Source organism: Pipistrellus kuhlii, unplaced genomic scaffold (genome assembly GCF_014108245.1).
Source record: "Pipistrellus kuhlii isolate mPipKuh1 unplaced genomic scaffold, mPipKuh1.p scaffold_m20_p_2, whole genome shotgun sequence".
NCBI lineage: Eukaryota > Metazoa > Chordata > Mammalia > Chiroptera > Vespertilionidae > Pipistrellus > Pipistrellus kuhlii.
Genome location: NW_023425515.1, coordinates 4,594,421 through 4,716,316, shown reverse-complemented (window position 1 = coordinate 4,716,316; position 121,896 = coordinate 4,594,421). Strand labels below are relative to the sequence as shown.

The window sequence follows — 121,896 nt, the reverse complement described above, 5'->3', positions numbered from 1 at the left end:
TGTTTTAGGCAACACTTAGGCAGCTTTCTCTCCGGCAGAACCATCAGAGAGTCTTTATTCACCTGGGAATTTAGGAAATGCTTGAATTCAGCACAAACACTGGCTTAGCAATTCCTTTTAATCACGGTGGAAATGGTGGTATTGCTGTTAATCGATGTCTATTCCTTTTCCAGATCCTTTTCTTCTGAGATAGCGTTTTTGTTTTGTTTTGTTTTGTTTTATAAAGGTTGCTGGCACTTGAGCCCAATGGCCTTTTCTGGTAGCCCATTACACTGTGTCCAGACGCAAAAAGCCTGTTCAATTATGTATTGGAATGCTGCGTGTGCTTGGTCTAAGCGGAGGCACCCAGGGCTGCCTCTGTCCCGCTGCTCGGGCCCTCTCCGCTGAGCCAGCACACATTCCCAGCAGGTGTACTCATAGCGGCCAAAGCCTAGAAGCAGCCCACGTGGCCTTTGACGGGTGACTGGTTAGACAAACTGGTCCGCCCGCACCATGGAACACTATGCGGCAATAAAAAGGACTGACCTGTGCAGGCCCACAGCAACCTGGGTGGATCTTGCCAGAAGGATGCTGCATGCCAAACGCCCAACCCCAGTCACATAGCCTGTGATTTCATCTATGGAACATTCTTGAAGTGACAGCCAGGGGTCCTCAAACTTTTTAAAGTGGGGGCCAGATCACGGTCCCTCAGAGAGCTGGAGGGCCGGACTATATGAACTACTAATTCCTACTGTAACACCTCGGCTGCGCTCACTGCCCAAAAAACCTGGCGGGCCGGATCAGACTCCTCTGCGGGCCGCATGTGGCCCGCGGGCCGTAGTTTGAAGACGCCTGGATAGGAATGGAAGACAGACCAGTGGTTGCCAAGGGTTAGGAGGGAGTGTAGGGTAAGGTGGGTCATGGATGTGGCTATCACAGGGCAACGTGAAGCATCTTTGTGGCTTTGCAACAGCATGGATGGGTCTGGAGAGCATTGTGCTAAATCGGTGATTGGAAAACTGCGGCTCGCGAGCCACATGCGGCTCTTTGGCCCCTTGAGTGTGGCTCTTCCACAAAATACCATGGCCTGGGCGAATCTATATTGAAGAAGTGGCGTTAGAAGAAGTTTAAAATTTTCGGGTCTCCAAAGAAATTTCAATCGTTGTCCTGTTGATATTTGGCTCTGTGGACTAAAGAGTTTGCCAACCACTGTGCTAAGTGAAAGAAGCCAGTCAGAGTAAGACAAGCATCATAGGACTTCACTTGCATGTGGATTCAACTGAATAAAATAAGCTAACAAACAAAATAGAAGCAGACTCATAGATACAGAGGACAGATTGACAACAGCTGTCAGAGGGAATGGGGGCTTGGAAGAGTTAGGTGAAAACGGTGAAGGAATTAAGCAATAAAACAAAACAAAACAAAATACAACTTAGAGACATAGACGACAGGAGAAGAGCATGGTGACTACCAGAGGGAAAGGGGGATAGGTGGGGATGGACTGAGACTTGACTTGGGGTGGTAAGAAAAAAGCAGCCCTGTGGGACGGGGTGCTCTGTTCTGGACCATGTCAGTGTCCACGTCCTGGATGCGGTGCTGACCCAGAGCTGTGCAAGACACACCCCTGGTGGTCACAACTGTATGGGGACCTACGTCATCTCAAAATGAAAGTTTAATAAAAAACCCAACTGACTTTGAAGTAGTAACACGTGAGGCTCCAAAGAACCCACAAGGTGACCTGTGTGTCGCTCGCCTCACTCCCCCCAGGTGGTGAGGGGCAGGGCCAGTTAATACATTTACCCAAGCCTTCCAATAGCAGTATTTTCAGGTGGGCAAATAGTCCACAAAAGGGGAAATATGATTAGTAACAATTATGTAATCCCTAATAAATAATCTGACTCATGAGTAATTAATGAAATGCCATATAAATTTTTTTCCAACAATTAACAAAAATGGGGGGGGGGGGGGAATAAAAGAGACCAGAAATGAGCTGATGGTGGGGAGGGGCGGGTGTGGTAACCAGGCAGACCAGCAGGTGGAGGGCACTCTGCTCTGAAGTGCCACTTTTTTTTTCTTTTTCCTTTTTTTGAAATTGAATTTTAGAGAAAGAGAGAGAAAGAGAAAAAAAAGTTGTTCCACTTTTTTATGCATCATTGGTTGATTCTTATGTGCTCCGACTGGAGAGCGAACCTGCAACCTTGGCGTATTAAGTTGATGCTCAAACAAACTGAGCTACTCGGCTAAGCCCAAGCCACCTTTTATTTATTTTTTAAAAATGTTTTATTGATTTTTTACAGAGAGGAAGAGAGAGGGATAGAGAGCTAGAAACATGGATGAGAGAGAATCATCGATCAGCTGCCTCCCGCACACCCCCCACCGGGGATGTGCCCGCAACCAAGGTACATGCCCTTGACAGGAATCGAACCTGGAACCCTCCAGTCGGCAGGCCGACGCTCTATCCACTGAGCCAAACCGGTTTCGGCTCAAGCCACCTTTTAAATAGGCAGTGACACCCTTCCGTCCTTTGACCCAGCGATGGACTTTTAGAGCTCTTTAAGGAAAGTCTCTACCAAAACCTTGGCTAAAAACATGTGGCAGCACGGATTGCAGCATCGGCTAAAAATGGGAAACAACCTAAAAGAAATGTCAATAACTGTGTTACATAAAGTGTGCCATTGGCATTGATAAACTGTTATGTCATCAGCAAAACGGCGTTTGGAGGTTTCAGATAGCCTGAGAAACGCCTATAATGTTCGCTGAGCAAAGTCGATCCCTGGATTATAAAGCTTTCTGCCTGGCGATGACACTGACAGCTGGCGCCATGGTCTTTCTGTCCATCACCCCCTTCCCATTTTTATAAAAACTGGCCTCTCTGTGGAGGTTTGCCAGACGTCAGAGGAATCCCGCTCCCCACCAGAGGGATCGAGGCAGCCTGGAGTTGAACGGGTTGAAATTTAGGCTTTAGCAATGGAGAAACCAACAGTCAGCACCCGCCTGAAATCTTATCTGAATCCTGCATATCTTTAGACCTTTGTACTTGGGGGTGAGGGGAGAGGTCTCTTGAGCATTTTAATAGAAATAAATGTAGGCTTTTAAAAAGCTAATTATGCCCTAGCCCAGTGGTCGGCAAATTCATTAGTCAACAGAGCCGCATATCAACAGTACAACGATTGAAATTTCTTTGGAGAGCCGAAAATTTTAAACTTCTTCTAACGCCACTTCTTTAAAATAGACTCGCCCAGGCCGCCGTATTTTGTGGAAGAGCCACACTCAAGGGGCCAAAGAGCCACATGTGGCTCGAGACCACTGCCCTAGCGGATGAGAGTGTGGGCCTGTGGACTGAAGGGTCCTGGGCTTGATTCCCGTCAAAGGCAATGCCTGGATTGTGGGCTCGATCCCCAGTAGGGGGCATGCGGGAGGCAGCCAATCAACGATTCTCTTATCATTGATGTTTCTTCTTCCTTCCTCTCTGAAATCAGTAAAAAAAATAAAATAAAAAAAAAAAAAAAAAATATATATATATATATATATATATATATATATATATATATATATATTTAAAAAAAAAAACTAAAATAAAAGCCTTAGAGTGAAGGTGTGATAGACATGATCAAACCACATAACAGAAAAAAAACTTAGAGTTTGGAAGGGATGCATCAAAATGCTGGCAGTGACTGTCCTGGGCTGGAGGTGACCTTGTCTCTCTGCACTCCGCCACCAGGCCACATTCCTTCCTGATCTGAGGAGGCTATTGGTTGTCTGCAAAAAGGGCTCAGGTGTGGTTAGGCAGCGGATCTGAGCAGGGGGCATGGATTCTAAATTACTCAGCCTAACCTCAATCTCAACGTTCTCATCCGGAAGCAGGGCTCGCGACAGTCTTTCCCTCCAAGACATGCATCCTATGTAATTGATCCCACAAAATCCCCAGGACGAGGTCTTCCCATCTCCATTTCACAGAGGGGGAAGTGGGGGCACTCACCGCTGGGGCTCAGCCACACGGGAACACTGTGCTCCTTGCTCATTTCAGCTGGAAGCCAGGGCACACGAAAGCGGGGCTGTCATCATCACCCCATTTTATACCGGAGGCGCCTGAGGGCGTTAGAGGGCAGAGCGGCCGGGGCCCCGGGCCCTGACTTCCAGCACACGGGGACCTGTCGGTGTCTTTGTGTCTCGTTCTCAGAAAGAACCTTCTCTCTACACTTGTGCAGAACTGAGTAGGTTGAAATCTAGGCCTTAGCAGCGTCCTCCTCCCAGGTTTCATCCTGCATTGTGTGACTTAAATAGTTAAATAGGTGGCTCCCTGGGTTTGAGGGTCTGAAAAGGCGGGTGGAGGCCAGAGGAGGATCTCTAGAGGTGGTCAGTCCTGCTCCCCGCCTCCCACCCCACGAGCAGGGATACCGTGAGGGACGGAGGCCTGGGGATGAAGTCAAACCTGGCCCTGGAGGTGGCATTTCTGGACATTCTGTTCACTGCTCCTGTTTCTAGCTCAGGCGCCTTTTCCCCTGGCTTTCTGACCGCCTGGGTTCTTACTCTCCCCTCCCAAACGGAGGCTGTCCTCCGAGAAGCCAGTCCATCCCTAGGCCTCCGTCCCTCACGGTATCCCTGCCCTGGTGAGGGAAGCCAGCTTCGTCCTGGCTTAGCCTATGGGAGCAGGGTCAGCGCCTCTTGTGCCAGCCTCTGGCACACCTAATATTGGGGTAACAGGAACAGAAGAGGAAGGAGAGGTGAGGGAAAGGCCAACGTAAGGACTGGCTGCCCAAATGCCAACCTCCGAGGGCACCAACTCCTCACTGGAGTAGGCAGGAAGGAATCATCCGCTAACCCAGAATTCCACGCGTCCCTTTTTACCTAAGCAGCACAGCGTCCATTGTCCTGTCCCAGCGGCCTGCGTGGTGCACAGAGACCCTCGCAGACACGCCGGGTGCCCAGGCCACAGGCCCTTAGTTCTGATCTAACTGCAGTGGGCGGCCCAGGCACAGTAAGGTGCCCACGCCAGGGCCTTCAGGGCTCCGCTTTCCTGCCTCAGGCCCAGCGCAGGCTGAGCAGAAAGTCCTGGGCAGCGGTACCACCAGGTCTTCCCGCACCCAGTGGGTAGATCAATGTGCCAACCTCCCCTTGCTCAGAGCACTTCAGGGCAGCTTCTGGGAGGGGGTAAGCCCCCAGAGGTCACCAGCAAGGACAGGCACCGCCGTGGCTCTTTGCCCATCCCTCCTCACGCTCCCCTCCTCCCTCCCCGTTCTGGGTCCACCGGCAAACAGGCCACCTGCACCGAGCCCTTGCTCAGAGACCGCTGCCCACGCACGCCGCCCAGCCCCCACCCAAGAGGAGTGGGCTCACATGGCTGCCCGAGAGCCTAGAGCAGATGCATCCGTGGCCTGGTTACTGAAAATCAATGATTCATTTATTATTGCGATGTTCAATGTTTAATACGCCGCCTCGGGACTTGGCTGGCTCAGGACACACGCAATAAATACTTCCTTTCGAGCGTTAGGAGGACTTAATGGTTATTAATAGAAAACCCTTTCAGGGGATGTGGGAGCCAGGGGGCTGCCCCGGCCAAGCTGCCCGCAGGCCCCAGCCCAGCTCTGATGGGACCTAACGGCTCCCTCGGAGGCTCCGCCAGCCCCAGGGGTCCTGGCAGGATGGGCCAGGAGCTCAGGACCAAAGGCATCCGGCAGCTGTAGGGCTGGGCTGGCATGGTTCTGGTGGGACTAACGGCAACCCTCAGCCCAGAGAGCCTCACCCTCCTGATACACGGGGCTTCCCGGACCCCGCGCTATTGGGGTCCCGTGGAGGCTTCCTCCTGCAGGCAGGGGTGGGGGTGGGGGTGGGGGAGGGGAGCATTGCCCCCCTCTCCGTCCGGCTCCTTTCCCAGCTGAGGCGTGGGGGAGGAGCTGAGAGTTCGGAGCTTGTATCCAGTCTCAGTGTGGTCTCTCTGGTGACCAGCCCTCCTCTGGAAGCCACCGAGGAGCCCACCCACAGTCACTTTGTTAGAACGAGAGAGGAGCCTCGTGCTCTATGGCTTCGGAATCTCCAAGGCTTTCAGGAGCTCTGTGCCCTGGAGAGGCAGACCAGGAGGGGCTGAGGAGGCACCTTCTGGACCACGAACCTCACACACCTTACGGCAGGGCACCCTCCAACCCCAGAGTCACGTGCGGCCCTTCCACACCGAACCTGCCCCTCCTCCAGAGGGCGCTGCAGCTGGGCCTCCGCCACTATGTGTGGTTGGAAGCAGCCTAAGAGGGTTTGCACAGGAGGAATGGACAGTAATTCACACCTGCTCCGCCGTCTTCTGAGGTCCAGCTCCTGAGTCACGTACGCAAGGCAGGGTCCCGCCATAAGTGGAGGGTCATCCGACTGCCCTGGGCTGGCCCCGGGGGTCAGGCTCCTTGCAAAGCCCTGGGCGGGGAACTGACCGCGTAGAGACAGTGTCAGATGCTTTGCCAGAAAGTGAGCGGGTGGGACAGCCTGCGGGGTGTTCTGGAGGCTCTCTGGCCAGGAATGGTGCCTAAGGAGAAGCTGCATGAAGCCCGGGCCGGGGGGCGGCACCGGCACAGACACTGGGGCAAAGGTGCACCCAGGTCTGCATCTGCCCGGACCCACAGCACCGAGTCCTTTGAAGTCTGGCTCCCGGGCTCCTGGCCCTCCGTGGCGGGGGCTTAAAGCACAGTGGTTTTGCAAACAGGCTGGACACACCTAGCTAGAGCTGGCTGTCCCCTCCCCCATCCCAGCTCCCATTTAAGGTCTCTAAGGACACCCCCAAGCTCCTGCATACAACCTCCTGGTTCAGAGTGCTCTGGGGTCCCCAGAATCCCCGCCTCTGACTCTCAAAGTTCCCCTGACCCTCTGGGCCTGCAGAGAAGATGGAGACAGGCCTGGGACAGCGCTGGGTCTCCCTTTTCCAGGATGAAGTGATCATCTCCGGCCAGGCTTACAGCCCGTTCTTCCAGACACACCCTGCCAGCAGGCAGTTTGAGGGCTTCACTGGACTCCAAATTCTGATTATAGGGAGTCAGGCCCCACTCCATACTGTTGGGGTACCCGCTGGCTATAGGCAGGGCCCTCCCTGGGAGGAGGGACTGAAAACACCACCTGATGCCCCCACGGGTCATGCTTTTTGCCCACTGTCCACACCACACGCCCCCTGGAATAAAGCGCCTGTGGGTGTAACGTTCTCCCTGCTCCCTGATGGAGCTAGCGCCCAGATCACGTGACATCCCTAACTTCTCTGAGATGTCCCAGGGCAAGCTGATTTAGTTAGCACTTGGGGAGCACTTCCTTTAAGAGTGATCACGTGACATCCCTAACTCCTCCGAGATGTCCCAGGGCAAGCTGATTTAGTTAGCACTTGGGGAGCACTTCCTTTAAGAGGAGCTTTTCTTTCCACAAATCCCACTGCTTACGGGCACTTGGACCCTGGTGTTCTCAGGCGTTGTACCAGGAGGGACGTGAGATGATTCAAGAATACAGGCTTGTGATTTCACCCCGCTTCCTAATAGGCTTGGGCTTAAATGACCACTAAGCGTTGCCCCTTCTCTTTGGGGTGTGCCTGTACATATGTGTGCACACCTGTGTGTGTGCGCACGTCTTGGAGTATGTGTGTATACATACACATAGTGCATGTGTATGTGTAGGTGTGTGTGTGCGTCCACCGTGTGCCTACATGGGTTTGTGGGCATGTATTGTATATGCATATGCATACATATGCCTTTGTGTAGGTGTGTGTGTTTAGGTATGTATATTCACAGGCACATGTGTATTTGCATTCTGGCACACACTTCTCACCATGTCAGGTGGCCAGGGCTGATTCCTACACATCAAGTACACCTGGCAGTCAAAGCATAAGTGGGATCTGGGCCAGAGAAGCAGGCGGGCTTGGCTCATTGTCTGGGTGTCCCAGAGATCTGTGAAACTCGGGGTTTGGGGGTTCAGGAGTGATATCCACAGCCAGTCATTTTTACTCTGGACATTTGCATTCAAACAGGATCAAGCACACAGCGAGGCCGAACTGACCAAGCCTCCCCACACCACTTAATATCAATGGCAGCAGGGCCCTTTGATTTCATCTCCTGCATCACACCTCCACAAACTCCACTCCTATGCGTGTTCATGTGCATGTGTGGGCACATGTGCAAGTGTGTATACATGCCTGCATGTGCACAGGTGTGGCTTGCTGGTATACACATGCTCTGAGTTCTGGATGTATTTTTAAAATAAGTCACGGCTAGAGCTGATGGCCCGTCTGCTCCCGGCCTCTCCAGCTCTCAAGGGGCTGAGCTGAGTGGGGACGGGCCCAGCCCAGCTCCCACCACCACCACCTGGACCCCCACAGAGCAGAGACGCGTCGTCACGGCGGTTCCGTGACGCCATGGCTCTTTTGGCTCAATTTATTTTCCTCAGACAAACACATGTGACCATGGACTAGCTCTTGGTTCTAACAGGAGTTCTTTATCCAGGAGGAAAAGGGTCCCTTGGTTTTCTCCAGAGAATACATTTTTATGAAAAACATAAAAATGTTTGGATGTATACAGGCCCACTTCGGAAACTCTTTCATCCTTGATGGCTCTAAAACCCATTTTCAGCCGAAACCGGTTTGGCTCAATGGATAGAGCGTCGGCTTGGGGACTGAAAGGTCCCGGGTTCGATTCTGGTCAAGGGCATGTACCTTGGTTGTGGGCATATCCCCACTAGGGGGTGTGCAAGAGGCAGCTGATCGATGGTTCTCTCTCATCGAAGTCTCTAACTTTCTCTCTCCCTTCCGCTCAATAAAATATATTAAAACCCATTTTCAGACGAAGCCATATCGGAGACTTGATGCACCAACTAGCTTCCTCCCCGGCCTTGGCCAGATGGTGGCGCTCTTTCTCCAATTCTCCCCCAAAGGCAACGGACAGGCAAAGGAGAGGCTTGCAAAGTGCACTGAGCAGGAAAGGGAAGATGGAGGGCAGGTGAGTGGCCTGTGCAGGCGGCAACCCCGCAGCCCATGAGCCCAGGTCCTTCACTTTCCGGAGCAGCAGGGGGAAGGGGACGAGGGGAAAGGGAAGGAGGGCAGGTAGAGGAGATGATAATCTATGCAGACTAGAGACAAAGGAACAGAAGGAGGCAGACAGTCACTTTCTCTTAGATTGTGGATATTTATCCCTCTCTTTCACAGCAGCAACTTTAACAAACAAGTATGACGCCTGCAGCATTCGATCCAGGAGAGCGCCATGCAGGCAGGCTCACGCACGCCCATTACAGAGTGATCTTCACGGAGCATGGCACACACAGTCAGTTTCTGGGACACAGGCTTTGGAAGTCTAAGTTAGCTGCTCCCCCTCCCCCGGCTCCTATAGACCAAAAATACCTCTATCCTCAGCTACAGAAACGTCGTGAGTAGCAAACTTGTAAAAATGAAGAGTACAAAAGGAACGTCCATAGAACATATGTGCACCCTGTATTCAGTGTATCATCCTTGAAACTGGCCGGTGGTCAGCTATGGCAGATTGTCAACGATAGAAAAAAGACCCCAACACCTGTCACGTGTACTCGCGTCGATGGTCTGTGAGGTTTTCCAGAGAGGCGCTCATCTCCAGTGACAGTGCTCGCCGATGGTCATGTGTGATGGTTAGTCTGTGGTACATTACTCGCCGATGGTCTTTATGATCAAGAAGCCAGTTTTGAATTTCCCGGCATTTAGGAAAACAAGTAACGTCCGATTGTCACAACATACAGCTCTGAGACAATAAATACAAGCAGATCAGATGCGTTTCTTCATTGTTATCAAGTAACTCCAGTTTAATTTAATACAATTTAGTGCATTTCAGTATCTCATTCACAGTTTTGACTTCTGTCCAAGTGCTTATGCAACAAAAGGTTAAGAAACGAAAGGTTGGGGGAAAGAAAATTCCAGGTGGACTTTGCCATTACAAAGCTTAAAAATTGAAAAGCGGTCCCATCGTCTTTGAAAAGAATGCCTGGCTGCCACGGGGGCTGACGGGCGTCAGCGCCTCTGGGAATTGCCCGAACTCCCTGAAAGTGGTTGTGTCCTTGAATTCCCCGAGTGGTGAGTGAGAAGGCCACCATTGTCACTGAGATCAGCCAGTGGGCAAATGCTTGTGCTGAAACGTAATTCACGTGTGTCCACTCCTCAGTCACACAGACATCTGCCCAGAAGCTGTCCCTGTGTTTTTGTGTCTGGCCCTGATATGCAAGAATGTGAAACCCGGATGTCTGCATGCACCTGGCAGGCCGAGCAGGGTCTGGGACGAAGCCTGGCCCAGTGCGAGTGGGTGGGATGGCCAGGAGCATGTGTGGGGGTGAGGGTGGGGCACCCAGGCCCAGGCGTTTGGAGAGGCTGGCCCTTGCTTTGGGACCTAACCCACTACACAAAGGGGCAGGCACGTGGGCCAGGGACGTGCTGACTCCAGAGAGAAGGCAGGTGGACATGGCGGGCCCGCTGTTCCAACCCTCAGCCTCGGTAGACGGCAGGAGGGCTGGAGCCACGGCACACCATTGGGCGCTAAGGGTTGCATGCTGGGGGAGCATGCACTACTGGTGAGAAGTTCGCAGCATGAGTCACGCTCGGGGTTGAACAATTCGGCTGAAAATCAGCCGGGCTGAAAGATTCTATTTGGCTTATCCTATAAGTGTCTCGGGCAGAGACAAAGCAACATGCAGAGAGTGACTCCTCCTTCACCCCAAATCTGACACAACCCGCAGTCACAGCCCGACCTGCACGTGACGGCACCCCCCGCCTCCCTTCAGGCCAAACCACGCTCTGGTTAGCGGAAGGAGGTTCTCTTGCCTCGGCACACCTGGGGGTGACAGGGACACACAGCAGATTCAGACGCGATGGGTGGCCACACCTGCACTGTTTCTGTACAGAGAAGTGCGGTGTCCATTGTTGCTTTGTGATGTGTTGTGGTTTGTACATTCAGAGCTCATCGCTTCACACGGATCCTGTGCTTCTGGAGGACCGGAGCTCCAGGGCCCCTCCAATGGGGCCGAGCAGCCAGTGCTGTCACCAAGCACGGGGCGGCCTGCCCCTCTGCTTTCTCTGGTGAAAGTGCTTGTCAATGGGCAGCTATTCCAAACCCCCCAGCAGGCCTCCACCAGGTCTGGAGAAAAGGAGGGCAGACGGAAAACGAGCATTCACAAATCGATGCTCGCCCTCTGCCCAGCTGTTCCCCAGTCCCTGCTTACGGTGCTGTGGCAAGGACCCCAGAGAGGGAAGCCACAGTCCCCCGGTAGCTGCTAAAAAGTCACCCTGGAAATAGCACAGTCACCCTAGAAGCCCCTGGACTCCCCAGAGGGGCCCAAAGACTGCGACCGCCCCCAGCTAGACACATGGGGAAGGCCCGCAGGCCAGACTCCACGTACCAGGCAGGGGCCGGGCACAGAGGTGGAAGAGGACACGGGATTGGAACCGTGCACCTGAGAGTGGGGCCTTGGCCTGAGCTGAGAAACATGCAGCCAGCGACCCCCCGGCAGGAGCAGGGGGCTGGTTCCCAGGCACAGAGCAAGTGGCAGAGCCTACCCCAGAGAGTGTCAGCAAACACTTCCCCCAGCAGCAAGGGACAGCAGATCCCCCCCAGCAGGGAGGGGCAGCAGACCATCCCCCAGCAGGGAGGACAGCAGATCCCCCCATGCAGGGAGGGGCAGCAGATCACCCCCAGCAGGGAGGACAGCAGATCTCCCCCAGCAGGGAGGACAGCAGATCCCCCCCCAGCAGGGAGGGGCAGCAGATCCCCCCCAGCAGGGAGGACAGCAGATCCCCCCCAGCAGGAAGGACAGCAGATCCCCCCCCAGCAGGGAGGGGCAGCAGACCACCCCCCAGCAGGGAGGGGCAGAAAACACTTCCCGGCCTTGGACTGACCCGGGGCCGCCCTTTATGCCTGGAGAGCACACCACAACTGCAACCAGCAGGGCCTGTCCCACCCTCAGCCTGAAGGTGACATGGCACCATCAGCAGCAGATGGCACTCAGTAGCGGATGTAAAGGCAAAGAATAAAGAAAAGCACAATTCTGCAATTTATTAATTTAAGGTAAAAAATTAAAAGGGCTCCTCTCCCCCTTCCTTCTGAAGTGAAAGCAACATCCACCCGCGCTCTCTCTCTCTCTCTCTCTCTCTCTCTCTGTCAAAAAAAAAAAAAAAAAAAAAGGCCGCATATTCCCGGTGGAGTTTTTATTGCTCCCAAAGGGCTCCGAGTCCAATGCACGAGCTGACCCACGTCCAATCGGGAGGAATCACTGAGATTGGAAGCCTACACCCTGGTCTCAGCTCCATTTACAGGGTCTGCACGGCTCACTCATCGCCTAGATGTAGAATTCGCATGTTATAAATTAATTTCAGGGGAAGGGGGCTTAGCTGGGAAACCAAGACTATGCATTAAGTGGTAAAGGATCTAAATCTGCATCTTCCTGGTGGGGCTCCGTCCACAGGACCCTCCCTCTGGTTCCCTTTAAGCTGGTTTAGGCATTCGTGACTCAGCCAATGACCCGGATAAACACGCATGAAGACAGGTGAGCAGCGTGGGATGGAGACAAATCAACTCTCAGGTGGCCGCTGGCCCTGAGGGGGCGGGGGCCGTGCTTCAGGACAGAGGCGAGCGCGTGCAGCTCTGAAACAAAGGCGTTTTGAACTGTTTTGCAGCTTCAGCCCACAGGAGCTGCACCCTCTCGCCCTGGGACACGGGAACTGGAGTGCCCATCTCTGCAGGGCCCCCCAACCTCAGGAGGGCATCGTTGTTACAGAGCACTGATGCCAGCCTGACACATCTTCCCCAATGCACACGTAGGGCCAGTACATTATTCTTCTTTCAATTCAGTTTCTAATTCCTCTTATTTCTCTTTCCTCTGCTTTTCTAGAAAATCCAACCTGACTCTGTTCGGAATGCCGGTTACAGTGTGTCAGAGATAACACCCATTAGTTTTCTTTCCCTCGCTAAAAAAAAAAAAAAAAAGGCGGAAAATGTGACTTTAAAAAAAAACCAATGTGAAGGTTTAAGAAGGAAGTCCAAAGCAGCCGTGTGCAGTGGGATGGCTGAGCGGAGCCGGGGAGGCGGGAGGAGCCCTGGTTCCCACTCTGTCTGCCCAGCAGCCTCCCGCCGGCCAGGCTCCATCTGCGGGGTCAGCCTCCCTCCAGGGCCCCGCCTGCAGAGGCTGCTGGGAGGACGTAAGCCAAGCACAGGCTGAGGGGACCCGGGGAGACACTCCACCGGCACCTGTGGGTGTGGGCACCGCCAGGCCTAAAGGCCACCCACCTGGTCAGAAGCAGGCCCTGGCCAGACAAGTGTGCCTGCTCAGGGCCGGGCGGGCGATGGGATGGGGGAAGGCTCGCCACGGCTCATTTTCATCAGGGAGTTGAGCGCCACCGACAGATCAACTGTGAAAATGGCATCTCTAGAGGCTAACAGGCCCTGTGCTAACAGTCTCCAACCATCTCAGAAGACAGACTGGGTGGGACACTGCTTCTTAAGAAGCATCACGGGTCCTGGGGCTGCGGGGAGAGGGCACAGGCCCAGCGTGGCCCTCCCAGCACCCAGCAGAGGGACCGCCCTCAGGGCCACAGGGGAAATGGCAGCGCACCGCGCCCTCAGGGACTCACACCCAGGCTCAGGGAGGAGACGGCACAGCATCTGCCGGCTGCCGGCCCGGGCTGCCCCATCCACCGGACACCCAGTGTGTGCTTATCACCAGAGCATGGTCTCCATGGCGCCCGGCCACCCAGCTCCCCACCCTACTGTCCGGAAGCCAAGATACTGGTTGCCTTGGGGACCAGAGAGGCTGTGACATCTGCACCCAGGAGGCCTGGGGAAGAGTCTGAGGAGAGTTTGTTGGGGTGCGGGGAGCGGCGAGGGGCCAGGGCATTCCCAAAATCACAGGTACAAACGGAAAAGGGACCCGAGTTTAAGAAGAGAAAGCATCAGAGGCTCTCTCTGGCCAGCAGAGTCCTCGAGCAACGGCGCTGGGGGAATCCCGGACCCGGGGCCACCGCCCAGAGAGGACGCCGCCCTCCGTGCCCCGTCTCCCACAGCGACAGGCGGCCCTGCAGTGGGCGCTGCGAAGTCTCCATCCGGCAGGCTCTCTCATTTCTTTACTCTTGGCTCAAGTTTATTGGTTAATATTAGTCACCAGTTAATAAGAAAATAGTTTCTAAGTGTCTTTTTTTTTTCCTCTGTGTGTGTGGTTCTGGTTTTAATTGAGTTAATCGGACACCACCATCAAGGTAAGTGTGTTCAATCACAGCCATTAATTATTCCTTTTTCTTAAATTCTTGGTTCCCGTAGCTGGAGCCTTTCTCTATTTCAGTTACTCCTATTAGTCGGCGGACTCCAAAGGAAGCTTTAAAACAGGAGAAAGGTGGGTTAGATGGATCGACTGGGAAATCATTGTTGGGAGGCCTGTGGGGTGGCAGGCAGACCCCTCCGGCCCGCCCTCTACCCCTGCACGCCCAGTCCCCGCGGAGCAGGTGGCTCCCGCAGCGGAGCGGCTGGAGCCCGCGCTGAGGCCCCGAGGCCTTGCCTGGATCCCGGCTCCTCGATGCCTCCTGGGCACTGCGGTGGTCTGCAGGCCCGGGCACCCCCATGGGGCACGGCAGGCCTGGGGCGTGAGCTGCAGCAGCCTTCATGTTCCTTACCTGCCCCGACGAAGCCCAGGAACGTGAGGATGAGGAGGGGAGAGCCGCTTGCAAAGACGCCCAAGACAAAGCTGAACAGAGGAGACAGGAGAACCGTAGCCCAGAAGAGGAAGTTGAGGAGTGTCCACGGCCGGCGGGCAGGTCTGAACGGCTCCCCCGGAAACACGCCCTTCTCGTTATACATCTCCTGCAGAGCGTCCTGCGAGAGCCCATAGGAAGAGCGGTGTCATTACATGCTGTGCTCGTACCCAGGGAGCACGCGGGGATGGAAACACAGCTTCTCCTGGCAAGCACCCTGGGGATTGGAGAATCGTGCACTGTGGGCGGGAGACGAAAGGGCATGACCTTCCCACAGACCTTGGCTGTTTGTACCAAAAGCTTGTAAAAACACCTGTGCCAGCCGGTGTGGCTCAATGGTTGAGCATCAATTTATAAACCAGGAGGTCATGGTTTAATTCTCGGTCAGGGCACATGCCCAGGGTGGGCAGGAAGCTTGGCTTCCTCCATTGCCAGGACAACCCAAGCCTCCTGCTTTCTCCAGCTCTGTGGCCGGTCGCCATCTTGGTTGGGTTAATTTGCGTATTTGCTCCTGATTGGCTGATGGGCATGGCTTGTGGGTGTAGCTGAGTGATGGTTAATTTGCATGTTTCCCTTTTATTAGTGTAGACTATATGTTTCATCTAAGTTTTCAAATGTGTGAGCATAAAGCATATTATTTTCACTCTCTGCTCTTTGGTTGGGTCATCTTTTTTATTCCTATTTTATTCCTTTTTTATTCCTATCATTTATGCTATTTTTATTTGTTCTCCTCTGGCTTTACTATGTTTTGTGTGTACATGTGTGTGCATGTATAATATTGTGTGTGGTTATTAAGAGGATAGAATATGTAATACTTTTAAAAATTCTGATACATAGTAAGAGATATGTCTCTGATAACCTCCTGGTCATTCCTTTGTGGGTAGTATGTCTTTTCTCTCTGGTGATTCCAAGATCTCCTTTTGTCTTTGGTGTTTTGGAATTTCATTGCCAAGCAGGGATGAACTTTTTTTCCTTTTTATTTTATCTCAAACTGTACTTCATGAACCTATTGAAATCTATTCAATATGTCCATCAATTCTAGCAGTTTTATGGTTATCAGCTGTGACAACTGCCTTTCACCATTCCTTCTACTTTCTCTGGACCTTTTAACAGTTACCTACTGGACCTCTCAGTCTATTCTCTATACATTTTAGCCTTTTTTTCCATAGTTACACTTCCTCCGGGCTGCATTCTGAGTAATTTCCCTCACTCATTCTGAGTAATCTTTCCTACTCACTTCTCTTTAGCTGTATCCCATCTGGTATTTAATCTGTTAAGATTTTACTATCAGTGACAAGATTTCTCATGCCTGTAAATTCTGCTTGGTTTTTCCCAAATCTGACTCATTTTTTTCCATAGGTCTTGCTTTTTTTCTTTTCAGTTCCTTCTTTTGTGCTTAATCATTTCAAAAATACTGGTTTTAGTCTATGTCTGATAGTTCCCTTAGCTGAGGTTTTTGGAGGGTTTTGTTTTTCTGTCTGTCTTGCCCATGATGGATTTTGGCTCTGAGCTCATCTCCAGCATAGTTTTACCTGAGCTAATCATGGACAGCTTAGGTTTGGAGTCATGTTCTTCCATTTTTGCCTATGCTTCTCCCAGGAACTCCAGAGAGATTTGCCTGGAACCACTTTTTATGTTGATATTTTCTCTTTGTTCTTGAACTATGTTATGAGTGTAAATTCAAACCCCAAACCTGTTTGCAGGCAGGCTTGTGATTGTGACTTACCAGGGGGACTTTTTGAGACCAAGAAAGGAAAGCTCAGTCATTTCCCTGTGCTGGAAAGTCAATGTTTTTAGTTTAACTTTTCTGAGGGTAAAGCTCTCAGAGGGCTCCAGCTTCAAGTAGCATTTCCAGTTCCAACTTCTGCCTTGGATAAGGTCAAACCCTTGCCTTCTGTTTCCAGGCAGGCAGACTTTGGGTTAAGGAGACCAGCAAACTCCACCAGGAGAATGTGGCTGTGTCAGCCCCAGGCTTACTGCGGGTCTCAGTTCCATCTTTTTTTGTTAATCCTCACCCAAGGATATTTTTCCACTGGTTTTTAGAATGGAAGGGAGCGGGAAAGACACACAGAGGGACATATTAATTGGTTGCCTCCGGCAGGTGCCCCAACCAGGGCTGAGGATTGAGCCTGCAACTGAGGTATGTGCCCTTGGAGGGAATCGGACCCAGGACCCTTCAGTCCAAGGGCTGATGCTCCAACCACTGAATAAAACTGCCTAGGGCATCCATCTCCTTTTTTTTTTATTCCTAGAGATTTCCCTTATTTTTTGCAAGCTCATCAATGCATTTATTATTTTATAATAGTATATAACAAAAATATTTATTATATACTGAAAGGATTTTTTGATTATCTAAGCCTCCCTCAGAAAACAAAAATCTAGTGTCCTGTATATTTGTGTATGTAAAATAAAACAGAATTAAGAGTCAGGAATGAGGCATGTCATGCGAGAATGGAGGTGGGGCTGGGTGTGATCATATGAATCTTGTCATCTATAGTGTGTTTCTTCTTGCAAACCATATATATACACATATGTATATGTTATATATCTATAATTTCTTTTACATGAAAAAATGGAACAAATGTGATCAATTATTATCCGCCATAGTTACATAAGCACTGTTGCCCTTATATTTCCCTCTAGTTTGTTAATTTCTCAAAGCTGAGAAAAATGAAAGGAAAGAATTAGAAAGAAGCATTTGGGAACTCCTGCCCCATGGGGAGCCGGCCTGCCGGCTGCCGCCTTGAGAGCCCTGTAGCTCGCCTTTACCTTCTCCTGGTACAGCTTGTGGAGCCACTGGGCCGCTTCCTTCTCATCCTGCGGGATCTCTTCCAGAGGGAACCTCCTGTTTCGTGAAGAAGATTGAGAGCAAGGTGAATGCGTAGGTGACAGCAAACTGAAAATGGGGGAACACCTGTGCATCGGGGTGACCTGCTAGCCTGCTCCTGCTCACTCTCACTTCCCAAAAACACACAAGCATTCAAGTCACTTCTCCTTGGGTGTCCCCCAGAGATGGCGTGGGCTCTGCGGGCCTGCAGGGCGCTGCGGAGGGGGCCACGCCGCCTCTACGTCCATGGGATAGGGGGAGGGTGTCACAAGGGGTCCCCAGATGACCCTGTATTAACCTCAGCAGGAGGTTTGGTCTCTCTTATCAGTTTGCTCTTTGGAAATAATTAGGACTTGGAGTCTTTTATTAGGAAAGAAGATTGTGTCTTTCACAAATGAAATCTACTTGCTTCAAATATGAAAAACAACAGAGGTTTAGAACTTTAATCTCAATGAGCAAACAGCTGACTTCGGTTAGGACACGAACTTATTTATAAGCCTAATCACCAGCTAGATCGCCAGCCCAGTGAGAGGAGGTGTCCACCTGGAAGCTTAGCAGGACAAGAACCACTTTCTTTGTTGTTGTTGTTCATCCTCGCCAGAGGATATTTTTCCATTGGTTTTTAGGGAGAGTGGTAGAGAAAGGGAAAGGCAGAGAGAAACATCAATGTGAGGGGAACACATCCATTAGTTGCCTCCTGCACACACCCCGAACAGGGGCCCTGACCAGCCTGCAACCAAGGTACATGCCCTTGACCAGAATCAAACCCAGAACCCTTCCGTCCGCAGGCTGACATTCTATCCACTGAGCCAAACCGGCTGGCATGAAGAACCACTTTCACAGCAACTGTTGTGCTTCAAGATCACCAGCACACCTGAGCTAGAATAACTCACCACAGGGGCCTGCTGCCCACTTCAGAGGGGCCCACAGTGAGAGGAGAGCCAGGTGAAGGGTCATGTCCTGTTTTAAGATCTCTCAGACTTTTTGCTCTAAACATTGAGAACTTGGATGTATGTGGGTTAGGCCTGCAACCCAGGTATGTGCCCTTGACTAGGAAGCAAACCTGCACCCCTCTGGTGCACAGGCCAACGCTCTGACAACTGACCACCAGCCACGTCTGGGTGATATTTTCTTTAAAAGCTGTGCTGGTCAAGCTCTCCAGATGGCAATGCAGAGGCCTGTCTGAGGCTTGGCCAATCACACTGGCCAGGATGGTGACGGAGTCGCTGTGGTCAGATAGCAGGCCAGGGCGCTAACACAGAGCCTGTCTGTGTGGTCTCTACACCAGGGAAGGGCCAGCCTCTGGGGAAAATCTGAATGACACATGGGGAGGGGGGGTGTCACTGGCCGTTCAACCCGGGAGACCCAGACAGGAGGCGGCCGTGGAAGCCCTGCCTGGGCTTCTGTCCTGAGCTGGAATCAAAGTCACAACACCATTTTACTAACAGTGTAATCTCCACTGCTTTAAGTTTAAAAGGTATTTCAGGGATCAATTATCTTCTCTTCATGAGCCAGAGACACTTGGAGAGTTAAAGCTGGCCATGAGACGTGCAGTCGCCATCCGGGGACCACTCTCCTGGTCGCTGACCTTGATCTTGTGCGAATGAAGGTCACTCCCGGGAGAGGCCCCGCCTGCCTCTCAGAACAAAGCCCGGCTCAGCACGGACACCTGGTGCCTCCCTCTGTCGCGTCTCACTGGCTCCGGGAGCCACTCGGTGTGAAACCCAAGACGGACCCTCCTCCCTTGGACTCCTACAGACTCCGATCCCTTAAATTCTGGGCTGAAATCACAGGTGCCAACAAAGGCCACAGGGTGAGGGGAGCCGTGTGCTGGGGCTGGGACGGCCCGGTGGGGGGCACCGGGCAGGGTGGGGTGCCCGCCGGGCACGGGGCTCACCTCAAACACATATCCGCCTCGTACTTCTTCCCGTAGAGGATCCCCAGCAGAGACGGGTTCTTGTTTCCCCGGAAGTTCAGAGTGACGTCGTAGATGGCTGCGACTGCGGGGGCCGGGGTGCAGGGTGAGCCGGGCTGCCGCTCACCCCTCGCCCCGCACAGAGCCCAGCGGCTGTCACGCGGGTCATGTTCTCTTTGCCGACTCCCCACGTTTGGTTGGGCATTTAACTGACCACACCTCCTGTGCTCACTGACTGCTTACTGGCGTGTGTGCATCTAAATCCACTCTCTGCCTCTTCTAACGGCTCCCTGCCCCTCTCTTTCATCTTGCCTCTTCTGGGGTAAGATATATATATTGAATATATATTTTCCCCTTTATAAGGTTTTCAGGTTTATACTTTTTGATTATTTTAGTTACTTTCCCACTAACTAGCATTCTATCACCTCAGAAACGATACCAGGATCTTACAACGTGTTAACTCCGCTCACACGGTCCTCCCTTCTCTGTCCTGTAGCTTACATTAGTTTACATGTGATTCTCTCACGTGGCGTTGGACCGCTGTCACCTCCCGCTCTGTGTGGCGGCTCTGGGCCGGGCTCTTACCTGTCCCGCGCAGGCACTGGACCGCGGTGGTGAAGCCCTTGGTGCGAGGCAGCAGGTGGTGCTTGAGGGGGAGCAGCCCCTTGGAGGCGGCCACCTCCATGCTGACGCGGTGTTTCTTCTCGGTGAAGCGCGTGCCCTCGCAGTACAGGAGGAACTAGGAGACACAGGGGCAGGGGCTGGAGGGGCGTCCGGGCACAGGGAGCCGGCCGGGCAGCGAACGCCTGCTGTCTGATCGGCGGGAATGACAGCGCTGCTCCAGGGACAGGCACTTGGAAATGTCCTTTTATTTTAGGGTTACAACCTGCCCTAAAATCCTCCCCCCACACAAAGCCCCTCCCCAGCAGCCAACAGCACTGCGCTTATTCTCAGAGCAACAGGAAGGAGGACACATGGAGGCCCCGGGCAGCACCGTCTGGTTGGAGCGGAAAACACACGACGTAGAAACGCTCAGTGAGGAGGCAGCTCTGAGGCCAGAAAGAAGGCGCGACAGGGACACAGATCTGAGCCGCCTGACACCGTGACTCCTGGCGGGTGTCGTCAAACGCATCTGAGGGGCTTGGAGTCCCTCCCCCCAGCTCCGGGCCCCGGCTGCTGCTACAGGTGGTGTCCCGCGTCCCCTGTCCTGGGTCATGTGCCCTGTGACTCTTGTCCGCCCTGAAGGATGAACTCACCCAGACCTGCAGGTCACTAGGGGTCGCTCTGGAGCCACCTCTAAAGAAGGCCCTCCCTGCAGAGGGGGCTCCTCGGCCGGCGCTGCCTGGGCACCCACTCCTCTCAGGGGACCCCACTCTGCTGTGCAGGGAGGTGCCGCCCTCTCCCGGCTCTGGCTCTCAATGGGGGCAGCGGGAGCAGGTGGCCCCTGGGCCCTGCTGTGAGTCGGCCTGGCCTTCCCACTCGTGATGCAGGTCACGGTCATACGTGTAAGGTGGCACCAGCTAGCGCAGCCTCCCTGCCAGGGCCACGTGTGTGCACGGACTCACCCACATGTACTCAGGGTAGTCGGCCAGGCGCTTCAGGCCTGCGATGACGGTGTCCCGGTCCTCCTCCCACTTCCTCTTGCAGAACACGATCTCCAGGAAGTACCACGTCCAGCCGATGAGGGGCACGCACAGCAGCTCCCTCTTGGCCAGGACCTTGGAGCTCTGCGGGGAGGAGGGACAGGTAGTGCGCTCTCAGCTGGAGGTGCCCCGGGCGCCCAGGGCCTGGCGTGGTGGCTGTGACTACACTGACCACAGGGGCACCCTGACTCTGAGTGTGGGCCACTGGAACCAGCTTGACCCGAGAGCACAGGCGTGCCTTCCTACAGATGAGGAAACCAGGGCGCAGGCCTGGCAGAGGGAGGGTGCCCAGGACGCAGCCACGGGAACTGGCTGCAAGGCCAGGCCTTCCAGAGGAGGACGGGGATGCCACCCACAGTGCCCACCGTGGTGGGAGCCCTGGGCCTGGCTCCGGGTGTTCACACTGCACCGGGCAGCGGCTCACGGAGGCTCTGGGGACTCGCAGGGTAACAGTAAGGCTTAGGAGAGGAGAGGCGGGACAGCCGACCTCAGGAGGCCTGGGCAGCCTCCATCGAGGCACCTGAGGCCAGCCATGTGCCCGACCCCCAGCTCAGGGGCCAGGAGCTAAAACGGGAGGAGAGGAAGCCCGGGCCCCAGAGAGCCAGGCCAGCACCTCCCTGGGCCCCCCACATCACTCACCCCCAGGACCCCGAACCGCTCACACATGGTCCACCCGCACAGGAAGTCGATCTCGAAGTTGTGGTTGAGGATGATGATGGCGTGCTCCTTCCCCAAGCGGTCGATGGTGGCCTGGTCGGCGAAGAGCGTGCACTGCGTGCAGGACCACCACTCCAGCAGCATGACCAGCTCTGCGGGCACACGGGGGGCAGGGCGTGGGCATGCAGCGCGCTCCGGCCCGCCTCCCTGGGGCGGGAGCACAGGCCAGGCCCAGCTCTGCCGCCCGCGGGCGGGCTTTTCCGGGATTCCATCCGGAATGCGCTTTTGGGCTACACATGGGTTCGTTCGGGTGGCTTACATTTAATAAAATAAGTTTTCCTAACTTGTGATTACCTTCTCTAAGCAAAAGTTGTGGAGAAGACAAATGAAACTGCCAGAAAGTAGCAGAAAAAGAATTAGGAAAACTCGCATTTTAGATAGTTATCTTGTGTCCAGTTAATATTTCCACATGTGCTGTGGGTTTTTGGAATAGCGCCCATTTCATCCACAGAATGGGGGAGGGGTGGGTGTGGGCACAGCCAGCCGGATCCTGTGGTCAGCAGCATGGCTGAGTGGGCGGCACAGGCAGGTACACAGCACAGCCCGCACCTTTTGTGCTGAGCCCCAGCCTCTCTGTTTTCCCAGGGCACCGACCCTTGGGGACGGAGGCCAGGGAACACTTCCAAGACAGCCCAGTGGTTGGAGCCGGGGCTCTGAGCCTCAGTTTCCCCATTTACAGAACGGAGATAAGAGTGGCTTCCTGGGGGGTTGAGGATAAATATGTGATACCTTAATCAATAAAGAAAAAATTTTTTTTTTTTAAAGAATGGCTTCCTCACAGGGCCACTGGGAGAACAGCACGTGACATGAACTCCATTTCACAGCTTTCGTCTGTCCATCTGACAGCCCACGATTGATTTCGTATGTACAAACACACAGACACAAGGGCACAGGTAATAGACATGCACGTCCGCACACAGGTACGTGACTCAGAGAGGTGACAGAGGCAGGTGGGATGACAGGCCCCGAGAGAGGGGGAGGGTGCCCAGGAGCAGTGGGACAGACTGGCCTCGAGGGCTGCTATTAGTGGGCTGAGTTTCTATTTCCAAGTCCCAAAGCTAAACCTCACGCAGCTGCCACCGCTGCAGGCCCGAGGCCAGGGGTCGGAATGCCACCTCTGGCCCTCACGGCGAGTGTGGGCAGAGTGTCTCTGCACATGCCCGTGAGTAACCCCCCGCCTCCTGAGGGCCCCGCCCAGCAGCAGGCCCAGCGGTGGGTGCGCACGGTACTCACGGCTCCAGAGCGAGTAGGCGAGGCGGCAGTTGAGCCGGCGGTACAGCTGCTTGTTCAGGGGCCACAGGACGAGGGTGCAGAGCTGGATGAAGTTGATGACCAGCCCGCTCACCACGAAGACGAACCCGATGAGGAGGTGCAGGACGAACTGGGTCTTCAGGTAGGCGAGCAGGCCCATGGTCACTCCTCAGTAGCGAGAGCAAGGTCCTTCACTGAGAACAGCCGTCCTGGGGGGACAGGGACAGGGACAGCAGTCAGGGCGTGAGCCAGGGCCCAGAGTCCAGAGCTGCAAGCGGAAGGAAAGCCCATGGTCCCCACCTCAGAGCCCAGGTCTGCAGCCCGAGGGGGAGGGGCTCACCAATGGCAGGCTCAGGAGCTTCTACAGGTCAGCACAGGACATACAGGGACCCGGCATGCAGCATCTATCCATGAGTCACACATACACCACACATCACGCACATACACACACACATGCACCACACATCACACACACATACACACCGCACCACACCACACCACACCACATACACATACATGAACCACACATACCAGGCACGTAAGAAAGGAAGAAGACTAGAAGAAATGCACCCAAATATAAATAGCGATGATCTCTAGGTAAAGGCATTGTGGGTAATTTCAACTTTTTTTTAGCATCTTATTTTAAAAAATTAAGTTGCACATGAAATAAGACACAGAATGCCTTTTAATTGCCAGGCTGTTGTGCACCTTTTTAAGCTAAAAGGCTTTTGTTTTGGTTTCTAACCCAAAAGCGCCAACTCCTCCAAGAATTTAACTGGTGTTTCTCCCCTTCTCTCCAACGTGCAATTCTTAGCTCTGAAGGTGAAGCCAGAGCTCGCATTTTGGGGTTGTGCCTGCTCTGGGTGCTGCCCGACAAATCCCCTTGCGAGGAGAGAGACGGGGAAGCTGTGACTCAGGCCCTGGCGAGTCCCAGCTGGCATGTGACTATGCTGCGTGCACTCTGCAGAGCGCCCTGCAGGCCTGCCCCTGCCACACTTGGCGAGCTGAGCGCACTGGACCAGCCGCCCAGCCCCTGGCATCCCTGTGCCTGGAGAATAACTGACTGCCAGAAACGGTGCCATGGGTTTCCCAGGCCGAGTCATAGAGGGGTCCTTGCCTGGCTGGCTCAGAGGAAGCAGCTGCCAGGGGAGGGCACTGGAGCAGGGGGTGCTGGATGGGGAGGGAGCCAGACCTGTGCCAGGAGAGAGGCCAGCATGGACGCTGACCCTCCAGGCCCAGACAAGCCTTCAGATGCCCGCAGCCCGTGAGCACCGCCCCGCCCAGCCAGGCCTGCCTGCAGGGGTGACCCTGAGGAGCTGAGGGCAATGAAGGCCTCGTGCTGTCTTACAGCACTGTGCCGGGGACACTCGTTCGTTACGCAGCATCAGAAAACAATCCGTTATTCTAATGCCGTGGTCGGCAAACTGCAGCTGGCGAGCCACATGCGGCTCTTCGGCCCCTTGAGTGTGGCTCTTCCACAAAATACTACGGCCTGGGCGAGTATCTGTTGAAGAAGCGGCCTTAGAAGAAGTTTAAGTTTAAAAAATTTGGCTCTCAAAAGAAATTTCAATCGTTGTCCTGTTGACATTTGGCTCTGTTGACTAATGAGTGTGCCGACCACTGCAATGATTATAGTAACTAACGGACCCTGCCAACACCCACTTCCACCAACAGCAGATAAGACTCCACAGACAGATGACTAGAACGTCGTAATTTCAATATTGCAGGTTCTTGGCCTCTGACCTCCCTGTGTTACATCTGGGGAAACTGAGGACCAGAGAGCCTGCAGCTCAGGAGGGGTGAGGCCAAGGCGAGCCCTTGGCTACAAGCTGCTCCTGATTTCTGTGTCTGACGCGTGAAGACAGGGTTCCGTTGAGAAAAGGCCTGGACCCCAGCCCTTCTCCTCCCCCATCACGTGACCCTGGAGGACAGCCTGGGAGGCCCCGCACCGTGGGGAAGCCTCTGCTGCCGCTGTACCTGAGAGGAGAGCCAGGCCAGGCTCTGAAGGCGGGACAGCCGGCCCGCCCGTCCACAGGGCCTGCTCATTAATGCTCAGACGCCGTCCTCGTCCTCGGAGACGGTGAGGAAACCTGATCCTGAGCCGTTTCTAAGTCCCGTCAGTAGATGACAGGCTTAGATTGTTCCAGGAGCCTGGCACCTGTGCGGCCTGCTCCCCGGCTGAGGTGGCTGCCGCCTGGGTTCTGTGGGCCCAGTACAAGCCACTAGGACCCCAGCTTCTCAGCTGCATGATCACCCTCCCCAAAGGGAGATGCAGGGTGGTGTCACCCCCACTCACAAACCCCCACCCCCTGGGGACAGGCTGCTGGCCACTCAGAGAGGGGAGTGAGCCAGGTGGCTCAGCAAGGCCAAGGCCGAGCTAAAAATAGTTTTACAACAGGTGAGCCTCACAGCCCGAGGCACGGCTCCAGGAAGCCAGAGAGAGTCCCAGCCAGGCAGGAAGGGCTGGGCACAGACCCAGACCTCCCAGCTGCAGCGCCCCTGAGCAGCGGGACCCTCCACGGCCCGATGCTGTCCCTCCAGGTGCTTCTGCTAATTCTGCACCCGTGGCCCCTGTCACCCACTGCTCCTTCTCAAGGCCGGCGGTGAAGGGGAGAGCTGGGAGCCAGGAGGCCTGGCCATTCTCAGACCTGACCCTGGCACCTCATTACGGGTGAACTGTGTCCCCCCAAAAAGAAACACTGGGGCCCTAACTCCAGGGCCTCAGGATGTGGCTGTAGGTGGGAATGGGGTCTTTACAAAGGTAACCAAGTTAAATGAGGTCACTGGTGAGGGCCCTAATCCCATTGGACAGATGTCTTTCTAAGAGGAGATGAGGACAGGCTCACAGAGGGGCGCCCATGTGAGGACACGGGGAGAGGACAGCGTCCATAAGCCGAGGAGAGAGGCCTCAGGGGGAACCAGACCTGTGATGACCATGACCTCAGCCTCCAGCCTCCAGACAGTGAGGAATGAATCTCTGTTGCTTATGTCCCCGCCTGTGGTACCGTGACAGCGCCCCATGAAAGGAATTCACTTCTTTTTAGCACTCAGGCCTTTTCCGGGAAGAGCACAGGGCCCTCCCATGTCCTCTGTAAACTTGGCCCTGCTGCTCAGGTGGCCCACAGCCTGGCAGTGAACCCTGACCAGGCCTCGCCCTGCTCAAGGGTGAGCCCGTCCCCTGCCTAGGAGTCCATCACCAGATGCCCATGGGACCCTCTCCCCAGCCCTGGCCCCTTTGTCGCTCTCAACCTCAAGAACTAGCTGGTCAGACGGTCTGACCTTCAGAGACTCCTGCGGGTCTCTGTGGAAAGCACATCTTTTCCACAGAGATGGAAAAGGAAGTCACGTGCCCACCACCTCCGCACTAGCCAGCGTGTGGCCAGGCGTCTCCATGGCTTCGCTCAATGCAGAGAAGGTAATGGCTTTCTCTGCATGGGGAGGACGGCTCCTTCATTTACACGCGAGGTCAATGTCAGCCCTTCCATCTGGGTGCCGTTCATGCCTCTGCCAACTGCGCGTCAATCAGACAGCGGGAGAGCCGAAACCGGTTTGGCTCAGTGGATAGAGCGTCGGTCTGCGGACTGAAGGTCCCAGGTTCGATTCCGGTCAAGGGCATGTACCTCGGTTGCGGGCACATCCCCAGTAGGGGGTGTGCAAGAGGCAGCTGGTCGATGTTTCTCTTTCATCGATGTTTCTAACTCTATCTCTCTCCCTTCCTCTCTGTAAAAAATCAATAAAATATATTTAAAAATAAATAATAAGACAGCGGGAGAGCGGAGAGGACCTGACGCTGCACCATCCCCTACAATGCCCGGGCTGCCCACAGCCACGTGGCTCTCTCTGGCTCAAGCAGGAGCTGGCCAGTGCCAGGGCCGCCACGTCAGTGACCTGAGGCGAGGCCCTGGTTCCTGAGCTCCGGGGAGACGGCCTCTCAGGGACCAATTCCCCTTCCGAGCTGAGCACACAGCACCCCTCACCTGGTCCTGTCCGTGTGGTCTTTCCCGCAGTCGGTCTGACCTTGAGGAGACAGTGGTCGGTGAAGGGAGAGGACACTGAAATATTGCTCTCCATTACTCTCGCTTCAAACACAGCCTGGACGAGCGTGACTGGGTGGTCTCCTGGCCCACGGCCAATGGGAAGCACCAGATTACACAACGGGGAAGGAGGGTGCTGGAGGCAGACAGCCTGCTGACAGCAGCACAAAGGGGCAGAGACAAGCTGGTGACTCCATCAGCACCATCTCCGAGGGGGTCCAGCGTTGGGGAGCAGGTTTGCAGACCCAGCAGCACCTCAATGACATCATGAATGAGAACATAATACAACAATTGTGGCCCACCCTGACCTCACTAAAATGCCGAGAAAGGGCTGTACCACGCTCACTGTGTTACTTAAGAAGGCTGGAAAGCAGCGAAGGTATTATTTACTGAAGTTTTAGAATAGATGGATCCTATTTTTGAGGTTTAAAGGTTCTAGCTTTAGTTCTTGGGTCAACTCACTCACGGGGACCATCTTATCTTTCAATAATGGTGAAAAAGATGACATACTTCTTTGCTAACAATAATCTGTTGCCAGTCCAGCCTCATCAGTCTTTGGAATCACCAAGAAGTCTGAACATCATGACGGGGAAATAACATCATTATGAGCAGAGAGCAGGTTTGAATCCTTAGATCCAAGAGAATCCACTGCAACCAAAATGCTACTGTAAACAGTGAGTAACGGCAGCAATACTGAGAGGAATGAAATACAACATGCAGAACCCTGGCCGGGCAGTGCAGCAGCGGGTTAGAGCGTCATCCTGATACACCAGTTGTGGGTTCGATCCCCAGCCGGGGCACAGACAGGAATCAACCAAGGAACACATGCATAAGTAAGTAGAACAACAAATCGATGTCTCTCTCTCTCTCTATCATCTCTCTCTCTCCCTCCCCCCCTTCTTCTCTCTCTAAAATCAATATATCAGTAAAAACATGTATCGATAGAAATCAACATTCTCATAATGTTCAATAACTAGTTCTAACTGAAGTAACTAGAAGAGACGATGACAATAGAGTTTACTTCAGGACAGTTTCAGTGACTTGACAGTTCCAGGTCACTGGACCTCGATGGTCATTTGGGACAACGGAGCGGCCCAGGAAGCCAGGCACTGAAGACGGGAGCTCCGGGCAGCCGGGAGCTCGGCCACACAGGGTCACGTGGGGCCCGGGCTGCGGGGACTCCTCCGCCCTCGGTGCATGGCTTCCTGGGGGCTCTGTTGTCCCTCTCCAGGAGGCAGAAAGGGGGAGCACTGGAAGTCAGGACTAGGGATTTCCTCTCCTGCAAGTGGGATGCAAGCTCAGAGTCTGAGCACTCAGCGGCCAGGAGGATGTCCATGCAGCCACGGATCCACACAAACACACAAAAGCAGAAGGCATAGTGGAGGAGGCAGTGTATACGTTTGCAATAAAAAGACCAAACACCTACTCCCAAACTTCAGAAGAATGAAACAAAGCCTATGCAATGAAACCTTACAATAGCTTGCAAGATACAAAAGCAGAACTAAGCGAATCAAAAAATACTGAGCAACAGGTGGCAACACCTAACTGCCCTCCCTGCTCTCACCAGTGCCTTTGGCAGGCGTGGGCCACTGCAGCCCCTGGGCCCTGGCTGGCTTCAGGGCTCAGGAATGGGATGTGGTGGGAGGAACGTCCTGAACTCCAGAGCTTGGCCCTTCCGAGGCCGTGCAGCCTCCCCAGCGCCCCTGGGCCACGGGGGGAGGAGGCTGGGGCCAGCCTGCCACCGCGGAACCCTGCAGAGCAGAGATGGACCCACAGCCCCAGGCCGGCTGCCCGTGGACGACAACCACGCAAAGGACTGCAAGTGAGACCAGGAGAGGAACCAGCCCACAGAGCCCGGGGTGGTGAGCCAACAAAACAATGGTTGCTTTAAATTGCTACATATTGAGGCGGTTTGTTAGACAGAAATACATAAATGATACTTTCTAAGTTAGTTTATAAATGTAATTGATCCGTAATTAAAAACCCAATAGTCCTGCCCCCAGAACTAGACATATAGATCCTACAGTTCATATGGAAAAACAAACAGGCAAGACCAGCCAAGGAAACCATGACAAAGAACCAAGGAAGAGGCCAACGTAAGGTCACAACATACCACGAAGCCTCGAAAATCAAGAGTGTGGTGAACAACATGGACTGATGAACAAGAACAGACCCAGAGATAAGGAGCCATGGGTCAGACTGTTGGACCTCAAACGGAGGGTGGGAATAAAAGAGAGAGATAGCTGAAACCGGTTTGGCTTAGTGGATAGAGCGTTGGCCTGCATACTGAAAGGTCCCAGGTTCAATTCCGGTCAAGGGCATGTACGTTGGTTGTGGGCACATCCTCAGTAGGGGCTGTGCAAGAGGCAGCTGATCGATGATTCTCTCTCATCGATGTTTCTAATTCTCTATCCCTCTCTCTGTAAAAAAAATCAATAAAATATAAAATAAATAAAATAAAGTAAAAGGGAGAGATCAACCAAAGGACTTATGTGCATACATATGAGCCTAACTAGTGGTCAAGGACAATAGCGGGGAGGGGGCATGAATGGGGAGGTGGGGGATTGGAATGGGGGTTGAGGACAAATATGTGATTCCTTAATTAATAAAAAAATTTAAAAAGAAAAAGAGAAAGAAAACCCAAGGGAGGAAAAAATAGAAAGGAAGGAAGGAAGGAAGGAAGGAAGGAAGGAAGGAAGGAAGGAAGGAAGGAAGGAAGGAAGAAAATTAAGAGTGTGGTCCTGCCTCTGCACAGACGTGTGAACCAGTGAGAGGAGAGGCTGTGGGAGCCCCGGGCCCCTGCACAGGGATGGCCCTCCGTGTGGTGGAGGCTGTGCGTGGGCTGCACAGTGCTAGAGGCTAAGGAACAACACACACACACACACACACACACACACATATATGCACACATATATGTACTCATGTTTGTTTATTTCAACTTGGGCAAATTGGTATATCCATTGCATTCAGATACGATTACAATAAATAGAATACAAGATTAACTTAAAACCACTACTGGACTAAGTGAATCTTTTAGCATTGGACATATGCTCCACCAGTGAGTAATGAAGGTTGTATGGCCCAGTAGTTAAGCTTTGACCCATGAACCAAGAGGTCATTGGTTTGATTCCCAGTCAGGGCACCTGCCTATGCTGTAGGCCCAATCCCCAGTAGGGGACGTGCAAGAGGCAGCCCATCAACGTTTCTCTCTCTCCCTCTCTCTTCCTCTCTCTAAAAACCGTGCTTAAATCTTTTTAAGTAATGGCCAATTTGGTTCAATGGCTAGAGTGCCGGCATGCAGACTGGATCCCAGGTTTGATTTGGTCAAGGACATATGCCTGGGTTACAGAATCAATCCCCAGTAGAGGGCATGCAGGAGACAGCCAACCAATGATTCTCTCTCATCATTGATGTTTCTCTCCCTATCCCTTCCTCACTGAAATCAACAAAAAATATATATATTTTAAAATACTTAAAAAGCAAAACTGCAGAACCCTAGTAGGAGGGTGCATGCCTGCTCCAGTCTGTGGACAGCGGGGATGTGGGGACCCTGGGGGCACAGAGCCAAGGTGCCACCAGGTGAGGAGGCAGCTGGTGAAGCACCTCCAGGACCCCTCACACCCTACCTACCCCCTCTCTCCGAGTTCCAGAATCTTTTGCCTTTTCAGGGCTGTTCTGGTGTTTGCAGAGGGGAGGGGAGGAGGCGGCGGGGAGGGGGAGGCAGGGAGATGTGGAAAACTCCGGGACCTGGTGACTGCACAACAGACCTGTGCCAGGTCTCTGGCCTGCAGGGCACTGCGGGCACTGCGCACCCCAAGGGGCTGTGGGGCCACAGCACAGGAGTGGGGGCCGAGTTCCAGAGCACACACCATGCACATACACACACACACACACACACACACACACACACACACACCAGTGACAGCTAAGTTGACTTAGACCTAATTTTGTGACAATGAACCGCCCGCTGTAATAACAACGTTTTACTCGCCAAGAAATGGATGGAGGTTTGCTCTGTGATTATCAGCCAGCTGGTGGCTGACATGCTTCTCTGCATGTACAATGAATTTCTCAAATTCACAAATTACATGGGAGTCCTGGCTTCCTCTCGGGAGTACAGAGAGCCTGTCACTCCCGCCCTTACAACAAGAATAGAGCCAAGCAAAGTGCAAGTTCATGACTTTCCTTAGCCCCATCGGAGACCTGAAGTCACAGGACAGCCAGCTATCAAGAAATTGGGGGCAAGACGGGGCCTGCAGAGAGCGGGACTGAGCCCTGAGGTTCAGGGGCAGATCCAGGAGGCTGCTGAGAGCATTTCGGCTGGAACAGCAGAGACCAGGTGAGTGCACAGCTGGGAGAGTGAGTGTGAAGTTGCAGAGCTTTGGGGCAAGGGGGGGGGGGGCGCGGGAGGGGTAAGAGGGGATTCCCTCACCCTCCTATCGGCTTCTCCTCTGTGACACCCACCCCACACACACACACACACACAGTGAGAGTCCTGAGAAAGCGCCACCTGCTCGCACTCTAGAACTTGCCGGTAATCAGGGTGGTTTTTATCATGAGAAACAAGCCTTAACCAAGGCGCTGACAAAGATTTAAAATGTCACATTTGTCGTTAAAGAGGCATTATGAGTCACACAGTTAATAAGTAGATTTTTTTTTTTTTAAGTTAGGGATCCAAAATGGAACAAACAAACTGGGTTTCAAATACCCACCCTTGGCCTCTGCTCACAGCGGTGGGAGTGCCCCCATACGTCCCTCACCGTCCCCCCCGCAGCCCTGACCCCCGAGTCATGGAAAGGAGGGTCACCTGTCACTCAGCACCTGCCTCTTATCGGAGCTCCCATCCGAACGTAAACTCGGCACATCTCAGATGCACACGCTTTAACATACAGGATGGTCTCCAAAAGCAAGACTCAGACCCAGGAAACGTAAGATCCAATGGAAATAGAGATTGCCATTGTGAACGCGGTGTGCCCACAGGTTTGCCGGCAGTTAGCAAACGTGTGTTGCCATCTGCCCAGCAACCGGCATGCGGCGTGACCCTCGACCCGGGGGCAAGGCCCTGCCCGCTCCCTCACTTCCCGCCGCCGGTCGGTGCCCTCCTCAGCCTGGAGCACGGAGCGGTCTGGCCCGAGGGGCTGGACGCGGGCAGTTCAAGGTCATGGCGCACACCTCGCCCGACCCACCCCCAGGGCCGGCCCTGCTCTGCCCTGCCGGCCGCTCTGATCCACTTCCTCCTGGGAGTGCAGAGAGCCTGTCACTCCCGCCCTTACAACAAGAATAGAGCCAAGCAAACTTCCAGTTCATGACACTGTCACTGGGGTTGTGATTTCAAGGACACACAACAACCTACCACGCAGACTCTGAACTGTGGTCGTGAGGATGAGACAGAGGCAACGAGGGGCCTCCTGCCCCCCTGGGGGCACCAGGAGGGGTCTGGACTGAGGACCCGCTGGCCTGTGGGGGAGCAGCCACCGAGGCCAGACGTGACCTCTCTCCCCTCCGGCGGGTTCAGTTTCTCCAGGAGAGCCAGGAAACGATGGAGTCCGGGGAGAGGGGGCAGCTGCGCCGCTGACTTGGGTTTGTCCCTAACAAGGCTGCTTTGGTTCAGGGCACAGGTGCCCATGCCCAGCCGTCTCCATGGTGACCTCGGGACGTTGTAAGAGAAGGAATCCCTGGCCCCTAAGAGAGCCTTCTTCCTGTGACCCCTCTGGGGAACCTGCTTAGGGAGACAGCTGCCTTCCCACAGGCATCTGTGCCCACGACTTCCTTCCCAAAAGCCAGAGAAAACCCACGGCAGCCAGGCTGGCCGCTGCCCTGCCCCTCCCCCACCCCATGACCCTGCAGGGCGGCCACGGGGACAGCCCAGACCACAGCCCCTTACCTCTGTCCCTCCCGGGACTCAGCCAGCAGGACGCTCGGACAGCCCAGGCCCTCTCAGCATGGACCTCCAGAGCGGAAAACCGTCCGTGGGCCGCAGAGCTGTGAGGGGCCCCCCGAGCCTGCATTTCTGAGCAGGCTCTGGGCATCCGTCACAGAGCCAACGGGGCACAGCGCGCTGCCAAGTCGGTGAAATGTTAGGGCCTGGGGCACCGCTGTGTTGCAAGCTCACTTTCAGGCTTGGCGCTGAGGTCAACGGAAGAATGGGGTGAGAGGGAAAGGCCGGCAGAGCTGAGGGAGGCAGGACACGCCAGGGTTCAAACTCCACGGGGGCCCCTTCTCAGTGCAGCCTGGCCAGCCCCTCCAGGCCCCGGGCCCAGCTGTTGACGCCACCCGTGCACTGGGGCTCCAGCTCTGTGAGAAAGTGGTCACAACGCGATGGCAGCCCAGAAACCCCGCCTGCTGCCCTCCACGTTGGTCGTAAACAGAACTCTTCCGGCCGCTCCTTTCCTAACGGTGCTGAGTGAGCGGCTGCTGCTGCTCCCGCCAGCACCCTCACAGCAGGACCACCGCGCAGCCCCTTCTTCTCCACACGCCCTTCGGCGAGCCACCGCCGACCCATGCTGGTGGGGGCTCCCCGAGAAGGATGAAAAGCCCAGGCTTGGGCGGGCTGGGCTGCCTCGGGGACAGGAGACTGCCCTAGAGGACTGTGAACTCCAGGAGGACACGGGGGCTGGCCGCTGCAGGCCTGGCCCCAGGAGAGGGGAGGTCCCTAGCCATCAGCTGAGCATCCGCCCGCCTGGCCCGGCCTTTCTCCTCACTCTGAGCCTGGAGAGCCGTTCCCCAGGATGGACTCTCTCTCCTGTCTCCTCCCTGGGAAGTAAGCACAGGGAATGCCTGGTCTAGAACCCAGTACCAGTGTCCCCCTGGAACACACCGCTGCCCGGGGAAGGAGGGGGGTGTCTCCAGGAAGAACTGCAAAGTGTGACCCAGCCCTTCAGAGACAACTTCCACAGCCTCCCTGTCCTGTCCCCCGGGATGGCGCCCGGCACTCTGAGAAATCGGGGTGAACGCACAGTGCACAACTCAGTCCACCGATACCCATGGAACACCAGCAAACTCACAAGGTGAGGCCCTGGTGGCCTCCCCGGTGACCGCGCGCAACAGCTGGCTTGGCCGAGGGCACGCAGCACCTGGCACCCCTCACCGCAGCGTCCCTTCCTGTTTCCATGAAGGAACTGGCCGAAGGCACCTGGAGGCGTGTGCCCAGGTCGCTTTGTAGCAGCCCTGGTGCTGCCCAGCAGACGCTGCTCACCGAGGGCCAAGCAACAGCCTGCGCCTCCGAGTCTCTGTCCCCAAGACCACCCACCACTGGGCCCTCCAGTCAAACGGGGGCAGAGACCGTGGGTTCCGGAAGTGTCTGGGTTGTGCTGGGGGCTGGGCGGAGTGGCACCTGGCATATGCCTCTATAATCAAAGATATCCCTCAAATTCCGTAGGTAACTTCCTTCCCTGAGATCTCGGTCCACAGAAAATGGGCGAATGCACTTTGCCATCGGGTGAGAAAGACCAAGGGAAGTGACAGCCCTTGGAGATGGCTCTTCTGCATGGCCGTTGGGCACAGGGTGCTCCAGCCACCCCCAGAGGCCACGCCCGCCCGCCCCGAGTTCAGGGTGAGGAACAGACCTGTGAGGACCAGGAGACAGGTGGGAAGGTGAATGCCCAGCAGGCGGCTGGTGATGGACGATACCAAACACGCGGAGACGCAGGGCGGCCTCGGTGAGCCTGGTGCACCGCCTCCAGGTGCATTTGTCCCTCAGGGCCTGGCTGCACCGAGGCCTCGGTGACGTGAACACTGCTTGCACGGCTGGCGGGCAGAGGTACACACGTCGTGACACACACACACACACACACCCGGGAGAGGCTAAACATAACCACCTGGGGAAGTCTGGTAATGAAATAACATGGCCTTAAAAAAAAAAAAAAATGCTTTTCTGGTTTTCATTTAAGTTTTTGGCATGGAATAACGATTACTTTTATAATCATAAAAACGCCACTAAAAACAAAACAGTATCCTTGAAGTGAAAAGCTCCGAAGAGTCGTGTATGGCAGACGGAGACGAGAAGCCCTAGCACCAACGCCCGTGTGTTCACTGTCTGAGCCCAGGCCGAGCCTGCCCACAGGCCCAGGCCGGCAGCGATGCCTGGCCTGTGCCAGTGGCCCTGGCGTGTGCGTCATGCGGGATGGCGGGCGATGCCAACGGCTGTCGCTCCATGGGCTTCTCCTCTGATAAAACGGCTCTTTCTGTTAGACAAGCATTCTGCCACCGAGCAATGGGACAAGTTCGTGGAACTGGGACTCCTCTTGGGAAAGGGTTCCTGCCTGCAGGTGTCGTGGGAGGGGGAGGGAGGGAGGGAGGTTAGGAGACAGGAGGCAGGAGCGGGGATGTATAAAGTCTTCGGAACACTACCAGGAGGTAGATCACCTGTTGCACTAAGTTTAGGGATTTCCAAGATGAAATGAAACTAAAAACATAGAATTCGCGGGCACCGGAAGTGCCTTCAATTAAGTGGTCAACAAAGGCACCTCAGAGCCATCAGTGCTTGGGAGACAGGCACGCAAGCTCTGCATCAAGTCAGTCTTCCAAAGACACAGGCAGCTTGTCTCTGAAAAATGCCACCGATTCAGGAATACTTCCGCAACATTCAGAATTTTAATCGCTTTTAATTGTTAATTCCCTCTAATTGGCATAGAAACCCCGAGTTCTCCGTCTTCCGCCTGGCCCCGCTGTTGGGAAGTTGTCACCCAGGAGGACCGCTGCGGCCACCTCGCACGAAGCACCCCGCGCTCCGCCCTGTGGGGAACGCGCCCGGAATGACGGGTCCCTCTAGCTGGGCCTCGCTCCCTCTGCCTGGTTTTCCTACATCGTGACGTAGACACCGACACCAAGCCTATGGCTGGGCCAAGGTAAAGTAATGCATTCACACGGCGAACTCTGGACGGGGAAGCCCCAGCGGGTGTGACCGGCTCTGGCTCATGCCAGGCAGCACGTGGCGAGCGGGTTGTGCTGGCCTCGCTGTTGCTCCACCGCGTACAGAGCCGCACTTGGACATTACAGCCCGGGGTGCGTTTCACAGCGCGCTGTGTGACACCGCCGCAGCTGGAGGCAGTGGCTGGCGATGCCGCTGGATAAAAGGGAAAGTGACCTGCAGGCGACGCTGGATGTGTGGCTGGTGTTTGGGCCCACATCTTCTTACACGTCTTCCGCCAGGTCTGAAGCGAGGCCCCCTGAGAAAAGCACGGCTCTGCCCCTGGCCCATGCGCCCCGAGGCGGCGGCTGCAAAGACCTGCAGGTGGCGGTCAGGGGCTCCGTGTGGCCCCTCGCCGCTGGGAGAGCCTCTCCACCCCAGCCCCGCGCTGTGGCAGGTTCACTCGAGGCACAAGGAGGACCTGCCGAGAGTCCTGGCCGCAGAAACGCAGACAGGGCGGCCACGGGTGCGGTGCTGTCAGCAGTGGCAGAGGGAACCCGGGAAGCTGCCTCCCGAGGACTCTCCCACTGACCCCGTTAGCGGAACCAACTCCCAGCGGAGTCCTCGAGCCTTTTCCTAAGTGTTTCGAGTTAACCGGGTGCTGGCAGCCCCTTCAGCAGCGAAGCTCTTCCTGAGCCGAGCAGGTTGCTGGTCTCAGCCGGGGAGCCGGGGCGGGGCGGGGTGAGCCCACCCAGTGGCTGGCCACACCAGCTCTGGCACTCACCCCGCCAACGGGGAGTGTGGCAGCTGAAAAGGCACCCTGTGAGTCAGGCCTAACTGGGGAGGGGACAGCTCTGCAACCTGAGGAACCAGACCTGGCATTCTCTCCCAGTTCCCAGCACTGGGAGCGAGGGCGGGGGCTCAGCAGGGTGTGGCAGGGGCTGCCGGAGTCCTCCGTCAGATCACAACTAGCTTCCAACGGGGTCTTTCCAACGGGGTCTCTTCCCATGAGTGGAACAGGGACTGTGTAGTGGCCAGGACAAGCACTGGAAGAGGAAACGTCCAAGGACAGGCGAGAAAGCAGCGTGCCCCCCCTGGCGAGGTGGGCGGCGGCTGCGCGGTGAGGCAGACCCGCCCCTTTTGGGGTCCAGCTGACTGACAGTGCCACCAGGCCCCTAAGAGGCACATAAACGACTAGAGTGTTCAGGCGGGCTGCAGGTACACCTGGGTGTACACTGGGTTCCACAGCGGCTGGAGGCAGCAGGGAGCCCCGCCCACTCGCGGCACCCTCATCACCAGACACAAAGAAGCGTTAATCGGATCTGCAGGAGAGAAAGCCTCCAGGTCAGAGGGGAGAGCTCCCACCCAGCCATGTGCGTGGGAGGAACAAGAACACGCCAGGCGGAACCTCCGGGAAGCCTGCCTCTCTGCAGGAAACTGCTCCTTCTCCAGCACTAGCCAGTCAAGTGACCCCAGACCCGGGCTGGGGTTTCCCCACAGCCACCCCACAGCCACCCCATCAGCACTTGTCAGGAGGGAGCAGGCCCTGTGTGCCAGCGGTACCTGATCTTGTGCAAAGGCCACCTGCAGAGATACAGTCAACATCCCGTTTTACAGACAGAACCTGGGGCCCAGGGCACAGGTCTCAGCCTCGTGAGGGGCTGGAGGAGCTGAGCCTCTGGACCCCCAGGCCAGGGTGGCCCATGGCACCTCACAGATGCCCCCACATGTTCGCAGCAAGCACTGGAGTGCACTCCGGCCACCGCTGCTGTGAAGGGTCACCGGTGACTCCCCATAAGCCACCTGTCACCTATGGGCACGACAGGGTAACATCCCTTTGATGGAAGCTACCATTTCCTGTTCAACTGACAGACCCCGTGTCCCCCCCGCTGCCCCCACTCTGGGCTGAGAGGCAGGAGCGATGGCGAGGGCTCGGGCAGGGGCTCCCTCCCATCACCCAGCACCCACTGTGCGTCAGGGCGCCGCTCCTTAGACCTCCCTCGGGAAGGTTCTAACAAAAGAGCATTCACGGGAGGGCAGGGTAATCCGCACGCACTGTGCTCCGGCAGTAACCGCTTCCTTCCCCACCGCCAGGAGGTCCCCGCGGGGGTGGAGAGTGTGTGGACCTACAGCACAGCGGGCGAACCACGGCATGGAGCCCCTCACCCCCTCCCCCCCCTCAGCCAGACCCCGGCACCGCCACGCTCACCAATACAGGTAATAGGCCAGAGCCACGGCCACCAGCGCGGCACAGACCCCCGAGAAGAGGCAGGTCGAGTAGCGGGCCAGCATCTTCACAGCCTGTGCCCTGTCTTCTAAGAGCCGGCGAGGGGACGGGCGGTGGCAGCGAGGATAAGGAAGGGGATTACGGCCAGGCCCACACTTCCCACACGGGCCGGGCCTGGGCCGAGAAGAGCCTCTGCTCAGCAGAACAAGGGGGACACGCACTTCTGGGGTGCTGCCTCCCGACCCAGAGGCACCTGCGAGTCTGGAAGGCCAACTGGAAGGAAAGCAGGGCCCTGGAGCAGACAGGGGGCACGGCCTCCCCCCGGCCCACTTCGGGCTGCCCGGCTCCCGCTAATCCAATAAGCGGCTTTCGGCAGGAGCCGCTGTAAACAGGCCCATCACGGCCCAGGCAGGACCAGGTCAGCGGGCCCCGCCCAGCAGCTGGCCTGGGGCCTCAGACCCAGAAGCCGACGGAAACCCCAGAGCACAGCCCGTGGGGTGAGCTAGTGAGGTGGGCCCCAGTGCTGGACAGACACCCCCTCTTCCGGGCAATGCCCAGGCCATCGGTCCCTGGCCCAGAGCGGGCTGCTGCGCTCCCACCAGAGGCCCAGCTCCAACTCCACACTCGGGAGAATGACGCTCTGATTCCCTGGGAAACAGCGGGAAGTCCACCAGAGTGCGAAGGATGCTGTCCCCCTGTGACCCCGCCTGGACTCTGACGCTGCACGCAGCTGAGAGGAGACAGAGGAGGCAGAGGCGCCGGCAGACGGGGATTTCACTGAGCGGCCCCTGGAGGGGCCTCTGGCCAGTGACCTTCCTTCAGGGCCGGGTGGGGAACGCCAAGCCCGCAGGCCCCATGAGGCCCACGAAGTCACGTGGTCCGGCCCTGCCCGGGCATTGGGGCGAGTTAATTACATGTCTGACCAAATGCCGCGGCTGGTTTTTAAGAGGATCGCTGGGTATGGCCCAGGAATGATGTTATAAATACCCGAAAGGCCCCTGGCAGAAAAAGGCTCCACCCCCGCTTCGGGGTCATCACTGGGTGACGGGAAAGTTACTGCTTTGTGCACCTTCTCTGCACATGACATCAAAGACCCCCTTCCCGACAGGACGGCCAAGGCCCCCTCCAGCACCTGTGTCCTGCCAGGGGGCGGGCCCCGCAGCGGGCAAAGCCTGCCCTTGCCCTTCCCCGGCCCTGCCCTGCCCCTGCCCCGGCTCTCAGACCTGGGCCACTGGCTCTGGAGCCTTCAGACCGATTGCAAGGCCCTTTGGAGGCATCCGTCTGTGACTTGCACTTAGGCCTGGGGCCCGAGAAGCCATCGGGAGGGAGGGCAGGCTGCCACTCCTCCCTCAGCCCGCCGGGAAGGGGCTTTGCCCTGAGCAGTGTCTTGCTGCCTAAGGCTTTCCAACTCCGTAATCCGCAGAGCAGCCAGAGGGACTGCTGACCTGGGAGGACCTGCTCCTGCAGGGCGGTGTGTGCTCCCCGGGGTGTGAGGACAGTCCTCACCTGAGGCCTGAGGAACAGGGCCTCTCCCTGCTCGTACCCGGACCTCGGCCTTTCTAATCATCAGTGAGAAGAAGCCCCTCTCGCAGACAGCTGCGTGGGTATCCACATCTGCCCGGCCACCACCCACGTCTGCGGATGCAGCTCAAGGCCCAGGCCTCGTGCACCTGCGCCTCGAGGATGCTGGCCCCGCGGCTGGAGGCCCACCGCTGACCCAGGGGTCTCCTCCACAAAGGGTGGCAGGTGCCCTTGACTTCAGTGAAAGCACCTGAGCCAACCTTTGCCCTGAGGTCAGTATTTGTTCAGAAAGGTATTTTTTTTAAAATATATTTTATTGAGTTTTTACAGAGAGGAAGGGAGAGGGCGAGAGAGCTAGAAACATCAGAGAGACACACTGACCAGCTGCCTCCTGCACACCTCCCGCTGGGAATGTGCCCCCAACCAAGGTACATGCCCTTGACTGGAATCGAACCCGGGACCCTTCAGTCCGCAGGCTGATGCTCTATCCTCTGAGCCACACCGGTCAGGGCTGTTCAGAAAGGTATTTGTGAGGACTTTGTTTGCCTGTGCCCCCAGTAATTCAGGATGCCAGCCCCCTCCTCCACGGTGCAGCCAGAGAGACTCTTCCAGAATAGAAACCGGGTCCTGGCCCACCCCCAGCTGCCACTGCCAGAGCCCAGCAGCCACCTTCCTAACTGCAGGCTTTAGAGATACTTGCCACATCCTGTCCTGGTCCCTGCATCCCTGCCACAGGGCAGGAGCCAGGCTGACGCCTCGGCGGGCGAGACAGTGGACAGGCGAGGGGTTCCCGCACACCCCAGACTGCACGGGCCCCCTGAGTGCTCCGCCTCCAGGCAGCTCCCCTGGGGGCCTGCGGGCCTGTGCTCAGCACCCAGACTCGGACACCTACTCCTGCTTCTCTCTCCTGTTCTCCCCTGGACTCGGGGCCCCTGGGGAGCAGGGCCAAGGGCCTGTGCACAGCTCCCCGGGTGCCCGGATGAGGACAGAGGACAGCCAGGCTGAGTGGCTCCATGCCCCATCCTTCCCGGTTTCCCACGCTGAGCACACAGGGGCCCCGGAAAGGGGTTCTCTGGCGAAGGGGCCCTGGCCTCGGCCCTTGCTCTGCCCTTTGGACACCGTGTGTCTCAGAATCTCCTCTCCCAGCCGCTTTGCAGGAGGCCTCTGTGATCCCCCAGAGAGAGGCTGCCCAGCACGGCCCTGGGCACGGGCTGGACCCCAATCCCGCACCCCCTCCTTCAAGCTAAGCCTCAGTTTACTGACAAGTGGGAGTAATCCCTCCACCCACGACAATGGGTGGTGTGATGGTTAGGGGGTTGGTACAGGGAAAGCACCTGGAAAAACACCTGGCATAGTAAATGGCTCCTGTACCAGGCTCACAGAGGGACTGGCCAGCAATGGGGAGAAATACCAAGGACTTCTCTCCAGGATGGAGCAGAACGGAAACTAAGCCTTTGATTCCTGAACAGTAAGGAATCGAACCTGGGACCTTTCAGTCTGCTGGCCAACGCTGAATCCACTGAGCCAAACCAGCCAGGGCAGGAATGTTGAGATAGTTCTCACTTTTTCCTATGCCTTTCCATTACTGTGTAAAACACAGCAAACCTAGAATCTTGGTTTTATTGATTTTGAAATAAAGGTTGGCATAGGAATTTTGCCAAAATCCTCCTCCAATAGTATTTCTGTGGACGGGAAACTCCCCGTGGGTCCTGAGTGTGCCTGTCCGCTGGCCCTGCTCAGGGCCCATGGCCGTGGCCCTCTGGTCCTCGAGCCCAAGTGGGAGTGAGGTCACTCCTCCCTCCCCATCCTCAGACCACGTGTGTGAGGTCACTCCTCCCTCCCCATCCTCAGACCACGTGTGTGAGTGAGGTCACTCCCGCCTCCCCGTCCTGAGACCACGTGTGTGAGGTCACTCCCACCTCCCCATCCTGAGACCACGTGTGTGAGTGAGGTCACTCCTCCCTCCCCATCCTCAGACCACATGTGTGAGTGAGGTCACTCCTCCCTCCCCATCCCGAGACCACGTGTGTGAGTGAGGTCACTCCCGCCTCCCCATCCTGAGACCACATGTGTGAGGTCACTCCCACCTCCCCATCCTGAGACCACATGTGTGAGGTCACTCCCGCCTCCCCGTCCTGAGACCACATGTGTGAGGTCACTCCCACCTCCCCATCCTCAGACCACCTGTGTGAGTGAGGTCACTCCTGCCTCCCCATCCTGAGACCACATGTGTGAGGTCACTCCCGCCTCCCTGTCCTGAGACCACGTGTGTGAGTGAGGTCACTCCTCCCTCCTCATCCTCAGACCACGTGTGTGAGTGAGGTCACTCTTCCCTCCTCATCCTCAGACCATGTGTGTGAGTGAGGTCACTCTTCCCTCCTCATCCTCAGACCACGTGTGTGAGTGAGGTCACTCCCACCTCCCCGTCCTGAGACCACGTGTGTGAGTGAGGTCACTCCTCCCTCCTCATCCTCAGACCACGTGTGTGAGTGAGGTCACTCTTCCCTCCTCATCCTCAGACCATGTGTGTGAGTGAGGTCACTCTTCCCTCCTCATCCTCAGACCACGTGTGTGAGTGAGGTCACTCCCGCCTCCCCATCCTCAGAGCATGTGTGTGAGTGAGGTCACTCCCGCCTCCCCATCCTGAGACCACATGTGTGAGTGAGGTCACTCCCGCCTCCCCGTCCTGAGACCACATGTGTGAGTGAGGTCACTCCCGCCTCCCCGTCCTGAGACCACATGTGTGAGTGAGGTCACTCCTGCCCCTGGATTACTATCCGACTTCATTCTGAGTCTGTTATTGAGGTTAAAGAGAATAAAGCTAATTGGAAGGTATTACATAGGAACATGTCACAGGAACACTGTATGTCTAGGCACTTCCCTGACCCTAAATGACTGACTTATGCAAAATAGGAAAGAGCAGCAGGAGCGTGCTGACAGAACCTCCTGCCGGTGTCCTCAGAGCGGCCACATGAAAGGAAGGTCTAAAAACCTAATTCTTTAGACCACATGTGTCAAACACAAGGCCCGCGGGCCAAATCCGTCCCGCCAGGCCTTGCAATGTGGCCCGCACCGCGCTGTCGTCACTGCACTCCGCTGCGTTTCCATCACAATGACAGTTTATGACTGTTCAGTAAACCATTCGGCCCGCGATTTAGGCTGGATTTTAGATTTTGGCCCCTTCTCTGATTGAGTTCGACACCCCTACTTTAGACTCAGCAAGTTTCTTGTGGAATGCCCACATGCGCCTTCGTACACAGCTGAGAATCATTCCTGCTCCAGGAGGCGACACTGCGCCATCGGCATGAGGACAGTGAGGGCACGTGCAGGTGCAGGTCACGCAGTTCCTCAGAGAAGCTCTGCATTAACCGCTGACAGCCTCGTCCAGGGCAGGACCCCACCCGGGGCCCGCGGGGCCACTGGTCCCAGGCTCCATGGTGGCGCCTGCAGGAGCTGCGTCTCCAGCTTCTAGAACAAACATGCGATCCCATCTACCTGCCTCCAGGGCAGGGGCAGGTACGGACAGGGGACAGCGCTGTCCACGCTGCTGCCGGACGGAGCACCCGGGTCCTGGCTGTCCTGCTCCTGGGGCCTCCTCCCTGCCCGACCTGCTCTCTTCCCTCACCTTGAGGCCAGTGGGACCAGGTCAGAGCTCTCGCCATTCCCCGCCTTCTCCCTGGCCCCCTCGAAACTGTGACACCCCCCCATCAGCCTCACCTTCAGGCCCCAGCCCTCCAGCGTGGACCCCGTTGGAACCCAGAACCAGGTGTGGGCGGCCTCTGAGTTAACTGAGAGGGCTTGTTAACGCTGAGCTCTGGAAGCACAGAATCCACGGGGCACTAAGGCAGGCCCACAGCCACCCGAGACGCACTGGTGACAGATCAGGGAGTCCGCACCCAGACAAGCCAGGGAGCGATCGGGGAGACCACGCCAAGGCTGTGCGGAGAGACAGGCACTAAACACCAGTTATTCACTTACTGACCACAACAGCCCTGCTCTCTCGGTACCACAACCAACTGCACGGCTCACCAATAACTGGCCGACCCAGGGGGAGAACCAGGTTTGGCAGACCAGAGTATTTCACTGGCCCTGGTGCAGCCGGTTCAACCCAGACACCACCTCCCCTCCCCACCCAATCCCCCAGTGACTCGTCGCTTATTCGGTCTCCAGCAGCCCCCAGGGGCCCGGGTGTCTCCATGCCTCAGACTCTTGTTAACTCACAGTTAATCACCCTCTTTCCACAGCGTCCCCAAAGGCGTCAATTCCTGGCACCCGGGCCTCAAGAAAACGGGTCCTGCCTGAACCCCAGAACTGAGTTTCCAGCCGGAGAGCCGCTGAGCAAGTTACTTCGCTGCTCTCCGCCCTGCCTTTCGGCTCAGCCCACTGCGTTTATTAGGTTAATGAGATGCTGCCCGCCCACCGGGAACACACCATGGTGCCAGCCTGTTTATCCTGATTGAGCTCAGCATTAGCCCTTAGGCCGAGAGAACCCTCGGGGTGCCAGCAACATGTTGCAGGACCATCAATAAGAAGAAAAGTGGCCAAATGCACTCACTTAACCACTCCTCACCCCACCCCCTCACCCCCCTCTGAAGCTTCCCTGGGCTCCTGGCTGTTGACAGGGTCCCACCTCCCACCTCATTCTTATGCCCAGAGCGTCCTTCCCACTGACCGGAGCTCCCGCTGCTTCCTGGCGGCCTCTGGAACGGCTATGAGTCCCTGGAGCTTTCTCCTCTGGCCCCAGGAAGAAGCAGGCGAGACAGAGTCTGCAGCCGGAGTGGCCTAGACAGGCAGTCTCCAGGCCCGCTCCTGTCACACTGCGCTGGGGGCACAGCTGGGGGCGTGTCCGATCGGCCGGGCCTCTCCTGACACACGGATGGTGCCACCTGCAGGAGGCCACGTCCCGCACCTGAGGCTGCTAGTCTGGGTTCCACGCCTCACCCAGCCCGCCCTTCCACAGCTTTACGTGCACAAACAAATAAGTAACAAAGTAGCGCTCCCTGCAGAAGGGCTGCGAGCTCTGACTCCCTCTGGGTAAAGTGAGCCGCGCAGAAACTCCGGGAGCGAGGCGGGCGCTCACAGGGACCAGCTGATACCGTCCCTCCAATCCACACGGGGACGCGCTCCAGAACGTGGGTTACTATGCAAACCAAACACAAGTAAACAAGCGAGGTGTGAGCCCAGGAAGGCCAGCGGCCAACTCTCAAGTGCTTTGAAGTGCAGTCGGGAGCGCCATGCCAGACGCTATCTGCGTGTCTCCCAGCTCCTCCATGGCTTTTACACGGGTGTCCCAGGTGACGCTGCCCCGTGGGGGCAGGGCCTCACCTGTTCGGGGTGGACTGAGACACCTGCTCTGCTCTAAGACGGAAAGGTCAGCCTGCAGAGCTTCCTCAGGACACGTGGCCTGGTCCTGGGCCCTCGGCACGTTCAGACAATGTGGACACACTGGTTTTTTTCACGGCTGAGTGTCAGGACTGGTGGGGAGCCCTCGGAAGGCTGTCACAGCCCAGGTAGGTGACGGTGAGGAAAGCAGGTGCACGCAGCCCTGAAGCACCGGTGAGAACCACTGGTGGGCCCTGGCACACCAACAAGTTGCGGACTCGATTCCCGGTCCGGGCACACACCTCGGCTGCAGGTCCCATCCCCGTTGGGACATGTGCAGGCCCCCAGTTTGCCTGCCGCAGGTGCTGCCGGATAGTGTTTCCATTTGCATTTTCAGGACAGTGTGTTTGTGCAGCCGCGTTTCCTTCCGTGGAACAGGCACTGGGACAGGGACACACTAGACTAAAGCCAGCGAGGAGCAACCACCTGCACCCCAGCCTCCCCTCCCCGCCTGCAGAGTTGCTCTCCCTGGCCGGTGCGTGGCTGCTCAGGGCTCATGCTGCATTTCGAGTGCAGGCGGTGCCCAGTGATCAGCTGCCTGGTGCACAGGGAGCACCTTGAACCGCTGAACACACAACCAGCCCCTGGCATGGGAAGAATTTCAGGCAGGACATCCTCACAGTGCTGCCCAGGGTGGCACGTCTGTAGACACGTCTGTAGCATGTCTCTGTATGCACGCCGGTCACCGTCCCTGAGCACCCAGATGGCCCTCTGTGTCAGCTCATCCACTCTCACCACCACCCAGAGGAGGGAGGCGCACCTATGAGCTTCATTTTACAGACCTGACACTGAGGTGCAGAGAGGTTAAGCACTAGCCCAGGGTCACAGAGCAAGCAAGTGGCGGGATCAGGACTCGGGCTTCCACGAACGGGAACCGGGTCCTCAACAGCCTCAGAGCAAAATCCAACCAAATGCCCTGCAGACAGCCATTCATCCCCCGCTCAAAGGCAGAGAACTCTGAGCCTCGCAGCCGGAGAGGAGCCTGCTGGTTTGTGAGCTGAGGAGGAGCGGCCTGGGAGGAGGGAGGGGGGATAAAAGCAGCAGCCTTCTTTCGCTGCCTTCTAAACCGGTCTGAATGGACGGGGTGGTGAGTGGGGAACTCCAAAGACCCCTGTTCACCCCGGAGACTGAGACGCTGCGGCCACTCTCCGGTGTAGCCTGGCTGCCCGTTCTGTAACCAAATGAGACATTTCTAGCAAAAACACCCCAACTTCTGAACTCTGTGTTTTCACAAAGGTTTTGCAAAGCCCTGGCCAGGGTAGCTCAGCTGGTTAGAGCGTCGCCCCACACACCAAAAGGTGGCAGGTTCCATTCCCAGTCAGGGCGCATACCTACCCAGGCTGTGGGTTCGATCCCTAGTTGGGGTGCATGCGGAAGGCAACAGATTGATGTTTCTCTTTCTCTCCCCCCCGTCCCTTCCTCTTTCTAAGATCAGTTTTTAAAAAAGACTTTGTAAATAATGAGATTCTGTGCGTTAGCAGAAAATAATAGATTCTTGTTGCAAAACTTTCAAACCTCGCTCGCAGAAGTGCATGGTCACAAGAGGAACCTTCGCCCGCCCCCCCCAGACTGCCGCGGGGTCTGGGGTCTGTCTGTTCCTGGTGCAGGTGGCAATGTTGTGCGACTATGACTTGATTTCCTCCCACGATGCTTGCTCTATGCTGTGGACTGAATGTTTGTGCCCCCACCCCACCACCAAGTTCATATGTTGAAAGAAAACGCCCCACGTGGAGGTACTGGAGGAGGGGCCTCTAGGAGGTGGCGTAGGTCATGAGGGCGGAGCCCCCATGAACGGATTAGTGTCCTTATAAGAGAAACCCCAGAGAATTCCTTCATCCTTCCACAGCGGGAAGTCACCGTCTGTGAACCAGGAAGCAGGCCTCTCCAGGCCCCTGTGCCTTGATCTGGGACTTCAGCCTCAGCAACGATGAGAAATCTGTTTCTTTAAAGTCGCCTGATCTATGGCATTCTGCTATAACAGCCTGAACAGACCCAGACCTCCACCAGGAAAGCCTGCTGGGTCAGGGCAAGCCTCGCCTTTCTGGAAGGGGTGGTAGCGAACAGGAGCATGCGACCAGGTTCAAATCCTGGCCTCCCCAACCCCAGGCTGTGTGACCTGGAGACAGGACTGAGCCTCTCTGAGCCTCCACTTCCTGCTCTGGAGAGGGGGCACTTCCTACATCACCAGGTTACGGGATTAAATGAGGGAGCTGTGAAAAGCACTAGACCGGGGACGGGTGCAGGGCTCAGCGCTGTTATTGTCAGCATTCCTGGCCTCTTTCGTTCTTGTAAAACTGGCTGCAGAGTTCTTCCATGTAGGAACGTATTAAACAGCAGGTAACCTTCTCCTGCCCAGGACACATAGATCATCGTGTGCCCAGCCTGTGATGTGACAGTGTGACTCTGGGCCATCCCCTCGGGCTCCTCGGCGAGGACCGAGTGGCCTGCCATGGTCCCGCTATTGGGCCACTTGCCTGTGTCCGGCTGGAATCCGCTTCTCACTCAGGTGGAGCTTCCTTCCCCCCCTCCCCCGCATCGCCATGTCGGGAGTCCTGCGGGGTGACTGTGTAACCATGGAGAAGCCTCCGGGCTGCCCCCACGCCACCCTGCCTGCCTGCTCTGAGGGATACAGTCACCACCCCTCGCCCGCCTGGGACATGAGCAGGTGCATGGCACATGGGGGTCACTGGCCAGGCTGGGCCAGCCCCGTCCCCACGGGAGAAGCTGTTGGCTGGTCTCCACAGGGGACCATCTCTGGGTCACCTGCTCTGCTTTTAAGCCTCAAGGACTCGGATGGTGTGTGAGGTCCCGAGGGACCAGCCTGTGATGCCGAGACTTTGTCCCTGGGCATGGCGCAGGGGGAGGGTGCTGGGATGGCCGCTTACGGCCCTGACCCGGACCTTGCTAAATGGCACTTAGACCTTTTCCTGAGAGGAGGCGAACTTCTGCTTTAACCTGTCAGAAAAGGCAGAGACAGAAAAAGTAAAGAGAAACAAACTACGGCCAACAACCAAAACCACACTTTGCAGGCGCCACAGTGGCATTACCTGGAGGGCCGGAGGGCCAGCTGCCGCCCTGCACTCCCGGGTCCTGTCCAGCTCCTGGCCCTTCCTCTGCTCCTCTCCTCTCCGCACCGCCACGGCCACCGCCACCGCCACCGCCACCGCCACCTCAGGGCGGGCTCCCCGCCCGCTCAGCCCGCTCCTCCAACCTCAAACAACTGAAAGCTGAGCCAGTGGTCAGACCGGCTGTGGGGCTGGGCAGAGCCCAGACCTGTCCAGCCTCCCACACGCTCCTGGAGGCGCACCTGCACGAGCTGCACCTGGCCTTTAGGGACACGGGTGCGAGACCGGGCTGCTTCAGGAAGAAGACACCGGACCGTTTCCCAAGGCACAGCAAGCGCCAGCTGCGGGCTGCCGGGCATTCTGGGGGCGGGGCGGCTGGCACGGAGCCTGCCAGGCCCGGCAGCACCCACGGCCTCGTCCTTACACATGCCATGTGCCTGGATCAACAAAAATGTCCCCACAAATCCTGTGGACCTGCACAAACCAGCTGTGAACAGGTGAACAGCCTCCCAGCACTCCACCGCGGCCACCTCCTCCTTCCCCCGGGGGCTATCTGTGGGGAGGAACACCCCGTGGGGCTGACTTGGCTCGCCCACCTTCCCAGGGCACCAGGCCGCTGGGAACCTTCCATCCGGGACCCTCCCACCTGTCTGTGCTCAGAAGGTGTCGTTACTGAGTGTACACCCACCGGAAGCTGCTCGCTATGGCTAATCCGGGCTGGAAACCAGCCCTCCGGCTCCTGCTCAGGCCCCTTGACCTTGGCGTCTGCTGGTCTGCGGGGTGAGTCATGGCTGCCTGGGTTGAACTTGCATTTTCTGACCACGGGGAGGTCGCACCTGACCCTCCAGCCATCTCTAAGTAGCTGCTGCGCACCCGCTGCCCACTGAGCACTGGGTGGTCTGCTGTCAGCCCCTCCGTCCCAGGCCCCCGGCCCCCATCCTGTGACCCTCCCGCCAGAGGACGCCAGGCCAACCCCACCCTGCAGGGCGGGCGCAGTCACTGTGCCTGGTGGGAACGCCCGCTAACCCTGGGGCTTAGCTCAGGAAGCTGCGTGGATGCACATGTAAGACGTGTTCTTGAAGAGATCAGTGAAGAGCTGACGTTTTTACCTACCCTGGTTCCAAACCAGACAGGTCAAGGACTGGTTTAGTAGCTCCGACTCACAGTCACTCGGCCCCGCAGTGACCTGTCCCATCCGCAGGTGCTCAGTTCCCCCGGCCCTCTGAGCACCTTAAACAGCATGTTTTCCAGCACCTTCCCAAGGGCAGCACAAAACGAGTTTCACCCGGAGAGATCCCTTTCTGACACAGACTTCGTGTGGTCTTCAGGTGGGACTTCGGGTGCGACCCTGACCTTGGCTGAGAGCTTGGTGCGGTTCTGCTGACTCCTCTCTCCCGTCACGGGCAGCTGGCTCCGCCTGGCCGGCTGAGGCCTGCAGTCCAGACCCAGGACAAGCCAGCGCCTGGGCAGACGCATGCTGACCAGAGCAGAGGTGACTCCAGGCCCTCGCCCCTGTGCCTGGCTCTGCTGCCCAGTACCCCTGGCCACAGGTCCTAAGATCCCTCCCTGCACCAGCTTCTCCGGAGCCTGGAAGGTCAGTGCCCATCGGTGCGTTCTTATGGGAGCTCAGGCGTGGCCACTGACCAGGGCCAGGCATCACCACACCTGCTCCTTGACAGACCATGGCAGACATACCATGTATGACTTACAGGTCCTGGCAGTAACAGTAACCAAACATCTATCTGTGAAATGAACAGATGGATGGGTGTCTAGTCAAATGTTGAGTCATTACTGGGGCGAGTCTTTCCCAGATCCCAATTCTCGCCGTCCTCACACCGGGTGCAGCAATACCGCCAGCTCCACCACAGGGGAGCGCCCTCTCTCTCTCTCTCTCTCTCTCTCTCCTTCTCTCTCTCTCTCTCTCTCTCTCTCTCTCTCTCTCTCTCTCTCTCTCTCAGGCAGATCTGTCTGGTGGGAGCCGGGTGTACAACTTAATTCACCAGGAAACCTTCCCACCTCCTGCCACCTGTGCTGAGGTAGGGCCTGTGCCAAGCCCTCTGGACCCCTGGCCTGGCCACCTGCCTGGCCCCTCCAGCGTCACACAGGGCTGCTGGGCAGGGCCGGGGTCTCACCCTGCACAACCCTCCCCGCACCTAATGGACAGAAACTAAACCACTAGCAAAGCCACCGAGAACTCCTCGCTCTCAAATGCCTGGGTGCAGGTTTTGTAGCATAAAACCCCCCACACGAAGGAAGCTGCTGGTTTAAGTTCATTGTCGGGCGGATGTGGTCCCTGAGCATGGCCTGTTCTCAGAGCCTAACGCCCAAGCCCACCTCGGGCACCGATCCGGCCACACGGTCCTGAGCATGTGCCCACCTGCGTGTTAACTGGTGGTAACCCCAAAAGAAGCAGCTGTTGGTTCAACCCAACACAGCCCAAATGCCACCAGGTCAACGTGCAGCCAACAGTGCGAAGGAGTCGATGCCAGGTGCTATGTCACCCTGTCATCTGGGCTTTGTGGTCCATCGGCTCCCAAGTCTTTAACTCTCGGCACCCCTCGGCTTGGCCTCTCTGCTCCCAAGGGCTCACCAGCCACTCTGGGCAGTGGCATTGACACGGACGGTTGGCTCTGTCATTTAAGTTAGTCACATGACATCTGTGGCAGACAAAAGCTCTGGCTCACCCTGACTGGGAGATAACAAGGACTCAGAAATCAGTCTGTCGAAATCCTGACCGACGGCAATGTTGAGGCGGAGGCCCCGAAGATGACTGTAAGGCAGATGCCAATGAGACGTCTTACTCATCCAGCCCTGCCTTCGTTTTATGGGTGAAGACGGGTTCTGTGTGAAGCATTCTCACCGGATGATCCCATCATAAATTCCTAGCTGGGCAGCCCATGGTGGGCAGCCCGGCCCAGGCCTATAACTTCTTTAGTGGAAGGATTGAAGCCAGCCCTGTCCATTGTTCTCCTGCATCTAGGTTAGCACACCTTTGAAACACCAGAAGTCCCTGGGCCTGGTTAGGGTGTGTGTGAGAAACAACCAATGATGTGTCTCTCTCTCTTTTTTTTTTTTTTTCAAATATATTTTATTGATTTTTTCACAGAGAGGAAGGGAGAGAGATAGTTAGAAACATCGATGAAAGAGAAACATCTATCAGCTGCCTCCTGCACACCCCCCACTGGGGATGTGCCCGAAACCAATGTACATGCCCTTGACCGGAATCGAACCCGGGACCTTTTGGTCCACAAACCGATGCTTATCCACTGAGCCAAACCGGTTTTGGCTGATGTGTCTCTCTTATGTCGACGTTTCTCTCCCTGTCTCCCTCCCTCCCTCTCACTCTCTCTGAAAATCAGTGGAAAAGAAACCCTCAGGTGAGAATTAACAACAAGAGAGAAAGAGAGAGAGAGAGAATAAGAGAGAGAGAGAGAATGAAAGAGAGAGAGAGAGAGAGAACAATCTTGTTAAATGCAATGTAATCCAATCCCTGCCCTGCTCTCCCCACCTTCATGTAATCTCTCTTGATTTCAACTGTATATAAGAAGGTAAAAAATCTCAGAGCTTTTGAGATCTTGTTCCCCAACATATGTCATCAGTTTTGCTCAAAGAAACTCTTACAAAAATTTCTCTACGAGTTTGGACGCTTCTTACATTGACAGTTTAGCTCAGGGTGGAGAAGGACAGACGCCAGCCGCAGGGACCTCCCACGTGTTAGAGGGACAGGTGCTGCTCCGGGCAAGCAAAGGTGGAGGGTCCGGGATAAATAACTCGCCCGCCTACTCTTCCGTGGCCAGAGCTCAGGGAGAGTCGGACCCACAGGGAGTGCAGACTCGGACGGAGACGGTGGAGCCTGAGATGCGTGGCCCTCAACTCCCACCCTCTCTCCCCCCAGCACTCGGTGCCCTGCTCCATGGGGAGGGGGTGGGGTCGGGGTTCTGCTGGAGAGAGAGCAGCCCTGCCCTTACCTGTGAGCGTCCGGGCCAGAGCTGCAGGGCGGCTCCCTCGCCCGAGATGACCCAGCTCTTATCCTGCCCTCAGCCCCTCCCACGGGGGAGGCAGGGGCTCACCAGTTTTCCTTTTCACCCCGAGTTAAAATCTCTGCTCACGGGACGGTGAGAGCAGCCAGGAGCGGGGGTGGCCTGGGATGGCCGCTGCAGGGTCCAGGGCAGAGTGCCCAGCTGCCCACGTCCAGGGGGTGGGCACCACTCAAGGCGGGGGAGCACTTAGGGAGAGGCCCTGCTGGAGGCAGTGGCTGTCGGCTTTTCTTATCTTCACAGAGACTGAAAGCCGGGGCCTGCCCAGCCCCCACTCCGAAAACCAGAAACCCAGGGCAGCGATTGCAGAACAGCCCACGTGTGCCAAGTGCAGCGAAGAGGGAAGCACAGAGGGAGGGAGAGGATGCCTTCTTATCATATCCAGGTCAAAGGTCACGGATACACCTGATTTCTGTGAAGTGGTAGGAAGGAGATGGCTGCTATAGGGGTTCAGAATGAGCACCCCAAGATATGCTTCTGTGGTTTGTAGATTCTTTTGAGCCAAAGACAACCAAGACCCTGTGGGCTCAAGAGAAACTTCTGTCCCTACGCCCGCCAACCTAGAAGAATTGAATTAGGGGCCTTGCACTTAGTGAGAGATGGTCAGAGATGACCTTCTGGGGCCTCTCTATGGGGCAGGACGGACTAATTACTGAACACCTGCTCTTCTCGCCATCCTGCAATGGCCCGCGGAGGCTCCCAGGAACCTTACCTCGCTGTCCCTGTCTGTCTCGGAACCGCCCGTGTATGTGGGGTTCCATGTGGACATTTGCATTAAACCTGGCCATCTTCTAGGGCGCATCTGTCTCATGTGGATTTGATTATTAGATCAGCCGGGACCTTGAGGGGAGAGGAAAGTGCTCCCCACACACACTGCCAGTCCGAACCTCACTGCCCCTCACTCCATACTATCAGGGAAGCTGTCAGGCACACGCAGGCTCGGCCACTGGTAAGGTCCCAGCACCCTGCAGCTGGGACAGCCACGTGCCCTTCGCCCCCTCCAGCCTGGGATGCAGGTGAAATGGCAAGGCTGGAGCAGCCTTTTTGAAGCCACTGACATAATCAAGAGGACAGGATGCAGGCTGAGAGGGACGTCAGAGGGAGCTGGGTGGGCTGTGTGGGCTGTCTCGGTGTTGGTGGGAGGTGGGGGGTGGGGGGAGGTGAGACTGACCGGCACTGATCTGTTGCCCATCTGTTGCCCACCTGCTCCTTACACATGTAGAACTCTATGGCAAAGGAGCATCTCATAGTAGATCCTGGGGTCGATGGAAACTACCTGAGCTGTTCCCGACTTCCGCTGCACCCCCTTTCACCCCAAATCTCCCGTCTGAGCTTCCTGCCACAGAGCCCTGGAGGCTGCGCCCAGCAGGGCCCAGACCTAGCGGTTCCTACTCCACCCTGCTCCCCTGGCCTCTCTTCTCACACCAGCTGTTTTCCCAGAGCACACTCGCCTGTAGCATTGGGAAGGAAAGCAGAGGCCTGATGGGAGCAGACACTCACCAACCAGGGCCTGGCCTCGCCGTGCACAGAGCACCCCGGCCCCAAGTCCTGCTGACCAGACCCAACACCCTGCCCACAGGCCCGTGAGATCCCCTCACCCAAGGTTTGCTGGCAGCAGGTTCAGCTGACGCCTGTCCTCGCCTGATGCATGGCTGACACCTGTCCTCTCACCGAACTCAGGGCAGCCTCCCTGCAGGAGAGCTCTGTGCGGGGAGGAGCCCTTTCCTATCTTAGCACTTACACATGTCTTTAATTTTAAAGAGGCAAACACAAAGGGCAGTGTCTCAGACGCCCATCACTGATGGAACATGTGCCATAACTGCTTCGGCTCTGTGTCTTTAAATAAACAAAACCCTGTGTGTGTGGTGTGTGGTGTGTATATGGTGGGTGCGTGTGAAGTGTGCCCCTGTGCTGTGGGTATAAATTGCGTCTTGGGTATGAGAACCCATCTCTAGCGGCCTCCTGTACTGCCCCGGAGCTGGGACATTTCCTCAGCCCCACTGTCTCCTGAAGCCGGGGCCACCCTTCACATCCATCCACCCCTAGAGAAGCAGCCTCCTGCCCAGCCTCCAGCCTTTGGCCATGGGTCACATGACCGGGATCCTGCAGGCTCAGAGCCTCTTGCCATGTGCCTTCCGCTGTGAGGCAGTCCCGCCATCCTGGTGGGAAGTAGGACAAGGCACACGGCCCTCCCCTCTTCCTAGTCAGACCTGGCTCTGCCTCCCCTGTCCTGTAGGCGTGGGGCAGGTCTGCAAACCCCGAGGAGGTGCAGACTCCCCACCCAGCCACCTGAGGGTGGTGCGGCCAGCCAGGGGCCTCGGCACAGGCCAGGCAGAGAGACAGCTCGAAAGTCCGGCTAAACACTGAGGCTGAGAGCCCACCCCGGCCAGTGCCTGGGCGCCGTCTGGCAGTCTGTCCCCAAGGTGACGGTCGTATTGCCAAGCAGCAGCACAAGGTCTCAGACAGACACAAACTCCAAGGACGACTCACGCTTCCTGGGATGAGGGTGCTCCTCCCAGTGCTGCCTCTGTCAGTCTCACGTGTGTGTGTGCACATGCATTCACATTCGCAGATGTGTACACACATATCCCACATACTCCCACATGCACACCCAACCTGCTAGCAAGCCTGTCTGCTCTCCACCACTGGGTCGCCAGCCCATCACCTCTCCCGATTCCACTCTGTCCCCTGCAATCCATGGGGAAGCCAGAGCTCTCTCCACCCACTGGGGGTCATGCCAAGCTGGCCCACGCCCCCGTGACCCCCAGGTGCCTCCCGCTGAACAGAGCCAAGGACAGAAGCCATGCCCTCATGTCTACTAAGCCAGGCGCCCTGGCCTCCTGGGCCTGCCCCCTGCATTCCCGGCCCTCACCAGCCTCACTGCACCCACCTGCCCACCTGCCCACCTGCCCACCTGCCCGCCCGCCCGGTTTTTTTTGCAAGCTTGCTGGTGCTAGGTGTTTGCTCCCTGCCACACCCTGTGAGGGTCGCCCATCGGCATCCACTCTGCCCATCACCCTGTACAGCCCCACACAGATCCCTCTCAGCACAGTTCATCGGCATCTCGAGTGTGTTTATCTGTTCATTACTGTCACCTCGCCTCCCGGCTGCCCACTAACACGTAGCTCTCAGAACTCTATAAGTCCATGGAGCACAAATGACTGGAAGTGGGACTTCACACATGCTTCCTGTTAGTCTGTGTGGGTCTAATAGTGGTCCCCGCTGCCCCCAACACCAAGTGGGGCACTGGCACGTGGGGGACCCTCCACTGAGTGAGTAGTTATTGAAAAAGGTCTACGCTATCTGATGGCATAGCTGGCCTCCTGGGGGCCCTGCGGAGGGACATGGGGAGCCCACCTAGTGGCTATCCAGATCCTTTCCTCACCAACAAACCACACGGGACCCAAAGCTCCCAACCCCAAGATCCAGCTTCGCAGCAACCACAAACATGTGTTCCCTTCTGTTTAGCCATAACTATGCGGGTTCCAAAGCAGGGAATGCCATGGCTCTTTATAAGCAAATTGACATCTGAAGGCGTGTACGACCAAGTGCCTACACCAGAGAGCAAGCGCCCAAGCCCATTCATAAGCGCCTCGCCTCCCTACACATCCCTGGTCCCGACATCCTCAACCTCCCCTCCCCACCGGTTCCTGCTCCTCGTCTAGACCATGGGATTAAGAACGTTAACTTCCAACAGGAAATCTTCATTAGACAGCATTTACTCCAAATGAAGAAGCCTAGATCCTCACAATAATCTATCCAATATTTGTTAAACCTTCACCAAAATAGCATCAAAATACAGAGAAATTGGTAAAAAGACATCCTGACAATGTTCCTGCCGCTGGTCTCGTGGGGTATCCTCTGTCTATGGCCTGTCCACACTGAGGCTGGAGGGCACGCCCACCTCGCCAGCCCCGACCAGAACCCCAGACTCTAGGACTCAGGGTCTCCTCAAGAAATGAGCCCTCGCCCTGGCCGGTTTGGCTCAGTGGATGGAGCGTCGGCCTACGGACTGAAGGATCCCGGGTTCAATTCTGGTCAAGGGCACATGCCCGAATTATGGGCTCCATCCCCAGTATGGGGTGTGCAGGAGGCAGCTGATCCATGATTTTCTCTCATCATTAATGTTTCTATCTCTTTCTCCCTCTCCCTTCCAATCTGAAATCAATAAAAATATATATTTTTTTAAAAATGAGTCCTCACCCTAGACAAGCCAGCTCAGAGAATCGGCAGCGTGGAGTTAATTACTCATTAACGAAGGACAGCCATCAACCCCTAGTTTTATTACTCACTGAAACTTGTCAAAGGCACCGATCACTGGCTGTTGCAAAGCTCTCCCTGACTTTGATGAAGTCCAAGGTCTCTTCAAGTTCTTTGCGTGGCCTGAGCTGGGACAAAACCAGCAGCTCGCTGCGCCCTAGCCCCAGTCCACCCTCAGGCAGGGAGGTGCACACACACACACAGGCGAGTGTCCACCGCACGCCTGCCCGGCGGTCCGGGAAGCTGCCCCTGGAAGGGTCCCCGCGCTCAAGGGTGTGGGCGGGGTGATGATGGGTATCAGCGTGGATTGACAAGCGCCATGGGCCTGCCACCTCAGAGCTGCGTGCCCCTGGGAACGGAGAAGTGATTGTGCAAGGAGGCGTGGCCAGCGCGCTGGGAAGGCGGAGGCGGGGAGTGCTGAGCGGCCATGCAGAGCAGCACAGCCTGCCCCCACGTGTCCTGGGGTCGGCTCCAGGGTCACGTGTTCAGGGCCCAGGGCCCCTTGAGGGCCACGGCCAGGACTCCATAGAGGACAGAGGTGCAAACACCCACACGGTGCTGTGTGTGCCCAGGAAATGGGGGTTTGAAACACGGTGGAACCAGTCCTGGTTCTCAGGCCTTGATACTGTTCAGGAAGGAAGTAGAGGCAGCAATGAGCTTTAGCTCACCACTCCAAGGGTGGAAACAGACAGACAGGTTTAACAGGTTAAATTCAAGAGAAGATGGGGTCACAAAGGGGATAGTAAATAACGATGTCGTTGAAAGTCCAAATATATTCATCACCACATTAAGTATACGCAGCAGCAAAATCCAGCCATCTGCTGGGTTTATAAGGACGAGGCTAAAACAGTGTGTCTCAGAAAGAAGAAAACTAAATCAAAGGGAAATACACACACACACTCACCAAGAAACGCTGGACAACAAAGTAGGATCGTGAAACTGACCTGAAGGCAAGAGGCTTGGGAAGGGAACAGCTGGGGCACAGCAGCAAGCGGCTCCATCTGCTAACAGCCCACACCTCCACCCTCAACGGAGCCAGGGACCCACCTGAAGCACCCAGAAGGCCCACGGACGAGCTGTGACGTGTCTGCCCGGAGGAAGACGCCTGAGCAGAGAAGGCCCAGTGTCCGATGCTCTGACAACCATCCAGCATCAGGGGCAGGAGGGGAGGGAGGTGGGAGGGAAGGAGCCTGTGGCTTCAGAGGCAGCAGCGGGGACTGAGAGCAGAGGAACTGACAGGCGGGCCAGAAAGGCCCGTGGAGGTGCCAGAGCAGGTGCCCGGGGAGGCAAGGCCTGGGAGGGGAGGTACAGGGTGCTTTCCTGTCACTCTTAGTGCAGAAATACTAGGCATCACCCAAAAGGAGGAAAGGGGAGATCTCGTGACCATGAAGACAAACCACACGCCTCCCTAGCTCTCGGGCCAGCCACACCAAAACACAACTCAGCACAACACACAACAACCTGAGGGCGGAGAACAGAGGCCATGTGCTCCGTGAGCGTGTCTGTGAATGGCAACATGTTTTTTTTGTTTTTTTTGTTTTTTTTGTTTTCTGATCAAGCCTCGAATTTTATTGTTGAAGCTGCAATATATATATCTGGCAACATGTTTTATCTGTAGCCCCCAACACACAAATACCAACAGCACAGACCAAAACATGGACCACGTCCATCCCTTCAATCCAGCGGAGCTCACCGGCCAGCAGGGGAGCTGCTTCACAGAGAAGTACCTGACCAAGGCCAGCCAGAAGGGTCGAAAAGGGTGAATAGATGTGTATCGGCGAAATGCAGGTAAAAAGAGGGTTCAAATGCCTGATATCAGAGAATAAAATATCCAGGCAAGTGACAGTAAACGATAAAGCAGGGATATTTATAAGGCTAGAACTAAAATCCTTAACTATCTGATGGCTTAGTACCTGTGTACCAAATAGCACAGCGGCCAGCCATGTCATGAAGCAGACAGGAGTCCCTGCAGCTGACCACGAGAGACGCTGCCACATCTCCTCAAGAACAGAGGTCAGGGAGGAGGAAGGGGGAGGGGCTAGAACGTGGGACAAGGCCATACCATGGCCTGAGACACAGCTGACCTGCACTTGCTAAGAGGGAACACCCCTCTCCCCGTCGCTCATAGAAACACCCACACACACTGTCCATATATGAAGCAACAAAGAAGTTTTCAACACATTCCAAACAGTAAGTATGATACAAACAATATGCTCTAGAAATTCGTAACAAAGTCAGAAAACAGAAAAGGCCCTTCCTCCTGAAACGTAAGCATTCTCCTCGCAGATGCTCCTCTCCAGGGCAGTAGAAAATGTCTAGAAAACAGCCAGGACCGGTTTGGCTCAATGGATAGAGCGTCGGCTTGGGGACTGAAAGGTCCCGGGTTCGATTCCGGTCAAGGGCATGTACCTTGGCTGCGGGCATATCCCCAGTAGGGGGTGTGCAAGAGGCAGCTGATCGATGACTCTCTCTCATCGATGTTTCTGACTCTATCTCTCTCCCTTCCTCCCTGTACAAAATCAATAAAATATATTAAAAAAAGAAAAAAAAAAAAAGAAAAAGAAAATGTCTAGAAAACATAATGAAAGCGACAGCAGGGCTCTGAGGAGAAGGTACTGCATTAAATACTTTAAATGTTTAGAGATGAAAGCATGGAAATAAGAGAATGCATGGGGGGAAAGACTTGGAAGAAAATTACAAAGTAACTGGAGGAATTGATAAAGGTAAAAGTAAAATATAGTGAGTTAGAGAAAAACATTAGAATTAGTTATACACTTTTAAAAGATTGTTTCTTTAAAAAAAAAAAAAATCAATAAGACCAGTCACCTGCAACAATAAAAAAACTAATTAAGAAAAAAGAGAATAAAATGACTAAATGAAGAAAAGAGGAACTAAGCATCGAAGAAAATATTATTTTAAATCCTGGAAGTGATTGCACATCTCTATGCAAATAATATTTGAAAACCTCGATCAAGTGTATACTTTTCTAGAGAAGAGAAATTTACACAAAAAGGAACACAGGAGGGATGGGCCGCCTGAGCACACCTGCTTTGGTAGAATTAGAAGCGCTGTCTGTTATAGCTGATGCAAGAGGCCAAACCCAGAGGGCTTCCCAGGAGGACTCCACCCAGCCTGTACCAACAGAGCATCCTGACACTGTTTACCTTCCCCAGGTCCCGGGCGAGGAAGGAGCTCCCAGGAGCCCGGCACAAAGCAAGTGTGGCATTGCGTGCGTTCGCAGTGTGAGAACAAATGCAGCGGAGGCTCGTCTACTCCATTTCTCAGTGGGACGGGAGTCCCCTGACCCGCCCCCTCGCTCTCCCCCCCCACACACAAGGCGGTGCTGGGTGAGGCAGGAGTTTCTTCAGGAACCTCAGCCACTGCCGACACAGATCCCCGCGCCATTAGTCAGACATGAAAGAGACTATACTGCAAAAATATAAACCATTGCCACGCTCCTCGCTACATTGTCTTACCATTTTGAAAAAATATATAGTTTTCTTTATTTAAAAATGTTACTGATGTTAACGGGCAATGGGCTTACTGCTTTCTTGATGGTAGCGGCTGGCTTATTGAGCTGTGCCCATCCAGGTGCGGGGCCGGCTCCGGGGGCTCCCGGCGGGCGAAGCCGCATGTTCTGCCAGCGCGCTCCGAGCAGCCCACCGGGAAGCTGTTACACTCAAGCTCCTCCCCGGCACCTTCACGTGGCCAACAGCCTCTGCCAGACACGCATCCCCTTCACCTGCTGGCACCTCAGCATTTCAGCCACCACGTTCTCACTGGGGTCAGCAAGGGCAGGAGCTGATCCAGGCCTGGGCCCGGGACTCGTGGGACCTGCCTGACCAGAGACGCTGAGGCCACAGACAGTGTACGTCTTGGCCAGCTTCGTACTCTTTTCTGAGTTTTTTCTTCAGCGCCTCATGTCCATGTGGGTTGTGTGTGTGTGTGTGTGTGTGTGCGCGTGTGTGTGTGCATGTGCCCGGCCATGGCCTCAGCACAGGGCTGCTGGTCGCCCAGCTCACATGTGGAGAAAGTGGGGCAGGAGTGGACGTCTGCCTGGCGGTGCCCAGAGCCTCTGTCCTTCCGAGGGTCACAGTTTTTCAAGCCGATCTGCAGCCGGACCGTCTGCACAACCCTCCTGCACCGCCTCCTGTGCTGACTTCCCGCACCGCCTGGTCCAGGGTGTCCCGGGGGACTTAGCTGCTCATGGTTCCCCACGCGGCCCAAACCAGCAAAGAGTTACTGCGGCTGTTTTAAATAAATTATTCATGGTTTTAAAATGTTCTTGGTGTTAGTTTCTAAAACAGTATCTACATCAACACTGGGGGGTTCTGCACCATGCCACTCCTGGCATTTGGACCAGAGACTCTGTGGGGGGCTGCCCTGTGCACTATGGGATATTAGCAGCATGCCTGGCTTCTACCCACCAGAGGCAAATAGAAACACCATCAGCACCACCACCTCCAGTTTATCAACCAAAAGCATGTCCTGATACTGCCAAGTGTAAAGAGATCAAAGGTTTGAGAACCACTGCTCTTCACTTATGACTATAAATATAAAAATTCCTTTAAAAATTAGCAAAGACAATCTAATGGCATATTTAAAAAAATAACACATGGAGGCCAAGAAGCGTTTGCTTCATGAATACAACCATGATTTTGTGGTAGGAAATCTATTAATAAAATTCGTTCTGTTTCTTTAAGAAGAATGCTGATCAGGTTAGTAAGCAAAATCCAACCTCACTACCTGATAAAAACACTCCATAAAGTGGAGGCAATTTATTTTTTTAAATATGTTTTATTGATTTTTCACAGAGACGAAGGGAGAGGGACAGAGAGTTAGAAATATCGATGAGAGAGAAACATCGACAGCTGCCTCTTGCACACCCCCTACTGGGGATGTGCCTGCAATCAAGGTACATGCCCTTGACTGGAATTGAACCTGGGACCCTTGAGTCTGCAGGCCGATGCTCATTCACTGAGCCAAACCGGTTTCAGCAAGTGGAGGCAGTTTAAAAGATTATAGACACTCATTATATGCTTCCCCTGAAGGTGATTCACTCACTACTGACTCCCTGTAAGGTAATAACCTCTCAGCCCCAAAGTCAGCACTTTCTGAACGAGAAACGGTCAAGGCATTCCAGGAAACAGCAGGAGCCACACAAAATGCCCAATACTGAGCCCATCGCAGACAAGAATATAGATGGAATACTCACCATAAATATGTATTAGCAGACTGATTCTAGCCGTGCAGTTTTTAAAAGAAAAATCATGACTGTTCTAATTGGTTTGGCTCAGTGGGTAGAGCATCAGCCTGCGGACTGAAGTATCCCAGGTTCGATTCAGGTCAAGAGCACATGTCTGGGTTGCAGGCTCAAGCCCCAGTAGAGGGCATGTAGGAGGCAGCCAATCAATGATTTTCTCATCATTGATGTTTCTCTCTCCCCCCACCCCCACTGCCTTCCTCTCTGAAATCAATAAAAGTATATTTTTTTAAATGCTCCAAAATTTAAAAAATAAAATAAAATCATGACCAAATTTTGTTTATACCAGGACACAGAAACAGTTGACTATAGAAAATCAATTAATCTGATAATTGGCAATAAGAGGAAAAAGGAAGAAAACAAGCCTATTTCACTGGATTCGGGAAAGGCAGGTGGGAAGTGCAATGCCAATCATCCTTGAGGAATGACCATCGAGACGCCATCCCACCACCGAGAACTTACTGTGGCCACAGGGACAGAACGTCGGGAATAAGAGAAGGAGAGATTACACAGTTTTTGCCACTGGTAGATGAGATGATCGTCTACACAGGAAGTCCAGGACGCTCTGGAGGCGCATTACGGAAAACGGAGAGCCGCAGGAGACGGCGGTAGAACACGGATGCCACTCCGCCCTCGGCAGCCGCCTGCCCTTCCTCCTGGCTGCCAGCTGCCCGCACGCCCCCTCGACAGATGCCCACTTTGGAAGGACGGTGAAGAGAGCAAAGTGGCACTGAAACTGCGCAGGGGCCGCACTGGGTGGCATTCACTCCGGTGCCAGGCCTGCTTGGGACCTCCCTTCAATGTCTGGGCTGGGCCATGCCTCCCGGCTCAGCCTGGTGGTGCTATGGACTCACCTCTTCACTTCAGTTCACTGGAAGCGAGTGGAGACCACCAGGCGACGCCAAGAGCCGAGTCAAGGAGGCGGCCAGGACAGCTCAGGTTGTACATGACATGGCCACCAGACAGATACATGTGATATGGCCCCCGATGCCCTTCCCCACTGTCCTCTGTTCCAGCCAGAACCCCCGACACAGAGCCAGACCGACGGCACACGAGGTGCTGGTGCTCCCGGCTCGGCCGCTCCAGAGGAGAGCTTCAGGTTTAGCTCCAGGCCCCAGGAGATAAGGAGCTGCCAGGCAGGCGGTGTCCGGGAGACAAGACGGCGCCCGCACAGTGGCCTCTGCCGCGCCGGCCTGGGGTCAGGTGCCTGGGGCAGGCAGCCCTGGCGACCTGGACAGCGAAGGCATGTGAGCCCGTGTGCACACTGCCCTTCCAGCGGGAGCACGCAGGGTGGGACGCACCAGAAAACAGGCGCCCCTTTCAGGGACAGGAACCTGGTCCAGGAACCTGATTTCTGTCTCCAATCTCCCCAAATGCCATCTTTCTGGGAGAGGGCCGGCTGCTGACTAGGACCCCTGACCCCCGCAGCCCAGGAACAAGGATGGCGGAGGACACACACCTGCTGTGCCCAGAGCCCCTGATGCTCGGCAGGCCCCAGGCCCCAGGTCCCCGGGCTGGGCCCGCCCGTTGTGAGGGAGAGAATCCTCTCAGCCCCAAGCATCCTCCAGTCGCTGCAGGTGATAATCGACAGGAAAAGAAAGTGATGCATTGAGAGCCCAGCCCTAGGATACAATGTGACTGTGATTTTCTTTTGTACACAATAGCCGCTCTCAACATCTTAACAAGGGAAGCCCTAAGCTGAGTATTAAATCAATGACGAGCAAAGAAAGCAAATACACTTTTGATCCAGAATGTCAGTGTCTGCAGCCGTACCACACTCACAATGTGGTCAGAGCACCGGGAGCTGCCGCTTGTGTCACGTTTATGGTAACAGTTACTGAATAGGGATTCGCAAGAAAAGACTTAATTCTAAAGCGACGCTAAACAAAGTATCTTTAACTTGAAAAGGAAAGCAGTACTGCAGTGCTCAGTTCATATATTTAAGCAACATTATTTGAAACAAGTCAAGACTACAAATACAAAAAATATGAGATTGGCACGGGGGTTGTATCAACTTACTCATATCCCCAAAACCGTGTATGTGTGTGTGTGTGTGTGTGTGTGTGTGTGTGTATTTTACAAAATATTGTAGTAGCCATCAGCACACTGTTTGTTATAACCATTTACACAGGGGCTTAAACATCCTGCCTGAGAACTGGAAACTATTAATTAAATGTGCAAATTTCTAGACATGTTGGCGGGAACCCGCTCTTCGTAGACAACACTTTAAAAGACAGGTGAGCCCTAACCGGTTTGGCTCAGTGGATAGATTGTCGGCCTGCGGACTGACGGGTCCCAGGTTTGATTCCAGTCAAGGGCATGTACCATGGTTGCAGGCACATCCCCAGAAGAGGGGTGTGCAGGAGGCAGCTGAATCGGTGTTTCTCTCTCATTGATGTTTCTAACTCTATCACTCTATCTTCCTCTTTGTAAAAAAAAAAAATCAATTAAAAATATTTTTAAAATAAATAAATAAAAGACAGGTGACTCCAGGCCAGAGAAGAAATGGCAGGAGGCTGCCTGGTGGAGGCGTGATTAACAGAAAGAAACCAGTCGCTTGCTCACCTAACCCTAGCAGGTCTCAAGACTGCTTGTGGGTGCAGGAGGGAGGTGGTCAGCACGGAGCCTAAAAGAAGGGTCCCGGGCTGCCTGGAGCCAGGACACCAGGGACTGAAGAGGGGGTGCGGGTGACCGGAGGCCCCTCTGTGGGATGGGCCTGAGGACTCTGATGAACTGGGTACCCCATGCCCACCCCTGACTCAGTGCTCTCCGCCTGAGCTGCCGATCATTTCTGGGCTCCCAGGAAGCACCCTAAGAGCTGGCTGCCCCACGGCGAACTGGGTCTCCCCCTGGCAAACACCACACAGACCTCGGGGTCACGTCACCCCTGGACATCTAAATGGGACAGCCGCGTCTATCTGAAAGAGTCTCTCCATCTTCGGGGTCTAACAAAAGCAGGCCCAGCTCTGCGGAGGGATGTCCGCTGCTGCTCCCCGCAGACGCACTGGGACCCAGCGGCATCTGTAGTCTGGCCCCCTAGGAAAGAACAGAGGGGGAGACCCCACACCTGAACCTTCTCATTTGGATTTTGGATAAATGGGAACAGATTAACAAATACCTAAGAAAAAAGCATATACCCCTTTAAGAAAATCAATCAACATGCACGGAGGCCCAACTGTGCTCCACAAGGTCCTTCAATGTCACCGAAGTTAACTCGGCGAGCCCAGCTCTCAACACAGATGGACTTCTGGGTCTGCCAGCAAGAGCTGTGCCCAGATCACGAGGGCAGGACCCACTCCAGGGCCGTTCTGGGGAACAGACACACACACACACACACACACACACACACACAAACAGAAACACACACACACAAACAGAAACACACACACACACACACACACACACACACAGAGACACACACACAGAAACACACACACACAATCAGAAACACACACAAACAGAAACACACACACACGAACAGACACACACACACACAAACAGAAACACACAAACAGAAATACACACACACACAAACAGAAACACACACACAAACAGAAACACACACACACACACACACACACACACACACACACACCAGGTGGCTCAGGGTGGGCAGGTCCAGGGGAAGCCATCATCCTGAGAGGGTTTCTCCTTGAGGGCCTAAAAGTGACAGGCATAAACACACGTACTTCCAAGGGAAAACACACCAGGGAAGCTGACCACCGCGAACGAACAGAACACTCCACTCCCTTCAGCAAATGCCAAGGCCACGGCCCGTTCGGGGCCTCTCCGAGCCGTTACTTCCCACAGCCTGCTCGGCAGGCCCCACAGATGGCTCACAAATGAACACACCCAGGGAAGGACCACAGAGCAACTGCAACCGCCCTGCAGGCTCAGGAGCAGCTGAAGATGGCCTCCTCCCGCCATGTGCCACGCGATCCAACGGCCCCAGGCCTCCGCCCTCTGGGTGCCAGGACCTGTCCTTCCAGCACAGAGTGCTGCCTGACCGCATTCATACTCTTGCTCCCTCCCAAACCCGGCAAAACCCTGCACACCAGGCTCCCCTCCGGACAGCCGGCCTTCGGCTGTGACCAATGAAGCCAAACCCTGGGCCACTGGCCAGTCTTACTCCTTATTTCTGTTTGCTTTAAATTGTGGTTAAATATACATAACATTCCAAATGTTAGTCCTTTTTAATAGGTATTTTTATTGATTTCAGAGGAAGATAGAAACATCAATAATGACAGAATCATTGATGGGATGTCTCCTGCAAGCCCCTCACGGAGGATCCAGCCTGCAACCCAGGCATGTGCCATCACCGGGAATCGAATCCTGACCTCCTGGTTCAGAGGTCAACGCTCAACCACTGAGCCATGCTAGCGGGGCCACTTTTATCGTTTTTTAAGGGCACAGCTCAGAGGCATTAAGCACATTCACACTTTTGTACAACCATCAACATCGTCCATCTCCAGAACTTTTCACTTTCCCCAGCTGCAACCCTCTCCTCATTAAACACTAACTACACACACACACACACACACACACACACACACACACACACACAGTCTTTCAGGCCCTGGTACCCAGCATCCTACTTTCCGTCTCTATGGATTTGACTGCTCTAAGCATCTCATATACGTGGAATCACAGTCCTTTTGTGACTGGCTTATTTCACTCAGCATGATGTCCTCTGGGTTCATCCATGTTATAAGCGTGTTTGTTTTTAAGGTTGAATAATATTCCATTTATGTATACACCACATTTTTCTTTTATCAGACGTGTCATTTTTAGCTTCCACACTTGGGCATATGACCCATTTGGAGTTGACTTTTTTGACAATGGGGAGAAGCAGGACAAAGGTTCATTGTTTTTGCATACGGGTGTCCAATAATCCTAGCATCCTTTGTTGAAAATACTATCACTTCCTCATTGAATTACGCTGGTACTTTTGTTGGAAACTGATTGACTCTAGATGTGGTTTGTTTCTGGAATCATTCCAGCCCATTGATCTTCATGCATACCTTTTCCACAATCAGTGAAGCAACAGAGAGTCTTAAAACCAGGTCATCTTTTGTTTTTCTTCAAAATCATTCTGGCTATTCTAGGTCTTTGGATTTCCATTAAATTTTAAAATAAGCTTGTGAATGTCTAAAAAAAATAAACAAAAACAAAAATCTTGCCAGGATTATTATTTTGATTGCACTGAATCTCCATGTCAGTTTTGGTAGAACTGACAGATTGTTAACATTAGGTGTCCTAGTTCATTGACATAGTATATCCCCCCATTTATAAGGTCTTCTTTAATTTCTTTTGGTACATTTTTTGGTTACATTTATCCCTAAGAATTTCATATTTTTCCTGCTGTTGTACATGGTGTTTTATTACAAATTTTAATTGTCCAGTGCTACTATATTGTCCAGTGTTATACTGACCTGTATCTTCTGAACTCACTGAACTCACTTATTAGTTCTAGTAGCTTATTGTAGACACACCTTTATCCACACCTGTGAATAAAGATTTCCCTTCTCTTTTCCATCATGTATGTCTTTTTCTTTTTCTTCTCTTACTTCCCTGTATGAGGCTGGATAAAAGTGGTGAGACGGTGTGGGACATGCCAAGGTCACAGGGCCCGCCCTCACAAGGCCACTCGGAGCCTCGACAGCCTGTCCAGTGGGAGCTTGACGGGAGCCACAATGGGAAGTGCTCCTCCAACTGTTCATTTTCTAGCAGCCACATGAACAAGTGAGAAGAAACAGGCAAACGTCTATAATATATAAAGAGGTAATATGCAAATTAGGCCAGACACCATTAACGGGTCACAACTGGACAGGGGGAGGTTGCTTGTGCAGGTGAGGCCCGGAGTGGAGACAGACAGGGAGGCGGCCCAGAACAGACATGGGCGGAGGGGGGCGGGGCGCAGAAGAAGTCAGGCGTGGGTCCCAGCCGCCTGACTCCCACGCGGCCCACGGAGTACCTCCTCGCATGGCGGGAGACGGGCACCTCTGCTCGCGATCCCCTCTAGTGATTTAATAATATGTCTTATTTAACCCAATATGTCCAACATCCGGTCCGGGTACTAGCATCTTGGGAGGCGTGTGATGTCACTCTGACCACACCTCCTGACCCCGGCCAGCCGCCAGGGCTCCGGCTCCGTGGGGGGCAGCGCAGCACAGCGCAGGCGGACACGCCCTCCGAGGATCCCTGTCCTCCCATCTCCCTTTTCCATTCACAAGTTACAAATGTTACTTTCATGAGCTCTGTGACTTCAAATGATTTCACGGTGGTTAATTCTTCCACTGGATGGTAAGTGTGGGGATTCAATAGTCTGTTTTCATTTTTCTTAATTAAAAAAAATAAACTAACCCATTCCTGGAAATATAACATCACCACAAATTATGAAATAAAAATGACAAGATTATCAAATACTCCCAATTTTCTACTTCTTCTGTAAACTCTGGAAGGGAAAGAAGAAACTGAACCCTTTCTGGAAATAAGTACAAATGGCCACACATCAACAATTTGTAATTATCATCACTTCCTTTTAAACGTTCTCTTTTTTTTTTTTCTAGGAAAAAAAAGTTCTTATGTATTGGAAGCCCCTCTCTGATTTATATTCTCTCTGTCTCTCTATCAGACTGTCTCTCAACCCCCAGCGCCCCCCAGCCCCACTCCCAACAACAGGAAGGACCATCTCGGTCATCAAACCACCCGCCCGGCACAAATCTTTCTTGTTCTGTACACTTGACATACTACATGTCACGCGTGTCAAATTACACGCCAAGTCAAATAAAGCACATCCGAAATGCTCGGGGCCGCTGCTGCCGACTCCGTGCTGGGCCAGGCGCCTCTCGGGTGCTGATGTCATTGTTTGGCAGATACACGTGAGGGGAAATAAAAAGACTAATTGGTACAATCGCTGTTGTTACGTAAACCTGTCCTGCCCTCAATGTGGTGGCAAATATTAAAACTGCTTCTCACACCCTCCCTTCCCCCACACAAAAGGCAATAAACAAAACCCCAGGGAAGGGGAGATCAGCCCCGCTGAGCCCATTAGCGCCCCAGGACCTGACACTGACGTCGCCCCACAGAGCCCCTAAAGCGGCTTTCTCCCGGGGCTCCCAGACGCAGCCCTCGCCCCCAGAGTGGCCTGAGGACACCAGACCAGGACAGGCGGCCTCGCCTGCTCCTGCCCATCAGCCGCCCGAGTGCCACAGCCTGAACCCAGCCGCCAGCAGCCCGGCCCCTCTCAGGCTAGTGGCTCTCAGGGAAGGAGAGATGCTACTCCCAGATCTGCTGAGCCATGAAATGATTCAGCAACAAGGAACACCAACGCTGGCACAGAACGCGGTGCTGTGTGGACAGGCAGACACCCAGTCTGGGAGTAGGTGGGTGGCACAGCTCATGCCAATGCCCCCGCCTCTACCACGCTCAGCACCTGCGAGACGCTGGGCTGCAATCACTGGGCTGATGGCGCCACGCCTGGTCCAGACAAAGCGAACAGGGACGGACAAAGCCCAGGTCTCCCCGTCGGCGCCCACGGGGAGAGCAGGGGAGCCCACCCCAGCAGGGAGGCACGCCGGAGGGACCCTTGCCGGTGTCCAAGGGCTCGTGGCCAGTTTGGGGACGAATCCGTGCCAAGCTCAGCCCAGGTTTCTGTTCCTGCTCCCCTCTCCCTGTGGCCCATCGGAGCCCCTTCTCCGAAGTGCTGGCGGAGGCCGGGACTCACGCACACTGCCACGTGGGCATCCCTGCTCCACCCCAGGAGGCACGTGGTGCGTGCACACCTCCTCACACACGTGGCCTTTCCGTCCTCACACGGGGAAGAAGAGGGGAGCAGAGGCCGTGGCCGAGACAAGGGGTCGCCTGCCAGAGCCGCCGTCACCCATGCTCTTGACCTTGAGCCGATGGTGTGCCCCAACCCCTCCAGAGGAGAGGCCAGTCACCTGCCCTCCATGCTCACTGCGGTCCTCAACAGCACTGACCATGGCCCTGTCACAGCTCACAACAAGGTCCTAGCGTGTTGGATTTCAAAATGAGGAAATAACAGAACATGAGAAAGCTAGTAGGCGCCTGGAAGGGTGTCGTTCTTTCCAATGTGACTGGGGTGAGTGGAAACCGCGTGACCCTTTCAGAGGGCAAGGGTGGCATCATCCCGTACACCAAAAGGTTGTGGGTTCGATTCCCGGTCAGGTACACAGAGAAGGCAATTCTCTCGCATTGATGTTTCTTCTCTTTCTAAAATCAACAAACATTCTCAGGCAAGGATAAAAAATTAACCTAAAATCCCCACACATTTGGAAAATAAAGATGTCTTTTATATCACTCATGAGTCACAGAAGAATAACACCAGAAATGGTTAAATGCTGATAACTGAACAGTGAAAATGTTATGTGCCAAAACATACAGGCTACCCTAAAGCAGAGGCACGGACAGTGACAGCCTTAAATGCTTATGATAGGAAAAAAGCCTGAAAATTAAGAAACGATGCTCAGAAACAATAAAGAATAATAATAAAGAAAAAAAAAATAAAAAAGGATAAAGAATATATTAAAGAAAATAACGATCTCAATCCAGTAGCCTAGCAGAAGAACACCAGGATAAACTGAAGAAGCGTGGAAAGCAGTGATGACAAAGAAAGCAGAAATTAATGACACAGAAAACAGACCATGGAGATGGTCCACAAAGCTAGAGCCGGCGCTGCAGTCAGTGATACAATAGATAAACCTCTGCTGAGATGACTCAAGAAAGAAAAGGCGAGAGCAATTTTAGGAATGCAAAGAGGAACTTAATGTCAGACACAGTAGAGATTTTAAAATTAAGGAAATATAATGACCTCTGTACCAAGGAAATGGCCAGTTTAAGGAAATGGATAGTACGGTAGGCAGCCCTGAGATGACCCCCAGGGTTCACTCCCTCATGCAATCCCCTCCTCTTGAGGGTTTGTTAGACCTGGAGACTGGCTTCTAACAAAAAGCATACAGCAACCCCAGCTGGTGTGGCTCAATGGTTGAGCATTGACCTATGAACCAGGAGGTCACGGTTTGATTACCAGTTAGGGCATATGCCCAGGGTTATGGACACAGTCCCCAGTGTGGGGTGTGTAGGAGGCAACCAATCAATGATTCTCTCTCATCATTAATGTTTCTATCTCCCTCCCTCTCCCTTCCTCTCTGAAATCAAGAAAAACATGTGTGTGTGTGTGTGTGTGTGTGTGTGTGTGTGTGTGTGTGTGTTTAAAGAGTACAGCACAGATAATGGAAGGTCACCTCTAAGATGAAGTTTTGAAAGACTGCAACTTTCTCTTTCTCTATTTCCCTCCTTCTCTATTCCTCTCTCTCCTTTCATGCTTGCATGCTGCAATGAGAAAATTGCCAAAATCCTGACAACAGCCCATGAGTGAACTTGAAAAGGGACCCTTCCCCATAGAACCTTCAGATAAGATCACAGCCCAGCGACAACTCAATGGCAGCCCATGAAAGCTAAGCTGAGCCCAGATTCTTGAATCACGGCAACTGTGAAATGATAGTGCTGTTTTTAAAGCCAACAAACATTGGTGCCATTTGTCACACAGCACAGGTAACTAATGCAGATGCCTCCCTAGAAAAATAACTTACCAAGTTATATTCAAACGGGATTGGAAAACCTGAACAGATGTGCAACTATTAAACACACCCAAGTAACCAACTCCTGGATCAAGACAGAAAGCATCCCCAGTGCCCCTAGGAGGCCCTGCATGTCCCCTTTCGGTCCCCAGGGGCCCCTCAGTGGCCACACCCTGACTCCAGGCAGCACGGCCTGGTTTTGCCTGCTTTTGTGCTTCCTATCCGTGGACCAGGCAGCATGCACCTGTGTCTCACGCCCTCCGCTCCCACACCTATAAGAGCCACACATATCTGCCGGTGGCTCGGCACTTCATCTCCTTCCCATCGTGTGAACTTTATTGGAAGCAATATTCCGCTGTACATACAGCATACACCACATTTTTCTTCTCCAGGGCCCACCAGCTAAGTGGTGTGGCCGTCCTGTCCTGCTCAGGTCCTGACACACACACTGGGTCACGCGCAATGGCCTCGCCTGCAGATCTGGCCACGGGATCTCTGAAGCGCTGCCCCGTTTGCAGCGCTGGGCCAAGGCCGCCGTTCATTTTAGCCACCCCGGTGGGCGGGCCGGCACCTCTCTGTGGCCATATTTTTGCGGGTCCCTGATGACCAATGGAGGTAAGTCTTTTTTTTTTTTTTTTTTTTTAATATAAACACAAGTTTGTTTTGTTTGTTTGTTTGTTTTAATATATTTTATTGATTTTTCACAGAGAGGGATAGAGAGTTAGAAACATCGATGAGAGAGAATCATTGATCAGCTGCCTCTTGCACACCCCCTACTGGGGATGCGCCCGCAACCAAGGTACATGCCCTTGACCGGAATGGAACCCGGGACCTTTCAGTCTGCAGGCCGACGCTCTATCCACTGAGCCAAACCGGTCCCGGCAGGTAAGTCTTTAATCTCTTTATTGGCCTCTAATCCCGGGAGGCGCAATGGGATGATTCAGAACCAATCAGCCTGTGTCTATACCAGCACAACAAGGGGAAACAATAGCGTCCTTTATTGAAACCGGGAACCGGAGAGAACACCCTGTCACGCTGCCATCCAACACCATCCCGAAGGCCCAGCAGTGAAGTGGGAAGGAAAGACAGTAACAGCAGAAAGAGGAGGCAAAGCCGCCACCATTCCCAAAACAACAGGGATGTCTGCGCAGAAAACCCCCAAGTTCACAAAGCTAGAAATAACGATGGATAAGGGGATTGGCTATAAAATTGATAACCGGAATCAACTGCCTTTCTGTGCAACACCCACAAGAAGTTAGAAACCAATTTAATTAAAAATAAATTTTTAAAACACCACTTACAAAAGCAACAGAAGTTATGAGTGTCTGGGAATAAATTTAACTGCAGAGTCTAAGGCAATATGTGGAATATTATAAAGCCTAATTTCAAGTCAAAGATCTTCGCTAATGGAGACACATACTATGTCTACAGCAGGGACTGAATATCTATCATAAAGATTAAAAATCCCCCAAACGGATCTACAGGATTAATACAATTTCAATCAAAATTGTGACAAAGTTTTTATGAAACGATAAAAAAATTGTTTACTGTTTTTTCAAAATATATATACTCTGAGTGGCCAGATTATTTGATCTCTGAATGCATAATAATCTGGCCACACAGTGTGTGTGTGTGTGTGTGTGTGTGTGTGTGTGTGTGTGAGGCCCATTGCATGAATTTGTGCATGGGTGGGGTCCGGCCAGCCTAGCCAGGGAGAGGGAAAATAGGCAGTTTGCCGGCCTGCCTGCTGGTTGAACTCCTAGTCGAGGGTACAATTTGGATATTAGCCTTTTATTATATAGGATATACACTGAGTGGCCAGATTATTATGATCTCTGAGCACAAAATAATCTGGCCACTCAATGTATATGGTTTTCATCTGCAGATAAAGGCTTAGGCTTCCGTTATTCATGTCCTGCTCCCCTCACCTGCATTTGGGAAGTGCCCATTAGCTCAGTTACTTTATTTCAAAAATTAAACATATATTTTAGGCCAGAGGTTGCAAAAATAGGGTGTAACTGGTCGAATTAAAGCACGAACATTTTCCATTTGCCTGCATGGTCTGTTAAAAATAACTGCATATAAAAATCCAGATTTTATATGCAGACCAAAGGTCAGTAGCTCTGATCCGGCTCCCACCTGGTCCTGCTGGCTGGGCGTCCGTGCTGGGCCAGGCGAGGGGCCCCAGAAGAGGCGCCCGGTCATCACTCATGCTCACATGGCCACCATCGCTCCGTCGCTGGCTCACCTTCCTGGCCCCTGTCGGAATCTGTGTCTACAACTTTCACGTGTAGCTTTGTTCACAAAAAACAGAAGTGTTTATACCCAATAACTCTAACGTGTGAAGGAAAGTAGCGAGAGGCACGAAGCAGGCGGGGCTCCAGGAAGACAGGTGCTCACCGGGAGCTGGAGCTGACCTGCAGGCCCCCAGTGCGTGTGCGAGCAAATAACGGGCTTTGGTTTAGAAAACCGAGAGCGACCTTTGCAGCTGACGTGTGTGCTGATCTCTGTCATCCGTCTGGAAGCACCTGCCGGGACACTCCACCTCAGAGGCGTGGCAGTGAAGGGGCTTGAGTGACAGCTTCAGGAGACCTTGCTGAAACCGGGGCCTTCTCTGAACCCTCCTGGCACCGCTCACCTTGATGTCCACCTGCCGATTAACCCACCCCGAGGCCGTCTTTGCCTAACCACGTGACTGCAGTCTCATGCGGCAAAAATTGCTGGTACTGAACCGTACTTTGCAAGGCCTGTCCACTGAGTGACTTCTCTCTGAACGCAAGAATTACATGTATCTTCCTAATAAAAGTTACATCCCTGCGCTCAATCACTCCAATGAGACCAGGACAGTCGCCTAGGTTAGAAATCGATCGATGAGGAGTTTCAGGCAATCATCAGCACGTTCTTACGTGATGGGTCAGTGGACAGCTCTTCAGCTCAGCCCTGCCTTGTGTCTAGAAAAACGCTGGGCACAGTGAAGCTACATAAACTGAATTTCTGTTCTTTCCGAAGCAGCATCTTGCCTGCCTCGTGTCTGCCTCTATCATCCCAGAGACAGGCCTCTGACTCCGTCCACAGGTGAGAAGTCTGTGAGTGAGGACTTCTGGGAAGCCACTCGCTCAGTCTGTTTCTAAAACGCAGGCTTTCGCTTACTGAGTTTTCTGAGCATCCCGGCGATGTGATTTAATCAGACCTTTGTCTGCAATCTAGATCCGCCGCTTGCTCACTGAGCGGCCCTGGCCAAGCCTGTCCACCTCAGTTTCTCCATCTGTGTAATGGGGCAACACTACTGTCCTCACACGGCTGTTTTGAGAAACCAACAACCAGCTGGAACCGGTTTGGCTCAGTGGATAGAGCGTCAGCCTGCAGACTGAAAGGTCCCGGGTTCGATTCTGGGCAAGGGTATGTACCTTGGTTGCGGGCACATCCCCAGTAGGGGGTGTGCAAAAGGCAGCTCATCAATGATTCTCTCTCATCGATGTTTCTAACTCTCTGTCCCTCTCTCTTCCTCTCTGTGAAAAATCAATAAAATATATTTTTAAAAAAAAGAAAAAAGAAACCAATAACCAAAGAAGCAGATAAAATGCGGACAGGTGCAAGAACTGAAGCTGTTGCTACGAAAACAACACACGGAGCCTAAATGACGCGGGAGGGTGCACATTTGATGTCAGCATTGCGCACCCAGTTTTCAGGTCAGCAAACGACGTGATGGAGAGAGAAAGCGCCCTCCTGGCGTTCCAGAACCAGCCCCTGGCCTGGGTGCAACCTTTAGGGAGCAGGTCCCCGGGAGCCACGGGTCTGGGCGAGGTCTTCCCTGGCAGCAGCTTCACTCTGCTCTTTGGCTGATTTCACTCCCCACCGCTTTCCAGAGGGATCCAGACGCTCCACGTGAATGGCACGTGGCCTCCCAAGTCGCCTTGGGACAGGCCTCTCGCCGCTCCCACCGGCGCACCCAGCTTCAGCTTCTAGTCCCACCCCACGCAAAGCACTTGACCAGGAAAAATTCTGCCTGTCACGTGTTCAAGGACACATGTTCCTTTGAGTGTGGTGACACCAACATCTCACACGTGTCTGCAGCCCTCTGACTCCTGGGGAAAAGACCACGGCCCCAGTTTCCCCTCCACAAACACACACACACACACACACACACACAGACGCCTCCTCACCCCCTGTGACAAGTGTCACAGTCTCTCTCACAGCTGCCTGACAAAGGTCATCAAACAGCGCTAAATAAGTAACTAGATACAAAAGACTGTCAGAGGATGAGCCACTAACGCGCTTGCATTTTAAAATCAGTAATTTAGGATTCGTTGTTAAAAGACCAGTAAGTGGTTTCGGGAACGAAAGATGAAATCACAGTCACTTCCCTTTACCCTGTGAAACGACTCCTTTAAAACTTCAAGCGTTGTTTGACCGACCAGAGAATGGCTCACCCCAGTAACAACCCATGAAATTTCTTAGCAACTGTTTTTACAACGTTCAGTCCACCTGAGAGAAGTTTTCTCAATAAGAAGATGAAGTAACGAAGATCTCAGTTGTACAAATCGTTCAGAAACACACGGAGGGCGGTAACCCACCCGCCCAATGCTTTGCTCTCTCCATATCTATCAGCCACAAACTGTAACAGTAAAACGTTCGAGGTTTTGACAAGGCGAGGGGGGGAAGGCAAGGATGGGAGTGGAAGCCGTCACTCCTCCTGCCACGGGAGCATTCTGACGGTGACAAAGCGGGAGCAGCTCACATCGAGGGGCCAGCCCCCTCTAAGTCAGACGGAAAGTCAACGGAACGTGTGTGTTTCAGGGTCAAATGCGACCGGACAAGTTAACCAGACACTCCCATGACAAACCCCAGTCCATCCGGCTCCGCTCAAGTACAACATCTGTTTTTCATTTTCCCTGTGTGTGTGTGTGTGTGTGTGTGTAAGGGTTTCAACATGCCCTCCCACCTATGATGTCACCAGAGATAAAAAGTTTACAGACTTCCAGAGGACAGATGGATCTGAAAAGATGAGAGTCCCGTGGAGCTTAATTTAAATGCTGGCCACGCTGATCTGTGATCTGACCTCCAGCAGGTAACCGAGCCTCACTGTTTTTCCACGACCACTCTACAAGGTCAAAGTCTGACCGGGGACAACACAGGTCAAGGGTAACCCAGCGTGTCAGGACCCACGGCTGGCTACCAGGGGGAGTGGAGTGAAAAGGGTCACTTTGATGGATGCTCTTATTCTAACTTCCAAAATAAAGCAACTTCCAGATTACGTCCGCAGCCCTGACACACCAACATAGGTACAGATACAGGGAGCGTCTCTGCAAGCGAGTGGGCCAGCCCGGGGACAGGGGCATCCCCCCACTGGGCACAGCTTCCAGAATCAGGACTCACCACCAGTTCAAGGGCCCCTGCTGTGTCTGCCTTCACCACCAGTAACACTGGCATTAGCCCTGCTCTCACCAACTCTGCAGGCTACTGCTAAGACACGGGTTTTCTGGCAGAGATGCCCACGTAGGGCACCCCTCCCCCGCCCTGCAGGTGGGGTGAACAGAGGCTCCACCAAGCACATAAAGTTTGGTTCAAAACATTAAGGCACCTTACAGTTTCCAAGGCCAAGGAGAGGCCCTGTGCATGCTGAATGTCCATCCCATGTAGCTTCTTGGTCAAACACATAACCAAGACCATCGGAGAGTCGCCAAGAAATGGATACAGAAGAGAACTGTAACAGACTCACTATGAAACTTTCAGGGGGGGCAGGGGAGGGACAAAGTAGGGGGCGGGGACACAGAGAAAGTGATCCAATTAGAGGAGGTTCAGCATCTGACTGACAGCTTCTGAGGCTTTTAAAGGGAGAAAGGCGTTGGTTAGCAATCCCCAAATGAGTACAACCAGCCCGCAGCGCTGTAACTTAACGGATAGGGAACCTCTGGGCTGGATGCAGCCCACGGCCCACCAGTTCCACCAGCACCGGCTCACTGGCCTGGTCTGGGAGGAGTCTCACTTTAACCCAGGCGCCGCTGCTCACTCCGGCCGGCCGCCTCCGGGCCAGCAGCCCTCATCTTCCCTTCTCGGGAGATCATGTTTCCTCTGACAGCAATCCAACTGCTCAAGTATTCTCTTAGGCAAGACCGGCATGATGCTTTAAAGGGAAAGGGCCGGGGAGCCATTTATAAAAGCGTTTTTCCTATTCCACTGAACTTCTCTCAAAGTTAAAGGGGGAAAAGCAAAAACCAGCACAATTTTCCAAGGTGGCTTCGCTGCCAGGAACCCTCCTGTGCTGGGGTCCGGGGCCCAGGGCCAGCATGCCCTCGGGTGGCCCTGGGGAGGCGGCTTCCTCCGGGCTCCGGACCCATCACCTGATTGGAACCAGGGAAATTCGCAGTCAGCCCAGGTCCAAACGCCAAAGTCAAGGCCGGACCCCGGCGCCCCTCCCTGCAGTCCACCTGCAGCCCTCCCTCCTCCCGCGGCGTGGACCCGGCCCGCGTGCGGAGGGGAGGGAGGGCGCCCGGGGTCCCGGGTCCAGGGGGCGCGCCACCTCCACCGCGGGGCACAGAGGATCCCCCCAAAGTCCGGGTGAGGGGTGCGGGGTGAGGGGTGGGGGGAGCCCCTCCCAGCAGCCAGGCCCCCCGGGGGCCCCTCCCAGGACCGGAGCCCGGGCTGCAGGGCGGCGGGCAGGGCCTGGGCCTGAGCTGGACCAGGCCGGGCGGCAGGTGGGAGCCGGGCCGCGGGCGCCCCTCCCGGAGGCCGCAGCCGGAGCGGCCGCCACTGCGGCGGGGCCGGGCGGCGGGAGGGGGCGGCCCGGCGGGCTTTGGGGGCGACCCCGGCGGGGGTGGGCGACCTCACCTGCGGGTCCGCGCGGCCCGTCCCTCCGCCGCCTCCGGGCCGCTCGGCCTGCGCTCGGCCCCGGGGCCGGCCCTGCGTCGGGCCTCAGCGAGTGCGGCGCCCGCCGCCCCCGGCCCCCATCCCCCGCGCCGCCCCGCCACTTCCTGTGCGCGCCGCGCCCACAGTTCCGCCGGCGGGGGGGGGGGGGCACGCGGGGGGCGCGGGGCGGGGACACGCGGGGCGGGGGACACGCGCGGGATTCGGGGGGCACGCGGGGCGGGGGCAGGGGGACACGCGGGGGATTCGGGGGGCACGCGGGGCGGGGGCAGGGGGACACGCGGGGGGTTCCGGGGACACGCGGGGCGGGGGCAGGGGGACACGCGGGGGGTTCCGGGGACACGCGGGGCGGGGGCAGGGGGACACGCGGGGGGTTCCGGGGACACGCGGGGCGGGGGCAGGGGGACACGCGAGGGGACACGTGGGGGACTCGGGGGGCACGTGGGGGGGCACGCGGAGGGTTCGGGGGGCACGCGGAGCGGACACGCGTGGGGGCACCGGGGTCCGTGGAGGGCTGGGGAGCCCTTGGGAGGGGCCGGGGAGACTGGGGTGACAGGGGGCACGGATGCGGGGCGGCAGGGGCGGGGCTGGGCGGGGCCTGTGGGACACGCGTGGGCGGGGCCTGGGGTGGGGAGGAGGGCACGTGGGGTGGGGACTATGGAGGCCCCCCCCCCCCGTGGAGGGGCCGGGTTAGGGGTGGAGGGGCCAGTGGCCCAGGCACCCACGGGGAACTGGACTGGGGCCAGGCACAGCGTGGCGGGAGGGGTCCCGGCAGACGGGGTCCCGGAGACAGTGCCCTGGGGGCCTGGGACCCGCCTGGACTCCCCCGCCGCCCCGGGGAACCCCGAGAGGGCACGGGGGTGTTTCCAGGCGTGAGCTCCTGTCCGGATCCCCGGATCCGGGCTGTGGTCTGAGGCTCACCGCCGGAGCGGGGGCACCGTGGGGAGTGTCCTGGGAGCCTGGACTCCACGAGCGGGTCGTGTTTCAGACCCACGTGCTCTTGTCGTTGGCTCCGGCTTTACTGGTGTCTGACCCTGGAGCAAGTGTCCCCACAGGAAACAGTTTCCCCGACCCCAGTCTGCTCTGGCCTGGCGGAGCCCGCATCTCCAGGGTCTCCTGCTTCTCCTGCCCTCCGGCCGGGCCTCCAGGGAGCGGCCGGCAGGACTGTCCTGAGGCAGCCCCCTCCATGGGTGGCCATTACAGAGGGTCACCTCCACTCCGCTGACTCTGCTGGGTCCTCAGGTCCCCCCGTCCTCCGGAGCCTGAACCGGTTTCACCAAAAGGTATTTAAAATACCAGGTGCTGGCTGTGCCTGTTCTTAAGCTCCTCAAACACCTAGATTGAAATAAACATACATGCACCTGCTCTATCTGCAATTCCCTTATAACTGGGGGAGAAAAAGTTACGGTTTGCAAAGTTGTAGAAATTACATGTAGAATCTTGGACCCTGCACAGCCACATCCAGGCATCCATCCCACAGATGAATCCCACCAGCACCACAGGTGTGTGTACGAGAACATTCTGACGTCAGCACAGAATTACAGAAAACCTGAGCATACCGACACAGACCTGGTTAAATGCACTCCAGAATATTCGTTTAATACTATTTTAAATTTAAAACACTAAAAACTGCCCTGGCCAGCTTCTGTTCAGTGGTTAAACATCTACCTCAGACCAAAGAGTTTCAGGTTCGATTCCTGGTCCAGGACACGTACCTGGGTTGCAGGTTCAATCCCCAGGCCCCAATCAGGGCGTTGTGGGAGGCAACCAATTGATGTGTTTCTCACATTAATTCTCTCTCTCTCTCTCTCTCTCTCTCTCTCTTTCTCTCTCTCTCCCTCCCTCCCTCCTTCCCTTCCTCCCTCCCTACCTCTCTTCCACTCTCTCTAAAAATCAATGGAAAAAATATCGTCCAATAACAATTAACAACAACAACAAAATTACTTTGAGCTTTTATATCAACAACAACAACAAAAAACAAAAACACTGCATTGTTCTCAACAGCACGAAGTGTCATCAGTATGAGCTAATCTCCATTCAATTAGAATCTATGGTCACTCAGACCTGAGCGGAGCAGGAAAAAGGAAAAGCTCATACGAACAGAGCAAACAGTTAAATGGAACTTGGAAGTCCGCCAGCCAGCCCTTCGCTGCTGGCCGGGCACTGTGGAGTGCAGCTGATGGGAAATGTGCTCATTGTGCAGGCTTGCTGAGAGCCTATTGTACGAGGCATTTCACCTACTTAGGGAAACAAGGCATCCGTTTCACATTTGTGGAAACTGAGGCACAGCCAAGTTGCACATCTCTCCCACCAGAATCCAGGCACCCCCTGAGCCCCCTGCCCCCTGCCTCTCCTGGCCCCATTAGTGATTGAAGCTTCCTTGTTAGGAGACGACCTCGGACCCCAGTGCCTACGTAAGTTAAAATAGGGGAAGGACAATTCTTGCCTAGTGTTATGTGGCACAGAGTTATAGAGAGGGGGCATCTCTGCCGTGAATGAGAAGGAAAACGACATTGAAGGGCCCCCCGTGAGTGTGACTGGGCCTTTGGGGAGAGGGGGCACCCCTGGTTCGTGACTTCTAATTCTTAGGACAAATTTGCAGGGATCCGATTTTACTGTTAAGTAAGCCAGAGCCCCAGAGGTGATCCCAAGGTCAAATGGCAGGCAGGTGCCCACCTCTGAGATTCTCATTGGAGAACTTGCCTGCCCGTCACAGCACATTTAGGGGCATGGCCAATGGCATGGGTTCTGGGCGGGTCCTGGGGGAGGACTACTGGCTGGTGGACAATCAGGGGAGGCTTCCAGGGCTGCTGGACACAGACCTGCGCCCAGTACAACCGCCCAGGGGACTTAGAGCCAGCTGGCTGGTGACCTTGGACAAGGTCATTCTCCCTTGGGGTCTTGGTTTCCTTTTCTGTGAAGCAAGGAAGTTCCCACTGGAGTTTTCCCTGAACTCCAAGAATAGGCCAAGAAAGTCACAGCTCTGGGGCTATTTCCGACATTTTTAACAATCTAAGGCGAACTTGACATTTCTCCAAGATGTAAAAATATCCCATCGCTAAAGAAAATAACTTTGCTAGAATTTCATAAGTTGCCACTAATCTCAAATACTGGTAGATAGGTGTTGTGTGCTTTTGACTAAAGCAGTGACAAATGCAATTTTCAGGAGACAGATTGTTTTTACACCGGGGCTTCTACAAGGGCGAAAGAAGAAAAGGGATTTTGCGGTGGAGACGCGAGGCCCCCAGGACACCCTGAGAGCCCGCCCTCGAGGTGGTTGATGAGAAATCTCTTTCAGCCACATCAGCTGGAACTACAAAAGTGCCATGCAGAAGGGGTTCTAGAGAGAAGCCAGCCTGACCAGCCTGGAGGTCAAAGTCAAAGTCCCAAGGGCAGAAGAAGCCAGTGCTGCTCAGAGAACAGACGGGTGGAGGGGAGGGGGACAGAAACCCAGCACATGGGAAGCAGAGATAAAGCCTGGCCTGAACCTGGACCCCCCTTGCATGGCTGTGAGGGTTCCCTCTGCAGGTAGTAACCGCTGTGTGCAGTTGTCATCTTATAGGGACTGAGGGCCTGCCTCAGGGAGAGCTCCTGAGCTGATAGCAGCAGCCTGGACCAGCAGCAGCAGCCTTCGACTAGGGAGTGATTCCCACGGAAGAACTGAGGATGGCAGAGAGCAGGGCAGCGGGGCCAGCAGACAGGCTGATGGTAGAGACAGGGAGGCCAGAACAGGGCTGTGGGGTGCATAATTTTTAATTTTTAACTTTTTTCTTCTTGCAAATTCTGTTTCAACTATTCTCTGGGATTAACAACAACAAAAAAATCATGCTGTTTCTAAAAATCCACCTGTTCAGACGTGGTATTGCTAATGCATGCGGGAAAAGGCTAGCCCAGTGGTTGGCAAACGGTGGCTCGCAAGTGTTCTCTTTGGCCCCTTGAGTGTTCTAACACCACTTCTTCAAAATATGCTCGGCCAGGCTGAAAACTGGCTTCTGTGCATGGGCCATGAAGTTTCAATCGCACTGTCCGTGCGTGCCCACACGTGGTATTTTGTGAAAGAGCCACACTCAAGGGGCCAAAGAGCAGCATATGGCTCTCAAGCCACGGTTTGCTTGACCACTGGGCTAGCCCATCCCGCAGGCCCACAACACCATTTGATTCCCAAGAAATGGGAAAAGAAGTTACTCGGGATTATTTCTAGTGGAATCAAGGAAATGCTTCCAGAAAAAAAAATACAGCCCAGTGGGTTAGTATGAAGGGGAGGAGTAGCTCAGTAGCTTTTGGAGAGGCTTTAAATGCCCCAGGCATGGGATGTAGGCATGGGCACAGATCCTGATTTGATTTGACTGGGAATCCTATAGAATAAAGAGTTAATATGCAAATGGTCGTCACACTATTGTACCCTCCTGCCCTCATGACAGGGCTGGGGGACCTGAGGCTGGGCCGGGGGGCTGCCCCCACACCCTGCCGGGCTTGACGGGGGTGGGGCCAGCCAGGTCTGGGTCTCGGGTGATTTCAAGGTTTCACATAGGTGGGCAGGCACTTACTCTGGGTCCCACGGCACAACCCAGACTCTGACAGGAGGGAGATTATCATATACATTTTACTAATTTTCTTTCATCTCTGACCCTTCTATTACAGAGAAAGGTCAAATAGCAATATTTAAATAATTAACACTTTAAGTGCTTAGACACTATACATTTTTGTCTTCTGACAAAAGGTATAGTGTCGGTCACCGGTGACTGACAGGGCGCTTAATGTGTTAATTCCCCTTTAATGTGCACAAGTCTTGTGCACCGGGCCACTAGTAAAATATATAAAATCCAAATACTCAGAATGTCAGCAGAAGAGTTGTTTCAAGCTCAGTGTCACTTCTTGGAAACACTTAGGAGAGAGGAACACCTGGACCTTTCCTTTCAGTTTCAGTTCTCATCTGGCCAGTTTCCAAACGTCATTGTTCATATCGTTACACACACACACACACACACACACACACACACACAAAATAAATAAATAAATCCTGATCCTGCCATGGCCAGTTTGGCTCAGTTGTTGGAGCATTGTCCTGTGCACTGAAAAGGTTGCTGGTTCGATTCCTGGTCAGGGCATATGCTGATGGGGGATGTTTCTTTCTCTCTCTCTCTCTCTCTCTCTCTGTCTCTGTCTCTCTCGCTCTCTCTCTCTCTCACACACACACTCCCTTCCACTCTCTCTAAAACTCAGTGGAAAAAATATCCTCGGGTAAAGATTAACAAAACAAAAGCAACAACAAAAAGTGGTCAAAATGAGCCCTAGCCGGTTTGGCTCCGTGGATAGAGCGTCAGCCTGCAGACTGAAGGGTCCAGGGTTCGATTCTGGTCAAGGGCACATGCCTGGGTTGTGGGCTCAATCCCCGATATGGGGCCTGCAAAAGGCAGCCAATCAATAATTCACTCTCAGGATTGATGTTTCTCTCTCTTCCTCTCTGAAATCAATTTTATATATTATATATATATATATATATATATATATATATATATATATATATATTATATTTTTTTAAAGTGGTCAAAATGATACATCTATGTTATAAATGATTAAAACAAATGAGTGGTTTTATAAAAGGTCTTGCCTATGGGCTCGTTGCCTTGATGTTCTTGGCAAGACTGGGGTCCCACCATATGAACAGCAAGCTGGTGGGTGCTAAGAGTGACACAGCCAGTCACCCATCACCCAGCCAACCCCCAGTCCCGAGAGTGAGGCCGGGGTACCAGCTGGCTTCAGGTGCTGGCAAACCCAGCAGAAGAACCACTCAGTTGAGCCCTCACTCACTGCCAGCCCCTGGCAACAAGAGCTAAATAGATGGTGATTTGAAGCCACTGAGGCGCATGGTCCCACAGCTACAGATGACCGACACCGGCTAACTGCCCACTCTGCCGCTCACACCCAGACAGGCCGCGGCTCGCCCTCCCTCCAGAACCCGTGGGGAAGTTACAACCAGCACCTTCCGTTCCTGTGAATAGAGAAGCATCCTGGCTGTCTCGTAGCTGTGAGGAGCTGATGTGTTTCAAATGGCTACAGGCTGTGTGCTCCCTTCGTGTTAATGTGAAAGGAGATGGAGCTAGTGGCGCTCCTTTGTCCTAACTCCAGAGGGAGGCTGCTGTGGCGAGGCTGCCTGGGAATTGTGATCTTGTGGAAACACGACTCAGGGAGCCTCCCGCTGCGCTGCTTGTGGACCAGCTGAAAGCACTTTCCGCCCTCTGTTACAGTTCTGAATTAGGAAGGGAGTTGGGGCATGGTTTCTATTCGCTATGGAATACGGTGGCCTCCAGACTCTGTTCCAGCCCACACTGCCCCCATAGCCATAGACAGAATCCTGCCGCCCAAGCTGATCCTTAGTGAGACACTCAGTGGCCATGGCTGTCCGCGTGCCACCCAGCCAGGAGCTGTGACAAGGAGGTCAGCTCAAGGCGGCGTCCGGGGCACGTGTCCACGAATCCACACACAAAGTGTGGGGCACCAGGATGGCTTGAGCAGCCCAGCTGGGAGCAGATCCAAGTTCATCACGGTCCTTGGTTCTGCGTCAGATAAATTACAACCCTTGGGGGTTGCGTTGCATATTCCTCGTGGGGCTCTTTTTCAGGAAGGAAGAGGCCAGCATCCACAGGTCAAGACCCCCCCAGCCAGGGTGTCCCCTGGGCTGGGGCACGGTGCCCGGTGGAGGTGCCTGGTCTCTTGGGAGGCTTCTGAGGGGCCTGCCCCACCTCTTTGGCCCCAGCCGTCCTCACGGTAACGGGCCCAGCAGCACGTTCACCTCAAAGCCAAGGACAATTCTGACAGGACACAGGTGGCCCAGCCAGGCCCCAGCTTTGTGCTCCAGGGCCAGGCCAGCCTGAGAAGTCCCGGGGCTGGGGCAGTGGCCTGGCTCAGACGGGGCGCCAAGGAACCCAAGGAAAGCAGCGGCCCCGGTGCAGACAGAGGTGAGGCCTCAGGAAGGAGAGAGCGTGGTCCCCGTCCCCCTTCCCCCACTGGAGCTGGGAAGCGGGAGCTCTGGGCTTCAGGGAGATGCAAGGACAGCGTGGAGCCGAGCCCATGAGGCCAGGCCCACCCGAGGCCCGAGGGCCACCCACCAGGAGGCCCCCCAGGAGCCCGTTGCCAAATCAAGAGGAAGGCACCCACAGGCGGATTCTTCTAGAAACTTGTTTGTGTCTACACCACCGGCTTTCTATTTCCTCAGCTGCTTCAAGTTTACTCTGTTGTTTATATTTTTGTTTTAAATGTGTTTTCATTGATTTCAGAGAGAGGAAGGGAGAGGGAGAGAGAGGTGGAAACAGCAATAATGAGAGAGAATCATTGATTGGCTGCCTCCTGCATGCCCACAACCCAGGCATGTGCCCTGACCAGGTATCCAACTGCAACCTCCTGGTTCATAGGTTGACCCTCAACCACTGGGCTACACCGGCCAGCTGGGCAGTTTACTGTTTTGGTTCTCGTGGCCTGGAGCTAAAAGGACAGGATTAGCACCAGCTGGTTTTGCTCAGTGGATAGAGTGTTGGCCTGCGGACTGAAGGGTCCCAGATTTGATTTGGGTTGCGGGTTCGATCCCCAGTAGGGGGCATGCAGGAGGCAGCTGATCAATGATTCTCTCTCATCATTGATGTTTTTTTCTCTCTCTCTCCCTTCCTTTCTGAAATCAATAAAAATATATTTAAAAAAAAACCACCTGAAGTTATTAAAAAATAAAATAAAATAAAATAAAATAAATAAAATAAAATAAAAGGATAGGGTTACAGATCTGCTTATTGGGTGCTTCTCTGCTTCCAGGGATGTCTGGGGCTGGGGGTGAGGTCAGGATATGCAGGGAAGTCACTTGCATGACAAGTGACCCGAGGTCCCAGGGACACTGGGCGGCTGAGAGCCAGCGAGCTGACCCTCACCCTGGAGGCCCGATGCCTGGAGCAGCTTCCTGAGAGGATCCAGGAGTGGAGGGCCTGCTCCTGGGGGGTATGGGGGGCTCCTTCCTGCCTCTTCGTTTCTGGTGTCTCCCAATGTCGCTGGCTGTGCCTCACCCCATCTCCGCCTCCGCCACCACGTGGCTGCCCCCTGGTCTGTGCCGTCCCTGGGCCTCCCCATGAGGACACCAGTCCCCGGATCAGGGTCCGCCCTGCCCTAGCGGGACCTCATCTTCCCCAGTTCTGTCTGCAGCAGCCCCATATCCAAACCAGGCCACAGGTGGGAGGCCAGGACCTCACGTCTTTTTGGGGACACAATTCAACACTGGACACGTCTAGGGGAGGCCTGATCTGGGCCCCACCCCAGACCTGGCTTTGTTGTCCAGGCACAGCTCCCAGGGCTGCGGGCCGGAGAGGCAGGGTCATTCACGGCTCCTCTGTTCCAGATTCCCGGCCAGGCGGCCGAAGCAATGCCCAGCAGGGGAGGGGCTGGCAGGGGGCCAGCTTACCAGACCCACCCACCACTCACCCAGCAGACACGGAGTGAGCACCCACACAGGCCAGCGGACTCTCAGGGCAGATCCTTTAATTTTTGGAGCTTCCCTGAAAATGGAGGACTCCACGTCGTCCGCCCTCCTCTCTTCCCAGCTGACCTCCCCTGCTCTCAGCACCAGCACCGGCACCAGCCCCACTGGGGCGAGAGGCCTCCCGTCCCCTTCCCTGGCCCCGTGTCCCGCATTCTCGGACTTCGTCCACTGCCCTCGAATCTCTGACGCAGCCCTCCCCACCCCTCCCCACCTCCTCACCCCGTTCCTGCCGAGTGTCAACTCTCTGAGCGCTGCCTGTGTACTCCTGCCCGCACCCCCAGGGGGCTCAAGTCCCCGAGTCTGGGTGTCTGGGTCGTCCTCGGACACCGGTTGTTGAGCAGAGACTGCCCTGTGACCCTGGACTCTGGGCCCCGGGACACAGCAGGAGGCTGGGTGGGAACCCTCATTCCTCGGGAACTGGAGAGGCCACCAGGAGTCTAACTGTGCCACCGTGTGCCTGCGGCTCATTGTGACCAGCGTTCCTTTCAGGCTCCAGGAGAGCCGCTGGACTGGGGCCCAGGTCTGGTCCTCAGGGAGCAACACCCCACAGGAGCGCACGCAGGGCGACGGGCAAAACAGAAACGCCAGCTGGACTACACGGCCCCCCGAGACTGTCCATGTATGTGAACCAGTGGGGGGGAGGGTCCCTGACTCTGGGTTAAGCCCATTGGTATCGCTCCAAACATCATTTGTTACTTGACATTTCAAAAGTTTCCCCAGGCATGGAGTTCATATAGAAAGCAAGCATCTAGCCCTAATTGTTTGGCTCAGTGGATAGAGTAGGGGTGTCGAACTCAATCAGAGAAGGGGCCAAAATCTAAAATCCAGCCTAAATCGCGGGCTGAATGGTTTACTGAACAGTCATAAACTGTCATTGTGATGGAAACACAGTGGAGTGCAGTGATGACAGCGCGGTGTGGGCCACATTGCAAGGCCTGGCGGGACGGATTTGGCCTTGTGTTTGACACATGTGGGCTAGAGCATTGGCCAGCGAACTGAAGGGTCCCAGGTTCGATTCCATTCAAGGACATGTACTTTGGTTGCGAGCACATTCCTAGTTGGGGGTGTGCAGGAAGTGGCTGATCGATGTTTTTCTCTCATCAGTGTTTCTAGCTCTCTATACTCTCCCTTCCTCTTTGTAAAGAAATCAATAAAATATATTAAAAATAAATAAATAAATAGCCCTGGCCGGTTTGGCTCAGTGGATAGAGTCGGCCTGTGGACTGAGGGGTCCCAGGTTCGATTCCGGCCAAGGGCACATGGCTAGGTTGCAGGCTTGATCCCCAGTAGAGGGTGTGCAGGAGGCAGCCAATTAATGATTCTCTCTCATCATTGATGTTTCTGTCTCTCTCTCCTTCTCCCTTCCTCTCTGAAATTAATAAAGGAATATTAAATAAATAAATAAATAAATAAATAAATAAATAAAAGTATCCGAAGGCCATGTGCAGATTGATATTGATGGGGAAAGCTCACCCTGCATGACACGCGTGTACTCTGGCTACATCCATCTCCACATCAGCACAGACAGATGTGGCCAGATGCCCCGCGCCCTCCCAGGCTGGGGAAGGGAGACCGGACGGGCAGCCTGCTCTGTCACCGCTGGGTCTTCCTGCCCGCGTCCCGCTGTGTTACAAAGGAGACAAGGGAACTCCAGGCGGAAGCCACCGGCGAGGTCAGAGGGTCCTGCGAGGGGTGTCTGTTCCTGTGGAGCTGCCCCGCCCGCCTGCCCCCAGCACAGTCCACTGTCCGGTGGAGAGGTGACGCTGGCTAACCCGGTTTCCTCCGCACCGCAGGCAGCCGGGGGCTGGAGACAGGCCCTGTGGTGTGGACACCGGGCCGGAGATGCTGGCGGGAGGTGAGCCGACCTCAGCTCCGAACACCAACACTTACAGAAGCAGGTCCTGTGCGCTCCTCTGGAAAGCGGTTTCCAGCGAGGGGTTTGGGGGGGCGGTTACAGGCTCGGAGGGAGAGGAAAGACGCTGAGCCCGGCACTCAGGAGAGGTGGGGACGGGACGGGCCTTCCTGCCACACCCTCAGGGCCAGTGTGCATTGGAGCAGGGGGTCCTGGGAGGATAGGGCTGTTCCCATGGGCAGACCCTCACTCGGTGCTCCTTGCTCAGCCACCCAGGCCAGGGTGCTCTGTGTCTCATGATGGACAGGGAGAGGTCCAGAGAGAGAGAACCTGAGGGGGAAGGACCACGTTTCTGAAGGCCTGCCCTCTGCTCAGGGGTCTCCCCGCCCGCTCAGCAGATCCCAGCGTGTTGTCCAAGAAGAAGCAGAGGCCAAGGTCACCTGGGGGTAGACAGAGCCAGGAGGCTTTAGGGGGCAGTGGGTCCCCTAGGCCCTTGCGGGTGGGAGACCAAGCCTGGAATCCTTGGAGAACACACCACCACCACCACCACCACTGCAGACCAAGCCCGCAACCCGGGCACGTGCCTGCTTTCCAGACAGCAAAAGAGTTTACACCGAAACCGGTTTGGCTCAGCGGTAGGGCGTCGGTCTGCGGACTGAAAGGTCCCAGGTTCGATTCCGGTCAAGGGCATGAACGTTGGTTGCGGGCACATCCCCGGTAGGGGGTGTGCAGGAGGCAGCTAGTCGATGTTTCTCTCTCAACAATGTTTCTAGCTCTCTTCTCTATCTCCCTTCCTCTCTGTAAAAAAATCAATAAAATATTTTTTTTAAAAAGTTTACGCCACCCCAACCACCTAAAACCAGAATGGCCAGAGTGGGTCCCGGCAGGAAGTGGGACAGTGTCTGGGGAACCTGTGCTCAGGCCCTTGCACATCCGCTGTGTGGGCAGCCTCCTCCCACCCGTCTGCAGCACAGGCCCCGGAGCACCCGTTGGGCCACCTGTTGGGCATGGACTTCTGCACCCACGGCATGTCTTCCCTTCCCTCCCAGAGGGCCACGGTGAAGTTCTAGAAGCCTGTCTGCTCCCAGCGGACACCAACACTCTGCAGTGATGCCATTTCCCTGTTTCTGGCTGGTGTCCTCATCCCCGGGACCCATCAAGATGCCCCCCTGGGACTTGGGGTTCTGGTGGCCAGAAGCCTGGGGCCACAGCGATTCAGCACGGGTGGAACTGGGGAGCCCCTCCACGGGGACCCTGCCATCACCAGGAGCCCGTGCTGGGAAAATGGGAGCACTCCGTGTTGCCTGCTGGGGGTGCAGGTTCCCCTAACTCCTGCCCCACCCTGTCCAGCTGGGTGTTCCCTGAGCCCCCTTCTCATCTTGCCCCCCAACCTCCCCTTCAGCCTCCCCCCCTCCCAGCAGCCACATACCCTGCAGATGGGCCTACCTTCCTGCTCTGTACTCCTTCCCCGCGCCCGCAGCCAGCACCTAGCCGGCTACAAGCTCAGACAACCGCGGACAAATGAGTGGGTGATTAAAGCAAAAACGAACAAGTCTATTAAAAAGCAGCGGTGACTCTTGAGAACAGTCATGGCTTTTTAAATCAATAATCACGGGTTAACTTCAGAATAGAAACCAAAAAACGAAACCCCTCCATGCTTTCCATTGACATTGTTTGAATTTAAATGAAATGGAATCTCTGGGCTGATTTCAGGGCTGAGGGATCCCCACTTTGTTCCGGCCTCCTCCTCCACAGCTGTGGCCGCTCGGGACAAGTCGTCCTTCTGCCAAAGCGTGTGCTTGGAGAGGGCTTCGGGGAGTCCTCTCTCCTTCACCCTCACACCAGGGCCACAGAGATTGGATCCCCGGGGGAAGCGAGGCCCGGGCTGGGGGTCGGGGGGTGGGGGGAGGCCCCTGAGTCGATGCTGCAGGTCTCCACCCATGTGGCGGGCTCAGACCCACCCTCCAGCAAACCCTGCACTGCGCCAGGGGCCAACAGGGGCTGCAGCCAGGATTGGGGGTGGGGTACAGATCAGCCCAGCCCCCACTCTCATGGAGCGTGCATTCTTCTTTTTATTATTGCTATTATTTTTTCACAGAGAGGAAGGGTGAGGGATAGAGAGAAACACTGATCAACTGCCTCCTGCACAGCCTCTCACTGGGGATGTGCCCACAACCAAGGTACATGCCCTTGATCGGAATCGAACCTGGGACCCCTCCCCGCCTTAGTCCACAGGCCGACGCTCTATCCACGTAGCCAAACCAGCGAGGGCAAGCGTGCATTCTTATGGGGAGGCAAACAAAAGCCATAGTTATCATCTGTGTTTAGTGCCTTAAACAAAGCAAATAGGAGCTAAAAACAAAAACAAAAGGAAAACAGACCGAGCAGGGGCACCTGCAAGGGCACCTGTCCAGCATGCATGCCCCCTCCTCCCTTGAGCACAGTCTCCGTGTTGGAGATGCAGCCACGAGCGCAGCTTTGAAAAGGTTCCTCAGCACCCCTTGCAGTGGAGTTTGCCAACTCCGAGGCCGGAGGAGGGAGGGAGTGGGGGGTTGGTAGTGGGGGTGGGGCGAGGAGAGATATAAATGATGACCTGAGACTAGTGCTGGCTGACCGCAGACTCTGAGCGACAGATGAACAGATTGCTCTGACACAGGTTTCTGTGCAAGAGAAGGAAAGGGACTGCTCAGCTATCGCCTGCCTCCTCTGCCTTTTATTGTCAGAACAGCTGGAATGGAAATTAATCTCTGGGTGCAATCAGCAGGTGGGCATCCTTGGGAACGCACATGCTTCCACAAGGCCCGTCTGTAAGGCTCAACACTGAGATTCTAGCAGAACACCCGGACGTGTCTGGAAAAGTCAAGGCCGGGGCTGCCGCCTTTGGCAAGGTCCCCTCAGAGGCCCGGCCTTTCGAGAATCCTCCTTACAGATTCTCCAGCCACGTTCCCTGCTTCCCCACGCTCTAGAAAGTTCCTTCGAGAGGACCGCCTGGGCTGAGAGGTGCCCTCTCCCGCTCACCCTCCTCCTTCCTGCCCGGGATGTGGTTATGATGGCTGGAGCTCCAGGGGCTGCTTTGTGATGTGAAGTGACCTTCCCAAAGAGTGTTGAGGACGCTCAAGTGTAAGAAGTCTAAGCACTGGACTTTTCATTCTAAAACCTGCTTCCCACCCTCTCCAAACTCTCCCTCCCAACACCCACACAGCTAAGGGGGCAAACAAGGGGAGCCTTCTGGTGTCAGGAGGGTTCCTGAGGGATGGCGGCCCCTCTCGATGCAGGGAAGGTTCTTGCCCATGTGCGCTGGGCCCCGATAGAGAGAGCAGAAACCCCAGATGGCAGCAATGCTTGTCCCACTGACGGCTCTAAAATCAGATCCTCGCTTCTTCTCTGTGACAGAAACAGGTAAAACCACGCAGTGCCAGCAACTCAGAAATAGAAGGGAAGTAGTTCACATCCCACCACTGCCACCAAAAGAAAAGAAGAGAAAAGAAAAAAGAAAGAAAAAGGAAAAGCAGTGAGGAGCGGTGAGCAGATGGCCTGTAAGCCACCACGAGACTCCGGAGGGTGGAATTTGCTTGGTTGGCCTTTGCTTTGTTTTGTTTTCCGTTCGCCAGCCCGGTGGCTGGAATTCGCTGTGTCTGGCATCTGCTGTGCAGTCCCGGTGAGTCTGTGGCTCCATCCCTCTCTCTCATGTCAGCTAAACCCCAGGCGGACATGCGGAGCCTCACGCGCTGGAATCTCACCTGCATCGTGACGTCTGCTGGGGACGCTGAGTCAGACAGTGAGACACAAACAGGAGACATCTGGTCGCCTGGATGGTCTGCATCTGGCAGATGCCACATTCCTGCCGAGGAGCAGGCGGGGCCCCACAGAGAGAGGCCCCAGGTAGCTCCTCCCTGAGCGAGAGGGCCGTGGAACCCCAGATCCACGCCAACGTCAGCAAAACGGTGTGCCTTGCCCCCCACACGGCCTCTGTCTTGCTCGGACTGAGCACGAAGCAGTGCTCATGCTCCTTTGCAAACACAGTCGACATGAAACACTGGCAAACTGAAGAAAAGAAAAGAGAAAAAATAAGAGCCGTCCAACCGGTATGGCTCAGTGGTTGAGCAAATGAACCAGGAGGTCATGGTTCCATTCCCAGTCAGGGCACCTGCTCTGGTTGTGGGCTCCATCCCCAGTAGGGGGCATACAGGAGGCAGCCAATCAATGACTCTCATCATTGATGTTTCTATCTCTCTCTCCCTCTCCCTTTCTCTCTGAAATCAATGAAAATATTTTTTAAGTAATAAAAAATAATAATAATGGAAACAGCCTAAGTGCCCATCAGCAGATGAGTGGATTAAATAACTGTGGTATATCTACACAATGGAATACTACGCTGCTGCTGCTGCTGTAAAAAGGAAGGAAGTCCTACCATTTGCAATAGCATGGATGGACCCAGAGAGCATTATTGTAATAAGCCAGTCAGAGAAAGATAAATATCACATGATCTCACTTATTTTTGGATTATAATGAACAACACAAACTGATGAACAAAGACAGATCCAGAGACAGAGAAGCATCGCTCAGACCATCAAACCTCAGAGGGGCGGAAGAGGAGGATTAAGGGGGAGAGATCAACCAAAGGACTTGTATGCATGCATATAAGCCTAACCAATGGACACAGACACTGGTGCGGGGGAGGGCGGGTAAGGGCACAAGTGGGGGGGGGTGGCAATGAGGGGATAAGGACACATGTGTAATATCTTAATCAATAAAGAAAATAAATAAATAGGGGGAAATTTTTTTAAAAAGCAATAAAAAAATAAATAAAAGAGCCAGTGCACTGTCCCTGGAGCTGCCGGCTCCTCGGATGTGCAAGAAGCACAGCTGTGATCGCTGTGGATGGCTTTGCTCTACGGCCCTGGAGATGGCGACCCGTGAAGCTGGTCAGAGGGACAGCAGAGACACGCTGAGGGCCAGGAAAGGCGCGGCAGTGTCACCCCACGGGCTCATCTTCCTGTGACCACTCCCGATCCCTGGCCGGGAGACATCTGAGGGAGAAGCCTCCAGCTGCCAGGCCCGTGTCCCGGGTCTGCACGTTCCTGGGCAGATAAAATCACACAGTGCCTGCAACGCATAGCCAGCATGGCCGCCATCACCGGCACACGGGCATCTGGCCAGGCCTGGCTGCCCGCTGTTTTGTTTTGTTTCATCGTTAACCTTCTTATCTTGAGATAAGAGTCACTTCCCGTGCAGTTGTGATAAATATCACAGGGTTGGGGTGGGGTGGGTTGGGCTAGAGGAGGTCAATGGGGGGAAAAGAGGACGTTTGTAATACTTTCAACAACAAAGATTTTTTTAAAATATAGCTTATTGATTTTTTTACAGAGAGAAAGGGAGAGAGTTAGAAACATCGATGAGAGAGAATCATCGATCAGCTGCCTCTTGCACACCCCCTACTGGGGATACGCCCGCAACCAAGGTACATGCCCTTGACCGGAATCAAACCCGGGACCCTTCAGTTCACAGGCTGACGCTCTAGCCACGGAGCCAAACCGGTTTCGGCAGATTTTTTTTTTTAAAGAAGAGAAATAACACAGAGAGATGCTTTACTCCCTTTCCCTAATGGCAACATCTTGCAAAACAGCAGCAGTACAGCCTGGCCGGTGTGGCTCGCTGGTTGAGCATCAATCCATGAGTCAGGAAGTCGTGGTTCAATTCCCAGTCAAGGCAATGCCCTGGCTGAGGCTCCAGCGCCAGTGGGAGGTATAAGGGAGGCAGCCGATTGATAATTTCTCTCATCATTGATGTTTCTCTCTCTCCCTCCCTCTCCCTTCCTCTCTGAAATCAATAAATATGTATATTTTTTAAAAAGAGCCCCGGCTGGTTTGGCTCAGGGAATAGAGTGTCGGCCCACGGACTGAAGGCTCTCGGGTTCAGTTCTAGTCAAGAGCACGCACCTGGGTTGCAGGCTTCATCCCTGGCCCAGGTCGGGGAGCGTGCTAGAGGAGATACACCAACGGAGTGTCCTTCTCACATCGATGTTTCTCTCTCTGTATCTCTCTCCCTCCCTTCCACTCGCTCTAGAAATCAATGAAAAAATGTCCTTGGGTGAGGATTAACAAACAAACAGCAGCACAGTGGTGTCATAGCCAGGTGTTGACATTGATACAGATGAGACGCGGGGCTTCCCGTCCCCAGCCTTGCCCCTCCAACCCCCAGCAACCACCCATCTGCCCTCTGGCTCCATAGTCTGCGTTTGAAGGAAGTTCTCTAAATGGAATCACACACACATAGCCTCGAGGATTGGCTTTTTCAGGCAAAATGTCCCGTAGACCCATCCAGCTGTGTGTGTGTCAACTCTGTCCCTTTCGGTGGCACATGTCTGGAAAGGCCTGTCGTTATTTGGGGAAGTGTCCAGGTCATCAGTGTCACCTGGGTCAGAGACACAGCTCCGGTCCCCAGCCCCTGCCATTAGGCACAGGACCAGGCTCCAGCCCCCATTGGGGTGGGGGACTGGAGGGGCAGGCTCAGCACAAATCTTTGTGTTTGTGGGTGCCAGCAGGCACAGGCTGATTCTAGTGGCCCAGGTCTCAGCAAGATTGGGGTGCTGGCTGCTTCTGGAAGCATCTCTGGCCTCCCGGTGGCCCTGTGTTCTCTGATATCCCTTCAAACTGAATGAGCCAGCTTCTACTGCTGTCCAGTAAGGACCCAACTGGGGTAGCCACTCCTCCAGAGATCAGATGCAGTGTCAGGCCCTGCCACACGGAATGCTCCCAGGGCGGGGGTGAGGTGCCAAGGGGAGAGCACTGAGGCAGGAGTCCACCCGGCTGTGGGAGAGACACCCACACACACACCTCACAGGTCTCCATGGCTGGGACAGAGCATACGGCACACCACCACCGAGCCTATCATGGCATCTCCTCTGTTCAGGGGAACCTGGGACTTGGCTGCAGGGCTGTTACCGGAACTGAGAAACGTTCCCATGGAGATGGGATTTCTGCGGGTTCTCCTCTGGGCTCCTCTCAGCTCTCTTTCTCACACTCACTCACACACTCATGCACTCACACACTCACACATTTACATGCTCACTCACACATATTCACACACATACACAATTCTCACACTCACATGCTCACACACACACACAATTCTCACACTCACATGCTCACACACACAATTCTCACACACATGCTCACACACATACTCACACAATACAAACACACACTGGCATGCTCACACACATAGGCTCCCATGCTCACTCACACTCAAGTGCACACACACACGCTCACATTTGCACACTCACACTCACATATGCACACTCAGGGTCTGAGCTCACCCTCTGGCCCTTTATGCTCCTTGGCTTTGATACTCAAAGATAAACGTGAGGCAGAAGAAGAAAAGAAAGTCTGTTCTCCACCTGCTGTTTAACTGCTCAATCTTTGCTACTTCTGCTTGTCACCCTGACAAGGCATTCATGCGGTTTGTGTTTTACTTCACTTCGTAGGAAATAGAACTGATTGGCCCACCACTGAAGCAGGGAGGGGGGGCCGAAGGCATGTGAGGACACAGGAGTCATCACCCTTCGCCAGCGGGATGAGGGTGATGCAGGGTCCAGCCCCACCCCCCCTGCAGGGGCCTCTCTTCTTCCTCTTTTTTTAAATATGTTTTTATTGATTTCAGAGAGAAAGGGAGAGGCAGCGAGAGACAGAAACATCAATGATGAGAATCATTGATCGGCTGCCTCCTGCACACCCCCTATTGGGGACCAAGCCACAACCCGAGCATGTGCCCTTGGCTGGAATTGAACCAGGAACCCTGTGCTCTAGCCACTGAGCCAAACCAGCCAGGGCAGGGTCCTTTCTTCTTATCCCTCCCATCTCACAAAGCCCAAGGCTGTGACTGTGTCACCATCAAACTGTGTGTATAAGGCAGTGTTTTTCAACCTTTTTTGGGCAAAGGCACACTTGTTTCATGAAAAAAATCACGAGGCACACCACCATTAGAAAATGTTAAAAAATTTAACTCTGTGCCTATATTGACTATATATAAAGTAATTCTCTTGAATAGGAATAAAATAAACACAAAGAAAGTATTTTATAATTACTTTATTATGAAATATTAAGTAAACAAAATAGTGAAAAATTATAAAATTCTTGTCTTGTCTGCACCTATGGCACACCAGGCAACATGTGCCGCGGAACAGCGGTTGAAAAACGCTGGTATAAAGGACGGAAACTCTGATGCTAGACAGGGAGTAAGGGAGGGTGGAGGGGGCTGGTGTCCCCCAGGGCCAGGTGTGGGGAAGGCGGGGCTGGGTGGGAGAGCCGTGCTCATTTGGGCGAAAAATTTCAGAGGCGCCAAAAACTCAGCAGTTGAGGTCAATTCAATAGTACTTTAACACTTACTTTATTTTTCATAAATAAATATTTATATTTTTATTGATTTCTGAAAGAAGAAGGGAGAGGGATAGATAGAAATATCAATGAGAGAAGCATCCCTCAACTACCTCCTGCTCTGGGATCAAGCCTGCAACTCAGACATGTGCCCTGACCAGAACTCAATGAGCCATGCCAGCTGGGCTTCATTGATTTTTAGAGAAAGTGAAAGGAAGGAGAGAGAAACACCGACCTGAGAGAGACACACTGATTTGTTGCCTCCCACACGTGCCCTGACTGGGCCCAGGGATTGAGCCTGCAACCGAGGCATGTGCCCTTGACCGGAATCAAACCGGGGACCCTTCCATCTGTGGGCCAACGCTCTACCCACTGAGCCAAATTGGCTAAGGCTTTAACACAATATTTGAGAAATCAAAACTGATGCCAAAAAATCGACAGCAGAAACAAAATGTCAAAATTGTAAATAAATTCAAAATCTGGCCCTGAGCTTGCCTACTGGTCTCACTCACCTCCCCCTGACCCCGCGCAGCCCGTGGGCAGCTTGACCTCTTAAGAGGGGAGGAAGAAGGGGTCAGGCTCCCCAGGTGGGTCAGGGGGTGACCCTCTGCTGGACATCGTCCCTGAGAAGCCCCGCTTTGTCGGGTGGACCGTGGTCTGTACCGAGCTTGGTCACCGGCTCTTCAGGGCCATGGAGAGGGCAGGTGGGCTCTGGGGCCAGAACTGCCCCCACCAGCCCCGCGGGCAGGGACCATCCAGAGAGCAAAGGTGGCTCCATGGACCTGCCCCACGGGGTCAGCCCCTGCAGCCGCCTGGCGGGGGCGCCTGGTCCTTGCAGGGCTGGTGGCAGGGACCATGGCCTTGTGCCCCTTCTCCTCCGGCAGGGGTAATTGCTGGGGTAATTGCTGTTCCCAGCACCTTTCCGTTCCTTCCTTCCGACTCCATCTGTCCTATTTATAGGTGACTATTTAAGACACCAATTACTCCCCTAACGTGATCTTTACATTCGGAGAGCACGCTACCGACAGGCCCAGAACGTGGGCTCAGGGGCCTCCGTCTCTGGCAGGTTAAGCAGTAAAAGGGCTCTTTTCTCTTAAGCAATGTGTGTGCTTTTATGTTGCAAGAGGCTTCTCCAAAAATATCACCTCCTTGAAGTAAACCGCCGATGGCGTTTCCCTGCGGTGGGCGGGCATGCAGCTCTGTCCCCGTCACCGTCAGCCAGGCGGGCAAGGTGGCTCCCCACACTCAGGCTCGCCGTGTCCCGGCCTCTCCCACTTGCCCAGCGTCTCCCATTCCCTGTCCACTTCCCGGCGCCCTCCTGACGCCTGGGGCCGGCCTTTGTCCAGCACCGGCAGAGTGGAAAACAGGAAAAAAATCAGATGGTTAGCGCTTGCCCACAGCTGCTCTGTCCTGGCTCACTCCCAAAAAATCCACACACATTGATTTATTGAGTCTTCAGGCTCTGAGGCAGGAACTAATGCCGATCACTAAGTGACAGAGGGGGAAGCTGAGGCATGGCTGTCTGGCTCCCTTCCACAGCCTGGTGCCCTACAGACAGCTCGGGGCCAGCAGCCCTCAGCTCGGGCCTGGAGGGAACTGTGCTGAGGCCTGAACTCTGGCTCTTCCTCAAGTCAATCACATGAGGTATAAACTGTGTGGTTTTCCTCTCAAGGTCAAGGCCCGGCCCAGGAGGAGCTGCTGAAGACCATGATGGGGAGGTCAGGTGGGAGGAGGCAGCTTCAGGCCCACGAGGTGGAGACTGGAGTAATTAGAGTCGGGGTGGAGCCTCTGAGAGGCAGGGAGGCTGACCCGTGGCAGCCCAGCAGGAAGCAGCCAGTGAGGAGCCAGGGCATCCTGCCCAGCCCCCAGCCCAGTGGACACAGTGCTGAGGGACACAGGGTTACCAGGCAGGGGAGGGGTGGGCAGAAATGCTGATTTTTAAAAATATATATATATTATTGATTTTTTACAGAGAGGAAGAGAGAGGGGCAGAGAGCTAGAAACATCGATGAGAGGGAGACATTGACCAGTTGCCTCTTGCAGGGATGTGCCCACAACCAGTGTACATGCCCTTGAACAGAATCGGACCTGGGACCTTTCAGTCCACAGACCGACGCTCTATCCACTGAGCCAAACTGGTTTCGGCAGAACACTGATCCTTGTGCCCAGAGCCTGGCTACCCAAGTGGGATGTCACCCAGTGTGAGGGCATCCAGGGAGGGGGTTGGGGTGAAAGGCGGCCATTGAGGCTGTGACCATGGTGCTTCTTGGTGTTAATACATGTCTCCACTTTGCCAGTTTTACCCCAAGAGAAGGTGAAGACTGGGTTCCTGCCTGGTCAGGGCAGGTGGCCCCGTCCAGGTGAGCTTCTCAGAGGGGTGACTGAGGGCGTGGGAGCCCCGGAGCTGCTGCTCCGTAGGTGGAAAAGGGACTTGACCATCGGTGACCTCACCTGAGGCCGGTGCTTCAGGAAGTCTTCAGGGCCGAGAGCCAGTGAATTCTGTCCTGTTTAGGCCATGTAGGCTGCTCGCTGAGGTATTCAGATTCACACTGGCCCCATTTTTGAAATTCAAGCAGATCTTGGATTTGTATCAGGGCAGAACTTATTATAATAACTACTAGTGCACTGGTGGGGTCCCTCGGCCTGGCTTGCACCCTTGCAATCCGTACCCCTCAGAGGATGTTGGACTGCTGGTTTCGGCCCGATCCCCATAGGCCAGACAGAGCGACCCCATCCGTGCACGAATCCGTGCACCAGGCCTCTAGAATGCATATAAGATCTTTGGTTAATCTCTTCCCGTACTCCCCTCTCCCCACTTCCTGATGGGTCTCACCTGTGAGCCCAGTGGTGAGAAGCCAAGTCCTCCAAGCCAGCCATGTGACATGGGCTGCCCAACAGCTGAACCCGGCTCCAAGGACCCCCAGGCCTGTGCCAGGCTGGATGAGTGACCAAGCAGCCCATGCCCACCACACACTCAGAGCCCTGGTCACCCGCATGGGGCATAGGGATGGACAGCTCTGGGAGGGCCATGGCTGCGGGGTTAAGACGCTGGGAGGTGCCTTCGGAGGCTGTGCTTGAAGAAAAGAATAAGGCAGAAGTGTGATGGAGTGTGGAGTTGGCCATTGGCAGAGGGTGGGATGGCATTCTGACCCTGAAGAGAATAAAGATGCCACGGCCGCCCCCCAGAGGCCAATGGTGGGACTGCACCTGCTCCCTGGGGCCAGACCCAGATGGGAGTGGATGAGGGAGGTGACAAGGGAAGGAGTGGGGAGAGGCAACAACATCCCCAGGATCAGAGCCAGAGAGGGCTGGGCAGCCCCCTGGACCTCCACCCTGCCCTCATCCACAGCAAGAGTGGAGGTCTGCCGAAACCGGTTTGACTCAGTGGATAGAGCGTCGGCCTGCAGACCGAAAGGTCCCAGGTTCAATTCCGGGCAAGGGCATGTACCTTGGTTGCGGGCACATCCCCAGTGGGGGTGTGCAAGAGGCAGCTGATGGATGTTTCTTTCACATCGATGTTTCTAACTCTCTATCCCTCTCTCTTCCTCTCTGTAAAAAATCAATAATATATATATATATGTGTGTGTGTGTATATATATATATATATATATATGTATGTATATATATTTAAAAAAAGAAAAGAGTGGAGGGCTCTCCACAAATAAGGCATTGCCACAGAGGACGCCATTATGGGGGTAACCCAGAGACACCAAGTGGGGAGGGGAGGTGACACTTTTGAGGGGAATGGGCTACTTTGAAGATAGTTACCACGGTTCTCATTCTGTTACCTCTTCTCTAAGGTGAGGAGGAGGAGGAGGCGGTGGGGGGTGAAGTGGCCGATGATAAGCAGGCAGGCAGAGGTGATGGATGAATGACAGGTAGGAAGAGAGGATAGGTGAGTAGGTGGGCAGCTAGAGAGGTGGACAAATGGATGGACAGTGATGTCACTGCCTGTTCATTTGCAAACACGCCCACAGGCAGTTCTGTGGGGCCAGACAATCTGCAGCACAACCTGAGTGGACATGTCTGGCTAGCCACCAACCAGCTCAAAGCAAAGAAAGAGCTCAGGAGGCGGAGCCAAAAGAAATCCTCGCGCCAGGAGGCCGGATCTGAGAGGGAACCCGCCAAACGCCCCGCCGGCTGCAGGAAGGAGACGTGGCACCTCCGGAGACAGCGCCTTCCAGCCAAAGCCAGTGTGGGAAACACATTTGGCCCGGCTTACAGGCCAAGTGGCCCATTTCAATCTAGTCTCCGAGCCTGACCCAGCGGTCAGCTGACTGGCCTGTTCTCGCAGTATGAAAGTCCAGGGGACTGTTCCCATCTGAGATTTAACTGGTCCTTCCGGACTGTGAGCTGGGCCCCTCCCTCGGCCCTTGCATTCGGGCTGAAGCTGACCACCTGACATGGATTCCCACTAAGGCACCTCTTCCTCCAGCTGGTGCAGGGCCCTGGATGGGGAGTGGCATCTCCCCTTTATCTGCCCCTCCCCTGCTGCTTCCATAGACCAGGCCTCAAGACGGGCCACCTGGAGGCTGGGTCTTGAGTCTTGCTGCCCATTTAACTTCCGGCCAAGGACAGTCTCCTGCCGCCTGGCCCTAGGTAATGAAAAGGCCATTTTTGTAAGGCCGTTTGTGGAAAAGCTGGCGCTCCCCAAAACATTGGTCTGAGTATCCACACTGGGGCTGCTGGCAGGACTGTCCCCAGTTTCACCCTCCAACCAGCTACTGGAGGGTTGAGTCCAAAACCATCTGGTTCACGCCCTGCCCAGCACACAGGCCTTCCCCACCTCCTCGCCCCTCTCTCCTAATGAGGCCCCTCCCATGCAGCCTGGGCCCAGCTGCTACCTGATTTTCCACCCCCACCCTCGGCCTCACTGTGGAATCAAAGTGGTCAGCCTGACTCCAGACTGGAATCTAGAGGGGCCTGGGCTTCTTATACTAATAAAAGCAAGGAATGCCAAAACCGGTTTGGCTCAGTGGATAGAGCGTTGGTCTGCAGACTGAAAGGTCCCAGGTTCTATTCCAGTCAGGGGCATGTACCTTGGTTGCAGGCACATCCCCAGTAGGGGGTGTGCAGGAGGCAACTTATCGATGTTTCTCTATCATAGATGTTTCTAGCTCTCTATCCCTCTCTGTAAAAAATCAATAAAATATAGAATTAAGAAAAATTAAAGCAAAGAATGCTCAGGGCATTGTGGGACTCCTTAAAGAGAACAGAGCCAGCCTAAAGACTCCCATGGCCAAACTGGTACAAGTGATAGTAATGGACTGAAATCCACTGAATAAACAAGAAACCACAGCCATGATGTAGGTCAACGACTAAATGTAGGTCAACTACCCCACACCACCACTCAACCACTTCCCCAAGACCTTCTGCAGGATGCAGCCCAGGCAGGACACGGGCCCTCATTGCTTTCTGTGGTGCTCCTGGCCCAGAGATCTCGAGTCCAGACAAGGGGTAACTTCAGAGACCCACAGCAGGGAGTGCTGCATCATGGACCCGAGATCTCAAATGTCAGGCAGAGGAACTGGCCCATGGCAGGGACTAAAGACACAAAACCCATTCCCAGCGGGCTGAAAAGGGCCCCTGATCAGGCCTGTGGGTTAGGCGTCAGTGAGGGGCCTGTGCTATTCTGACTGGATGGTTGCTTTGTGGTTAACGTGTATCACTGTTGCAGGAAACTCACCCTAAGTCTTTGGGGTGACGCACATCAAGGCAGCACATACTGTGACAGTTGGGGAAGGGGCGAGAACCTCTCTACTTGCAACTTTCTTGTTTCTGTTTCAAAAAGGAAAGCAACACAATCCTCATCACAGCCTCATTATTCCCATTTTACTGGTCAGTAAGTGAGGGTTCAGTGGTTGCAGCTCAAGGTCACACACTTGGTTGAGCCAAGTCTCCTAAGAGTCACCTCACGGGGTCCTAAAAGGGACCAGTTGGGGCAGGGATGGGAGGAGCCAGGGGTGGGCCTCCTCAGTGCGCACCCCTCCGCAGGGGTTAGCCCTGTGGTGAGCAGAGGGCTCTGCTGGACCACCAGCGCTCCGGCCAGCGGCACCACTGTGCCGGCCACACCACAGCTTACCGGTTAAGGAGCACCAGCAAGTGCTCCCCTGAGGCTGCGCCAGGAGGTCACACCTGGAGAGGGACCCCAACCCCAGGGTGGGAACATAAACTGGTGTGGCCATGTGACTGGCATTTCTTCACACTAAACATGGTCACCTCCTGCCTCCTGGCCCAGCAGCTCCACGCCTAGATATAAAGGAGACATGCAAGGCCACGCAAAAACCTGTGTGTGAGCGCTCGCAGCAGCGTTACTCCCGTAACCAGGGGCAGGGAAAGGATGAAGGCAATCCCTGGGGACAAATGAGTAAACTAACGTGTGGCCCATCTCCACAAGGGAAATGTCATCCAGCCACTGGCAAACGAGATTCTGACACAGACAACGTGGATGAACGCTGAAAACGTGCCGAGTGAAGGAAGCCAGACACAGACCACCACGCTGTACGACGCCAATTATTTCAAAGTCCAAATCAGGGAATCTGTAGACAGAAGATCAGTGGTCGCCAGGGACTGGGAGGGTGACAGCTAACCATGTCCTTTGGGGTGAAAATGTCCTAAAATTGACTGTGGTGACTGAATACACTAAAAGCACCAACCTACTGAAACCGGTTTGGCTCAATGGATAGCGCCTGTGGACTCAAGGGACCCGGGTTTGATTCCGGTCGAGGGCATGTACCTTGGTTGCGGGCACATTCCCAGTGGGGGGTGTGCAGGAGGCAGCTGATCGATGTTCCTCTCTCATCGCTGTTTCTAACTTTCTATCCCTCTCCCTTCCTCTCTGTAAAAAAATCAATAAAATATATTTTTTTAAATAAAAATAAAAGCACAAACCTGTCCACTGTGGGTGGGGGAACTGCATGGCATGTAAACGATTTCTCATTAAAGAGAACAGGAAAGAAAATCAATGCCAACTTCTGAACACAAGCTTTCCTGGGGGACAGTGGTTGATGGTCACATTCAGCTTCCTCTCAAGGTTTTGCCACTTTGCCCAATGAGAACGTTTCCTGACGGGGGGGAAGTGCCCATTGTCCACAGCAGCCGCTGGCACTCTAACAGTGATGCCATTATGCCAGGAGCACAATGTCATAAATGCTGTAAATCCTTGGGGAGACAGTAACAAACCATGGTGGTGGTGCAGCAAGGAAGGGCTCTGGTGTAGGACCTGCAATCAGATAGATTTATGGAATGGCTGGTTCCCTTACTTTTTTCTTTTTTTAAAATGTTTTTATTGATTTTTAGAGAGAGAGGAAGGGAGAGGGAGAGAGAGGGAGAAATCCTGCCCGGCCCGGAAATCTTGGTGCACAGGTGGACACTCAACTGCTGAGCAACTCCAGCCGCGCTGTTCCCTTACTGTGACTAAAGGAATTTCAACAGAAACAACGAAATTGTCTCTTTGGGGACAGGGAACTGTGAACTGATGACTCTGCTGCGTGCTGCCTCTTCCTGTCCCGACCCTGCTCCCCTAGCCAGCCTCACCTGCCCAGCAGCCAGAATGGAAGGGGACCCACATGGCCCTGGCTCCCCTGGGTGGGCGATGTGCTCAGGCAGCAGGGCTTTGGAAATTGGGTTCAGTTCAAGCCTCGGTGGGTCTTCCCAGGGCGGTCCTCTTGCTGGCTCACCCGCACGCCTTGGCCAGCAGTGGCCCAATTGGCCTGGATGCCGGTGGAACACAGGATGTGCACTGAGCCCAAGATAGTGCCCACGTGACGTCTGCGGTGATGGCTGTAGCCCTGCTCGGAGGCCACGGGGAGCCACACGGCACTACTTCACATCCCTGTTTCCCCTCATTGGTACTCAGGAGCCAGGGCTTGTCCCGGGAGGTTCCCTTCATGGTACTCTGGTCAGGGTCCAGCAAACATACAGCCACTCCGACCCTCCTGGACGGACCTCTGGGACAATCTGAAGGCGCTGAAGTATGGGGAACAGCTCTGGCCAGAGTGGCTGTTGTCCCACGCACCAAGAGGTTACCAACTAGATTCCCGGTCAGGGCACACGCCTGGGTTGTAGGCTCAATCCCCAGTAGGGGGCATGCAGGAGACAGGTGATTGATGGTTTTCTCACCAATTTCTCCCTCCCTCCCTCTCTCTCTCTCTCTCTACCTTCCCCTCTCTCAAATCAATAAAAACTTTAAAAGAAAGAAGTATGGGGAATGGGCAAGTCACAGAGACGAAGGTGGGCAGAGGAGCCACTCTGCCTGCCTCAGGCACATCAACCCCAAGCACTAAACACAGTCTATAAGGTGGAGAGTAACAGCCTGTCCAGAAACCCACTACCAGCACTTGGCATCCTCTCCCAGATTTTGAGCAATGAATAAACCATTTTACCCACAAAAATGGGTATCTATATATCTATATATATATATAAAAACCTAAGCAACCAAACAACCGAATGACCGGTCACTATGACATACACTGACCACCAGGGAACACTCGACACAGGAGCTGCCCCCTGGTGTGGGAGCGCTGCTCAGTTGACCAATGGGTGCCAGACACAGAGCCGCTCTGCTGCAGCCCGGAGACCACAGTGGAGCAGCAGCAATGGTGGTGGCAGGCGAATCGGGGCCGAGATGAGCAGGAGCAGCAGACAGGAGCGGCAGGCGGCACTGGACTGCCAGTTTCAGCCTGATCTCCTGCAGGCTATGCCGAGGGACCCCACCAGTGCACTATTCAGGAGCCCGCACCTATCATTTCACCCCACGGGAACCTTCCAGCTTAAGAAGACAGGGCGGGACTCCCATTTCTAAGAACGCGTAGCATTTTATTTACAGCCGCCCGCTGCGTGGCTAGTCCCCGGCCCTGCCAGGGAGGGTTATTTGCGGGGTCCTGCCTGACAGGAGTCAGCACAGCAGCAGTGCTCTCTGGGGCATGACTGACTGAGAGCCAGCCTCACTTAGTGCTGACCATGCATGTCTGGAGCCTTGGGAGCACGGCCCACCTGTCCTGTTTGCTCACTCGACACAGCGCAGACGGGAGGAGTGGTGGAGACGGCGCTGTCCTCGGGGCTGGGTCCAGCCACGTCATTTCTTGCTCTCCCGTGTTCGCTTCTTTTTCCCGCCTGGCTCCCGGCACCCAGGCACCTTTGCTCTGGGCCCTGCCGGAGGCTGCCGCCGCCTCTTGCGTACTCCTCTCCTGCCCCGGCCCCCGGGCTGTTCCTGGGGCGCAGCGGGGTCAGCCCCTGGGCCCCGATGTCGCCTCTTTCTCTCCACTCTGGAACTCAGGTTGGCACACGGGTCCTCCTGTTCACCTTTCCCTAAAACAGCAAGGCCACATGATGAGGTGTGTGAAGGCCTGGGCTGCTCCACTGCAATGCAGAGGACACGAGAACACCAGGCACAGAAGCACCGACAGCCTCAGGCGCAGACACACACCAGCAGGCGGGCCCGCACCGTGTGGACACGCTGGCTCCTGCCAACAGGGAGGCAGCCTCACAAAGAACGGTGAGCACAGGATCCAGGCAAAGGCATGGCAGGGGCGGGTGCACTGGGGCTGGAGGTGATGCTGGTCAGAAGGGCCAGGCTCAGAGCAGGGCCGGGAGCAGGGACTCAGCCTGGTGCACCAGAGCCATGAGATGGCATTGGGGGCCGCTGGAGTAGGTGCTGAGTGGGCCCTGCGCCTGCCGCAAGGCCCAGATGTGAAACGGTATGAACGGCGGGACCTTGGCCAGAGCAGTGAATTGGGAGGCCTTTCAAAAGGGCACGGCCCTTCACTGCAACAGGCAGCCCATGCCTGGCGGTCTGCAGTGGCCCAGGGCCTGGGAGACAGCAGCAGAGTCGTCCTTAGGGAGGCTGTCACATTCTCACCATAACTGTGTGGACAGCTAAGGAGGGGGAAGGAGAGGGGAGGGGAAGGAAAGCCTCTAGAATCAAGGAGAGCGGTCAGGCGAACTGGTCTCGGGAGGACACTGAGGATGAGGAGTGGATGGGTCCGAACCCTCAGATGCACACAGATCCAAGATGAAAAGGACCGGGCAGCAGCGGCACAGACCGAAACTGCAGACAAGGAGAGCGGGGAAGATGGCAAGTGGCCCGGAAGCCAGGCCAGCTGAGTGCCGGCTGCACAGGGCAGTCTGCTGCTGCAGGGCATCCCGGGCAGGCAGGAGGGGGCACACCTGGAGGCCACCCCCGGAGACAGTGACAGGTGAGTTCCCTTTACAAGTGTGTAAGCGCCTCCACGTCGGCAGGCACTGGTCCTACCTGTCTTGTTCTGCAGCTGGGATTTGGGCGAACGCTTCTTCGCCCTCCTCCCCTTCTTCCCCTCCCGCAGCTTCCTGTGGGCTTCTTCCGGGATGTCCTCCTCAGGGAAGAGGCCTGCGGACCAGGCAGACAGAGGGCAGGGCTGAGGGCAGGCCGTTCCTTTGTGAGCTCTCTGCTCCCTGTGACCCAGCAAGCAGCCCTCCCCAAGCTTATGCCAGGAGGCCCTGCTCCTCGCCCACCACAGCTCAGCCAGCCCGAAACCCTAGTCGGCACAACGGGGAAGAGCCTGCTCTTGGAACATGTTGGATGCCAGGCCTACTTCTTTAAAACGCTTATGCGGGGAGCGGCTCGGGAGGACTCAATGGGCAGATTCATGATGGGACAAGGACAGTGAAATAATGATGACAGAGTCAAGGTGGTGGGTAAAATCCTTTGAACTCTGCTATATGTGTAAATATGTCTGTAATGAAATGCTGGCGGGGGAAATGCTACATGTCCAATCATGAGCCTTCCAGAAAACTGGCTGCAAAAGAGACCGTACCAGTTCCATGAACCACACACCAGGACATGGAGAGGTCTGCCGCAGACCAGCAGCTTTAGCAAGCTGGGAACTTACTAGAAATGCAGGCTCCTGGGCCCCATGCTACCCCAGGCCCAGAACTTAAGACGAGCTGCAGAACCCCAGCACCCCTCTCTGCAGACCGCTCTCCCGAGAGAAGGGGACAGATGCCTTCTCCCTGTGGTGGGTCTCAGTGCTCGGGCCGGTGCTCACCTTCAGCGAGGTCCTGCAACCTGAAGAACAAGAGACAGTCACTCCCCATGGCTGCGATCCCGCAGGAGGAAGGAGGCGGTACTCCTGCGTCCCGGGGGGCAGCACGGTGGCCCTCGGTGAGGCCCCGCGCCGCCTGAACTCTGAAGTGGAGTCCTGCCCCGCCCCACCCGCTGAGGCCGCCTGAGAGGGAAGGGGCCACCGGGGCAGTGGGGAGAACACGGGCCAGCTTCAGAGAAATACTCACTTTCGGATCACTTTGTAGAGACGCTTCCTGTTCTGAGAAGGGGTGCTCTGGTGACTGGCCATTTCAAACAGCCTGTTAGCAACAGCCTCGTAGTCAAACTGTTTCAGAAGGAGACACAGGGAGACAAAGAGCCGGTCAGTGCCAGGTGCTGCCAGGGTGTGAGCAAGTGGAGAGAAGCACCTGCTCTCCCCTCAGCAAAGGTGACTGAACAGCTCACTCCAGGACAGTGCCTCCCCCAAAAGAATTGAGGGGGAAAGGGGGAGGGAACGACGCAATGTGTAAATATAATTCCTCTTGTAGCCACAGGAAAACAAGTAAAATTAAACTTGATAAATTTTATCTAAATCAAGGTATCTAAAATCTTACTAATTTCCGAAGTAATCAATATTGAAAAGTTGTAATTATCCCACATTTCCCAATTCGCCTGAAATCACAGGTCCTCACTGGCCCAGCCCCAGGAGGCGGTGGGCAGTCCTGGGACTGGGCAGCTGACAACGGTGAAGTCTCCAGGTGCCCGGCCCCCAACCCGTTTTCAAGGATTTGTGCTCTGGCAGATGCAGGGTCCCCCAAGTCTCAGCTAACGGCTGCCCTCCCAACCCATTTTCAAAGATTTGTGCTCTGGCAGACGCAGGGTCCCCCAAGTCTCAGCCAACGGCTGCCCTCCCAACCCATTTTCAAGGATTTGTGCTCTGGCAGACGCAGGGTCCCCTAAGTCCCAGCCAACGGCTGCCCTCCCGTTCCTGGCGCCTCCTCCCCTCCAGCTCTGCCAGCTCCGGTCAGCTGAGCTCAGCCCACAGCCCAGGACACCCACCTGAAGGACGGCGCCAGTGCCGTCCTCATCGTCCTCGCCCTGCTCCTCAGCCAGGCCCGGGGCAGCCCCACGGGAGCCTGGAATGAAAGAGCCGCATCAACTCAAACAATGGGAAGCTGCCCTCTGCCAGGCCCAGAGTGCACAGGTGCGGCTGTGGGAGCCCACAGCCCGAGACAGTGGGGGACCCCGACAGCCTCACGCTGAGGGAAGTAGGGCCGCCACGGGCCTGGAAACAAGGGAGACGCCCCAGAGGACGTGAAGGCCTGACAGGTCCTTGAGGAGGGAGATTCAGAGGGAATTACGAGTGACGTTTTAGGTAAGTGGGTGCCAGAGTTGCCAGAGTTCCGGAGTTCCAGACGCCAGGGAGAAGGGCAGCTAGTCCAGCCATAAGGCGGGCCTACAGAGACGATGTTCAGAACATTTGGGGCTCTCACGTCACTGCCTACAGAGAAACCTCAGGACCACAGGTGGCCGTGGGGGCAGGTGTGTATTGCAGATGAGGACAGAGAGGCTGCAAGCAGGCACAGGTGGGCACGGGCAGGCAAGTCAGGAGACTCCTGGGTCTGTCTGGGCCAGGGCCTCTCAGGTGCTTAGAGTGAGAGAAAGGGAGGGACAGGCGAGATGAGGGATGGCCAGAGAACATGAAAGGGAAGTGCTGATTAATAAGAAAGCCAAGGAGCAGGCCAGCAAGGCATTAAGAGTCGGAGGAGGGAGACATTAACCCTTAATTTATGGTCAAATGACCTTCCACTCGGCGCCAGGACCCGTCTCTTCAGGGAATGGTGCCAGAAGTTGGCCATCACAAGCGAAAGAGAGAAGCTGGGTCTTCCCTACCACCACATACGAAAACTAGCTCAAATGGACCCATAGCCTACACAGAAAGCTAAACTAATAAAACTCCTAGGAAAAAACAGGACAAAAGCTTCACAGCACTGCATGTGGTACTGAGTTACACAAAAGGCACAGACAGCAAGAGAACATATACACAAAATGGACTTGAAAATTTTTAAATGCTGTGCATCAGAAGAAACTATCGATAGAGCAAAAACAGCTCAGAATGGGAACAGCTATCTCCAAATCATACATCTGGAAAAGGTTAGTATCCAGAATATATAGGGGACGCCTAAAACTCAACAAAACCATCCATGAAGAAGGCACAGAGGACTTGAACAGACTCTTCTCCAAAGACATACAAATGCCAACGAGGACACAAAAGGATGCTCAACGTCACTGATCCTTAGGGAAATGCAACTCCAAACCACCACCAGACACCACCTCACACCCATGAGGACGGCTATCAAAAAACCCAGAAAATGACGAGTGTTGGCAAGGATGTGGGATGTGTGAGCCCGTGTGCAATGTTGGTGGGAAGGTAAAATGGTACAGCAACTCTGGAAAAAGCACAGTGGTTTCTCAAAAATTAAGAATAGAATTACTGCCCTAACCTGTTTGGCTCAGTGGATAGAGCGTCAGCCTGTGGACTCAAGGGTCCCAGGTTCGATTCCGGTCAAGGGCAACTACCTTGGTTGCGGGCACATCCCTAGTAGGAGGTATACAGGAGGCAGCTGATTGATGTTTCTCTCATTGATGTTTCTATCCCTCTACGTTCCTCTCTGTAAAAAATCAATATATTTTTTTAAAAACAAACAAAAAAGTGTCCATCCACACAACAGAACACCATTCGGCCTTAAAAAGGAGCAGATCCTGGCACAGGCTTCCACATCGATGGTCAATAGAGCTCCCTGTCCTGGTGGAGTGGACATCCAGTGGGAAAGATGGGCCGGGAACAATGCACAGGGATTTGTGTGACGAGGACTGGGTTATGCCAGGAAGTGAGACAGCAAGTGAGGCAGGGTGAGGGCTGGGAGGCTTCGCCTCAAGCAGGGCGGTCAGGGGAGGGCCCCCGGAGGGACAGGGTGGAGACCGGTGGGAGAGAGAGAGGGCCGGGGGAGTCAGGATGGCACACATGCAGCGAGGGCCAGGAGAGTGAGTGACATGGTGCTTGTTTTTAAAGGACATGTTGGCCATCAGGCCAAGAACAGACTTTGGGGGAAAAGGCAGAAACAAGACCAGACAGGCCCAGGGCAGGTGCGCAGAGGGGGCAGGCCTGTCGTACTGAGCACACTGTAAGCCTCACCTTCAGGGGGCTTCTCAAACAGATTCTTGGGCGGCACGCCCTGTTCCTGCCCATCATCCTCTGACATCTCCCCCTCTTCCTCCTCCTCCTCGTCTTCCTCATCCTCCATTTCGTTCATTAGGTCTTCAATGGCGAGCGGGGCCTGTTCCACAATCGTTTCAAAGATGCCTCGGTTGATGTTATGTAAAACCAGGGAGCTGAACGGGAGGCAGGCACGAAGGCAGGCATTAGGCAGGGCCCGCAGGAAAAGGCCTGCTGCCTCCTGTGAGCATCTCTCCCACACCGCGGCCAACGGCCCCTCCAGTGGATCTGTCCTGTGGACACAGCTCGTACCCTCTTCCCAAAAGGAAACAGCAACTTCCCAAAGACAGTCCCTGAAGAACTCAGTGCAAAGGAAGAGCCGGCAAGAGGGAGCCCCTGCCACTTACTCCTTAGTCTGGGCAGCGATTCTGCAGAAGGGATCGATGAACTTGAGGTTCTGGTCTGCCGTCAGCTGCAGGGGAAGGTAAGCGGGAGCTGCCTCAGGCCCTCATTCACCGACACCCAGGGAGGAGCTCAGCTGCCAACCCTGCCCAGCCCACCGCCCCCGCCCCCTCACCTCACTGGCGCCCACTCTGGCCAGCTCCTCCAGGAAGATCTCGATGAAGTGACTCTTCACCCCGTTGGGGGCCTGGCTATCGGGGTGCAGGATCTCGGTCGTCAGCAGCTCCAACAGCTGCTCAATCTGTCTGAAGAAAGAAACGAGCACATAACGCAGCAGCCGTGACAGGCTCCAGGGCATGGTGCTCTCTATCACGCAGACACCTGGCCCTGCAGCGCGCCAACTTGCGGCGGCACGCAGTCTTCCAGGACAAAGGACCCTGGCAATTACCGGGTCACATGACCTTCCCAGCACCAGAACATACGGCCTGACTCAAACTCAGCTACAAAGTGCAAGATGTGTGAGCACCCACAGGCCCTCCCTGTCCCGAGTGCAGGGAGAGGCTGGGGCGACAGGAGGTAGCACCACCTGCTGTCCGCACCCCTCCCTCTGTCCTCGCTGGGAGCTGCTCAGGAAGGCACACCAGGACCCAGCAGTGCCAAGGAAGGAGACGGAGGCCACACACGGGCATGAGCCTGCTCCCAGGCGCTGCTTCACTGAGTACTCGCCCGTGAAGGTCACACCAGACCACTGCCTGGCACGTTGGTTTCAGTGACCACACAGGCCTGTCTCCCAGATTGGAGAGCTCGGAGGCCAATCTTCAGGGTCTACATGCATCTGATGACACACAGATCTCTCCCCGAGCTGGAAAGTGGGCATTCTGTAAGGGGCTGCCCGGATGTGTGGGTGTGTGGCAACAGGAGGGATTCAGCATTTGGGAAGGAAAAGTGGGAAAAAGGAGTCGAGCCAGAGCAAGTGCAAGAGCCGTCCTCCCAGGGCTGCTGACCACGCTAAGGAACGCTTACCAAAAAACAAGCTGGTCACAGATGCGGGTCAGGGCCGAGAAGGGTAGCAGAGGGCACACAGCAATGTCACCCAGGCAACGGGAGGCCACATGCTCAAACATGATCCCTGCACTGAACCTCTACAACAATGAGGACGAAGCTACCTCCGTAATCACAAACCAACAGGAAGTTAACTCAAGTACAACCGTGCCTTTACCACTGAATTCCGCTCCCGTCACTAGCTGCTCCTGGGGAACCCACAGCCCAAGGTCCTGACCTGAGGGAGACCCCCAGGCCTCAATGTTCTCCTGGGGACTTAGTGCTGACCCCACTCAAAACCAAAGAACTCGTACCCCAACATAAGTCACCCACAAGGCCTCTGAACAAACAAACAAACAAACAAACGATCAGCTAACTACAGTCCAACTCCTCCTGATCTTTTTTACATGGGAAAAACGGGCAGGGCCAAGGTTTTGCTAATGTTGTTTTCCAAAGGTAAAAAGTCCAAGCAGCCGAAACCGGTTTGGCTCAGTGGTAGACCGTCGGTCTGCGGACTGAAAGGTCCTGGGTTCGATTCTGGTCAAGGGCATGTACCTTGGTTGCGGGCACATCCCCGGTAGGGGGTGTGCAAGAGGCAGCTGGTCGATGTTTCTCTCTCATCAATGTTTCTAGCTCTCTATCTCTCTCCCTTCCTCTCTGTAAAAAATCAATAAGAAAATATATTAAAAAAAAAAAAAAAAAAAAAAAGTCCAAGCACACTTGGGGCTGTAAGCTGAAGTCTCTGGTTCAGTAGCTATTCTAGCATCTGGGGACTGATTTAGTATCCACATACTTGAAATTAACTCCTTTAATGTACACTTTAACTTATAAATCAATTCAAAATACTCTGTTTCTGAGCCCCTTTTCTCCTGTCTTCCCCACCCCTGCCCTACAATCGGGCAAGATGTTTCTGGTGCATCCTCAATAAAATAAAGAGCAGCCTGCAGATGTCATGTTTGAATTACACCACGTGCGTACCATGTGCACAAAGCAATGTAGCATCTTAAAAGGTGTCTGTTGGAGTTAAAGTCGCTTTTTAATGTCTTATAAATTCTGAGTTCTTTATACCTAACGTGTATCACTCTCGAAATTAGAAAACAATTATAGAGAAACCAAATTAGATTAATTTTTAAAAATTTTAAAGTGAACATTCAGAAACCCACTTTGTGTGTTAGATCTCAGTCTGCCCCCCGCCTCCCCCCCCCGAGGTTAGAAACCTGCTCCCCTTCAGCTGGATGCACAGCTCCAGGCCAGGCGGCTGGAACGGCCCTACCCGGTCCCAGGAGGGGCCGGAAGAGCAGAGCCCAGGCCGCCCATGCGGCAGAGCGGCTCTGCCTGTGCCAGCAGGAACGGAGGCCCTTGGCAGGTTAGAGGACACACATTACCCCATCACAAGCACGACTGGCACAGTGAGGAGTCTGGGCAACTATTTCTAGAACCGGAACAATGATCTTTGATAAGAGCTAAACACGAATACACGGTATTTTTTATGTGAGAACTCAATTCTAATGCACAACTTAGCATCAGGTTGAAAACAAATATTTACATGAACACATGCAAACTGTAATTTTTAAAACACCTTCATTTTAAATGCCATCGGTCACTCTTTAATGTTAAGGTGACGTCTCCTTTACAACTAATAACTGAGAGAGAACCTGTGAACCTGATCCCCAGACAGAAACCCAGACGGGCCACGAGCAGCAGCCTCGGGACGCGCTGCGATACTGACCTTTCCTCCCACGCCCGCATTCTCAGGGCCTTGAAGGACTCCTTCAGGACCATCCGCATGAGCTGTGCACAGAAGGAGGCCGTTAGTGCAGCGCAACCCAGACTGCCCTTCTGCCCAACCCCCCCAGACTGCCCCTCTGCCCAACCCCCCTCAGACTGCCCCTCTGCCCCGGGGTCGTCTGCGAGCCCCAAACACACAGCAGGCCCCAGAGCTGGAGGAGGACAGGACACCAAGCCCTCAGAACTTGGGGCTGGGATGCCCAGCTTTCCAAGCGCTTGTGCCTACCGAACAAGACCTAGGCTTCCCGTTCGACCACCAGGCTAATGGGTCAGTGGTCAGAGTGGCCGCACTGACCAGAGCCTTTAGCTCTGCCCTGTTGGAGTGAGTGAAGGCTCAAAGGCCAGAACACTCTATGCTGCACCCCCAGCCCGTCCTCCCCAACTCTCTGGGTGCTCAGACCTGCTCTCCCCCCCCCCCCGCCCCCCACCACTCTGGCACCGCAGGGGACCTGGCTGAGGGGCACAGGCTGCTTCCTCACCATGTAGAACTTATCCAGGCGCAGCCTGTCTATGCCCGTCCACTCGCGGTTCATGGTCTGCCAGAAGGTCTGAAGGAACAGGTGCTCTGGGGAGGAAAAGGGGCCACAAGAGAATCATGGAGGGCTACAGAAGCTACTTTGGAAAGTAAAAGGACAGAATCATGAGAAACTGGTCAGGGCATTGTGTGCAACCAACCCCTGCCATTCTCAGTCTGAGTCTGCTGAGCTGAGAATCTGGCTTAGAGATGGAGCAATGAGGAATCTCAGAAAGAAAAGCAGAGATCCCCTACACCTCTGCGCGGCAGCCACATTCTCTGAAGAGCAGGTGCAGAGGCCTGCAAAGCCAGCAGCAACAAAGGAGGCTGCTCAGGCCACTTCCTCCCCAGGCCCTCGGCCTCCCTGTGGCTGGGCTGAGGCCCTGCCTGACACCCATTCAGGACCTCGCCTCTTGCCCCACCAGCCGTACTAACCAACCAAACACAAAACCCTGCTGACAATGGCTGTGCCAGAGCACTAGGGCTGGCTATGCCCCACAGACGCCTGTGGTGAAGCTCTGACCCCCATACCTAGAAATAGGGCTTTATTTGAATACTAGAGGCCCGATGCACAAGGAGGCCTTCCTTCCCCTGGCCGCCAGCACCGGCTTCCCTCCGGCCCCGGCAGGCACCCGGGACCCAGGCTTCCCTTGCAGCCCGGCTGGGCGTCCAGTCTAATTAGCATATTACACTTTTATTATTATAGATATGGTCTTTAAAGGGGTAGTTAAGATAAAATAAGGTCACTGGTGTGGGCCCTCATCCAATCAGACTTCTGTCCTTGTAAGATGGGATCAGGATACAGACACGGAGGGACAATCATGTGAGGGCACAGGGAGAAGACAGCATCTACATGCCAAAGAAAGAGGCCCCAGGAGAAACCAGCCCTGCCCTCACCCTGCCATCAGGACACAAAGGGGCACCTCTTATCCGCCTTACGGCTTCTCCAACAGCAAAAAATTGATCAGATGGCTCAGCAACGGACGGGCCTGCGTTCACTGACGCATTCCTGTGTCACTAGGTGAACACTCTCTACTTTGCCTTTTGCTGAGCAGACTCTCCTGCAGGTTCTTAGGAGGTAAAAAGTACAGAAGGAAGATATTCTCCTTACACTCTGCCAAGTTGAGGAAGTAGTTCCTGTGATTTCTGTGCAGGCCCCACTCCCCACCCCCAGATCCTTTGCCTATTTAAGTCTGAACTAAACCCGCTAGCAACGGTCCTAGTGCCTATGCCGGTGATGCCACCTTACGGCAGCAGAGGGAGGCACAATGCAGGGGCCTAGGCCCCACCCTCAGATTTCCATGTAAGGACAGCAGGGTCTGGACATCAAGACTCTAAAGACTCCCAAGTGACCCCCATGGGCAAGCGGCAGTGTTGACAACTACTGATCGTGGTCAGAAGGAAACAAAAGCTCACGGAGGAACTCCACAACGATCGGATGAGATTCAGTCCGGCAGCTTGGTAACACCACACTAGCTTGCCATTTTAACGTTAAAATGTAGGGTTTTAGACCTTTGGACTTTTGAGCTGAGTGTATTTTAGGTAAAGCGGTTTACACGAGTTGAAGTGTTTCACACATAAGCACCAGCAGACACCAGCTACAATGGGGACTTCTCTCTTGCTCTAGATCTGAGCTTAGGCTTCTGTGTGTGGTAGCTACTGACTCAGTGGTTCTGGCCTTCCCACGGGGTAAGGATACTCACGTGCCTCTGTGGTTTGAAAAGCATGGACAAGCTGGGAAATGGTCCTTCCTAGTTCCTCCTGTGCAGGAAACAGTAAAATAATCTCCTTCAGCCTCTGAGGAAACGCAGTCTCACAACAACAGGCAGCACACTCAATGCCACCCGCCAGGGCACAGGCTTCCCTGGCAGCTTCAGCCCAGAGTGCGTGAGGCTGCAAGCTACATCCCTGCTATGAAGGGCTTCACTCTACAGCTGGGCCAACAGAACCTGGCAACAGGGCAGTAATTGCCCGCATGATCCCGCTGAGCCCTGAGCAACAGAGGTTGGCCGTCAAAGGAGAATGAGAGAAGACAGGTGCGGGACATGCAGCCACCTGACCAGCACAAAGAGGGAGCCACCAGACCCGTCTAACTTTCTCACTGCCTGCTGTGCCACTGGCCAAGCAGCACTCAGTGCACTTCCTAAAGGGATAATTCCAGAGCCTTCCCTGTGACTCCAGTTTAGTGGGCATGGAATACAGCGCAGGATTCTGCACTTTACTGCCCCAACACCCAAGGGATCTTAAAGAAGAGTAAACAATTCATATTCTAATAAATAATAAACACTGAGCTTTACAAAGGCTAGCATTTTAGGGCACTGAAACTACTCTGACTTGCACTGGTGAGCAGCTGTGTGGCTATGGTGCTCAACTTAACATGTCCAAGACCCTCTCTAAACGAAGGCCCTCACCTTCCTGCCATAAATAAATAAAAAAGCTGTAATCTTCGCCCAGAGTCCACCACAGGCCCACCTGGCCTCCTCCTGACGCTGCTGCTGCTCCAGCTTCTTCTGCCTTCCCATACACTCACCTGGAGGAGCGGCTTGTCCTGCATCCACATGCAATAAAAGAGTCCTTTCCACACCTTCAGCAGCTCGTCATGAGTGAAACCACCTGCATCAAAACGGCAATGCTCAGATTACGTGGACCCCAGCGTATTAGTTCCAGAAACGAAGGTACCTTCCCTCTCCTCTCAAGACATTCTCCTAACTCGGAATCCACTGGGCGTGGGCCCGCAGGGACTCCCCCAAGTAACTGCCATCTCATTCTTTCAATAAAAACTGAGAACCTCCAAAACTGTACATTTTTGGAGATTCAAAACTGAGTGAGTCACTATGTCCTGAGTTGGACGGCAGCTGGCTACCCAGGTGAATTTTAATTCATCCAGCGTTACACTTGGGGTTTGTGCACCTTTCTGCAGATTTCAAATTTCAAAAGAAAAGGTTACGTCATCAGGCCAGTACGGGAAGAAGACACATACAATCACTCTAAATATTGACTGAGTTTCTGTGTCTGGCACTGTGTTTATTTAATGAGCCGTGGTTCTCAGACCTGAGCACTAGTGCTAGAATCACCCGGGGGCTTCCTAACACACGGGTCGCCAACCCTGCGGCCAGTTTCTGATTCAGCAAGGCTGGGAGGCAACCAAGAAATTGCATTTCCAGCCAAAACCGGTTTGGCTCAGTGGAAAGAGCATCTGTCTGTGGACTGAAAGGTCCTGGGTTCGATTCCGGTTAAGGGCATGTAACTTGGTTACGGGCACATTCCCAGTGGGAGGTGTGCAAGAGGCCCTTCTATGCGCCCGTAGTCATTGATGATTCTCTCTCATCGATGTTTCTAACTCTCTTTCCCTCTCTCTTCCTCAATGTAATAAAACATATACATTTTGTTTAAAAAAAAAAGAAGAAGAAGAAGAAGAAGAAGAAGAAGAAGAAGAAGAAGAAGAAGAAATTGCATTTCCAACGAACGTCCGGCGACCCCGAAGTTGCCGATGGAGTACCACACTTTGAGAACCACTGTTACAGCAAAGACCAGTTAACAAGCATGTTCTCTGCTCTGGCGGAGCGTACGCACCAGTGAAACTCAAATGACAGCCCAACACTTACACAAGGCGCATTAACAGTGACAAGTGACAAATGCCGCGGGGAGCGGCCGTGGAAAATACCCCCGCAGGCGCGCCGGACCGCGTGGTTCGGAGGCCACCCGGCCGGGACCGCCCCCGCCGCGCCGCGCCCCCACCCGGCAGGCCCAGTCCCCGGGGCGGCCCCGCCGGCCCCGCGCCAACCTGCAGCCCGCTGAGTCCTGGCGACGATGTATTTCCGGAGCTTCCTCACCGCCCGGTCCCGGGTCACCTGCTCGTTCCCTGCCAGGCGCTGCGCCAGCTGGATCTCAGGGGGAAGCTGCGGGACCATGGCGATCGCACTGAGAACTCCAGGTACCTGCGCCCGGGCCGCTGCGCTTCGCCCTGTCGCGCGGTGTGACGTCACACGACCGCGCCGGCCTGGCCAGGGCGCACTCTCTGACTACGGGCGCATAGAAGGGCCTCTCCCCGGCCGCACGCCACCGCCCCGTAGTGGCCGGACACAGCAATGACAGCATTAGACAGTTGTAATTAAAGGGTCACTAAGCCTGTGCCCGCCTTTCAGGGGGAAGCGGTAGTTTAACCTGGTTGATGACAAGAAGGTTCTTTAGCAAAGAATGCCAGCGAGCACAGATGGAAGAAATGGTAGAATTGGAGAAAAATCTGTACAGCACCCAGTAAATCTTTGATTCAGGGCGAAAGTCGTCAGAAAATGGCACAAGGGCTAAAGAAAGGTGGTCTCAGCTATCAGTCCCCGCCCCCAATGGCCTGCCCCTGTGGGCCGATGGCCCCTCCCACGCAGCAGCAGCACCTGTGGGCAGTCAAGGCTGACCCTCATCCAGCCTTCAGGACTGAACCTCGTTTTCAGGACATAGGAAGGCCGAGCAAGGAGCACAGAAGACAATCACCACCCTAGTCTGGGACAGTTGGCAAGACAACCATCCTAATATCTTCAGAGCTAAAGTCATGGATGAAGGAAGGAAGGAACGCCTATGTAAAGGAGGGGATATACTCCTTCACATAGTTGCATATACAAATCTTGGTTGGATCAGGTTCAAAGAAAAAGCTCTATAAGTCATTTGGGATCAACTGGGAAAGTTTGCATATAGACTAGATGTTGGACTATAGTGCAGAACAATTTTTTATTTTCTTAGGTGTGACAATGTTGTGTTTATGTTCATGCAGAATGGACTCAGCAGATTTTTCCTGTAAAGGGCCGCGTGTCAGGGAACCCTAAGCCTGTAGACCCACCACTAGGCTACCAGGATGGAGGGCTGTGGTTTCTTATGGCAAACGGACACACAGCAAACAGCACAGGAAAAGGTCCAGGAGACACCGGGAGGAGGCTTCCAGAATCCTCTCCAGGTGAAGTCACACAGGCCACACTTACCTCCCCCGCACGGAGCTCTGACAGCACATGTAAGGTGTCAAAATGGAAAACACAGGACCCAAAATGGAGAAACACCCACTTCCTTTACATTAGTGAGTAAAGGATAGTTAACATTTACAGTAAGTAGAGATGAATTGTGGGCAACAGCATAACTGGTGCCACTGTGGTTATGCCTCCGAGGGGTTTGGACAAGAAATTCACGCTGACTTATCAGAGGTATCTTTCCTAGGTGCATAAGAACAATGGGCAGGGCTTGCTTAAGGTAAAGATTGATCTTTACCAGGAAGCTATGGGCGTGGGATGTGATTGCCCGCACGACCTGCCCGGCTAGGAATTTATTATCGAATCACCTTTGTGGTTACTGTCAGGCTCACCTAGCAGCGCCCCGAGCTTGTCCGGTCTGCTGTGTAGCCCCTTTTTCATTCACACATTCATTCATTCAGTCATTCATTCATTCATGACTGAATTGTAGGGGTCTCTCCTTCCCCTCCACACCTGGCCTCCCACCCTTCCTGGAATTACAAATCAGGCTCTTCCCTGGCAGGTACCAGAAAAGCTTGCCTCTCCCACTTTCCTGCTCATGGGCCACTCCCATTGGGGTTCCGCACTGAGCCCTACAGAAGGCAAGGCTGGGCCTGCTCCTGCAGTCAGCACCCAGGGGTGGGAGAGGCCCAGCATCCCCTGAGGTGCAGCCCTGGAGTGGGGGAGGGGTGCAGCCTGAATGCTACTCCCACTCCAACCTGAGGCCCTGGCAGGCATCTCCTCACTGGACTCCTTTGTGCCTCCTAGCTCACACACCATCAGCCCTTCACCGTGTGACCCTGGGTCACACACTGGTGACACCCAGAGTGGCTGGTGCAAGCTGGCTGCTTGGCCAGGTCTCGCAGATGAGAAGTGCAGAGCAGTCCAAGGCACTGTGGAGTGAGGCCAGGCAGGGCCCGGTCCTGGACTCCAGGATGCCCTGGCGGTCTCTGTCCCCCAGCTCCTTCCGGAGCACAGACTTCTCTCCCTCCTGCTCTTGGGGACTCTCAGGTCCGGCTCCCACTCACCTCTGGGTCTCTCCCACCCGGAACCTGCCCTGCCGGCAGTGGCAGCGGAGTTCGGAGTTTGTAGCTTCCAGAGCTAAGGCCCAGGTCGTGGGTCTGCAGCTTCAAAGGGAAGGAGGACACATCACAGGAAGATGCGAGAGCAGAAGTGTGATAGCCAGCTGTCTGCCTGCCATGCAGGCAAGCGTCACATTAAAAAAAAAATGACCTCTGATCTTTGATCTCTTTCTGGACCAGGCTCCCTACCTACATGATTTTAATGTAATCATTTCATTTTTTGTCCCTCCCCACTCCCTTCCTTTATTTTAGAGAAAGGAATGGAGAGGGAGAGCAAGAGAGGAACATCAATGTGAGAGAAAAACATGGATCAGTTGTCTACAGTTTAGGGCCCCCTGGGGACAGGGAACACGAAGTTGAACCCACGACCCTTTGGTGCACAGGGGAAAGCTACCAACGACTGAGCCACATGGTCCAAGGCCGTACCTACATGCCGTGAAGGGCAAGGTGAAAGTTCTCTCCACCCCAAAGGCTGGGTCTTGATGGCCCTCTGCTCAGCAGAATCAACAGGTGAAAGTGGTGTGTTTTGGAGGCGCCCAGCTTGTCTCCAAGGCCAAGCAGACCCACACCAAACAGGGTGCAGGCACTGCCTGCAGCACAGGCGGCGCCCTCCGCGGGGTTCCAGATTGTGCAAGGCGCTTGTCCCTCCCACATCTCCCCCCACCCCACCCCACCCCCAACCCGCACAGGGGCCCCGCCCACCGGACCGCCTCCTCCCCGCGCCTCCGCCCGCGTCAGCTGACGGCGGGTTTAAGAGGGAGGCCGAGCTCCAGCTTAGCAGCTACTGTCTCCGCAGCTGATCTCACTCCCCGGCCGCTGCTCCCAGCTCCGTGCCCGCTGCTCCGCCATGATTCGGTGCGGTGGAACCTCTGACACCAAGCCCGCCACGGACGAGATCCAGGCCATCGCCGACCAGGTAGGCGGCCGGGGGCCTCCCGCCCCGCCCACAGGGGCAGCCCCACC

General features: G+C 54.8%; 3 protein-coding genes across 7 annotated transcripts in view; 1 reads left to right on the top strand and 2 right to left on the bottom strand.

The window, feature by feature from the left end:
• Positions 1-14,051: 14,051 nt before the first annotated feature.
• AGPAT3 (1-acylglycerol-3-phosphate O-acyltransferase 3) lies at positions 14,052-78,229 on the bottom strand. Of its 4 annotated transcripts, none has more exons than XM_036445693.2 (9): positions 78,098-78,229; positions 23,013-23,239; positions 21,702-21,871; positions 20,985-21,146; positions 20,005-20,158; positions 19,402-19,504; positions 17,447-17,522; positions 14,600-14,798; positions 14,052-14,304 (listed from the first exon to the last, which is right to left on the bottom strand). In XM_036445693.2, the coding sequence occupies exons 2-9, from the start codon at positions 23,188-23,190 to the stop codon at positions 14,216-14,218; spliced, it is 1,131 nt and encodes a 376-aa protein (XP_036301586.1). In that variant the 5' UTR covers positions 23,191-23,239; positions 78,098-78,229; the 3' UTR covers positions 14,052-14,215. The 4 variants fall into 4 exon arrangements, with proteins under 4 accessions (XP_036301586.1, XP_036301585.1, XP_036301584.1 ...); XM_036445692.2 differs by lacking the exon at positions 78,098-78,229 and adding an exon at positions 55,984-56,128; XM_036445691.2 differs by lacking the exon at positions 78,098-78,229 and adding an exon at positions 48,090-48,185.
• Positions 78,230-100,407: 22,178 nt separating this feature from the next.
• The window catches only part of LOC118723420 (cystatin-B), a 25,357-nt gene continuing 3,868 nt past the window's right edge, over positions 100,408-121,896 (top strand). The window contains exons 1-3 of the mRNA XM_036445704.1: positions 100,408-100,429; positions 105,380-105,389; positions 121,760-121,849. Coding sequence (XP_036301597.1) covers positions 121,781-121,849 — 69 coding nt within the window. The 5' untranslated portion in view covers positions 100,408-100,429; positions 105,380-105,389; positions 121,760-121,780. The remainder of the gene's footprint in view (positions 100,430-105,379; positions 105,390-121,759; positions 121,850-121,896) is intronic.
• On the bottom strand, positions 105,675-118,861 carry RRP1 (ribosomal RNA processing 1). Of its 2 annotated transcripts, none has more exons than XM_036445686.2 (13): positions 118,645-118,861; positions 117,391-117,473; positions 116,564-116,657; positions 114,826-114,911; positions 114,288-114,349; positions 111,693-111,822; positions 111,523-111,587; positions 111,095-111,291; positions 108,958-109,034; positions 108,147-108,244; positions 107,903-107,922; positions 107,131-107,244; positions 105,675-106,187 (listed from the first exon to the last, which is right to left on the bottom strand). In XM_036445686.2, the coding sequence occupies exons 1-13, from the start codon at positions 118,769-118,771 to the stop codon at positions 105,955-105,957; spliced, it is 1,386 nt and encodes a 461-aa protein (XP_036301579.1). In that variant the 5' UTR covers positions 118,772-118,861; the 3' UTR covers positions 105,675-105,954. The 2 variants fall into 2 exon arrangements, with proteins under 2 accessions (XP_036301579.1, XP_036301580.1); XM_036445687.2 differs by having other exon boundaries at positions 116,564-116,621; positions 118,645-118,860.

Bases quoted from the DNA above. Each gene is read 5' to 3' on its own strand.
- RRP1 (XM_036445686.2), bottom strand. From the start codon at position 118,771: ATGGTCCCGCAGCTTCCCCCTGAGATCCAGCTGGCGCAGCGCCTGGCA. The intron at 111,823-114,287 runs GTCAGTATCGCA...TTCTTTCTTCAG, and splicing joins ATGCGGGCGTGGGAGGAAAG to ACAGATTGAGCAGCTGTTGG. The intron at 107,245-107,902 runs GTGAGCACCGGC...CCTGGTCCGCAG, and splicing joins GTTGCAGGACCTCGCTGAAG to GCCTCTTCCCTGAGGAGGAC.
- AGPAT3 (XM_036445693.2), bottom strand. From the start codon at position 23,190: ATGGGCCTGCTCGCCTACCTGAAGACCCAGTTCGTCCTGCACCTCCTC. The intron at 17,523-19,401 runs GTGAGCCCCGTG...TTCACGAAACAG, and splicing joins GAGGCGGATATGTGTTTGAG to GAGGTTCCCTCTGGAAGAGA. The intron at 14,799-17,446 runs GTAAAGGCGAGC...GGGCTCTCGCAG, and splicing joins ACAAGCTGTACCAGGAGAAG to GACGCTCTGCAGGAGATGTA.